Source organism: Lepidochelys kempii, chromosome 5 (genome assembly GCF_965140285.1).
Source record: "Lepidochelys kempii isolate rLepKem1 chromosome 5, rLepKem1.hap1, whole genome shotgun sequence".
Classification (NCBI taxonomy): Eukaryota; Metazoa; Chordata; order Testudines; family Cheloniidae; genus Lepidochelys; species Lepidochelys kempii.
In genome coordinates this window covers 98,690,704-98,826,988 of record NC_136384.1, presented here as the reverse complement: position 1 = coordinate 98,826,988, position 136,285 = coordinate 98,690,704, and the positions used below count along the sequence as shown (strand labels likewise).

Genomic DNA, 136,285 nt, shown 5'->3' with positions numbered 1-136,285 from the left:
GGCCATTCGGGTTCACAAAACTTGCAGTATTATTAAAGGCAGGAATACTGAACCCTTGAAATGTATACGGATTACCTTAAACCGTTTGCAGGTAGCTTTAATAGGATTAGTGGTTTAAAGGTATCAACATAATTGTTGGTGCTAATAGCATACATTGTATATATTTACTATTCAGCAATGGCAGTACAAGATTACAAAGGTGGACATGCGGTCTTTTAAGAAAAGGAGAATATTTACAGGCTGGAATTCAGGAGGGTTGAGGAGGGATGGCCAGAGTAAATGAGCTGCATATGGAGAAGACTGTGCAACCATGTCATCTTTGCAATTCCCTACCCACAGGTATTTCTCTCTCCTACAAACTCCCACAATACAACTCCTCGCTGAGGCCCAACCTGCCTCCAAAGAGACTCGTAGTGATGTAGCTCCTTCCCCAGCCCAAGGATGCTGAATCTGAGGGAAAATGTAAGTAGTGTTACGCTTCCAAACTCTGCCCACAAGCTGAGCACCCACCCACTCCAGACAGTACAACAAATCACAGGAGACTGTGCAGATGTTCACAATATAATCACAGAAAACCCTCTGGGTTCTATGGGCTCTTCAAGCTTAGCTGCCCTTCTTTGGGGTTCAGATAACCTAATAGGCTGTCCTGGGTTCCACTCAGCATCTGAGGGGTTTGGCTTGGTTCCCCACTCACTGGCGCTTGGATAACGACCAGGCTATAGCTGGGATCGTCTGGTTCAGCTCACTGTCAGGTGCAGAGGAGACTCAGATGCCCCACTGGGCTGTGCTCCTTCATGCTGGCTTTGTGATTAAAGCAATCAGATTGTGGGGGAAAAGAGGTAATTAGTGGCATTCTCCCAGCCTTAGCTCCCAACCCCATGTCCACACGCTCAGCTCACCCAGCCCAAGATGTTACAGCAGATTGTGCAGAACTTCAGAATACTAGCAGCCCTCTTTCCCTTCTCAAGTGCATTGATCAGCCATCAAATAGTTAACACTGGAGCTTAATGATGGTGATGTAAATGTTAGCATTGTTAACAAGTCAGTGAAACAAAGGGGGATAGTTTACCCTTCTCAAAATTATTCCTTCGGGCTGTGTCAAGGTTCCTCCCCCACTCTGAACTCTAGGGTACAGATGTGGGGACCTGCATGAAAAACCTCCTAAGCTTATCTTTACCAGCTTAGGTCAAAACTTCCCCAAGGTACAAAATATTCCACCCGTTGTCCTTGGACTGGCCGCTACCACCAAACTAATACTGGTTACTGGGGAAGAGCTGTTTGGACACGTCCTTTCCCCCAAAATACTTCCCAAAACCTTGCACCCCACTTCCTGGACAAGGTTTGGTAAAAAGCCTCACCAATTTGCCTAGGTGACTACAGACCCAGACCCTTGGATCTTAAGAACAAAGAACAATCCTCCCAACACTTGCACCCCCCCTTTCCTGGGAAATGTTGGATAAAAAGCCTCACCAATTTGCATAGGTGACCACAGACCCAAACCCTTGGATCTGAGAACAATGAAAAAGCATTCAGTTTTTTACAAGAAGACTTTTAATAAAAAATAGAAGTAAATAGAAATAAAGAAATCCCCCCTGTAAAATCAGGATGGTAGATATCTTACAGGGTAATTAGATTCAAAAACATAGAGAACCCCTCTAGGCAAAACCTTAAGTTACAAAAAAGATACACAGACAGAAATAGTTATTCTATTCAGCACAATTCTTTTCTCAGCCATTTAAAGAAATCATAATCTAACACATACCTAGCTAGATTACTTACTAAAAGTTCTAAGACTCCATTCCTGGTCTATCCCCGGTAAAGACCAGCATATAGACAGACACAGACCCTTTGTTTCTCTCCCTCCTCCCAGCTTTTGAAAGTATCTTGTCTCCTCATTGGTCATTTTGGTCAGGTGCCAGCAAGGTTACCTTTAGCTTCTTAACCCTTTACAGGTGAGAGGAGCTTTCCCCTGGCCAGGAGGGATTTCAAAGGGGTTTACCCTTCCCTTTATATTTATGACAGGCTGTTTGCAGAGTCAGGCAGATGTCAATTTGTAGGTTTTGTTTACAGCCATAAGGCTTATATTTAAAAATGAAAGCTTAAATTCTGGATCACAAAATAGCAGCCACAATAGAAGGATCCTGGCTTGCTGAACTGCCATAAGCCAATCCCACTGATTCCCTGTTAACCCTGCTCCTAATCCCAGGGAGGATCCATCCCTCACTTTCAGAATGTCCCAGATGCATCTTTTCATCCCACTCCCTTAGAAGAGTTTCCTATCTCCCCAGCTACCACTATGTATCCTAGAAAGAGTAAGACTTCCCCAGTCTCTGCTAGCATGCCTAACTTTACATCTGAAATGTCCCTCACTCAAAGGACATCACTTATTTTAGAGCCAAAGTTTTCTACATTCCACTCAAGCTTGATGCTTTCCTTCATTTACGTATTTATAACAAGAAACACCAGAAATACAGAGTAACGGATCTAGGTTTACAGGAAATGTTGTTATTTACAGTAAAGGAATGAAGTTTTAACTCAATTACATTTCAATGTATTAGCCATAAATGTTAAAAAAAAATCACAAATCATTTACAATATTTTTAATCCACAGGTACAAAACAATAACTCTTCCCCACAAAATTCTGTGTGTTCATGTCAAGAAAATAGTCCATGCTGATCATTTCACACTAGACTATGTACTTGAAAAAAATTAATTCTTTGCACTCAGATCTTTGTGTATGTAAACAAGGAAAAAATATTGAAAAGAGAAAAATGCCTTATCTGTATTGTAAGTGTGCAGTATAAGGTATTTTCATGAAGAGGGACTAAGATTAATAGGGCTGTGTCCACTTTCTTGGAAATTAGTGCTATCTGAATCCTGGAAATGGTCCATGAGCTGGCTTTTTAGCATGATGTGGCATGTTTGTTTGAATTTTTAAAAAATGGAAATAGCAGAGGTATGTTTAGAAACAAGGGATAGTCTGTAAACAGAGCTGCTGGTAACATACATATCAATCAAGCATATTTTTCCAATTAATTCAAAGGTTATGCACATGAAATACCAGTTCTGGAATATTCCATGAATATAATTCTGGGAGAGTTTGTGTGAGGAGGCAGGGCTGTGGGTGATAGCGTAAGTCAACCATTTAATAGTCCTATTAATTAAATGGATTTCCAGACAAAGATTTGTGGACAAAGCCCAGTTACCTTATGTGATCATGTGGAAATTCAAAACCTGAATTCAATTGTCCATCTAAATGACCCATTAATGACTCAGGGGTGTATTTTTTTCACACAACCTGTGGAACTCCTTGCCAGAGGATGTTGTGAAGGACAACACTATAACAGGATTAAAAATAGAACTAGACAAGTTCATGGAGGATAGGTCTATCAATGGCTATTAGCCAGGATGGGCAGGGATGGTGTCCCTAGCTTCTGTTTGTCAGAAGCTGGGAATGGGCGACAGGAAATGGATCACTTGATGATTACCTGTTCTGTTCATTCCCTCTGGGGCACCTGGCATTGGCCACTGTCAGAAGACAGGACACTAGGCCAGATGGATCTTTGATCTGACCCAGTATGGCCATTCATGTGTGTGTGTGTGAGAGAGAGATGTTGAACAATGCACCCTAAAATACATTTCAATCATTACAGTCATGAAGAGATCTTTGATTTTAACACTCGGGTCATTTTAACTACCAGAGGGGTCATCCTGAAAACAGCACCAGGCAAATGGAGTTGGTCAGTCAGACCTGTCACTCTCCACAAAGGAGCAAGTTTGGCAACATTTAATGGAATGTGAATGAAATTAAAGAACAAAACATTTTCCCCAATTTGTCATATATTGTCGCTGTTCACTTCAGCTGTCATTTCCCCCCATATCAAAAATGCAGAAAAAGTCAAAGAAATTTGACTGATCAAACTCTTCCTCAAGCTATGGGGCAAGCAATAAGAATAGCAATTAAATGGGAATCACTCTTAGGGTGCTTTGTGGCTCCTATTTTTAGATGGGTTTGTTTTTAAATCTGCTGTGAAGAAACATGTCTCTCATTAAAGAGATCCTGCTGATAGGCACTTCCAGAGCAATCTGTCCAGTCAGCAAGGAGGCTAGTGCTGCTGTTATGAACCTTTTGCTGTATACAGTACACAGTCATCATGGTGTCAGTTGTGGAATTGGGGATAGGATTTAGGATGCTTGGCTCCAAAAATACAAGCTTCTCCCACTTCAGCTAAAGGAAAACCTTTTGGTAGCATCATTAAAGCTGATCTCCAGGATCAGCCCTCGACACTTGCAGACCTTGTTCCCACCAGGATCCCCAACCCCGATGTAAGAGATCTTTCAGTGGAAGCAGGAATTAAACTGGGTGCAACCAATACTAAGCCAAAACGTTATGCAGAACAATGAAATGGGTCGTTTTCCTAAATTAAAATAATAAACCTAGAGAAAACTGCACTGCTACCTCTGTGGTACGCAGGGTTTGCTGGTCTGAGAGCGAAAGCACAAAGAGCTATTATGATCTAGCGCTGGGTGTCCAAGATTCTGCATCAGAAGTATAGCATGATGAATCCTATCAGGGAAAAGAGAAATGTTTTTGAAGACATTAAACTGGTTTTCTGAAAAGATCGGCAAAAAGCGGCAAAGCAAATGGAGAGAACTAGTAGATGTTAGCTAAGCTTTCCTAACTGGGGAGCTCCAAGCAACCACTGTATTATCTTGCCAAATCATGTGTGGTTCATGAGGAATAAAAATATCTCCTCTGGGGGGAAAATGGCAACTGAAAATTGTTGGATACAATACATTCTGATGGTGGAGACAATTCAAAGGATGGATGGCTGCTACTATTTTGTGCTTTCTTCTCTCTCTCATATATACACAGCTACACATACAAACATATGCACATTTTAAAAAAAAGAAGAATCTGTCCTACTGGTAGTATTTACTGAGAACCATAACACTTCACAAGGTGTTAAACAAGATCTCTCTTGTTTAGGTGTTCTCCTCCACCCCCATTTTATAAGTACTAGCTGTGTAATTAGTACATTATAAGTCTACGCAATAATGAAATGTATTTAGAAGGGACATTTTATCCCCCGAACACTAAAGAAGTCATTAATCTCCCACCAGGTTACTTATGTTACAATGTAGGAACTGTGTTACTACAGTATGGCTTGGCTTTGCACTGACAGAATTATTGGTATGTTTCCAATTATAGCAATTTACACCTTGTGACAATGAGCAATCTGCCTATATTAGAGTTCTGCCTACAAAAAAGTTCATATAGAACCACATTATTGCTTAATGTGCTCTTTCCTTGTATTCATTCAGAGCCCAAAACATTTTCATATTATTATGGTCTAAGTTTAAACTGGGTCTCTCAACTTTTGAGAAAGCTCTGGGCCTCATTTTCCTCTCATTCACATCTGTCTAAATTAGCAGTAAGCCCACTGAGATTCATAGAGTTACACTAGCATAAGTGAGAACAGAATCCAGCATTCTATCTTGGACACAAAGACGGAAACAACGGACCTTCTCTCCTTGCCAGTGGTAGTAAAGTAAGGAGACAGGTAGGCTCAGCCTAAGCAAGACTGCCCTTCCTCAGGTCTCTTTTCCAATGGGATGAGGAAGAAAAGCATTTGTTTCTCCCCTTTCATAGGTGTTAGACTAGGAGAGATTATCTGCTGCTCCTGCTTCATCTGATTAGAAAGAAACAAACCTCCACTACCCACCACTACTTCAGGGGGACTAGCAGAGAAGAATCAGGTTGTGAGTAGCCTGATTCCCCTTCTCCCTAGGGAAGATTAAGCCTGGGGAAGCCCCCAACCCACCTGTCAGTTTCTCTCATTCACTGATGGAAGGATGGAGATACAGTCCCTAATGCCTTACAAGGAAGGGAAGTATGCATGGGAGAAAATGAACCACAAGGAGTAGTGTATGAGAACAGGTTGGATAGGTCAGCACAGGTATCAGAAGCCTGGTATCAACCCTGCCTGACAGATGCCATATCAGTGTAATGACCCTCACCTTGAGGCTGTAGAGCCATTTCTGGTTCGTCCTAGTGTTAGCAGGTCAAATGGCCTCAAAGGCTCAGAATGATCATGCTGCACCATCTTCACACTGGTTTGCAATAGTGGTATCATTGCATGACTATGTCCTGTCTCGATGACCCACAGTCACCCTCCAAACATACCATTTGGGTGTCTGGATTCTTGCACTGCTGTGGCTTGACATCTCTGCAAGACTCTGGCTGTCTAGTAGAGACCCTGTATTCAAAATGCAGACCTAAAGGCTGATATTGTAATGCCCGTATCCAAACGCTGACAGGTGAGGGGCATGGAAGAAAAGTCAGTTTCCCATCTAGGATTATAAAAAAGTAAGAGGAAAGGTAAGAGCCAAATGCTTTAGATAGTGTGAGTAAAGTAGTCAATTTGATTACAAAAGACAATGTTCTCTGCTCATGTTACACCTATGCAATTCCATTGATTTTACTGGAGATGCTTGTGTGTAATTTAAGATAGGGGTTAGCCACATTGTTTGTGAATGATCCCAAGAAGTTATTGAATAGCATGTTGTACTTTCATATACCAGTGTAAGTCCCTGAGGGGAGTGGGAGTTTGAGGGAGAGATGCGGGGGTTCTCCCTTTCTTTTATTAATTTAAGCATTTATTTATAATTAATTTAAGTATTTGCTATAAATGCTTCCATTGGACACTATGCAGTGGGAAAGTTAAGTTATCTCGGGGGAAAAAGTCCAAGCCTTTATTTAGCCAGCTTTCCTATATTAAAACATAAAGGCTTTTAAAATACAGATTAATTCTACAGAAGTGTCTTTTTCTCCTTCACATCACTTACCAGAGATCATGAGAATGATTTAACTGTATAGCAAGCACATAGAACTCTATGACTTAAGAACTAAAATGTTATGGACTTTCCCCTGGTCCCAAGTGGCCCAATTAAAACACTGAGTTGTAAGTAAAAAGAAAAGGAGGACTTGTGGCACCTTAGAGACTAACCAATTTATTAGAGCATAAGCTTTCGTGAGCTACAGCTCACTTCATCAAATGCATATCGTGGAAACTGCAGCAGACTTTATATATACACAGAGAATATGAAACAATACCTCCTCCCACCCCACTGTCCTGCTGTTGTAAGTAAGATCACAGTGCCCTCTGCTGAAATATGAAGCTGTGAACAAAAACACACATAACATTTCAAAATCACATCAGGCATGACATTACCATGGTTTTTGTTCAATGTGCAAACAATAAAAGTGGTCTTAAAAGGCTTTACAGTACCTGTGGCTTTCTCTTTACAGTAATGTTTTTGGGTACAACAATTTCATTTCTCATTCTACATGGAGGCTATATCCACATAGCATGATTTACAATGACAGTCTCAGAGAGCTAGTCTGACATTACTGATGCAGTAGCGAATGTGGGTGGCAATGCTTTGGCCAGTAAAAGATATAATCTCACCTACCTTGTCTGTCTTTTACGAAGGTGGAGGAAAGTAACTGCAAAGTAATAGTTGATTCTGATTAGCAAGTATTATATTAGATTATTAAAACCCTGATTATATTATTCTGCTGCAGGTGTGTGTGGAGGAGGTGAAATTAGCATTTCATCCTAACACTTAGAAAGAGGAAGGATTAATAATAAGTAGGCTTTTACTGATTGTTGGGTTGAATTTTTTTTAATGGGCTTGGGAAAAACCATGGACAACTAAAGATGGAAGTGGGGGAGTTGAGTCTGAAATAATGCACATCTAATTAGCTGTTGAAGGAAGAGCTATTGTTGACTAATGAGCTTTGGATATTTGACTAATCTGAAAGCACCTGTTCCCACATCTGAAAGCAATATGTGGGGGAAGTGGGAGAAAGGACTGCTGCCACCTATCTGGAAGCTTTTTGGTCTGATTAGCTCCTTTTTTCCTTCAATACCAGGACATATATAGTGGATTCAGGTTGGTCTCTATAATGCTGAAGAGGTATTATATAAGGGTTGATTGAAGACTAAGAAGCACTAGTATTAAGTTTAAACAGAACCTGGCACCAGCTATTTGGCAGTATAGTGTGGTGGTTGCACCAGCTGACCCCAAGCACCTGAGAAAAAGATTGAGCCATTCTCCATTCTGTTCTTTTCTATCTGGTGTTTAAGAACTTCCTAAATCTGTTCTGTAAAACAAGTAATCTTTTTATTAGATGTGCTCTTTAGTACTGACAGATGATGTCTGGTGCTTTGAAATGAGCATAGCTTTTTATTAAAACACGCTGATGAACCAGCAAAGACAGAGGAGCTGAATAGGGTTGCCAATTTTGGTTGGAAATATTCCTGGGGGTTTCATCACATGACAAAATTGTAATTAAAGATTAATCTTTAATTCCTGGAGACTCCAGGGCAATCCTGGAGGGTTGGCAACCGTGGAGCTGAATGGAGCCCCATTTCATCAGAAATCAGTTTGTCCCTATACAGCATGCATTTTCTCCATATTTGATGCAGCAGACAGCAGCTTTCAAAAGTTTCTTCAGTCTTTTTAATACCCAAGTAAATCAGAAGTAGAGTTTGTGCAAGCAGAGCTCTAAGAAATAACATGGTTGTGCTGATTAAAATGTGGCACCCTGTCCTACTTAGGAAGAGATGGCGGAGTCTGATATTTTATTAAATATCCAACACACAGGTTTTGTTTGAGGATGGACATCTGTTGGAGATTTTCAGTAGTGAACATCTGGAACTTAATTCTCTAGACTGAGTGGAGCTAGAGACATGGAAAATCTCATCTTTAGTCAAAGTCATTTGTGGTGCCTATTTTAATCCATTCCTCACTCCCCCAATACCCCCACCCAAGATATCCTTTCATTCGTATCCATGGCAACAGCGCTTTGCATTTCTTTACACTGAAGCTCTGCAAATGGTGTTAACTCAGTTCGACCAAAGGTTATTCTAATTCCCTCCCCCAGTTTCAATTTAGTGGCTCACATTAACCCAATAATTAAAGTGACCCCCCTTCTATTAAAGCAGTTCCCCCTTAATTAGTTAATATGATAAGTCTTTTTTGTCTGTCTCTCCCTCTCCTTGACAGCAATTCTGTTGAGACAACAGCCTCTGTTGGGCAGGCGCCAAGTGCTAAAATAACAAAAGATCCCCATAGTAGGCACTAGCCAGAGTCCCTTCCTATGGGATTGAGATTACTGTGGCTATAAACCTCTAAGGGGATTTACAGCTCCACACAAAATGGCTGTTATCAGCAAACACTGTAGCTTCCATCCGGTAGAATATGCCAGCAGTTCCTGCCAACACAAAAGTTGGCCAGGATTGGAATACCCTGCTGTATTATATAAACATAAGCATAAGTTCATGAGTCAGAAAGAAAGCACTACTTTCTTCCTTTTTGGCTGTGGAATCATTTTACTGTTCCGATTTTGGATTGTTTTGCTATGCTCTCTCTTCCAGTCATTCTGGTGATCTGTACAAATATATCTGCTTCCGTAAAAGCTTTTTTGATGTTGGTGCTCATTTATGTTTACTGTGTGGGTAAGGCCTTGAAATGCTCTGTGAGGTCTTTTCCCTCTTACACTTGAGCAATTCCGATAAAGGAAATGTTTATTCTAAATCTCCCTTGTATCTCTTTCATTCAGCACTTCCTGCAATATATAAACACCAGCCAACTGGTTGTACAAAGAATGTAAATTCTTTTAATATAATGGCAATGTTCTGCAGTCTTTATGTTCATTTTCCCTTTTAATAATTTCCTTAGTAAGAGAACTTCCTCCTTCCAGCTAACATCTCAACTTGAATAATTCCAACACATACACTGACCACAAACTGATTCAGCTGGCTGCATTTGTTCTTCCTTAAGCAGATGCCTTTTGATCCACATTGTGATGAGAACATGTATTAAATTGTTCTGTACTTGGGAAGAATATGTTGAAAGCAGCACTAAATTGCTTCACTGCAATAAATTATGCTTTGGCATAACAGAGGAAGGAAATCAGTAGCTGCTTGTCCTTGTTGTGTTTGCTCTACTGCTGCCATGTCCGAATACACTTTGTGCTCTGCCCTGTTTTACAGAAGAAATGTTTCCTGCATGAGAACCTATTCCTGTTTATGACATTTTTTATCTGAAAAAAAAACATTTTAACTTTCACCAATGTTCATAGGCATTCTTTCTATAACCATCATCCGTCATCAGAATCAGATCTGCTTCTCTTACTGTGTTCTCAGTATTCTGCAGTGGTTGCATCTTTCTTTAGGACTTCCTCCACTTCCCCGTCCCCACCCCCACCACCACCCATGAAAGGAAACCTCTGGAAGAACTTGAGCTGTCAGCTTGAAAGTGAATTGCCAAACTTTAAGACAACTATTTTAAGATCCTTAACAGAATAAATCACTGAAGACTTAAACACACTCAGTAGTTACATTTAATAACTAGCTTGGATTTTTAAAGAGCTAAGGGAGTTAGGCACTCAAAACCTATTGAAGCTCAGGTTTAAAACCATGTCTACCTCAAAAGTTGAACTTCTTTAGCTATAGCCTATAGTTAAAGCAATACAACTCCCCAACCCCTACTCCCCAGATATGGATAAGCATGCTTGTTCTGGTATAGCTTATTCCCTGTTAGAGGAAATAGCTACACATTTATACACACTTTCATCCAGTGTAACTGCATCCACACTAAGGGGTAGTGCTGGTATGCCCTTACCCAACATACTTTTATGGGTACAGAAACTGTGTGTAGCCCAGGCCTTAGGCTTTTTTGAAAACCTCACCCACTGCCTTTATTACATATAGTGAAGATAATCTGTAAATGAAGGGGCCTTACATACACAGCGTAAGAATGCAGTTCCCTTTTGCACCATGAGGTAGGTAAATAAAGCAAAAGTAACAGATTAAATAAAGCAGAATAAAATATTCTGTCCAGTTGCACACTGGACAATCACTTCTGTAAAGCTCATAAACAATAACCCACACCAAAAACATTGCCACCCACCCACTACGCATATAGGCTCTGAGCCTGCACACAGCTGCATGTGAGTAATTGCTAAGACTACTCATGTGCATAAGTGTTTGCCAGGGCTGATTATACCATGAGGCGAACTGAGGCAGCCACCTCAGGTACCAGACTGGTGGGGGGAGGCCACCACTAGGACCCAGAGTGTAGAAAATTGTGTCTGCTGCTGGTGCATGTGTATTCTCTCTGCTCTAGATGCACAGAGATGGTGGAGTGCTGTGCTGGAGGAAGGAGGCACAAGAGACATAACAGGCAGGTAGGAGAAAAGGTGAGAGGGAACAACAGAAAGCAGCAGGAGCTACAGGGAGAGAGGGGAGGAGGAGGAGCCTCTTATGTACCTCTAGCACCCCCAGGAGCCTGGACTGATTAACACCAGCTTCCCAGGGAGCTTCCTGTTTCCTGCTGCTTCCCTGAACCCACTTGAAGGGAACAGGCAGTCAACTGAAGAAGTAGGAGCCACTTAGGCCCTTAAGACGCTAATATCTTCCCTCACTCAGGCCCTGCTACCAGCTTGCTTATTTTTCCCTTTCAACTGAGTGTTGAGAGCCACTATAGCTGGCCCAGAACAGCAGTCATGAGTGAAAGAAGAAAACGCCCCTCTGGGGCAGCATTCAGAAAAAGAAAGAAAGCAAAGGAAGCTTTTCTATCTAAGCAGGAAGGAGCTCTCCTGAGATACATAAACACAAATGTTCAAGGTGAGCCTTCTGGCCCCAGTGAGGATGTGAGTGGTGAGGAGATGCCTGATCTTCCAGTTAGTCAGAGTGCAGGTGACCTGGCAGCTACTGCAGCATCCATCTCGCCATCTCAAATGGATGTAACCATGCACATTCCTGAAGAAAAGTGTAGATCAGAGAAGAGTCTGGTGGAGGTGCAAGAAGCCGCTGCTGCTGAGTTTAGTTTCTTAAGTCTAGACGATCCAGGACTGTGGACCCACTTGAGCAGTAGCCTGAGGGACTTCCTTGTACTGCATGGGCCACGGCAAGTGAAAAACTTCATGTTCCCCAAAGACAATGAAAATAGAAGTTTCGATCCAACACATTACAGGCGTGAAATCCCCAATGGTGAAAAAGTGGAGAGGCCATGGCTTATGTACTCAAAAAGCCAGAATGCTGCATACTGTTTTTGTTGCAAACTCTTCCAGTCTAATGTTCCAGCCACATTGGGTTCTAAAGGAACAAAGGACTGGAAAAATCTGACTAGAGATCTGGCATGCCATGAGAAGGCAGCAAATCACCAGAGAGCATTCCATAGGGGGAAAGAGCTTGAGATGAGACTAAGGTTAAAGGCCACCATAGATGATCAGCATCAAGAGAAGACTGCATCAGAGTCTCTTTGGCAAAATGTTCTGAAAAGGCTCATTGCCATTGTGAGAATGCTTGCTACTCAAAACCTAGCACTGCGTGGCACTTCAGATCAGCTGTATGTGCCAAACAATGGAAACTTCCTTAAAACTGTGGAGCTGATAGCTGAGTTTGATGCTGTACTCCGGGATCATCTAAGAAGAGTCACCACCCAAGAAATGTACACACACCACTACCTTGGAAAAACAATTCAAAAGGAGATCATACAGTTACTGGCAACAAAAGTCAAAGAGAAAATTGTGGCAGATCTGAAGTCAGCAAGATATTACTCTGTTATTCTGCACTGCACACCTGACATCAGCCATACGGAACAAATGGCTTCAATGGTGCGTTTTGTAACAACAGCAGAACCTAGTGAAAATGTCCCTGCCATGGTGACTGTCAGAGAGCATTTTCTAGAATTTATTGACATTCATGATACTACAGGAACTGGTATGACAAATGTGCTTCTTAAAAAGCTGGAAGATACAGGAATTGCAATAGCTGACATGAGAGGTCAGGGCTACGATAATGGTGCCAACATGAGAGGAAAGAACAGAGGAGTGTAGACATGGATCTGAGAGTTAAACGCTCGAGTTTTTTTTTTTGTCCAATGCAGTTCTCATTCATTGAACTTGATGGTCAGTGATGCAGCATCAGCTTCTAGTGAGGCTGCTGAATTTTTTAATGTAATTCAAAGCATCTATGTATTTTTCTCTGCATCAACTCATCAATGGCAAATTTTGAAGCAACATCTGGGAACATCCTCTCTGACACTGAAACCACTGAGTGCCACATGATGAGAAAGTCAAGTGGAGGCAATAAAGCCTGTCAGACACCAAATTGGGAAGATAGATGATGCCATAGTTGCCATTATGGAGAATAAAGCTATGACAGGAACTGTTTGTGGCAGAGCAGTGGCAGAGGGAAATGGAATCACCCGAAACATACATAACTTCAAATTTCTGTGTGGCTTAGTGTTGTGGCATGATATACTGTTTGAAATAAATGTTGTAAGCAAGAGACTCCAAGGTGTTGACCTTGATATATCTGGAGCAATGGAACAACTGGACAAAACAAAGTCATACCTATAGTCTTACCAGTCAGATGAGGGATTTCTGAAGAGTGCACAGAAGTTGGCAGAGGAACTTCACACTGAAGCTAATTTTCCCACCCATTCAAGAATACAAGAGTCACCGAAGAAGACGACATTTTGATTACGAGGCACGGGATAATCCCATAAGAGACCCCAAACAACAATTCAAAATCGAATTCTTTAACCAGGTGCTAGATTGTGCAACACAGTCAGTTGAAGGACATTTCATGCAGCTTAAGGAACACAGCAGTATATTTGGGATGTTGTATGATATTCCCAAACTCCTCAGTATACCTGAAAAAGACCTACACCAGCAATGCAGGGCACTAGAGACAGTGTTGACACACGATGACATGCGTGATATTGATGCGAGTGATTTAGGTGATGAACTGAAAGCCCTTTCAAGATGCATTCCAGAACAGCCTTTGGAATTGATCCTGCTGAAATGTATGTGCACAAATAAGATGACCACCCTCTTTCCAAATGCTTTTGTTGCTCTGAGCATACTTCTAACACTTCCTGTAACAGTTGCCAGTGGAGAACGCAGCTTCTCCAAGCTGAAGTAAAAAAACCAATCTACGCTCCACAATGACACAGGAGAGGCTGGTCGGCCTTGCAACCATCTCAATAGAGCATGAGCTGGCCCAGACTGTGGACCTTCAGCAGGAAGCATTTCAAATCTTTGCAACCAAGAAGGCACTGAAAAATCAAAGTGGTGTTTTCCAACAGATAAAAATGCCAGTGTTTACTATGCAGAGAAGAAAAGTTAACTTTCAAATGCCTGAACAGCAAATGTAAGTGTTACTTAAAATTTTTGAACAAGGCATTTTAAGTTGTTAGTTCTCCTTTATTGGGGTAGGTAGCAGAGCAGTACCACAAGAGGAGTAAAACAGGAAGAAGGCAGAATTGAGAGCTTTCAAAGTTTTGGCCCAAGCAAGGGGGCATGGGGAAGTCATTTGAGCTCCCCGCCTCAGGGGCCAAAATGTTGTAGGCCGGCCCTGGTGTTTGCAGAATATATATTTTCTCTCTCTACACACACACACACAAGACAGCCCTGATTAAAAATAAATTGCGATTAATCACACCATTAAAAAAATTAATTGTGGTTAATCGCACTGTTAAACAATAACAGAATACCATTTATTTAAATATTTTTGGATGTTTTCTACATTTTCAAATATATTGATTTCAATTACAATACAGAATACAAAGTATACAGTGCTCACTTTATATTTATTTTTGATTACAAGTATTTGCAATATAAAAAACAAAAAATAGTATTTTTCAATTCACCTAATACAAGTACTATAGTGCAATCTCTCTATCATGAAAGTTGAACTTAGAAAGGTAGAATTATGTACAGAAAATAACTGCATTAATAAATAAAACAATGTAAAACTTTAGAGCCTGCAAGTCCACTCAGTCCTACTTTTGTTCAGCCAATCACTCAGACAAGCAAGTTTGTTTACATTTGCAGGAGACAATGCTGCCCGCTTCTTGTTTACAATGTCACCTGAAAATGAGAACAAGCATTTGCATGGCACTGTTGCAGCCGACATCGCAAGATATTTACGTGCCAGAAGTGCTAAATATTCATATGTACCTTCATGCTTCAACCACCATTCCCATGGACATACGTCCATGCTGATGATGGGTTCTAATCAATAACAATCCAAAGCAGTGCGGACCGACGCATGTTCATTTTCATTATCTGAGTCAGATGCCACCAACAGAAGGTTGATTTTCTTTTTTGGTGGTTCGGTTCTGTAGTTTCCTCATTGGAGTGTTGCTCTTTTAAGACTTTTGAAAGCATGCTGCACACCTTGTCCCTCAGATTTTGGAAGGCACTTCAGATTCTTAAACCTTGGGTCGAGTGCTGTAGCTATATTTTGAAATCTCACATTGGTACCTTCTTTGTGTTTTGTCAAATCTGCAGTGAAAGTGTTCTTAAAATGAACATGTGCTGGGTCATCATCTGAGACTGCTATAACATGAAATATATGGCAGAATGCGGGTAAAAAAGAGCAGGGGACATAAAGCTCTCCTGCAAGGAGTTCCATCACAAATTTAATTAACGCATTATTCTTTTAACGAGCCTCATCAGCATGGAAGCATGTTCTCTGGAATGGTGGCCGAAGCATGAAGGGGCATATGAATGTTTAGCATATCTGGCACCTAAATACCTTGGAATGCCGGCTACAAGAGTGCCTTGTGAATGCCTGTTCTCACTTTCTGTTGACACTGTAAGTAAGAAGAGGGCAGCATTATCGCCTGTAAATGTAAACAAACTTGTTTGTATTAGCGATTGGCTGAACAAGAAGTAGGACTGAGTGGACTTGCAGGCTCTAAAGTTTTACATTGTTTTGTTTTTGAGTGCAGTTATGTAACAAAAAGAGTTCTACATTTGTAAGTTGCACTTTCACGACACAGAGATTGCACTACAGTACTTGTATGAGGTGAAAAGAAAAATACTATTTCTTTTGTTTATCTTTCACAGTGCAAATATTTGTAATCAAGAATAATATACACTTTGATTTCAGTTACAACACAGAATACAATATATATATAAAAATGTAGAAAAACATCCAAAATATTTAATAAATTTCAATTGGCATTCTATTAACAGTGTGATTAATCGTGATTAATTTTTAATTGCTATTAATTTGAGTTAATTGCATGAGTTAACTGCAATTAATCGACAGCCTTAATATTTATATATATATATATATTTTATATAAAAAACAAAACAAAACAAAAACACTTGAAGGTCCCAATCCTGCAGTGAGCTGTGTGAGTGCAGGGATCTCATTGTGGGAATGAGGCCTAACAACGTTTTTCCCAGTATGTGTGTATGTGATATTTGTGTGTGATATTTGTGTTGTCTCTTTAGACTGTAAGCTGCTGCACATGGAGCGGTTTCAGAGTAACAGCCATGTTAGTTTGTATTCGCAAAAAGAAAAGGAGTACTTGTGGCACCTTAGAGACTAACCAATTTATTTGAGCATAAGCTTTCGTGAGCTACAGCTCACTTCATTGGATGCATACTGTGGAAAGTACAGAAGATCTTTTTATACACACAAACTATGAAAAAATGGGTGTTTACATAAGCTATTACCAGCAGGAGAGTGGGGTTGGGGGAGAGAAAACCTTTTGTAGTGGTAAAGTGCTCACTCTCCTTACAATGTGTGTAATAATCAAGGTGGGCCATTTCCAGCGCAAATCCAGGGTTTAACAAGAACATCGGGGGGGGGGGAGGAAAAAACAAGGGGAAATAGGTTATCTTGCATAGTGACTTAGCCACTCCCAGTCTCTATTCAAGCCTAAGTTAATTGTATCCAATTTGCAAATGAATTCCAATTCAAAACAGTCTCTCGCTGGAGTCTGGTTTTGAAGTTTTTCTGTTGTAATATCGCAACTTTCATGTCTGCAATCACGTGACCAGAGAGATTGAAGTGTTCTCCGACTGGTTTATGAATGTTATAATTCTTGACATCTGATTTGTGTCCAGTTATTCTTTTACGTAGAGACTGTCCAGTTTGACCAATGTACATGGCAGAGGGGCATTGCTGGCACATGATGGCATATATCACATTGGTGGATGTGCAGGTGAACGAGCCTCTGATAGTGTGGCTGATGTGATTAGGCCCTGTGATGGTGTCCCCTAAATAGATATGTGGGTACAGTTGGCAACGGGCTTTGTTGCAAGGATAGGTTCCTGGGTTAGTGGTTCTGTTATGTGGTGTGTGGTTGCTGGTGAGTATTTGCTTCAGGTTGGGGGGCTGTCTGTAGGCAAGGACTGGCCTGTCTCCCAAGATTTGTGAGAGTGTTGGGTCATCCTTCAGGATAGGTTGTAGATCCTTAATAATGCGTTGGAGGGGTTTTAGTTGGGGGCTGAAGGTGAAGGCTAGTGGCGTTCTGTTATTTTCTTTGGTAGGCCTGTCCTGTAGTAGGTGACTTCTGGGAAATCTTCTGGCTCTATCAATCTGTTTCTTCACTTCCGCAGGTGGGTATTGTAGTTGTAAGAATGCTTGATAGAGATCTTGTAGGTGTTTGTCTCTGTCTGAGGGGTTGGAGCAAATGCGGTTGTATCGCAGAGCTTGGCTGTAGATAATGGATCATGTGGTGTGGTCAGGGTGAAAGCTGGAGGCATGTAGGTAGGAATAGCGGTCAGTAGGTTTCCAGTATAGGGTGGTGTTTATGTGACCATCGTTTATTAGCATTGTAGTGTCCAGGAAGTGGATCTCTTGTGTGGACTGGTCCAGGCTGAGGTTGATGGTGGGATGGAAATTGTTGAAATCATGGTGGAATTCCTCAAGGGCTTCTTTTCCATGGGTCCAGATGATGATGATGTCATCAATATAGCGCAAGTAGAGTAGGGGCATTAGGGGATGAGAGCTGAGGAAGCGTTGTTCTAAGCCATAAAAATGTTGGCATACTGTGGGGCCATGCGGGTACCCATAGCAGTGCCGCTGATTTGAAGGTATACATTGTCCCCAAATGTAAAATAGTTATGGGTAAGGACAAAGTCACAAAGTTCAGCCACCAGGTTAGCCGTGACATTATCAGGGATAGTGTTCTTGACGGCTTTTAGTCCATCTTTGTGTGGAATGTTGGTGTAGAGGGCTTCTACATCCATAGTGGCAGGATGGTGTTATCAGGAAGTTCACTGATGGATTGTAGTTTCCTCAGGAAGTCAGTGGTGTCTCGAAGGTAGCTGGGAGTGCCGGTAGCGTAGGGCCTGAGGAGGGAGTCTACATAGCCAGACAATCCTACTGTCAGGATGCCAATGCCTGGACCATGACCTCTTCTGTGTTCTGTAGAACATCCAGGACATTATTAACAACATTTATGTTGTAGTAGCCGTGCTTAACCAATATGCAATAATTATAAACAGCCATTATAAACAATTTCATTTTTTATTTTTATATTGCAGTCTCTTTTACCAAACGGATCTAAAGCTTGTCATAAACTTGCTGTCATTCTTTCCATATCACTCTAACTTTTTTCACATTTGTAAACACACTTTGTTGCAGTATCATTAGGAAACAAATGATGAAAAGTAAGGATGCAGCTATGGATTTCACTTTCTTTTTTAAATTTATCTTCAGTGTTTGTGGACATCTACTATAGTGTATGAAGGATATTTGACTCAGACTAAAATCTCAACACAACACAACCCAGAAGAGACTATTTGTTTACTGTAGTGGGGCGGCTGCCCCACTCCTGGAGAAAAGGAGTTAAAAGCCAGGGCCGCCCGGGGGAGGGGGGGCAAGTGGGGCAATTTGTCCCAGGCCCTGCGGACAGGGCGGGGGTAATTTCGGCGGCAATTCGGTAGCGGGTCTTTAAGTCCCTCTCTTCCTCGTCGGCAGCAGCTCAATCGTTCCGCTTCCGTCTTCTGCGGTAAGTCCTCCTGTCCTCTTCTTTCTTCAGCAGCACGACTTGGGTTGTTTTTTTTCTTCACCACCTTGGGGGGGCAAAACTAACACTTTTTTATGGAAGGGGCCCCCAAAATTGCTTTGCCCAAGGCCCCCTGAATCCTCTGGGTGGCACCGTTAAAAGCAGCCCTGGAGAGGGCTGCAGCAGGAAAAGGATAAGAGGGCTGTGGGCCAGAAGCTGAAGGAGTCTCAATCTAGCCTTAGAGTGGGAAGGGCTGGCTGCCTGGGAGCAAGGTACCTGAGGTAGAGCAGTGCTTGGGAAGGGCAAAGGGAGCTGGAGAGCTCCAGCCTGGTAAACCCCCAGGCTACAGGCCTTGGTCGAGGCCCAGAAAGGTACTGGGGCTGCAGAGGCAGCTGGTCCTACCTTTTGCCAATGATGAGTGGCCATTACAGACTGCAGTCTGCCCCAGTGAGCAGGGGCTAGATGATGACTGGCAGTAGCCGCTGAGGCAAGGTGGGGATAGAGGGTTGGGGGTTCCCCTGGGAGGGGAGACCCAGAGTGGGGGTACTGCTGGGGCAGAACCCAGAGAAAAAAGGCACCAGGGTCTGGGAGGGACACAGGGTCAGCAGCAGGTGAGACACCGGCCTGCAGAGGGCGCTCTGAAGGCTGGAAAGAGCTAATTCCAAGACAACCAGCAGGAGGCACCGCACTGGTGAGTCGTTGCATCGCTACACTTAACTATAAAGATCTGCATTCAGGGTTTTGCCTTTTCCCGCCAATAACAGACTGCATAACTGAAACCTAAAACAGATTTCCTAAAGTTATATAATGTCAATTATTCTTGCCTGGAACTCTAATTTCAGGATTTAGCAACTAAGCAGGGGAACTGTCATATAAAGAATAGTTCTGTAATTTTTAACTCTGCTTTGGGATATTTACAAAAGCTTTGCAGTTCACTTTTAATACTCTGGTCTCTTCTAAGCTTTAATTCTTCACCTAAACAGTATCTTAGAAGCATGCTAACAGTGTTTCCTTAATTTATTGGCCTTGTTTTAGAAATCAGTTTACATGCCACTTTTAACAACGTCATGCAGTCTGCTTAGGAAAATTAAAGCAAAACAAAAAAACAACCCTCAATTAAAGACTTTGGTCTGAAAGTAATGAAACTGGAGTAGCAGGTAGTAGAAAACTTGACAGAAAGCACCAGCATCACTTTTTTTGGGGTAAGTTTCACATCACTAATTCATATCATGCTAATTATAAAACTCTTGTACAACAAACACACAAGCCATTTAAGAATGGAAACCCAACCTTTAACCACAGTTTACAATGGGTCTGATGTTAAAGAAATAGCATTGTATACTGAATAGGCAGCAGAGACTTAGGTTTTCACAGTGGTTCTGTTCCATTTAATTCCCTCAATTTCGCTGGCTGGGTGACTCCAGCCTGGGGCCAAAGTCTAGGGTATGTTCACTTTCAATAGAAAGTTCTATGTATCTGTACAATGGGGAATACATAGCTACCACTGGACTCAATCTGTTATCCAGAAAGTAGTGTAATTGGAACAGAATTTCTGGGAGAAATCTCTTCAGGGTAATGGCTCCTTTAAGACAGACTGATGGAACTTTAAAGTGGGTTCTGTAGAAAAAGGAGTGGCGGGGGAGGGGGAGGGAGAGCAGCTGAAAAGGCATCACCATTCCAGCTTCCCACAATGATTTGGAAATATCGGTGACAGAGAAGAAAGATAGGCCATTCCTCAGGAAAAGCAAGGGAAGCAGGGCATTTGGAACACAAGAGATGGAGCTTCCTAGGGGAAACAGAAATACTTTCTGGAGCAGAGTTCTGGTATCTTCTCCTGGAGATGGAAGTATTTCCCATTTCCTCTGTTTCAACTGAAAGGAGGGGGACAAAGGAGAGACTTTTAGAGTTAAAAGAAAAAAAAATCAAGCAAATTACTTTTGAATGAGGAAAATAAATAAGTTTGTGTGTCAAACTGTTGAATCTTGTTCTTGGGGCAGGTAGTATCTTATGTTTCTCCACCACTTACCACAATGAGGAGCCACATCTTGACTGGAACGGTTAGATGCTACTGTAATACAAATGACAGTCTTATAATATTTCATGCTTTTGCTCATGTGTAAGAGAACAAAGGATCTGGGAAAAATGCATTACACCAGTGATACACTAGATTTAATCCCAGGACACACACTTGTAATACTTTTTTTTAATGGATTAATAAAACTAAGTATTAAAAAATGGACACACACATTGTATGCCAGTGGGTGATGCTAGGACTACCTATAGGATCACAAGTGCTTCACACATGGATGTTACAGGAGACTATGGCTACTTGTGGCCTTATCCACTTTTACTCAGACTATGTGCCACAAACATCATTTAAGCCATAGAGCACAGATGGAAGAGAGTTATTAGATCAGCACGCATACCCTGTAAATGTAGGACACCATCCCACAATTAAAAAAAAAACCCGAAAAGAAATTAAACTGACACCACTTAATCTTGTGAGATCATTACCAGAGGCTAAAATCCCAGCCTACCTAGAGTTGCCAATCCTCTGGGATTGTCCTGGAGTCTCCAGGCATTGAAGATTAATCTTAACTTAAAGATTGTCATGCGATGAAACCTCCAGGAATACGTCCAGTCAAATCTGGCAACCCTAACACTACCCTCTCACCCAAAACCCACGCACTGAAGTGACCCAGGCTGATGAAGACTAGAATACCATGTGAATCAGAGATAAAGGTTAAACTTGAAGTTCAACTGTGCCAAGGACTCCTCTGCTGAGTACATTATTTATGCACCTATCTTCTCTACCTACGCAGACAAAACCTATTAGTTACAGTAATGCATTATCTAGATGTTCTCCTTATTTTCATATTGCATTTTGGCCTGTCACATAAATGCTAGACATCTTTTACTACATTGTATTTGCTCTGTGGTTTAAGGTCACTCATTCAGAATTCCTCTTTAAAGCGTGTTACTACAGTCGGTTCCAGGGAGATCCAGTGGTCCTCGTTAGCAGGCACAAATAGGAGACAGAGTGTTAGACTCACAGGCTGAAGCTAAGCTGTGCCCCATATTTCAAGTTTAACAGAACAGGCCAAAATGCTGTGCTGTAAACCTTTTGTTCAAGAGTTAATCCGAGACAAGCATGGAGCAGACAGGCTTCTTTGAGATTTTTTGGCACATAATTTAAAATCCCCTCTGAGCTCGTCATACAACCTTGTCACTAATATACCAACCACATTATGGTAACAAAAAACTTCTCAAGAGTGTGTGCGTGCACGGGGGGGAACATACAATATTTAAAAATTCTTTTGCACTGTATTTGTGCTGATGGGTTTTGGGAAGGAAATGGCAGGGGGGGTAGGGTGCAAAAGAACGAGTCATTAAACAGGGTTGACCTCATCTGATGGAATGCCTTACGTCTCTACATCAGTGACTCTCAACCTTTCCAGACTACTGTATCGCTTTCAGGTGTCTGATTAGTCTTGCCATAAGAGCTCTGAACTTGTGTTTTAACAAAGGACGGTGTGTTACATGGCAGAAGAAGGTGGAGGTGGGCTAGGAGGATTCTGTCTGCAAGTCTGACACCATGAGGGGGTCACAAAGAAGAGTTCTGTCAGAGGCAAAATTTTGCCAACCTGTTAGATTCTTTTACATAACTTTGAAATGCCCAAGATAGCTAATGAAACCAGAGCTATTCTTTGACCCAAGAAGCTCTTACTGCCAACCGGCGAGGGTGCAACAGAGGGGACTACAGAGATCTCCTGGGTTTGTAGCACCCTTATCATTGCAAAATGCATGTGCAGATGTTGTGGAAGAAGTTTAGATTCACTGAAAATCATGTCCTTTAAAGTATGTATTGTAATGTTCACAATAGGTCCCCTCTCACCTGTCTGAACTGAATACTAATGAATGATTGTGAAAACTTCAGAGAGAAAATTAACAGGAAGAAATCTAACTGCAGATACATATCAAAGGTTTGCTCTAGTATACTTGCGGGGGACACAGAAGACACCTACTCATCTTTCACTTAGGAAGTAAACGGGCAGCGAATTTGCTTCATAAAGGAGTGGTCTCAGTCAGGCTTGGTTGAAAACACGGGAGAACTTTGGGAGAGAAACTTCAGACAGGAGGATAACATGTTAGTTTAGGCTCTAAAAAGCATGTTATGATTTAGTTTATTAGTAAGAATATTGGAAACAAATGTTACAATCACTTGAATCCCTGTTCTTTGAAAGAAAAAGAGGAAAAAACCCAAACCCTTACTCTTGTTTTTACTATATACAAGTGCTGTGTGTTAAGAAAAGTGCTGGTCCTGAGTATACAAGCTGGCATGTATGCTGCCGCTCTGAGAACAGCAGGCCTGGAAATCCCGAGAGTGTTCCGTGGATAAGGGACTGGACACTACAGGGAAGGTTCCAACGGTTCAAGAGTTGGCATGTCCTGTACAGAGAGCGAGGTCCGTGGAGGCCCGGAAACCATGGTTGTGTTGCCTGAGGCTGGTTGTTTCAGGGAAATTGACCCATAGCCGTCACAGACGAGACTCCCTCACACTGACAGTTGTTGAGGGTGAGGTGCCTCAGAACCCGGGCTACCACTGGGGAGCATCACATTTTAAGACAAGCAGCCAGGTCGGGGGATTAGGATACATATCCCCTTATCTGGAAGGCCCGTAGCAGGATTTTAGATTATAGGATCCATAATTAAAAGCATCACTTGAAACAAATACCTTGGACAAACTCCACAGTAAATTTTAACAGTCTGATTTGTCACTACCTTGCACCTTATATAACCATGCTGAATTGGTAAAGAATACTCCCAAGTCAGAATGGTACATCTGTGCACAGATATACTTTACTCCTACACAAGGTGAAAGGCCCTGTGATTTACAGAACAGGATTGAGTCAGGAAACTTTTGTTTCCAAGTGGCTTGTGCCCTGGCACAGTCACTTAGTATCTGGTTCCTCATTTTCTGCTCTCGTTCTCTCCTCTCCCCACTCCATAAATCTGGAAGCATACAGACCATATCTACCCTCACAAGTATATTGGGGCTTGAGAAATTAATGTCTTTAAAGTTTTTGAAAACCTTAGACCAAAGTAACTAAAGAAGTGTATTTAACATAGAAAGAGTATGAAGACAGCCCATCATTTATCGCCTGGAAGTTGTCAGATATAAAATGTATTTATACTCCTTGTCAAATGTTAGTAACATGGCTCCCTGGATTAAAAGGAACACACATTAGCACAGAGAAGTTTATTAGATCTAGAATGATTTATTGATAGCAGTTTGAGGTAGTATACTTTGTAATGTAACAACCAACCATAATTCAGCTTCTCTGCATTTTTCCCTTAAAGACACAAGACAGCCTTTGCATTTGTTTCAGGAAGAAAAAAATGTACAGATTGATATCTCCACAAAGATATTCATTTTAAACGCAAAATATGAAGTATATTTAAAAGGAGACTCTCATATATAACAATTGGAATCAATGGTACATTTAGAATTGTGGGTACAATGTAGTTCTACTCCTCCCCCACCATTATGAAACTGGTCTTTGGGCTCTCTGAGATACTGATATTTATGTTCAAAGACAAAGGGCACAACCTCCTAAAATCAGTACCTGCATGAGTTGCAATCCTTCAATGTGGCTTTCCCACAATTTGCAAAAGGATTGACTAGACTGAAAATGTAAAGGACGCAAACAAACCTAGTGTATAATCCAGAGGAGGTATCCATTTGTTTATATTAAGAAAGATTCAAACCTAAAGGTCAAGAAGTACCTGATTATAGCATGAATGAAAATAGCACTAAATATAAATCAAATATACAATTAGAGCAGCGCAAACCAAAGGTTAGAGCAGTGGATCTTTCTCACCAATTTCAAAGTACAGTAATACAAATTAAAAGTTTCACTTGCATGGCACAGGTCAAAAAGCATTTGCTCTGCACAAGTTGTTCTACTGTTTGAAAATTGAATTTTAAAGAGTTATTTTGTGTTTAAGCTATAGCTGGAATAACCAGACTAGGGGCTGGAGATTTTCAAGGGGGTGAGAAAAGCAGTCTTGTTATCCTAGGCTGTAGCTGCTTTTGTAGTAGCCCCCCTGGGCCCTGCAAATCAGCTGAAGAGAGAGAGGCTAGAGCAGAGGTGCGCAAACTATGGCCCACAGGCCACATCTAGCCCATGGGACCGTCCTCCCCAGCCCCTGAGCTGCCGGCAGGGGAGGTTAGCTCCCAGCCCCTCCCCTGCGCTCTGGGCAACGGGGCTGGTTACGGCTGGGCAACAGGGCTGCAAGACATGCTGCTCTCAGCAGCATGGTAAGGGGGCCAGGACAGGGGGGTTGGATAAGGGTCAGGGGGTCCCTGGGGGTAGTCAGGGGACAGGGAGCAGGGGGCGATTGGATGGGGCAGAGGCTCTGGGGGGGGGGCAGAGGGGTTAGATAGGGGATGGGGTCCCAGGGGTGATTAGGGGCAAGGGTCCTGGGAGGGGGCAGTCAGGGGACAAAGATCGGGGGGGGGGGATGGGTTGGATGGGTGGCATGGGTGGCAAGTGGGAGGGGGTGGATAGGGGGCAGGGGCCAGGCAGTTTGCGGAGGCACAGCCTTCCCTACCCCGGCCCTCCATAGAGTTTCACACCCCGATGTGGCCCTCGGGCCAAAAAGTTTGCCCACCCCTGAGTTAGAGGATCTACATAACTGCATCAGTCGGCTTTGTCCTCACTCCAGCCCTACAGCACCCCATATATCCCCCGCACTCCGAGGCACAGGTAGCCTCTGCAGAACATCACTTCATGACATGCATAAGGTACAGGCCCCTGCACAGGGTCCTGGAATCCGGTCCTCTTCTCCCCGTGTGCAGTTGAACTACAGAAATTCTGCTACAGTTAGGGCTCTTTGTACCCATGTGGGTAAGGGAACAGGACTTGCTCTTTAATATCTGGAAAAGTGGGTATGGACCATAACTAGGCTTGGCAGGATTTGATTCAAAAGAGTCAGTAAACATCGATTTCACCTGACACAGAAATAAAGAAAAAAATATCCAGCTGGCAAGCACAACCTCCCATGCACCTTCAGGAATCCGGTATCACTGGCCCCACAGGGAGCCCTCTCCAGCCCCTCCGTCATGGCCCTGCTCACTCATTGATCAGCTGGGAGTGTGGAGACTGTCTCCAGGCAGGAGCATTCAACAGCAGGGTGTCATCCCCTGCAGCAGATGGCTCACCCTCCTCCTCGTGGGGCTGGCCAGGGGTCTCTGCTCTGCCCAAACAGGACTGGAGCCTCCCCCGCACCTTGTAACCACAAGGATCCAGTATCCCAAGCCCTGCAGCTGCAAGGGAGCCCCCTGAGAAAATGGAAATTTAAAATGCATAGAAAACAGGAGAAAAGGTTAAAAATTAAAAATAGAGGCTAACTGTTGAATTTACAACAAAACTGATTTCTGCTGAGCCTACCCATAACTCGCCTGATTGTTAAATGTGATCTCAGGAATGCGTAAAACAAACAGGAAAAAGGAAATGCAAAGACGGATTAAAATAACCAATTCAAACTGCTTAAGAGACAGATATTTTAATTAATTTATTTTTTTTAAAACCCTAAGCCATCCAATAATTGCTACCAAAACTTCTCCAGGCTGATCCTTATGAGCATCCTCAAATTCTCAGGCTACAAAAGTACAAAACAAAAAGAAACTGTTTACAGTAAATACAAACATCAGAAAACAAATCTCTGAAAAACCTGTCTATACAAATAGTAATAAATTCTTTAACATTTTGTACAACTAGAAGGTGCACAGACTGGCATTCGAACAGTCAGCGTAGGCATATGTCTTTATCAAAACAGTAAAATGGTTTACTTGGGATAAAAGTATAGTTTAAAATGCCATAAATTAAATAAGTTAGTTCACATTTTCTTCCAGCACTTAGTACTTAGTCTCTAGTGTGCTCTTGAAGCTTGCTTTAAAAGTTCCAAGTCTTTCCGTTTGCTAGAGCTCACTCTGGTGCAGCCATACTCTTCCATTTGTAAAGGTATAAACTTTTCTATCTGACCTAGGCCCTGCCCAGCAGGACTGGTAAACAGCTTAGCCCAGGAAGGTTTAAAATTTCCTCTGAAACCAAGAAAGGCTATGCTCCCTGCAATGAAACAATTCAGAGTAAAAGAATCAGAAGTTAGACAGGAAAGAGACATCTTTTACATACAATTTACATGCAAATGGACATTACAACAAGATGACACAGGAGAAAATAATTCCCCTCCCTCCACCTCATAATAGTAAATGCAGCCATCCTCACATGCAGCCAAACACTATGGTTTTAAAAGACATCACACCACCACTTTTGAAAGTTTTGAATCCTTAATTAGTAGTTTTCCACTAACTTCTTTATTATAAAATAGTTTGACATCATCTTAACTGGAAACAACTCATGCAACACCTCAAGAATCTGGACTCGTCAAAGGGAATTTTAAAATAGAAACTGTGTGAGAAAATTAAACAAACCTTTGTTTTGAAGATGAGCTGGTTTGGCTGTTCCCAGGGACATTAAGGCTTCTGAAATATTAAGGTTTCTTATATCACCTCTTGTGCTTAGCAAAACTATTGACCTGCACCAGAAAGACAGTAGTAAGATGAAGAAACTAAATATTTATCATCACGGATATTTACACACTTTACAAATTAGCTTGCTTATTAGCTCACTGTATTTGGGGCAACACTATATACTAGAGCTGACTAATAGAGAGCTGACCAAAAATGGATGGGGAAAAAAAAAAATTTTTTTTGGTTGAAGTGTCCTGTTTTAGAAAATGAAACTTTTTGAAACATTGTGACTTTTAATTAAAACTTTTATTGAAATGTTATCGCTGGTTAAAAAAGTTTGTCTAAGGAAAACTTGGTAAAAGAAAATTGATAATGCTTTCAAGAAAGAGTAAAAAATTCTGCAAAAATGTAAAATGGAGCACTTTTGAAACCTTTAAAATGAAGATTGCAATTTCTATTTTGTGAATTTAGCTTTTCATTTTTCAACCAGCTTTAGTATAGGCACCTTATTAAAGCTGTTTTAGTGACATTTTTATTACTGTCAATGTATGAACAGAAATAAATAAATCTTCAACTTATTACCATTAAAGCACTTTTGTCAAAATTCTCATGGCACAATTGTCCTCCACAAACCAAGGCTTATTCTTCCTACCACAGTAAGCTAAAAAACGTGATTATGTAATGTTTTGTTAAAATGAATCCTTTGAAAAGGAAAACATATTTTTGGGATTTAATCCAAATGTTTAAAGTTTACCTGGTCCATTTTCTCAAATGTAGCTAAACTGTCCCTTTAAAATGTTTGTGTGCTTCTACTTACTCCCTCAATTTAAAAATGTTCTCATAGCAATGTTAAAAGTGAGCTAGAATTGTCAGCCCACAAATACTGTTCTCTAGCAAGGGTTTGACTATCACGATAAAGCACTCCAGTGTATTTTGTACTCCAGTTCAAGTCTATATTTCATGATACGTATTGTAAATAAAAGGATAGGTTTACAATAGCATATACCTTTGCGGAATTCCAGTTTTTAAATATTCGTCTATGCTTTTAATGTTTGCTTGATGAAAAAGCTTTTTTTCTGTCACAGTGCCAACACAGGCATCAACTACTAGGGTAAATACACCCATATCTTTGAAGGGAGACTTATTTCCATTGACCTGAAGTGAGAAAAGACATCATAAATCATTGCCTGCTTTTGCTGGCGATTTGCAAGTACAATAATATTCTTCTGCACCTGTCAGTTGGCCACATTTATCATAATTTGATTTATACACACATTAGTGTCCTTTTTGACAACCAATAATTTATCAGAGATTCTCCATTCTTCCTCTTCCCAAAAAGACCCGGCTGATGGGACTTCTTTATTCCTCAGGGAGCCTTGAGAATCACCTAGCTTTTCCTCACTTCACTGTAATCACTCTCAAGGACATGAATCCTATCTCAGCCACCACCATTCTTGACAAGAAATGGAGGTAGCTCACTTGTCCTGAGACAGTGCCATTCAGAGACCCAACCACTCACTCTGTGCACAAAAGCAGAGCATGTAGCCTCCACAGTTGATTAATTTGTGCTATATTTAACAAAGCATCTTACTGAATATTGTTATTAAAAATAAGCCACATAAAATCCCTTACAAGCTTGCATTTATGATGTTACAAACACATGCTGTTATAGCCCGCACTTCTCTGCCTAAATAATTCAGAGTTTTACTATTTCAAACACACAATGTATGCATTACTCTATAGGACAAATATAAATTAAAATTTCACCCTGGGGGTACTGAGAATGCCTGCAAGCCCTCACCTCCAGCATCACATACAATTCTCTCTTGGTTCCCAAGTGGAAAAATGGCAACAGACCAAGTGTTAAACAACATTACATCATCACATTTATCACCACTGAGTTGGAGTGTAAACAAAAAATAATGACTCCTCTCTTCTAATCACAGTTTTGAAGGGCTTTAACAGAACAAAATGTTGAAGGACTGGTACTATTTGGTAATAGTTTGTTAGTATAAGAAAGTTATTTCACGGATTTGGATTTAACATAGTACTGAGTACCCACTAGTTCTCATTGGCTTCAGCAGAAGGATGCTCAGCTCAAAAGTGGTGCTCAGTGACACAGAACTGCACCAATGTGCAACTCCCATAATTCAAACTGCTAAGGAAAAAGCAGTTAAAAGAGGCCATAAAAATACTTACAGAGATAAAAGATGGAAGACTACTTTGTAATTCTACTTTGCTCATTGACTGAATCTGCACAAGGAGGTAGGTTTTGTGAGGATCACTGGTAAATGCCATCTAGATGTAAAAAATAAAATTTTAACATGTTTACACTTCCCCCCTTTCCCAGAAACTCTGAACAGCAAGTCTTATTTTAAACACTAGATAGCATACTGATAATCAACAATTATTCTGATAGACACTCTAGACTGCCAACTGGAAAAACCAAGATTAATAAATCAACACTGTCAAAATGCATGGATGCTTTTAGACTGAATGCTCTTCAGGGAAGGGGAACTATATATCCATAAAGTGCCTAACAGATTTTGGGTGCTATTGTAATATAAATGTATTAGTATGGATGAAAACCAGGACATTAATGTATTCAAGTCTGAGCAATGGCACTTTGTTCTTACAGCATCTTTTCATGTCTTGCCCTAGGCTTGTGCTGGGCATCAGTTTCTGAGCCACTTCTGCTTTTTTTTTGGTAACATAGAAGTATGAAGTAACGTATATGTTGGAAAAAAGGATCAAGACAGCACTGAAGATACCAAACAGGTGCCTGTAGCCCTAATCTTGTAATCTTTATGCTAGCGATATTCCCACTGATAGCAACAGAAGTTTTTCCTGAGTAAAAATTGCAGCATTTAGACTCTCATTAATAGTTAGCATTTTGGGTATGATGGTACTGTCTGGGGAAGAAATTGCACGACAACAAACTGGAAACTGAAAAAATGAAGAAGTGATGAATAAAGTAGATTCCACAAAATATCACCATAAAGCAGACTGTTAACTGTAAAAAAATCACATTCACAGAGAGAACAAAACCTGGCTCACTGCAGTGAGATGAGAAGGGTGACAAAAAGATCTAAGTGGCAGAAAAGAAATGGTAAAAAAAAAGTCATGAACTTATTTTTCATGTTCTGTTTTTGTCATGGGGGACAGAGAATGGAGTTATGGAACATGAAAGGAGTATGAACATTTTATTGAACTGGAAAGAAAATACACTTTCCCTGCCAAATAGAAGTAAAGAAAAAGATGAGGAAAATCCAGTTACTGCAAAAGGGGAAAAAGTACATTATAAGTAGAGAAACCAAGCCTTCTCTATGAAAGAATAGAAAGGAAAAATCTTGAAAACATGTTACTGGAATAATGGACAGTTAAGCAGCAACATAATGGGTTAGATCCTCAACAATGGCCAAATTGCACCTGGTGCAAATTAAAGGATGGGAGGGACAGCTACTAATGACCCCCCAAAGGGCTGAAACCACAGGCAGTGTTTCAGCCATGCCCCTTTTCCTCTTGCTACGCCCCATTTCCCCGCTACTTCACAGAGGAAGCCTTTCTGTGGTACTGAAACCAAATAGAAGATCAGCTCCTCTGAAGTAAACAAGGATTGGGAAAGCGCTAGGAGATCAGGCTGTAACTCACGCCATCTTAATTCTCTCCAGAGTCTCATCTGTTTTTATCATTAGAAAGACCTGACCCCTCAAATAGGTTTGTGTGAAACTGGAGCAAGGCCTGATGATTTAAGCCATGGTTTATGCCCCTCTCTTTCTCCATCTGAGGAAGCAGTCACGGATTCACTGTTTGTTTTGCAGAGTTCCTGGGCTAGAGAGACCAGCTTTGAATTAGGCAAGGGACATTACAACAAACAACAACGAAAACTGAGGACCCTCTAGGGGTACAGGAGGCATACAATTAGCTCTTTTTGGTACTGGTGGTGAGGACAGAGAGATGTGTTCTTGAAGCTTTAAGTTAAGCAGTAGAGGCATTGCCAAAAGCCTTGAAAGAGGCCCTTCCTCCCCCCCAAGACATAAGATGAGAAATCGACTGTTAGAGGTATGTGAAACAGCAATGTGCCACGGTCACCTGGCACCAGAGCCTCAAAGGAGGAGAATTATATGCCGGCAGAATTACAAAGGAGGCAGAATTAAGACTAGTAAGGAGTCTCCAAAAGTGATGTGGTTTTGGAGAAGGAGAACAATGCCCCATTTGGTAGATCAGAATGTTGCTGTTTTTCCTTCTTCCCTGAAACGGGGACATGAGAAGATTTGAAAGCTTGATTCCTCAAAGTTGATCTGTGCTGACTAGAGCACTGAGGGAATTTTTGGTGCTGACAGCAGCTTGAAAGCTATTTTGATGGGGGCTGCAGTGCCAGACAGCGTCAGATGAGAGGCACAGGACAGCAAACGTGTGCCTTGGGGAGGTCGTTCTTAGGCTCGACACCAGAGCTGGGGTGACAGGGCGTCTCACGTTTCTTTACAAAAGACCTCAGCAAAGAAGAGGACCTGGAAATTCCTGATGGATGATCTGGCTGAAGGCTCAAACAAGCCAGGTGCCACTGCAGTTGTAAGTGCCTGTCATTCCTCATCTGAGGAGTGAAGGCATGGTAAATTTTGTATTGGAACCCATGAGCTTCTCCCAGCAATATGAGGCATCAAGCATGTATGTCTCTCTCTGGAAAGATGGCTGAAGAGGATGCATGCCTTTTGAGTCCTCTGCAGGATCCGGGTATGACACAGCAGTGGAGATAACACAAGGCAAGTAGCCCCAACTACTCTAAGTAACTATAAGAAGATAACGCTACCTAGCTCACAGACACAAGAGGCAGTTCCATTTAGCTCTCTCTGTGGAAGTGAAGGAAATGAAAGGGGTGTGTGTGTGTGTTCTCATAAAGATAGAACTAATTAAGTCATCTTAGCATGAGAGCACTCCCACACTCCCCAGCAGGAATGGCTTTGTTATTTACAGTTCCATAGCCTCACGCTAGAGACACCAAAACCCCTAACTGAAAATGCACAGAGGCCTTGAAGTACATGCATATTCAAGTTGAAAAACATTGCAAAGGGGCTGTTTCCCTTTGATTTTAAAAAAATGTTATTGGATCATTTTTACAAACCTTAGTTTTTGTAAAAGCTTTTTTTTTTTTTTTAACAATTTAAAAATTTTGAATAAATTTGAAAGGAACTGACTTGCCCTTTATATAGTAAACAATATACACAATAGAAGAACTTTATTCCAGGTTATAATCTGCTTCTGAAGTGTTCTCACTCCTTCATGAAAACCATATTTAAGGCAATTATGTGGAAGTTAATATCTATTGGTAATTTACATACACATTTATGAATTTTTTTACCTGAGTTGTGCCACAATTTTTACACTGTACAGTAGTTCTGGCTGGCATTGGCTGTAGAACAGTTGGTGCTTGGTAATACTTTGGATAAGCTTTTGTCATGCAGTTACTGATCTGTTTTGATTGAACAGTGGCCTGAATCTTGACCCTTTCACATCCCTGAGCTGAACAATAACTGTGACCATCCCTATTATATTTGGCTTGAAGATATAAAAACAGCAATCTAAACACAAAACAAAACAAGAGATTAGAAAACTAGTTGATAAAAATACAGAAAGTTACATAATCAAAATTTTGTCAAATGTACTGATTAGTGAACACAGGAGACCTCAGACTGCAAGCTTTTCAGGGACAGGGGAATGGTCATGTGTTTTTATTTTTTAAATCTCCACAAATTTACAGTACTTTGTAAAATGTTCTGTAATAAGTACAACAATAGGGAAGTCTTAAGTGATATATATTAGAACTCTCTAACTGTTAGAGAAAAGTCATGACAGGATTTGTTTGATCAGAGAAAGAAGAAATCTAGCCAGCATAAACCACCCCCCATCTCCCACCAGTAACTGTCACACCATACATCTTAATAAATGTTCACTAAACTTGCTATTTGGCAATTAACATATCAGACATTACTCAAACAAAAACAGTGCTCTTATTGTACAAAATACAAAAATATATGAGTGTAATTAGAAAACAAAGATCTTTATTGCTCTGAGTGTGCATAAAGCCCAACAAAAACATCCTGACTGGAAGACTCTTATACTGATAAGCTCTACCAGCTTTTCTATAGTTGCTTGTCACTGTAGTTTCTAGATGAAAAAGAAAATCTAAATGATATCAAAGACTACATACATCTGTTTATCTACATGATTATCCCAAACTAGTTAATAAAAACTCTCCAAAAATCTTATACTAATATTCTGATTATAATAAAAATAGGGAACAAAAACAAATTAAAAAACCACAATATTAAAAAAATGTGTACATAGTTTTTTTCTAAGGAAGCTTTATTATGGTCTTCAGTGGTAACATTCAAAGTGCTTAAGTGAATTACGAGCCTAAGTCCCATTTTCAAAAGTGACATGCTTAAGTAACTTTTGAAAATTTTACTCCATAGTTTAAGAAAATTCCTGTTGGTCCAGGAGGAATCAGGCCTATTTTCTTACACTCTGTTTAAGAGGTGAAGGGCAAACATTTACAGTTGAGCCATACTAAATTAACAAAGCAGTTACTGGCCAAAAAGGTACCTCTCTGTGGTATTTGAGATACCACAGTTTTCCCCATACTTAGAATAGGAAATAACTGTGGTAGCTGTGGTATACATTTTCAAGAGCTGATTGGATGGCCACGACATTTATAATTACAAGTTATGTAGATTCCTCTTCCAAACATCCATGGCGACATGCTTAGTGTTTCTCCATAAGATTTCCCTTCTTAAGCAGCCATCAGAGCCAATTCTTAACACTACCGAACTTGCAATTTTACTATTAAATAACGTATCCCTTTATTATCAATCTATATAAAATTACCCAGTGCTGTTATCAAAATAAAACTTCTTCTCTGATCGATTTTTCTGCAGCTCCATCATCGAAGTTACTGATGTATAGTCCTCCACACTATAGAAAGCAGATGTCTGCCTTTGAAAGACATCAAATGTTACTTGAAAAGTTGTGCTTGATGGATAACAGAGTCCAACCCGAATCCAGTCATTCCTGGAAATATAGTGAAACAAAAGTGTTATAATTCATTCATTTGAGCAAGTTTCTTGTTTTTGTGGTAGTGGACACAAATAGAGTGGCAGAGAGAATATTTTCATTTCATTTTATTCAACAATTTCAGTTCAATCACTAATCATTCAAAGTTAAGACACCATTTGGGAGCTGAAAAATGCAGAAAAGCTGTTTTTCTCCTCCAATCTATGAATAAAAGCTGTATGTGAGAGGAGGAGGTCCACTAGTTCTAAAATCTTGAAGGACATTGGGACCAGAAACTAACTACAGATAATACCTCCTTTGTTTAATAAATCAGTTAGTTTTAAATGCAAACCGTGTTTTGATAAAAACTTTTTTTTTCTTATGTAGCCAGCACATTCTAGGTACTTTTAGTTAATAAAAAAATTAAAATGTTTTTGTGCATTTTTAACTGAATTTCAATTTCCATCCAAATGGAGCTTGACATGAATCTCAAGTGGGGGAAAAAACAAAAATCAGTCATCCAGTTGAAAGTTAAGCATGACTGCTTAAATATAGAGTATCCTCCTGCTTAGCAAAAAGCAGGATCAAATTCAGTGTAAAGGTATATTTAGTTGCAAATCATCATGTTTTAATGATTATCAACCAATGCAAATCAACTTTTTTGGAGGGGGGAGGGGGAAGTAACTAAAAAGTACAAATGCAAACCATCAATAAAATCTATTTCCTACTTGCTGATTTAAATCAGGATAAAAATTTCAATGATTTAAGTCACTGATTTAAATCAATCCACCCTGTTTGGATACAAATTTTAAATTTTCCAGTTTGACATACTGCATCTTACTCACAAGGCCAGTGATAGGTTAAACCATTTGCAGTTCTACTCTGCACAGCTTCATGCAGTAATAAAGCAATAGGGCTTTCCTTTAAATGCTTCTTTACAGCGTTTTCTGAATAGCTCTACACAGCTTTTGGTCTAGGTCTCCAGTACACATTTTGATTTTAATATTTGCTATTTCAGATAAATCAAGTTCCAGTCTTACTCATGGTTGTAATTTTGAATGTATAACTATTTTTGCAATATAGTATTCCAATGGTGTCTTTTGAATCAAAGGCAAAAATGAAAGGAAAGGGAACATACCTGTTAAAATTAATGAGATAGAGAAAAGTGGTTTGGGGAGCTTGTCCATTCCAATGGATCGTATAGCCCTTCTGAAGCATCATTACAGGCTGGTACTGTTGAAAGGCAGCTCGCTGGTTAATACCTCGGAGTGCCATGGTGCTGGATGGGTATTCATCTCGTACTATGGTCATAGTAAGGTTCTGTGGGTTCCTTGTCTGGATGTATAACTTTAATTTAAAAATTTAAAAAAAAAAAAAAGAAGGCCTTAGACAGAAGAGGAGGAGAGATTTGAAGTAATCTGACAATTTTTGATCAGTTTCACTAGAAACAATACATGAGGGAAAATACAGATAAACAGTGTAAACAGAACCACTACAACATTAGATGTCATGCCTAGAGGCCCCAGTGAGCCTGGCACTGTGCACACGGTTAAAGATAGCCGCTGTCCTGTAGAGTTTACAACCTAAATAGTCAAGGCCAACAATAATTTTCCCCACTTTACAGATCAGAAACAGAGGGATTCAGTAACTTACTTAAGGTCACACAAAGTCTGTGATCGGCTAGGAACTGATCCCAGCAGAGGGGTTTGTATTTAGAAAACTATATTTCACATTTTTAATAATATTGTGAGAAACAGAACCACAAGTGTAAGAAAGCCCCCACACTTAAATGTTTTTGCCAACAGGACTGTGTTATGCAGATGATGGCAAGTCAACTCACTGCATAAAGATTTGCTTTATTACATTTGCTATCATAATCCTCCCTTCCCCCAACAAGTTGTTCAGAACCATCTAGAAGGCAAAGTAAGTGTAAAATCAATTTTTAAAAACCTAAAGAGGAAGGGCATTTCATGGCTTTGATAAATTTTTCTTCAAGTCTTGTGAATATATATAAAATATAGAATACACAAAAACTGTAACAGTTCCAACCTGTGCATAGGTCCCACTGCAGACCACACCATTCCACTGTGTAACATTAATGCATTTTGGATGTCGGATCAGGAAATTATCCATTCTGCCAACGTAAGTGTCCTTATATTCAGTCACAGAACCATCTACATCATGGAATATTGAGTTCTTGTCACCATCCAGCTCACTGTCTTCAAACCAGGGACCAGGTTTACCAAAGAAGACTTTCAGAGAAACCTGATCATAAAAGGGAAGTGAAACATTCCAATTAAGTCTCTCTTATAAAGCCACCAATTTCAGTTGTGCTACTGCATGTATACAGTTAGTAACACACAGAAACATTTCCATGTATGTAAAGAGCATCAGGAATCTGACAAGGTTTATGAGCTGAATAATTTCTCTAACAAGGACAACATAGTCTTGCAAAACAGAATTTCGTTATTTTGTAGTAGTCACGGTTTTCAATTAACACACAAAGCCCCGTTCAGACTTCTGCTAAATATTTCAGCATTTTGTGTTAATATTTATAACTGCAAATTCATTATTTCAGCTGCCTCAGGTCTTAAAGAATCTGGTCTCATTATCATCATTACACGTCCACAATCACTTGTTTTTGAGGTCAAAGCAAGCATTAAAAACCCAAACCAAAACCCCATTTTTGGTCTATTCCCTGTCTCCACAGCTGAGCTCAGTTTGGGAGGCACTGACTGGTCTTTTAGTTTCATGCCTCACTATACAGTTCTGTCAGCAACTGCACAGCCTAATAGGGGTGATTCTTCACTTCACTATGAATTCTATATTAGAATTCCATGATTTAAGTAACTCTTGTAACCAGAGTAAGCAAGCAAAAATAAAAAAGAAAAGTTAGTTTCCAAACTAAGAGAATACATATTTGTAAATGTAATTGGCTATAGAGAACAGATTACTCTAAACTAATGATGTGCAAATTTAAAAAAAAGTCTGGAAGCTCTGTTCTGAACAGCAGTTTGGACTGGAAACTCTTTGGGCTAGAAACTGCAAACGAACAGGCACTTGTTATTTCCTGTACTTCCTGGTAAGCCAGAAATAGTACAAGAACAGCACTTCTCATGAGATTTTAGTACAATCATTTCTGGCTCAAATCAGGAAGTTCAAAGGCATGTGACAATGGAGGAAAGTACGGTTTTCAACCCTCAAAAGTCCAATTCAGTCTTATTTGTAAGCAAAGGCAGGAGGAGCTGGATGACATTTTATCCAAACCGATCCATCTCAACGCTATCATGGGACAGACACATGCATATGTCCCCTAGAAGTTGCTTAATCTCACCTCCCAGCCTCTTCACTGTTTCTGGAGCCTTCTACAGCAGCCCAAACGGTCCTTAAATGTGTCAGACTCCCCTTCTCCAAACTACAACTCCCTTGCTCAGCAGACATTACTTGGGGGAAGTCAGTTTGGGCACATCAGCCTGAAGAAAAGCAGGTACTTGCAGGGAGGCAGCAAAAAGGCAACCCAGGCCCAGAGGTGGCAGACAGCACAGAAATATGGCAGGTGTAGGCAATATCGGGAGTACACATGGGACTCCCATTTGTTTGAAGAAATAGGAGGACATCACCAAAATTCTTTCAAAATAAATCTTCTGCATGAGACACTGAATTCATCCCTTCCTACTTCATGAAGTCTCCCCTTTCCACCTCATTCACTGAAAATGAATTTTTCCATAAACTTACATTTGTATCAAATTTAATGAGAGAAATGTTGTTTTTAGGTGTCAACTGCCAAGGGTTTTTCAATAGGAATCCAATTGCACTGGTGTATCTATCAGCAGTCGGCACAAAGTTTTTGAATGTGCATTTGGTAAGATGAATGGGTCCATCATAAATCTGAAAACCTCTGATTGGAAATGTCCTGTTAAAAACAGAGTATGTTTAATACACACACACTCATACATACATGACCTGTTAGAAGTCTTGGTTCAGGGTCCCTGAGGGGCAATGCTTCCCTTCATTTAAAAGCATTAAGAATGCAGTGCTAAGACAATGGTTTGTAGAGTGGAACACTAAAGACAAATGAAGTCTTCCTTCCACTATTAACTTACAGGTAAGTTCCTACACCTCAAATTTTAGAATCAGAAAAGGGAGCCAAGCTGCCTGCAGCTCACCCAACTCCTCCCCTTTGCCTCTCCCTCCTAGGATGCTTTGGGACCCTTACAGCAGAAGTACCCAACTGGGACTCCCATGTGCTTGGGCAGGCAGGAAGCCTCAGGCTTCCAGACCATCTTAAACTTCTCTCTGTCAGATGGCCCACCAGCACAGAGCTGCCATGAGCTGAATCTGCCCCACACCTTCTCCCTTCTTATGTGAGGCATGGGGTGATAGCTGGCAGCAGGTGAATCAGTTTCCCGAAGGCAAGCCATTGGGGAGGTGGAGCTTGTCTGACACAGGGAGGGGAGCGGGACTGGCTATGCATAATAGTCCCAAACCAGCCACTCAAAATCCCCTAGCCACAGACTTTCTAGTCTCCACCAGTCCCAATTATTTCAAACCCCATTGGACTTGCTAGTATTGTAAGACCTAAAAGTTACTGCAATTCATGAAATTATGTATGGAAACATGAAGTTAAAGATGCAATTCACCATACCAATTAGTTTCTTGAAGGCACAGAAATCAACTGTTAATATGTGCGGCTTTCAACTAATTATTATGGATTTAGTATGAGAATAAATTTTATTTTCTCATCACTATTGTTTCATTACAAAGTTGCACAATTTTTTAGATTACCAACATTTTAATTTTTATTGCTTATCAATGAATGAAGATTTGACAGCAAGAACACACATGAAAGAGTGAAATAGCCCACGCCACATATACTCAATTAAAAAAAGGTGCATAACCTTCCATTTGAGATCTTTCACCTCTGACAAATTTGACATTAAAAAAGGAAAAAAAGAGAGAAAGGAAAAAATGTAACGTTCATGCCAAAATACTTTTACCCCAATCAAAAGTATTTTCCAAAATAATAGATGAGAGAAATTATCAGAATCACTATTAGTAAAGGACTTTTCTTTTTCTACCCCATTGCGGTTTGCAGGCAAATGATATTGGAATTGAAAGTTTCTGCACAGTAAATCATTTTTCTGTTTTGTACTGATGTTCAAACTATTGATGATTTATTTTGGGCTAGGTAGAAAGAAACTTGTGCAGTACGGTTTGTGACGGCTGGCAATTTCCTTTACAAACTGTACTGAAGTAAGTTTAATACCTTAAAAAACCACTAACCCAGAAGCAGAAGGTGGTACACACGGTCATCAAGTCCCCAAACCATGCAGACCCCCTTGTTGCCATGTTTTATCTTGGAGTATTTTTTAAATTCTGTGCTATGTAATACTAGTTCTAAATGTATAGTGCTACTTTCAAATCAGACAGAAAGTAACTTTTGTAAAAAGCAACTTTGTTTTACCCACTGAAACACACTTACCGATTTCTAGGCAAAGTGCGGTTTTTATTGTCTATTCCTCCGGTTCCTGAGTATTTGTTTTGGCCGCCCTGAAAGCCATAATTCCTGCTCTCACCAACAAACAAAGATTCTGATACTTCCTGGCTGGAGCCTTCATCTTTTGGGAAGCTTCCATCACTATCAAAATGAAGTCTGAGATTACGGATATGATAGTACAGCAAACAGGAAAGTTATATTGCTCTGAAATACAAAGACATACTACATTTTCTAACTATTGTTTACCTTTATCTAATCAAAGCAGGCTAAGCCTTTTGTTTAGAAGTGTATTACAATATACAATTTAATCCCTGCTTTTCAAAAACCCCAGCCTTAAAAAAAAATTACTATCAATTGACTTAATGCACATTCAGTTGATTTTAAGTATTATATTTTCTTGTTCCCCTTGTCCTCCAGTCCCCTCTTTAAAACGTGTATATTCAGCATTAGGAACATTTTAATTATACGAGGTGAAAAGCTAGGATGTTGTACGCTTTCCTAGAGTTCTGGTCATGTCATCTAATTATCTAGTATCACGACTTGATGTATCAGAGCTCCAGCAGAAGCACACTCAGGGTCAAAATTGATGAGACATTCCCGTTATATAAACCCTCTTGGCCTTCTTGTCATCATTTTCACATTTCTAATATTTTTACATTTGGGTTTCTAAATAGCCCCAGTATCACATCTACTACTAATTTTTGTCAGTATATGTCAAATAATAAAGCTAGGAAGACTGAACATAGTGATGAAATCCAGTACAAAAATACTTACCTGGCAAAAGTTAAACCTATTCCATTGTCGGCAAACCTACAAGAGAAAATTATTTTTGAACAAAGCAAATTTCAAACCACGTACAATACAATACTTTAATGTTCATTAAACGTGTATTTTTCTTTTAGCTTCTCAAAGCGTCAGAGCACAGATTCACTTCAAACTGAATCGAATCTTGATCTGTGTATGAAATGAAATTTACAAAAAAAATCACCATAGCTATTATACTTAAGAGATTTCTGGTGTTTTAAAATCAGTATAACTGTTTCTATATAGTTTTGTTAAGTGGTAATATGATAGCTTCAGAGAAACCTCAAATATACTAAAAAAGTCAAAATTTTTAAAAGTACTTTATATGGTCTCAGTTAATTTTTGGACTTAACTTTTCTCTATCATGTAATTTTAAATCTTTGTTTGCTTCCCATTTAAATGAAATTCCCATGTAATCTTGCATGGACTTAGTTTCAGCCCATTAGTGGAATGAGACAGTCAAACAGCTTCAGTGGTTTAGCTCTGACATTCTCTCTCATAACCCTACTTTAATCTAGGCTTTTCCAGACTTTACAACTCTCACTTCTACTAGCTTTTATACTGCAGTCCAGGAGAATGTCTTTTTATAGCAGGTAGAGGTTTGCTCTTGGATACCTACCCAGAGTTCTGAATGATGATGTCCCCTCCTCTGACCCAAGACCCATGATCATTGTTTTTAAAAGCGATTAGTCTGTCAATCAGAGCAGCAACTCGGGGCTTCTCAGGATCAGCATCTTGATGAGGTCGAAACCTTAGAAAGAGATGAAAAAAACAACACGCCTGAAAAGAAGGTATCTGATTTATGCTCTGTGCATATATACACTGTTGTGGTATATACCAAGATATAAACACTTGCACTCACTGGACAGGCAAAATCAGCTCCTGCAACATGCTTGAGACAAAAAGGCCCATGCTGAAAAATAACAGAGACTAGAACCCTAATTTCACGGAGCGTGTCCCCACATTTCTCCATTCCCACAGCAGTGTCTTCAGAGATCTGACCATCCTACTCTTGGGAAGAAGCAATAAAAAGAGACAAAGCATTAAGCTTCTCTTCCCTTCCCAGAAGGGCTAGGATATCTCCCACTATGGATTCCCATCCTACTCTTCCTGGGCTGCACCTTCCTGTTCCCCGATTCCTTTGTCCCACAACTTGAGTCTCACCCCCTTCTTCTCTCTTGCCTTCCCTGGTGTCTTTCTTCCCTCCCCTTCTCCTTAAAGCATTAATCTGAGGGTATGGAGAGAGAGGAGGAAGATTGACCCTGCCATTGAGAGGGCATGTGGGACTGCAGTTGCACTAGACAGAAGGCTGGAGGGATGGGTGCTGAATGCTCCTAGACCTCTCAAGTACACCTATATTTTGTGGAGTGCTCTTCATTTAGGACCCATGTTTCTCCACTCCTCCATATCTGCTGCCCAGCTGGTTCCACATAGTGGCAGCTACAGTCTATTTTTGACCCAGTTTAGCAGTGTACTACAAACACAAAAGCAACAGGGAGGATGGAAGAAATAGCCTGGGTACAGGCTGGGGTGCTGCCAGTTGGGGAGCCCATGAGAGCCTAGGGGGCTTAAGGCATATTCAGTTCCCCTGTTTTAAGCTAACTGGGAAAGTGGAAAATAATTCATACCCACTCTGTATTTTTATTGATATGAACACAAAAGTAACTAGACAGAATCAAAAGGTACAGGTACATTTATCGAAGGGGGAAACCCACAAAGTAACTGCTATGAAACTTGCCCAATCCTACACATTAGGGAGCTCTCTGCACCACATTTATGGTTTAGTAAGTTGAAAGACACTATTCCTTCCTCTCAGCCAGTCCTCTCTACTCTGCCCCCAGAAGCATCAGTAGCAGAGAAGGGGCAGAGACAAGGACTGGAGAAGGAAGCAGTTCACAGCTGGCCTACTTCTGCCCACTCAGTGATCCAGAGTGGCATGGAACCTTTTTTAAAAAAGAAATTTTTCTGACAGCAGATTGACTTCTGCTGGGACAAGAACATCTGGGCCTGAATTTAAGAACTATGGATGGCTGAACAGTCTGATACAATCATGTCACTGTACACCAGTTCAGGCAACAATGAAATGTATGAAGATTAACTAAAAGAAAGACTTTTCTGCAGTTTCATCTGGGAAAAAACTGTTGTAGTAAATTACATAAAGTAACTTTACAATAAGTTAATTTCAATCTTAGTGAGGGAGAAGTCCAACTTTAAAGTAAAAATGGACTATTTTAAATTCTTCTTCGGGTAATACTATCGAATAATCATATGTATGCAGTCTCTCAGATTCTTTTAAGGACAGATTGTGCAATCTTAACTAAAGACAGTGGTTAAGACAAGGTTACATTTCTCTGATCAGAGAGACAATGGATTTCACAAGATATAGTTACTGAAACTATTTTCAGTTAACTCAGACAAGCTCAAGGTTTCTGTCTACAGGATGGATGATGCATGATCTCACAGATATTATTTGCTCAAGGTGCCATGATCATCCTCTACCAGGAAACCGAAGTTTTATTAAATACTAATATGGACTCCCTCCCTGCACAAAGGTATGTTTTTCCTCAGTGAATTGCAGAGAGAGAGAGAGAGAGAGAGAGAGAGAGAGAGAGAGAGAGAGAGAGAGAGAGAGAGAGAGAAATGTAAAGAATCTTACTTTATTTCCTTGGATGCTCATGCTCTGTTTTAGCCCTCTAAAATGTTTTATGAAATACTTTCAGTTTTTCAATGCTCTTCTTTGTTCCCTGTGAGACTACAGTATATTTTCGTAAGATGTCATGTACTACTTTGTCTCAAATCCCAAGCTATGGTTACTTTGTTGGTAATTCACACTGGTCTTATCTGCCTTCCATCATAATTTCTGAACCGGAAGTTCATTTCCAAAGCATGAAGTACAGTATGTTCTCAGAGTCTTGCCTTTTCCTCTCTACGTCCACACCTATCATTCAACTGTCCCCTTCCTAAACAGAGGTCAGTTCAAATACACAGATATAGTCCTCTTACCCAATGACATTTTCCAGCTCAGGAAAAATTAAGACTTTGAAGGTTATTTATTTTACTAAATTCTACAGCAGGGTATGGGTAGATGTAACTATTCAGTTTCTCCTCACTAATTTTATTTGAAGTGCAAGAAAAAAATAGTCAGCCAGCCTGTAAGAAGGAACCTCTCCACTATTCTTCCACTGAGCAAGATAGATTAGGAATCCTGGAGAGAATTTGGAATGTGTCTATGTATACTGAATCAATTAATACCCTGCAATAGATTCTCTCAAGTTGCACCGTTGAGCTACATATTCAATAAGTTGCTGGAAGACTTAGTGAGAGATTTTCAAAGGTGACCAACTCCCACTGACTTGCAATTTGAGTTGTACTTTTAAAAGTCTCTCTCACTAGGTCCTTTAGACCAGTGGCTCTCAACCTTTTCAGACTACAGAACCAGGAGTCTGATTTGTCTTGAATACCCTCAAGTCACACCTCACTTAAAATCTACTTGCTTACAAAATCAGACACAAAAAAACAAATAAAAAAAAAGTGACACAGCATACTATTACTGAAAAATTGCTTCTTCTCTCATTTTTACCATATAACTAAAAATAAAAGAAATTGCAATATAAATATTGTACTTACATTTGAGTGTATAGTATATAGACCAGTATAAACAAATCATTGTCCGAATGAAATTTTAGTTTGTACGGACTTTGCTAGTGCTTTTTCTGTAGCCTGTTGTAAAACTAGGCAATATCTAGATGAGTTGATGTACTCCCTGGAAGACCTCTGCATACCCCTGACAGAGAATCACTGCTTTAGACTGAAACACAAGCTAGGGAGTCTAGCATTCAACGGCCTTTAATAGGTTTTCAACTTTGCACATCAGATAGGAAAACATTTTTCAGAGCCTGTTGAAAATAATGGCTTACTATGGTTGAGAGAGTCAGCTCAGGATGAGGGTGCATAAGGAGCAGCAAGCTCCCAGAACAAGGCATGCTCTGCTGATTCAAAAACTGGTGGGTGGGTTGGTGTGGGTGTGTGATCATATAAATAAAACAACAGAAATCTGACAACTATCATGTTTTACAGATAACGGCAAATAATTTTTTTAAAAACACTTTCTAATATTAGGTTATGAATATTTTGAAAGGAGCGGATTCAATTCTGAGAACTTAGTTATTTTAATGTTAATATTGATTCAACAGTATTGAAAGAACAGATTTTACCTCGCATTGTTGTCCAGACAAAGATATTCCCTTGGATCCTCAGCACTAGCATTGGTGGTTTTTACACCTTTATCAATAAATAAGCCAGCCTGAAACAAGCGAGGAAAGAAACAAATAATTGTACCTGACCCAGCCCCAGATAGCTTTACAAAATTATCTTTCGCAATAAATCTGAAATTGAGTTCACAAAACAGTGAGTCACTGTGTGTATAATGTTGGGTTTGTTTGTTTTTTAAATGTACTCTCTTTTAGTTCTCCATTTCCCTTAGCTAACATACTCTTCCTAAGGAAGCAGAAAAGCAGATAGCACTAAGTATTATTTGAGATATTTCCCCAGGCTATCACAGGACTGAAATGTTCATGGAAATACTATAGTTTAGAATTCATTAAAAACATTTGAAATCTGTTATTTTCAAAATGTAATTAACTTTTCTACTGCACAGTCACCTCATAAAAACTTGAAGTCTTGGCTTAGAATATTCCCTACCATCAACCACATTTTAGTTTAAATAGGAATGTGTGATTTGGTTTAAGCACCTCCATTATAATATACTTCTGATTTGAATACAAATTTGTCCAACTCTCAATAACTGCCATCAATTTTCAGACAGAGCTGTTTTTAATTTACAGCCCCCATAAAGTTGTGCATTCATGCTGTGATACTGTCACTGCTATTTGGAACAGGAAAGATTATTATAACCGAAAAAGTAGTAAAAGCCAGTTTCCAAAATCCCAAATTATATGGTATGTAAAATTTACTCTTTAGGACCTGACTTTCAGAGAACTCCTATTATGTCACCTTTAAGCTAATATAGATGGGTAAAGAAATACCTAGATGGTTTTATAAAATCAAGACGTAAATCGCCATACAAAAGCAGCTACCATGAAATTATAATGCTTTTTACTGAAGGGCTTTAAGAGCTCACTGTGAATTTATAAGGGAGAGTATCTTATTTTGTCAACTGAAGTTTACTAATTTAAATAAATTTGAATCACTTTCAATGGCTCAAAAGTCCCTTGCATGTACCCACTGGTACACTAGATCTGAACTGACGCCAAACTAACATATAAAATGGCTTATGGGCTTCTCAAGTCAAATACTGGGAGACTATAAAGAAGCACTTGAAGTTCGTGTGTTAATGATCCAACGGGAACAGGTCACTGACAGTTTATGAACTACAACTTTCAGTTTATAGCCACCCTGGTCTGTGCTATACCTTGATTGTCAACCACCATTGCACTTCAAAGCGCCAAATGATAGCCTTAAAACACTGAGCAGTCTCTCATATTTCAATGTTGAGAACTAAACATTTCTGTAAGCATGTTATACAAAAATTATGGATTTTTGTTTTCAACAAAATTCGACAACTCCCCACCTTTTAAAAAAGAGAATATTAAACACCAAAAACTACTTTGAGGATGAGCATTGCGCGGGACTGCACAAGTACCTGATTATACTATGTGCTACAATACTAGACAACAAATTTTAAGAGCAGCAAGCTTTCAGTCACCTCTCTTTGCCATTATGATTTTTTTGTTTAATCATGAAGGTCTTAATATTGAATTATTATTATATTATTAAAGCCCAGGTATCAAGCTATTACTACACTACCTTGAAATTAGAATGAACTCTGTTGTTATAGAAGATGCCTAATGGTGTAAGCTCTGCTTTGGTTTCAGGGTATAAACCGTGAGAATCTCCTGTTGAAATCTTGTGGAACAAATACCATATTCCAGCATCCTGCAAAGAAGAGAGTGAGAACATGTTTTAAAAAAGTGACAATGACCTGTGTAGCACCAGCAGGTTTAAATCATCATTACTGCTATATTGACTTCTCCAACAAATCAAATGCATTTTAAAAATAATTTACATGTCTCCAACAACCATAAAATGAAAACACAACCCATATCCTTTCACAATGAATTCCACATTAGATCTTGTCTAGAAAAAAAAAAAGACGGTTTGCAGTAGAACTAAAAATTTGAAGAGGTTGTATGCATGATTACAAGGTTACGCAGAAAAAGGAAATTTTTAGCCACAAAGATTTCCTAATTTTGAACATTTCAAGTCTGAACTCCCAGTCACTAGGAAAAATTGTAACCTTTTGCATTTCAATGACACATTACATTTTGGTGTACTCAATCATATTTTGTTCAACTAGCTAGCAAAATTATTTTATTGTAGAATATACAAAAATATTTTTCCACTTATTTGTCTTTAAGAATTGCTCATCACTATTCCCATATCAAGATTTAATGATACAGCCAAAACACTCACAAGAGCTTTCAAAAAAAATTGAGAAGTCTGGCTAGTTCAGAGCTCGGAGCCAATAATATGCAGCAATTATTTCACACACCTATGTCACTCTCCATTTTCTCTCAATTCCCCAAATAACTGCTCTTAAAAAGGTGACATTTACCAGTAACCCTCCATCCCGTACATTACCCTGCATGAGAGGTGGCAAGGACACAGCAGTTGAGTAGGAGCCTCCGCAGTCCTGGTACACCACGGGAGAGTTCCTGTGCTAATATGGTGTGGCTATAAGATCTGAGCTGTTGAGCATTCACTATGTGAGGGTTTTTCTTAAGAGAAATAGGGATGGTCTAGCCCAAAAGGCTTGAATAGTGGCTATAGAGCTGCTGTGCTGTACCCTACAGTTTGCCATTGGGGGAGAAGAGAATAGTTTTAAGTCACCAAAACCCTGCTCGCGTTCTATATCTGGTCATAGAAGGGTCTCATCATTCTAGGATGTGTGTTCTGCTTGTCATTTTAGGTATCAGTGTTGAGAAACAACAGACTAACCGCAGAGCCAAGACAATTAACACATCTTAGTCCACTGTAAGAAAAATACAATACAGCTATTTTGGATTCCACTAAATATGACCAAATTTTAAGTCCTGAACAGTAGCCATACAGTACGCTAACAATATAAACTACAGAAAATATTGAAGCCTTAATATTAGCATGGATGTATTCAGAAGATCCCTTATTCACAAATGATTCACTATACACACAGTCATAAATATAAGGATTAAGAATTCAGAAAAAGGAGAATTATCTTCTGTTCTCTTCAGAACAAAGATGTTCAGTATCTTTCAAATGCCCATTTAGAAAGACAGCTTGCATGTAAAATGCCATTGTACTTCTAAACATAAAAAGACATATCTACATGTGAAACTTTGAAATGCCTACCTTTTTAATAGTGTATGCCTTAGTTATCTGAAATATGAATATAGTGTGTGTCAAAGAATGTCTATGTGCCTCACCTGTGAGCCTGCTGCTGCATTATTGATAAGATGATTGTTGGGATGAGCAATCCAGAATGTTGAAACAGCCCTGCAATATATTATTCAGAAACGATAAATAATTCAGAAGCTATAACTGGTAAAATCCCTACAGAAAACTTTGCATTCAGATCTAGCAAATTAGCGAGTGCTAATTTGACATACAAAGCAAGTCTGTCATGAGATTCAAGTAAGAAATCATGAAGAAAGTCATATTTTCCTAAAGAAAACTGTCTGTTTCTTTCACAAGTCCTCCTGCAAGCTCTTGTGGTTAAAATACTACATGCAATGATAAACCATTTTGATAGTAAGTGGTGTAATCGTATTTGACTTTTATAGAAGAAATCTGATACCTTAATTCATAAATTAAGCATTAAAATGGGGGTTTCATAGCATCTGGTGCCTTTGCATAAAAATAAGGAAATAGCCTGAAGAGAGGTCTGCTGAATCAGGTACCATATCAAGTAGTTACTGTATTTCAACACAGTTGTTCATATTTTCTATTTGTGTTGTTCAGATTGTTAATGCTTTTTTCTAAATGCCAATGTTGTATTCCAGCTGTCCACCTTTGGTAGCCTACATAAAAAAAAAAATCTTGCCTATTTGTAGAGCAACAAGAGATTTTCAAAAATTTAATTATGGCAACTAATTCGATTTTCTTTTCTTAGCCAGATACTCACATGCAGTCTGTGGCTGGCACTGGAACATAATTTCCATACACTTTATCCTTAATGGCCATACACATGGTGCTATTCCTGTCTGTGGGAAGAAGAGTGCCTGGTCTGGTGACTAGTCCAAGGTTGTGGAACAGAATATTCCTCTGTTCAATGCCATCCTCTATGAAGAAACAGTGGCCTAGTGTGTCATAACCAATGGTGTCCTTTATCTGCAGAAATACAAGTTCATTATGTCATTAGCAATGTCAAATAAATCTCAAAAAGAAAAGGAGTACTTGTGGCACAGACTAACACGGCTGTTACTCTGAAATAAATCTCAATGAATGCTAAGTGCCATTTAGTTTTACTATCTTGGCATAACTGCAAAATGACATTTCAATATCAGCCATAATGGCCAAGTTAAATGTCAAGTTTTATTTATTTATTTGTTCAGAGACTTTTTCTGAAGATGTTGGCTAACTGCAAGGCTCTAAATATTCAATTAGAAAGATCAAGAGTGGTCACAAAAGTCATTGTTTACACATGGTAATTATGTATTAATATTTTAGTCATGTTCTGCACATTTAAACTGAAAAATGGAATAAAGTATTTTCACACCGACTGTGCTTTGTAACATTTACTTTCAAACAATTTGAAATGGCACCTACCAACAAGCCATTAGTTGCATGAATTGTCACACATCTGGAGAAACAATGATGAATGGAAAGGCCTTCCAGATAAGTCCTGAAGCTATAACCTCCTTTCTCATCCACATCCCCACAGCGGTGGAAATGAACAGGGTAACTTCCTATCAGTTGCTGTCCCATTTGCCTCAATTCCACATGGGAGAGATGAACAGATGTGAAATTCTTCAAAATCTGGAGTGTGTAACAAGAATATCTAACTGAATAATCAATTACCCTTTTAAATTGGTAAAAGTTTAAATTTAAAGCCATCGTGAACGGATTTCCTCCAGGCACGGACAAGTACAGCGGAATATTACAAGAACCAGTCTGGAGAATCTTCAGGTTTTGCTTTCTATCCAGATCTATAAATCAGTGACCTTCATAAACAAGAGACATGCACATAAGCTAAATGTGCAGGTTACCAAAACTAAAAGTTTCATCAGGAATTTTATTGCTACAGCAAGTCAGTTTTAAATGGCTCTTACTGGAATTCTCACAAATTAAACAAACATTCTATAAAGACAGCCAAATGGTATTCAAACAAGAAAGAATTTTTCTCCTTATATACACAAAAGTTATATTGATTTAACTAAATTGGTTTAGAAATTTGATTTAATTAAACATGTGCAATCGTATGGACACTCAAACTGGTTAACTAATTTAAGCATCTACACAAGGGGATTGCACAGTTTAGAAACGGAATTAATTTGGTGCAACTTTCTTGTGCACACAAGGCCTCACAGAGACAATAAAATCCAGTTACTAATCTGATCCTTAAAAATGAATCTTCTGTGATTACTATAAGCAACGGGCAAAACCTGAACTCTTACTATAAGGGACTTAGCAAAACCAAAAGACTTCTAGACCTGTATTTTATTATAACATTCCTTGAAGCAAATACTCTAGTTTAAATTTCCAGTAGGCTTTTGTTATAACTGCACTTTCGATTACTCAGATTCCCAAACAATTCTCCATTTGAATAAAACCCTCAATAATCATTCCCTTTAACACCACAAGTAAGGACTGTAAAAGGTGTGAGAATCCTTTCAGCATCAAAATGACACACTAAACTAAAACAAAATCCAGCTATACCAGCTCACGTGTGGCCAACCCTCACAAAAGGAAGTCACTATGTAAGGCTTTGTGTACAGCACCGGCACTTTTGTCAGTAAAACTTTTGTTGGTTAGGGGTGTGAAAAAATACACACCCTTGACTGCCATAAGTTTCACCGACAAAAGCATCGGCGTGGACAGTGCTATGTCAGCGGGAGATACTCTTTTGCCAACATAGCTACTGCCACTCATTGGGGGTGGGAGAGCACTCTCCTGTCAGCATAGAGCTGCTACGCAGGAGACCTTACAGCAGCTCAGCTACAGTGGTACAGCTGTGCCACGGTAAGATCTGTAGTGTAGACATAGCTTGAGCCTGCAGTTTTAGATACAAGAGGTGGGTTGCTCTTTTGCTACATGACGATGGGCAATTCCCTCAGAACTATGGATTTTCACATTAAATTGCATAATTGGCTAGTACACAGCTAAGTATTGTACATCAAAGTTGTTAAGGTTATGGAATTGCACAAAACAATGGGGCAACTGCAAATATTTCTTCTTCCTTCAGTCTTAAAAAAGCAAACTAAACGCAAAAGTTTAGTTATGTGAAGTTAAGTTTGCAAATCTGACAAATCAAGAACTAAGCTGAACTAAGTTCTCATTGTAATATTAACTTACCCACATTGCACATTTGAGGGCTTGTGAATTAGACTGTCAAATATAAATACCTTAACACACAATTACATGTTGTAGGCAAGTTAAAGAAGCAGTGTTTGACCATTTCAACTTTTTAGCTGCTGAGCTTAGATTTACCACCTCGTCTCTCTAATAGCTTTATTGAAGAAACAAGGTTTTGAGCCACAGAGAGGCATTTAGGACCAGTGTAATGCTGAGGGCTGACAGAAATTGGCCTTGCTGCATTTGCTCCCAATTAACACCAGCTGAGGATCTGGCCCTTAAATGTTTAAACACACGCAGTAATGAAACATTAAAGCTACAAATTAAGGCCTGATTCAGATGTACAGTACAACACTTATACCGCTCTTTCCATGAAAAGGGGTCTTATCAGCCTGTAGTTTCTACCAAAAAGAAAAGGAGTACTTGTGGCACCTTAGTAGCTCACGAAAGCTTATGCTCAAATAAATTGGTTAGTCTCTAAGGTGCCACAAGTACTCCTTTTCTTTTTGCGAATACAGACTAACACGGCTGTTACTCTGAAACCTGTAGTTTCTACTGGGTCCAGACATTTTAACTAATTGTAATAGCCTATTTTACCCAAATTTAGTACAAAATGGACAAAAGCTGAAAAATGCTCAGTGGTAGATGTTTATAAACAAATGCTAATGTAAATTAAGCAACATCTGCCCAACTATTCAGAACAGACTCACAAGAACAATTTAACAACTCTGTTCCATCTTCATGCATCTGAGGGGCCCACTCAGTTTGAGTTATTGCAGCAGTCAAAGACGGGCTTTGTAATGCTCACAACTTGTCAACATCTTTCTCCACTGCATTATCTTAGTCACAATAGGAAACTTAAAACCCAATTTATTCCCCTCCCACAAAACAAAGGCTGCAGTACAAGAGAGACTGTAGATTTTTCCCACCATTATTTCCAGCATTATGAAACTAAAATCTATACCCAACACTTAAAAAAGGAGACTAAGCCTGTGACAAAAAACAGTGAAAGCAAAGCAATTTGCATTTAAAAGGATGAAGCCTCAAACATTTCTAACATCCACTGGGAACCACCATAACACTTCAAATCACTCCTTGCATCTATTCCCACTGGAATAAATATGGCAAGTTTTATCTTTAACCGAGCTTCCCAAACTATGGGACTCAACCTGAAATGGGGTTGAGGTGATCCCTAGTGTGGGGAGGACACCATTCTGTTCTGCACTGTGTGACCTCACATGTATGGTGTGTGTGAGGTCACGGTGCATGGAGGACACCATTTTGCTGTGCAGAAGAGCCATTTTGCTCTCACATGCAGTGTATGCCAAGTCATGCTGTGCAGTGGAGATTATTTTGTTCTTCAAACTGGCGTCCTCCATGCTGTCTGGGGTCCTGGGAGGAAATTAATTAAAATGTGGTCATACCAGCAAAACTTTTGGGAACGGCTGCTTTAACCATTAGTTTCTGTACTACTGCTTTCCATCTCAGCCTTAATCTTCCTTTAACATATAGCCATGCAAGATATAAGAAGTGGTAACACTAATGATCCTTCTATATCCCTTTATTTTAATAAGTGAGACTCTTGGTTTTGGGTGCTCAACAGGAGATGCCATAAAAGGGCCCAAATTTTCAGATGGTATGTGCTCAGCACTTTCTGAAAATCAAGCTCCATTACAGTGACTCAGGTTGGGTACCCAAAATCAGTTGCTTTTGAAGATCTTGCCCTTTGTATACCAAATCATCAGTAAGTTGAACAATACACAATATAAACATAAGCAACAGGCTTCTAACAACATTATACACATTAACATTTCCTTGTCCTTGATTCTTCAGTCTAATTCTTGGCAAATTAATTCCAGTTTTAGGAAAGCTGAGAAGAAATATGGATAGACAGAACCGCTCAGTGAGAATTTAGTGAATATCAGGTTAGAAGATATTGAAACAAACTCGCCCCCCCAAATTTAGAATTAATACTTTTGCTCAGAAGCCATCCTCAATCTAAGGAAGCTACTTAAAAAGTTTTTCAAACCTTGATGTGTCCACCAAATGTATCATAATTGAAGTATTGACACTGATTGCCAGCATAGCAGGACTTTTCTGTCTCTCCCTTGATTAGGATATTCCTAGTGAGAACTCCAACCTCTGCCCTCATGTCCACTCCATCAATGACATCTCCCATATGAAGGAACTGGGGATTTTCTGTTCAAAAAGTCAGTTCAAGAAAAGAAAAATAGGGTAGATGACCAACTTAGCTTACATAACATTCTCACTTAAGCAACTAGAAGGTTGGGTAGGCAACATCGTATTCTAAAACCTCTTGGAATACTGGATACCTGAATCCCAATGTTCTGATTGGTTAACAAACACTTCTCATCGGAGATGAAGAGTCCACTAGAGCAGACAAAATACACATCACTGGCAGGTGATAAACATCAAGCAACAAATATTTGTTGCCATGGGGTTCTGTACAGAAGGAAACACTCTCTCCACAAGGCAGAGGGCTGCTGAATAGGAGACTGGGCACTAGGAACAGCACCAGTTTTCCTATAGCCAGGTTTTTAGATTGTAGTCAATTTAATGATTCATAAGCACCCAACAGTGCACTGAGAGGACTATTAGGGACTAGTACCCTCCCCATAAGGGAAAGGAGGGGGGTCCTGAAGAGAAAGAGTGTTGAAGCTCTCCCATGAGACTGAAAGGAGGGTGGCAGTAACCTTCCTTTAATCAGGAAATAGAAGTGGACAAATGGAAAAGATTAAGGATGTTTACATTATTAAAAACACCAAAAAACAGTAGGATTTCAAAGGAGAGGTTGCTTAAAAAAAACACAATTGGCTAATCTTTCCCACACAGAATAATCAGAAAACCTGGAAGTGTGTGATAACTGATAAGTAAATTCAAACACCTTTTCAAGATCTATGGCCTAGATCCCGCAAAGACATGTGTACATGCTTAGTCTTGCTTGCTGTGGGTAGTCCCACTGACTGCAATGGGACTCCTCACAGTGTATAAAGCAAGCCTACTTGTAGAACAGTGCAGGAGCAGTGCCTAATTCAGTAAAACTTTAAACAGTCATTAAAAAAAAAAACTACTGAATGACAATTCCCAGACTCATTGCTTCATTTTTTTTTTAAACTAATTTGGCTCCTTCCTAAATGGGAGAAACATTGCCATAACAGTTAAAAATCCTAATTAAAAAGGCCTTTAAAAAAAAAAACAACAACAACAAAAAAAACCAAGAACAAAAACTTTCATTTATTTTGGCCCTCACACACAAATTCTTCTGAAATATTAACCTTCATTCATCTATATAATGTGAAGTATTATCCCAGTAAGCCTTAAACTATAAATGGGCACTTCTTTTGTTTTTCCATTTATCTCTCTATTGATAGGCAACTTCTTCCCTTAATACAAAGCTGACATCTCTGTCACAGCTGGCTCTGACTGCTAAAGAAAGAGTCCAGCTGAAAAGTTTCAATAGGAGTACCTCTCATACTATGCCTGATGTTATGTAAAACTGACCAGAACTGGTATATTTTCCTTGAAGCTGGCAATCTTTGCTCATTCTCTTCCCCACCCCTCAAAAAAGAATGATGGAGAGGAGGAAGGAAAGAAAACCGAGGCATTCTTCAAAAAATACTTTCCCCTAACTTCTGTATCCTACAAGTGTTACATGGGCTATCAAAATTTAAGAAAGGGGAATACTAAAATCTTCCTTGTGGTGGCAAACTCAACTACCAAATTGCTTCATTTTTGCACGTTTGTACAAGATACAAATACCAGTGAGAAGAGAAATAGTGAGAAGAGGCCGATTCAAGGCATACTGTAACCATACTTCCCCTCCCCTCCTAACCCCCGCCCAACCAAACTGAGGAGAGAATTTGGCTTGACAAGTTTGCATGACAAAACAAAACAAAAACATGCCTTGGGGCATAATAAAATTTCCCTTTACTGTCTGCTTTACTTGGTTTCAAACTACTGTACTATGAGAAAAAAGCACTTAAGTTAATGCTGAAAAGTAGTAAGATCAGCAAATTCACCTCTCTTATGAAAGTGCTAACTATTTACAAAAAAATTTAAAGCTCCAAATTACTCTTCCTTTCAGAAGGTGTGCACATTGTACTTGACTTCCTAGTATAAGCCCTGTAAAAATGTTACTGACAAGCTCTAGAAGAGCAACTCTAGAGTGAATCATACATGGACTAAAAGGAACGTTTTCCAAGGTGAAGGATTTATAAATATTAAGTTTAGAAGGTGACTGAAATACAACATGATTTAATATAGTTATTTACTGACTGTATCCCAAATTTTGGAGTTACAGAATAGCTTCAAAGTGGAAAAAAGGGGAGGGGGGGGAAGATAGTCAAGGAATACATTTTGGATGACGTGAAAAACACATGGTGATTCAGTAAGGCGAGGAGATACAAAAATTCTGTCCCAGATGGCAAGACAATACACTTTTCCCACCAACACTGGGAAGACATTTTCAGAACAAGAAAGGATATTGGATCCAGAACAAATAGGAAGACAGACCTGTTTAGGAGGGGCACAATTTGGTTGTACTTCTTCCATACATGAGAGCAAGTGAGGAGCAGCATTCCACAGATGCTGGAGACTAGGACTCGGAGGCTAGAGAATTAAGTTCTTATAGTCAAGATGAGAAGATATGATTGCAACAGTACATGTTTCACCAGAGGCACTGAGGCAGTAAGAAAAAGAGTTGCGGTCAAAGGACAAAGAGGTAAGTTCAGGAAGTAAGGATGATATTACGATTACATGCAGTGGGAACAAAAAAGAGTTCTGAGTCTGAAAGAGAAAAAAACAGGGGAGATAAGAGTTGTGTGTGAAGGTGCTCATATTGTTCAAGGCGAAGTCATAAATCTGAGAGGCCAACAGGACAGACAGAGGTATCCCTAGAAGGTGTCAAATTATATGGTGAGTTGATCAATGTTAAAAGTGATTGCTAAGGGTAAAGCCATGAGATGAAGGGGATGAAAGCTCAAGATTGGAGACTTGCAGGCCCCTCTACAGAGGAAAAGTTTTGGCTTGAAGGAGGAGCAAAGAGGTATAAGAAAACCAGAGACACCCATACAGCTAAGGATGCAGTCTCAGAGAATGGAGTGGGCTGCAGAGGCAATGGGGGGAGGGCAACATTCCCCTGCCCCAATTTTTGCCAGAGTTTGCTGGCCCTGCTTGGTCACATTTTGCAGCCGGGCCCCAGCTTTGCATGGCAACAGCTATAGCTGGCAAACAGGGAGCTGTACTTTTGCTGTGGGGAGAAGCAGCAGCAAACAGCTGGGAACTGCAGGGAAGGGCTGCTGAGAGTAAGAGAGAGGGACAGGTAGGCAGGGGCGTGATACAAGCTGTTGGAACGGCCCTTTAAATTGTGCCCCCCCCCCCACTATCAGCAGGCACCAGTCATCTCTGCACTGCGGTGAAGTCAAACAGAAGAGGGTCATAGGCAGCAAAAAATGAAATGGTCAACTACATGTAGGCAAGACACTTCTGTGTTTTGCCCAGAACAAAGATAGTTTGCAACCAGTCAGAGATATGACAGTCATTTGCATAAACAAACATTTTGCTGAAAGAAAAAAGAAAAAAAAAAGATTTACAAAGAGAAAATCAGGGTCAAAGGAAGGGTTTTTGTTTGTTTTTTAAAGACAGTAAGGATATATCACGGCACATTTAAAAGAGCTAATAAAGGCATTAGAAGCAAAGGAATTGAAAAAAAATCACAATTCAGGGAGTGAAGGTGGGGAGATCGAACCAAATGAGAAAGAAGGAAGGTGAGAAGTTATTTTTAGGACCAGATTGTTTCTGAAGTGTCCACTGAGAAAAGTAAAGCGAAGGAATGAAAAAGGAAAAGAGGCAAAAGGCAGTGTTTGTGGGTGTGAAGTTAACATGGTCATAGATCAGGACAACTGTATACTAAAAGAATGAAATCCATTCCTTGCATATAGCTGGAGAAAGTCTGGGAGGGGAGGGAAAGATGGATGAGAGGGCTGAGCCTGTCACTCGCAAGAGTTTACCGTTCCCAGTATAAGAGGTCATTTCCCTAATTTGTACATATTACACAGTCACATTGTACGTACCTTACATTTTCATCAGTCTCCTACCTTTGACTTTGACCTGATATCTGCTACACTCTGGACAGGGAAGGAGAGTGAATTCCTCTGCTTGGTACATTGAATAGTCGGTGCTTGCAACTACGATCTGGTCTTCAGGCTCCCACTTACTAACATCTTCCAACAGATCTAGTATCACTCCATCTATAGCCTCTACCTGGAAACCTGAACGTGGGACACCTAAAAAGGAAAAATGATGCATCCAGCAATATATAAAGCTATAACTTCAAATGTCATCTACTTTACAAATACTTAGTTATAATAAGGAACTCTGATATTTAACTAACATTTTCCAAAATGTAAGAAACTTTCTAGTATGGTACTGCCCTGAAAAGGGAGCATGTAAAATAGCATCAAGGGCTTCATGTTTGGTGAGTCTGATTCAGATGCAATGATCTCATTTTACCAGTAGAAATGGAAAGTTTTTGTGCCTTTCAGCCTATGTATACAACCTGGGATTGGAGAACAAAGCTGTGTACTTTCCTTATGCACCACCACAAGAAAGAAAGACTTGGCAAGCCAAGTGACACTTGTGCAACTACACGCCCTTCACTGGGTTTCCACAGATGCAGCGACAAATTAATTCTGTTGATACATGTGCAGGAATAGCAGGGCCAGCTCCAGCTTTTTTGCCGCACCAAGAGATGAAGGAAAAACAAAAACAAAACCCAAGCCTGGTTGAGCTGTCGCCAAAGTGCCACCGAAGAGGAAGAGAGGGACTGCAGGGCCAGCTGCCGAATTGCAGCCAAAGACCCGGACGTGCAGCCCCGATGACGGATGGTGTGCCGCCCCTTTCTATTGGCCGCTGCAGGCACCTGCTTCCTTCGCTGGTGCCTGGAGCCAGCCCTGAGGAAAGAATACAGCTCTATCTCACTTAGCAGTACAGAGCCAGGATGGCTAACAAATAAAAAAGCCAAACATACTTGTCACTCAAGTGGGTAGATACAACTCAGTATACATATTCAACAGATGGTGCCATTTTTCCATAGTCACTTTTCAGAGAGATTTTTTTGAAAAATTAAGAACCAACATTTTGGTCATTATGAAAGCAAACTGTTAATTCCCTTCTCACACCTTGCCCATCACCCACAAGAGTCTAATCTCAAAACGAATAGAAGATACGCAGTAGTCCTCTCAGTGAGGGAAAACTTCATAAAAAAAACTAATTTTTATATGTAGATCTTCTTAGACTGAAAAAATGTGAAACTCCTTCACTTTAAAAGTGATAAGTGAATTCAGTTGTTCCCAATCATATGATGGTAGAAACTAAATTTCTAGAAGCTGCCAGGAAAGTGAACTGCCTGGCAGAGAGGTGGTGTTTAAAAGAAGTAAGCAGCACTCTGAAAGAGAGTGTGGTGAAGTGGGAGTTTAGTGACCCCCAAAATATGACATGACAAGGAGAGTCTGGAATTCTGTAACTTCTTGGGACAATTTAAGAGAAACTATTCTTAGGAAATTAACAGTTGCATATATTTACAGAACTGGAGTAGGGAGGATCCCAGAGGAATGCAAACTCAGACAATAACTGGGATTTCAAGAAGATCACAGAACATTCAAAATACAAGGGATGAACAAAGAACAAAATCTTATTGGGAGATAAACCTTTCACAGCATACATCCTGGATAATCAGCTGAAGAACAGCATCGTAACACTAACATGACCAGTTAGGGTATCTCTGACCTTGAAAAACAACTAATCCCCCAACCATATCTATGTCATAAGTCTGGTAGACCATATCTGCATGGGTATCTCTTCGGTCTGATAATTAGTCCAAGAATATTATACATAGTCTTATACATATCCTTTTTAAAGACCAAAGACCAAACTGCAAACAGAAGAATGTGATTGTACTGAGCCACTGATTAAGAGGAGAGTTTTGTTAATCTGAAATTCCATCACAGCTCCAGTATGGAGACTTAGCACTGAAAGTGGCAGTGTAGACACAGCCTAAAAACTTGTCGCTCAGGGGATGTCTTTTCATACCCCTGAACGACTAAAGGCTTAGCTCTGAAAAGCGCCACTACAGACAATGCTTTATTGCCGGGAGTCTACCACCCCCTCATTCCAGGTGGTTATTTTTTATTGCGAGAGAGCTCTCCCCCAGTGATAAAGTGTGATCACACTGTCCATTTCACAGTGCTGCTGCAGGCGCGATGTAACATGGGCAATTTCGACATATCCAGAGATATTCCTTGGCTTTTTGGTGAACACAAAGGCCTTTACTACCCATGACAAAGATGCTAAATCAAGGCAGAGCCATATATTTAATGGGGATCCTACAATGCCCTCACAAAGTACAAGGGGACTTGGGGATATTTATAGGTCACAGGCCTTGGTGCAGATTTTCCTGATCAAAACTAGGCTGCAAGCAGTCACCAGACTCAGTGGCCTGCATCTATTTTTGTTTTTTTAAAAGAAATAATGATAAGATTGAGCTTTAGCATCATAAAAGATGAAAATGAACTCCTAGTACGGATAACATTTATTGCCAAGGAATTTGACCTCAGAAGCAATTTCCTTTTTCTAATCAGGACCAAGGCCATGGAGCTAAGAATAAGAAAAGCAGTTAAGGATTCAACACCACCAGTAATATTCTTGTGTGTTCAGATACTGCTTACTACCAGACCAACAGGCTGTCAGAAGTATGCATGTCAGCATAATCCAACTAATCAGAGACGCTTTTGTGAAAAATAAAAAGTCAGCCATGCTTAAGAGTTCTCCAAACATCACAAGCAACAGCAATTAACATAATATTCTAACAGGACTAAAGATAAGAAACCCAAAAGGCAAACATGGAAAAAGATATACAAAACCCACAAGCCTGTCAGATCTCCAGCCTGCAGTAGGTGATTTTATATTTTAGTATTTCTCCAGCACACTTGTATAACTAAGTTTTTAAATTTAAGTATTAAGGCAGGGGTGGCCAACCTGCACCTGAGAAGGAGCCAGAATTTACCAATGTATATTGCCAAAGAGCCACAGTAATACATCAGCAGCCCCTCATGAGCTCCCTGCCCTCCCTCCCAGCACCTCCCACCACCGGCAGCCCCACCGATCAGCACCTCCCAATCATTTGTTTCGTGGCATGCAGGAGGCTGGGGGGGGGGGGAGGATTGAGGGGATGGCCAGCTCAGGGGAGGGGGCGGGAAGGGGTGGAGTGGGGGCAGGGCCTGTGGCAGAGCCAGGGGTTGAGCAGTGAGCACCCCCCGGCACATTGGAAAGTTGGCACCTGTAGCTCCAGCCCCGGAATCAGTGTCTATACAAGGAGCCACATATTAACTTCTGGTCATATTAACACAGGGTGGCCAGCCCTGCATTAAGGATACAGTTCCCTGGTTCCCCTGGATGCTGTGTTGGATGCCCACAGCACTGCAGCAGATAAGGAGATTTACATTTTAAAGTTTTCATTTTTGATACCTTCCCCTCTATTTGGATTTCATCCAAAAGTTAGGCAACATTAAAGGTAAACAGACAAAAACCCCACTGCAGTAATTAGGAAGTTAACTTGCATTAATAAACTGTTCTAGAAAATGATCCATGCAAATTGTTTTTTGAAACATTTTGCCTATGAAGATTTTAGGGGAAAACAACACAACACAAACTTTCCTACCTTCATTCCATTCACTGAAAGTTCTCACAGCAAACTTCTGACCATCAACTGTGAAAAATTCTCTTTGAGCAAGAGCTTTTCCCCCAGTGCTATGATTTTCATAGTCTCTCACAGACTCATTATAGGAGGAATTTCCACCACCTATAACACCGACTAAAGCCCAGGCTTGCCTGCAAAAAATGAAGTAAATGTTTAAACACAAAATCCTCTTAAATTAAATCCTTTGCAAATAGACACCGTATACAACATTTATTCTTTTGCCTCTTTTCCAAAACTCCCTAAAATAGAATTCCAAAATGCAGTAGAAGAATGGGAACTCCTCATGCAAGAGATAATTGTTGAAAATATTTGGTTGTTCTCATAAGCAGGCTGGAAAATGCTCACCACTCATTTTCCACCCTCCTCCCCTTCTCTCTCTCTCTAAAAAAAAAAAAAAAAAAAAAAAAAAAAAGATTCCAGACTTCAGGAAATATTGTTAATACTTTGTCCAGTGACCAAAGTATTTTACAAACCACAAGATCATGTGACAAGTGTTATTTTGTGCATAAAACAAAGTACAGAGAGATTCAGACCTTGTTTACACTAAAGAAGACTTGCTAAAATGTTTCCAACTATGGTAGTGCTAAGGGTAGAGTAGGTACTGACAAACCTGCTCTAACCAGCCTGGAGACCTGACTATAGTGCCAAATCCACTGTTGGAACTGAACTTTCCGTAGTAACAGTGGGAAGTTTTTAGCTAAATGTATGTGTGTATATATTTTTACATACATACATACACACACACACACACACACACACACACAGAGTACATACACTTTGTACTGCTATAGACACCCCCTGAATGACTTGCCTAAGACCCCATAGTGAGTCAGACAGGAGACTTGAAACAGAAGCCCAGACTTCCATCCTCTACTTCATTCACCACTTTCACTACATATCTTCTCATATAACATGCTTTCCTTCATCGTTAACCCCTGCCTATCTTCATGTGTTCTGCCCTTTAAATCAGAGCTGGGTTTTGACTTAATTTATAAGCACAGCATCTTGAGATTCCTCTTTCTTACTACACCCCTATGTACTCCAATCACACAGCCACCTGAATCAAACTTTCCAGTAATTTTCTTAAAGAGCATTGCAAGGTATTGAAATTGGATTAGGTTGTACAAAGCAAACCTATTCAAATATATAAATAACATTTTTAGTAAACATTCACTGTTCCATACTATGTTTATTACTTGCATAGTCAGCACTCTCAATCATCGGTTTGAGACAAAAATCCTATTGTAGCTCTGAGACTCAAATCAAGCATGGTCATATCACTAAGTGTACAACCCTTATTCCTAGGACTACTGATTAGGTGATTAAATCTAAATCTGATAAAAAATAAATATCCTATTATACCGAATAGAATCTGTGCCACCCAGTCAGCTTGCTGGATGGCCAGTCATTCACCAATTAAAGGCAGAACTTAAAACCTTCAGCCAAGACACTAGTTTATTCATAAGCATATAAAACAAAGTCTAAACAGGTATTTCGACAGGTTAAATTCCATAACTGCTGTATTCTAGTCTAATCACAATGATAATCGGGGGGAGGGGGAAAAAAGGGGGAGGAATAGCTCTGCGGTTTGAGCATTGGCCTGCTAAACCCAGGGTTGTGAGTTCAATCCTTGAGGGGGCCATTTAGGGATCTGGGGCAAAAACTGGGGATTGATCCTGCTTTGAGCAGGGGGTTGGACTAGATGACCTCCTGAGGTCCCTTCCAACCCTGATATTCTATGATTCTATGCAAGAATGTTACACTGAACATGTCTTTCTATAGCCTCACTATCCATGAAGTCAAAATAAGCATTTGACAGAAAGAACATTCAAAAAAAGATACTGTCAGACTGAAGATCTCTTATTTTGGGTAGGAGGGAAGTCATCTTACCTTTGCATTTTTATTTTATTTTATTTTTTTAAACGGACATGAGACGTGAGTGACTATTACTTGTGAGTCACTGTCTCTGTCTTCTGCTGCTGGGACAATGGGAAACAGAATTCTGTTAAGAAGAAGGGAGTCTCAGCCTACCAGTGAAAGCAGCCAGGAATCAAGAAGGGGAGGAATGGGGAAAAAAAACCTCCTGCTCCCTCCCGACAGGAGGTAGGGAATTTCTCAATTTCAGATGAACAAATGCCGATACAAATGAGAAGGTACAACCCTACCAACTCCCGTACACCCACCCCAGGAGGTCACGGGGTAGTTCTGGGGACCTTGAATCCGAGGTGTCCCCCTCCAATCACTTCATGCTCACAGGAAGAGATTTAGGATCCAATGTGGCTGTCTACACAAGGGCACATCAGAACCAACCTTTGACTGAGTCTTTACTGTATCCAGGGGACCAGTGCATATTATGGTATGCTCTACTGCCCCCATATTTGCTGTTCCTATAAAAACTTCTGAGGCTAGAATCCAGACTTAGGAAAGCCTAAGTCCCAGGTGACTAGATCCTTCTCTGATGGCTCAGAGGACTCTTTCTTGCAGGAAAGCCCTTTAAAAGGCACTCAAGTCACAAGGATATTTCTAGGACAATAAACATGAAATGGTATTTTGTCAAGGCAAAAAGCTGGAACCCTGACATTTTTCCTGTACTGCTGAAGCAGAGGGAGCAGAATAGCCTAAGTCTGAATATGGGGAGGTGATGGTGGGAGGGGGCACGAAGACACAAAACCAAAGACATACTATTGACTTATTATTAGAATATTATAGTTATAATATTTATCTAACAAATCCCAATGTAAGCTGAAGATTGGGTTCCACTCAAGCTAGCGGAAAAAGAGGAACTAAGACACAGTTGGCGACTGAGATTTTATATCCTTGGCTTTCAAATGCACACTCACTTAATAGGCTACAACACACTTTCAAATGGGTTCTACCACCAGGTGGGAGGGAATGGGATTCTGATCTGTTGCGGCCACATTATGAAGGGGAAGTTGAGATGCCTCGCAGATGCAGTGTCAGAATATTGGTTTCTTATTAATTGCCAGAGAAAAGTGCTGACAACAGAAGAATGCAGCAGCTGTCTGTATCACTTTTTACTCTCTCTTTTCTGTGGGGCTGGGAGGAAGTTAAGTTGGTTTGGTCTGGTCTGATTAGGGCCCCTTTTCTGCATGTGGTTTCTAATCGGTCACTTCTTACCCCAGAGGTGTCAGTAACATGCATCAGATGTCAACACCTGCTTTTGATTTGTATACTTAAAAGAAAGACAAGTTCTGAAAATAAACACTAGTCATACAATTATATTAGAAGTTATGAAGATTGGTGCACTAGAGTAAGTGTTAAAATCCACTATATATACACAGCTATCAGTGTTATAATAAGCACTTACAGGCCTTTACACTGTTAAATAATGTACTAATTAATCCTCTTCAATACTTCTGTAAGGGATTATCCATAAATAAGACATTTATTTGCATACCGTACCAGTGCGAAGAGCTTTGGCGGACAGACCTTGGACGAACAGTGTTAGATTGTGAAAAAAATAGCATACTTTCTTAAGGTTTCACAAATTCCTGTTCACAAGATATATTCTACATCTAGAGGCACTAAGTGGATTTGAAGTGAAAACAAAATTATTTACCTGTAACTCAATCCTTTGACAAGCTTACTTCCCAGAAGATTTTGAATAGTCAATCTGGTTTCGTCCAGGAGATTTTTAGCAGCTGAATCTCCCACGGCAATAGCAACAATGCGGCCAATATCCTGACCTTTTAAAAAATCCTGAAGTCTCCTGCTTTCATTTTGATATTCATGGGTATCAAACTTATCAACAACCAAAACTTGTGCTGTGTCCTGGTCAATCACTCTCACATTTAGCCCCCGGGAAAAATTCCTTTCAAAAGCATAAGAACCAGAGGCCAGCCCTGAGGAATACATAGACTTTGACAGCAAAGTCCATGATAACTTATGAGTCCCATGCAATTCCAGTGTTCCATCAGAGCCAACACCAATAAACTTTTTGCCAAATGTTGGCACATCATCACCTTCATCAGATTTGCCATACAAGATTATAGTTGCTTTGGATTTATAGCGACAGTTCTGTGCTCCAATATGAAGCGCTCCACCATCCTTTATCAGGATAAACCGAGTTCTCAAAGTGATATTTCTGGATCCATCTTTATCATCACCGAAGACAAGCAATCCTATAGGAAATAATTTCAATATTAAGCTATGTTTTAAAGAAACAGATTTTGCTTAAAAAAAAAGTGCAAGCCAAACATTGCAATAAAAAAACCTAAATGTTAGGGGAAGTTAAATAATTTTGGTTTCTAAATGGATTGAGGAAAGGAAAATGGGTTTTACAGGCAGTCATACGTTAAAATCCATCTGGAACAGAACTGTAACTTCTAGTATATCAACATTTTGAAAAACTGGCTTATAGTTTCATTAAATATGATAATTGCTAATCTGTTCTGCCAAGTTGTTTTCTCAACATCTGAACAAAACAATGCATCAATACTGATTCCGCCAATCAGATAGAAAGTTACTGTCCAAGTCCTGCTTTACAAGGCTCCTAGAGTCTCTTGCAGGTGTCCCACTGAAGAGCCGGGGGCATTTGTTCATCAGTTTATATATTTGAGACTTGACACAAAAGCAGGAAGCGCAGTAAAAGCTGAGGAGCTAGTGATTGATAAAGCTGCAATACCACTGGACCAATAATGACTTGAACATCAAGACAACCAGACAGATATGGGACATGGAATGATCTAACAAAATTGTTTAAATTTAGACAGACCTACCAATGCCTACAGTATGATAGGAAAGAAAGAAGAATTAACTAATTCCCAAGAATTAGAATCATCACTCCATTTTTCTTGACTTCAAAGATATATGGGAGTCCTGGGTCCCATTTTGCGATCTACTCATAAATCATTCAACCCTATACAGGCACATTGCCTGCTGTGGGCAGCTTGCATGTAGTGTATGTGTGACAATCAGGGTCCAGACATCCCAAGGGGAGAAGAGAAGATTTAAACCCCAGCAATGAGCAGTTAAACCAACTGACTGCATACTATATTATTGTACTATAAAAAACACATCAGGTAAGGTCTTTTATGAAAGCTTGTAATGTATATAGGCTATGGTTATGAATTTACATATTTGTGTATTTAGAAAACTGTGCTCAGTCTGTGGGTCACATGGGGAGGGGCATCTCCCAAGCCAGCTGTTTATACAAAACCAGCCTCAAGAAACTACCCCATTGTCCAGCCCAGGAAAAGACAATGATGGACCATTAGAGTTAACGGATAGACGCAGAGAATTTGAAACTGAAAAGAACATCCTGGCTCCCCACACTGACTAACCATGAGTCACCACCATGCGGCAGGGTGGGGTTTGAGGGAGATTAAAGAAGCCTTTTAAAAGCAGGCTTGGAACTGAGGTTTTTTTATCCATAACTTGGGGGACAGGCTCAAGGTGAGTAGCTTTTGGGGGTGGGAGAGAATTGCTTTAAGGCAACAGGTAACTCTTATTAGAAAAGGGATTTTATCTTTGATATGAACGTGCAAAAGCCTGAGGTTGTCTTTTTATGTTGATTTTCCATGTGACTTGTATATGTTTGCCTTCCCTTAATAATTTATCTTTAAATCTGTGTTTATTTAAAGACTTTTTATTTAGGTTTTATCCCAGGCAGGTTGCTGCTGTGCAAACTGTGTGGAGTGCATACACCTGGGGAAGCAGGGGACTGTTTCAAGCCTTCAAAATTTACAAGGCAGACAGTGACAGAACTTCTTACTGATCTGTCTGGTCCCCAAAACATCACAACATATTACTCTTAACAAACCAAGATGCTACAGAGCCTAAGCATGTTACCAGTAGAGATGCAAAAGTGATGAGTAAGTTGTATGTAGTTTTGTGCAAAAATATTAGTCATTTAATGCTGGACGATTTCACAACTCCGATTTTATTTTCTTCGAAGTGGTCATTTTCATATTGAAACTGAACATTTTCAATGCAAAAGTATTTGTTGGAATGATGTTCAATTCTGAACTTTCCTTAAAAAAAAGCCATCAGAGTGAAAGAGACCCATTTTTTTAAAGTACAATTGCTAATTTCCAAAGTTTTTCACTAAATATTTCAAATGAAACGCAAATTGAAGTTCTCATATTTCATTGCAGGGTTTCTGCACACATTACTAATGCAGAAGAGCAAGTGTTTTGGCAACACCTGAATGGGGAAAGGGAAGTATATGTTTGTTTGTATACGCCAACTTCCCTCCTCACCAGCCTTCCCTCTTCAACCAACACTGTCACATTCACCGACACCTGTCTAATGTGCTTTGAGCATAAATCAGAAATGTGTTAAAAAATGGGACATAACAGTTGATTGAAGCGCATGGCTTGTCTTGCCGTTACACACCTCCATCCTGTATGACTACAGAATGCACCGTAGCATCCAAATTCAGACGAAACAAATCTCCCTTTTTGATGATAACTCTCTTTCCAGTATCTTGTCCAGGATTCCAATTCTGAAGACGAGGGTTCTGATCTGGACAATTCTCTGAAATAACCAATTCAATTAAAAACACCACAAACACATAAAGACAAGACATTGCCATATAAAGTAAAAAAAACTAGAAGTCAGTGGTTCTCCTCCCTCTACAGCAACATGAAGGTTTCATTCATTAGGAACATGTTTCTTTTTCAAATTAGATGGAATGGGATCAGAAATAATGGATTATCTTGTTTCTTTCTGCTGTTTTCCTAATTGTACCATAGAAGATACTGCAGTTAGTTGCATCAGGGTTCAAACTTATGTAGCAAAAACAGTGACAGGGTATGTGAAGGCTGACTAGCTTTAGTAGAAGGAATGTATTCTTGCTCTTAAACTGAGCCACTTAGCGCAATAAGAACATTACAAGATGCTCCTGCCGAAAGGGCACCAATCATTTAGATACCAAGGAGACCCGTATGCGGTCAGCTGAAGTTACAGAAACATAGAATTCTCTTCTCTCAACAATTGGGTTAAGATTGTTAAAATAGCTGCCTACTGCAGTGGTAGAGACCTGCCTTCTCATAGTATGGAGGAGGGGAGACAGAGATTGGAGAGACTCTCTGAAGCATCTGGAAAAGGAGAAGGAGAAATTGGGGGTAGGGGAGGTGAACACAACAGATGCCAAGACTAACAGGCCAGCACCCAGTGTTAGAACAATGGTTGGATGGTTTCATGTCAATGGAATTCATCCATTTAGCCTTCTCATTTCTCCTTCAGAGACTATCTTACATCAAAAGGCAATTTAGTTTCAGAAAATAAACGGGCATGTAAGACTAGACAATTGTAAACAGCCCTATCTAAGGAAGTGGGATTGCCACCCTGTAATGAAATAGATACTATTCATCTCATCTTTAATGTAATCATTAGCATTTCTGATATATATATTTTGTAACTTATTTAACACCATACTCTCACTTCAATCTTTTTCTACGCTGTGAATTCATATCAATCTTTTTCACAGGAGCCAAGATTTGACTTAGAAAAGGAAGATTAAGACAACTAAATATGTAAATACATGGCCAGAAGAAACCTAAGGGATAATATAAAATCTACAAGAAAACAAAAAGGAAGGAAATATCAGGGCAGGAGAGAATTGTTTAGGGTGGTCCAAAGTGGTGATGATATAAAACTCAACAAATGAATTTAAGCTAAATAGCAGGAAGCATTTCCTTAATAGTAGTATCTGCTAGACTGTTGATTAATCTCCAAAGGAAATGGAAGCCCCATTATTTCAGAATTAGACTGTACAAAGCTGTAGGGAAACATATTGCCAGGGACACCAAAGGGAAATTTACTAAGATGATCTAATGAGACAGTAAATTTACTATAAGTTCTATGAAAAGATCTATAAAGTGCAGTGCTAAGGACTGTAACTTCAGTGCAGAGATAGGAAGGAGAGGGATAAGAGAGCAATTCTAAAATTGACTGTTTTAGGATCTCTGATAAATTAAATGCTGACAAAGGAGATATGAACATCACAGGCACAAATTAAGTTCCTCTAACATAAATATGTTTTTGAAACACAGATTGTGCATCTGTTCTCTGATGATTGCTATGAAGAAAATTAAGACTTTTTTCACAGTTGGAAGTGCATTGAAAATCTTCCTTGATATTTCAGGACCAGAATGAAGCAGCCAGCATTTAATACTAATACAATATATCACCCTCCAAAATGATCAGTTGTGTTTTACACAGATACACTTTTCAGTATATATTCCTGTTTTCAATTATTTGCAACTTTGGCAAAGATAACTTTGCCAAACTAATGGTTCAGGCTGAACATTTTCCAGGCTGGGTGGCTGCTTGATTTTAAGTTTCAGCAAAGCAGTGCAACTGTTTCTGAAAACAAGTTTAGGGAAAAAAAATATGCTATTTTCCAAATGTTTAAAAAAAAAAAAAACACCTTAACTCTTTAACTGAGAAGCTTTGGAGCAATAACTTGAAATTTGGCAGGGGACTGAATAGGTAGAGGTGTCACCACTGTGGTCACATAGGAACCTTTTGTTGTCCCTACAAAAAATCCTCAAATTTAGGGGTATAAACCTCTGGAAAAGTCACCACTTTCATGTGCTCGGTAGAGGCTCGCAAGAGTCTGGCAGCTAAATTCTCTGAAGATTCTGTCTACCCTCAGCATGATCTAGCCCAGGGCTGCAAGTGCCAAGCAGAATTTCTCTACATTTGCTCCTCATTGAAGCCAAGGGTCACTTGTAGCATGCGACAATGGTACCAAGAGCAGGGAGATTGTCTATCCTTGTGCTCTCAATGGTCTCCCTTGCTGGCACCCAAACAGACTGACTAGAACATAGGGTGAGAGGAGCAAGGAGGAGGGCAGAAGCAGAGAGGGACAAGCTGGGAGGACAGGACAGAAAGGGACAAGCTCATGGAGGGGCATGCTAGAGGGAAAGGGTCTAACTACTACAGCACAATGCCCTCACCCCAAAAACTTGGAATTCAGCCCAGGGTTCCCGAGTCTCACTGTTTCTCTACTATTAAATAGCTGTGAAAACTATTGGCAAAGTGGGTGCCTCATCCCACCTCTAATATTCACAGAGGGTACCAGCCTACTACTGCTACCAGTTACTCCACTGGCTCAAGTGGTAGACACAAGTCTTCACTGTGGATATAAAGATTCCAATCCTGCTGAAAAACTATGAGGGGGAAGAAGGGATGCAGAGTTCAGCATGGTTACACATGACAGAATGTTTGGATTTTTTTTAATTAAAGGGGCATAAGTGGAATTCTCCTTTACAGAGATACTTGGAAAATTCCAATCAATGTGTCATTTATTTTAAGACACACCAGAATAAATTTTAGGCAGGCGGAATGTAACTAGCTGTATTGAAAATGGCCTGAATTCCAGGATTAATACTTCTGCTCTTGTAAAGAGAGCAATGAGATCTCCAATAATGCAAGTAGATCTCATCAAAGTAGACTGGACCTCAAGGAACCCAGTGCTCACTACCATATTAATGAAGTGATTAAGGTATAACTCAGAGAATAGTGCCACCTACAGAATCATCAACACCTCTTCCTGCAACACCTTGTGTTTCCTTGGAAGTCTGCCAAGTACTGATAAGGCACAACTCTACTGCGGGTGCAAAATTCAACTAGTTCAAAAGTCTGATGAAGGAATGACTGCAGATCAAATAAATGTCATCTTGAAACAATCTGCATATGGACACAAAAGCACACTAACTCTTTCATAATTTTACAGATTAAGACAAGAAGGGATCATTATGATAATCTAATCTGAGCTCCTGCATAACCCGACCCAAAGAAATTTACCTGGTAAACTCTGCAACAAATCCATTGCTTTTTAGAGCCTCCATTTTAAAAGTCTCCCAATCTAGATTTTAAAAAAGACTTCTCAAGTCACCTCCTCCTAACCTTCTTTTGGATAAAACTAACTAGACTGAGCCTCTTAAATTATTCACTGTAAAGCAGATTGTCCTAGAATTTGAATAATTCTTGCAGCCCCTTTTGAACCCTTTACAATATCTTTTTTTGAAGGATTGACACCAGAACAGAATTACAATGGGAATACCATCTCCCAACTCTTATTGAATATTCCCCTATTGACACATCCAAGGATCCCACAGCACTGCACTGGGAGCTCATATTCAGTTGACTCTCTCTAAGTTCTTCTCACTTTCCATGAGACAGTCCCACACCCTGTAAGAGGGGTTGACTTTTGTTGTTCTCACGTGTGGCCTTGCTGTGATGCGGACAGACTGGTCAACTGGCGTATGACCCATAACTTCACAGGAGGTACTGAAATGATAAACAGATTCCCTGGCCATTCCCTGCAGGTAGTTATCAAAGCCATGTTAAATAGACTAGAAACGTTAATATGTTTACTTAGTATTGTTAGAGACTTAAAAGGGTAGATGCTAATTATATTTGTCTATGTTTACCTATATCTTGTTAGAAGTTTAACAATGTGATCTAATTAGCTTGTAGATGCTAAAATTCTGTTCCTGTCTCATAATGCTTCATTACTGCATTCTATTGATTCGGAGATCAAAAGGGGATATCATCATTTAGATGGGACATATTCTGTAATATTATTGTCCTCATTTCTCTTTGAAACTTGTAAATTGCGCATAGTAAACTACTTTTGAACTGCCTGAATGGTTAATTGCCTTATGCTAATGGTTACCTGTGTATGCATAAGAAACAGAGATTAGCTTCAAAGCAACAGTATACATTACCTATTCTTCATCCAAGGAAGGCATTGTTCTGATTGATGGCTGGCTGCAACTAAGAAAGCTTTGGGCCTAAAACTTTTTAATCTCCCATCTGTTTAAACTTTGACAGGGAAAGTCTAAGCCCAGAAGACTGAGATCGCCAGGTCTACTCTGGATTAACTCTGGAATTCTCATGGAAGAATTTGAACAAACTCAAATTGTTTGAGTGCCTATTGGACTATAACCTTTTAAAATGGATTCCAGAAGGACTTTTACAAGTCAGCAGCCTCACTATCTCTGCTATGAAACTGACCTGAGAACTTTACTTATATGTGCATGTATATTGATCTTTTAACCATAGCAACTCTCCTCTTTCTTTTGATTAATAAATCTTAGGTTTAGTTAATAAGGATTGGCTGTAAGTGTGTATTTGGGTGAGATCTGAAATATTCATTGACCTAGTGGGCAACATGTCCGGTCCCTGGGGATTGGTAGAACTTTAAGTATGGTGAATAAGATTTTAGTAATCACTTGCTATATTAGACTTGGCTGTCTGGATGGGATTGCTTAAAGGAGGCTGTAGTTTGGTTTCTTGGTAACCAGTGTGGTAATACAGAAGCGGTTTAGTTACTGGCTTGGTGAAATCTAATTATAGAATAAACCACCAGTGTGGGGGATTGTCTGCCCTATTCCTTGCAGTTAACCAAGAGTGTGGCATTCTCAGTGTGGCCCCTCCAGGCACCATGGTCACACTTGCATTTGGCTGTTTTAAAGCATGTGTTGTTCAAATGAGTCCAGGTTACCACCGAGTGATCAAGGTCACACTATATAACTGACCTGACCTGTCATTTACCACCCCAATTTTTATTTTCTTCTATATCACTGGAGAAAGATATTGAATAGTACTGGGTGAAGAACTGATCTCTGTGGAACCCCATTAGAAATACGACCACTGGATGGAGGTTACAATTACTTTTTAAAATCAGTCATCAGTTTTTAATCTAATCAATATGCACTACATTGATTTTGTACAGTGCTAATTTTTTTAAATCAGAATGTCTTGCAGTAAAGTCAAATGCCTTTCAAAAGTCCAAATACATTAAATTGTGTTGGTATAGGTAACTCGTAATCAACTGTTTTGACATTTTCCAAACAAACAAACAAACAAACATTAATTATGCTACCATCATTTAATTCTTTACTAACTGCATCCCCTATTAGCCGTTCCAAGATTTTGCATGAGATTGATACCACGTTTAACTATAGGACAGTTAACCAGGCCATCCTGTTTATCCTTTTTAAAATACTGGTGTATTAGCTTTTTTCCGTTCCTCTGGAACTTTAACATATTTTGGAATACTGGGAAAAACCCAACATCAATGGTTCAAAGAGCTCATTCATCAATTCTTTTAAAACTCTTGAGTGTAGGTCATCTGGTACTGAGATTTAAAAAGGTTTAATTTTATTATGTGCTGTTTAACATCCTCCCTAGTTACGGTTGGAATAGAAAAATATCGCTGACCTATGAATTCATCATCCAGCCTCTCCCCAAATACAGAACAGAAATATTTGAACATTTCTGTCTCTTCTGCATCATTGCTGACAATTTTATCATCCCTATCTAGTAACGGATCTATAGCACCACTAAGATTTCTTTTGTTCCCAGTTATTTAAATCTCCTTCTTATTGTCCTTCGCCCTAGTGGCCATATAGTTTTCATGGATACCCTTAGCTCCTCTTATAAATTGCCTTATAAATTAGACCAGTTAACATCACCGCTATCAACTTCCCCTTTTTTACCCATGTGTTATATTATTTTTAACAAAATATATTTTTAGATAGATAAATATAAACATCAAATATATATTTATTTTTAACATTAATACTGATGATTGTTAAACTATATTCATAGCTTGTGTAAATGAATTCTTATTACAACAACTTACCATCTGGTGCATATTTTGAAGATATTCCCAAGATAATTGCCAGTGCAATAAAAAATGAAAAGCTAGAAATACCAAAGCAAATGAGAGTATTTTTGTGTCTTTTCTTTCTGCTTGCTTCTGCTTGACGGCGCTGCTCCTCTGGCGAGAGGGCAAATGTTGCATGGCCTTCTTGTCCTGCAGATGTAAATTTGGCTGAAGTCTGGCTCTTTGGACATGGGGATGGACGAAGAGGAACAATTCTCCCTGGAACATAGCCAGAAGATCGATGACTGCTCCCATTCTGAGGCTGAAGGAAAACAGGGGAATTCCCCCTGTGATCAATGGCTTGCATGTTATAAGATCACTGAAGGGGGGAAAAAAAATAAATGAATGATTATGAAAAACAATCAGTTTAGGTCACGTGTGTTACGTGACTATATGCATCTCTCTCTGCTCTCGCTATTTATACTGTACCAATATCGTAGTAGCCAGAATTTGCCATAACATAACAGTTCAAAACATTTGTGCATAAATGAAATAAAACCTTATTAACAAAAAATTTGCTATAGGGAATCTAACCACTGACAATCTCTCAGCATTTCAGCACAGTAATTGCTGATCCCCTCTAAATTTTTAATTAAATGTTTTTGTGTATAATTTTGTGATTAAGAAGTGACTGGTTAAACTATAAGACAGTATGTCAGCACAAACCCCACAATAGTTATGCAGAGAATGCCTACATGTATTTCCACAGTATGCAGAAACTGAATCAACTCTTCATTGTTCTCCCTTCAAAAAGTGAAGCATGAAATTCCCCTTCACTTCATATTTTAAGCACCAAAAAGGCCCCTTTTCATTTAGCATGTACAAATTTCAGGCATAGCATATTTACACCCATCCCCCCTTCCTTAGATGCAGTTATGTTAACATGTATAATCAGGACAAGCATAGATGTTCTGCATGCAGTAATTTTGACTTACAACACAACTTTGTTGTTAGGAAAGGTGTGTCTGGAATGGCTTTATAAGCAGATCACCTGCATCCTGTTCAGCAAGGTCTCATGATACTTCTCTTTGCCAAGCTGCATGGGTTGTGACACAAAGTCTGGGATCTACATGACCTCTCTAGACCCTGGCACTTATCACCCAACACAGAGAAGGATTTTTGTTCCAGTTGCTAGCAACCTCTCTCCGAGGGAGCTAGTGACAAAGACCCATTAAAAATATGGTTCCCAGACCCCCATCATTCTTGCCAGTTGTTCAGAACTGACAAATCTTAATTTATGGTTTGCTTTAAAAGATACATAATGTGCACTATATTTCAATTTTTGTCTAATATTTACTGCAAGCAGCGTTCTGAAAGTCAGCATGTATCCCATTAAAATTTCCAGTAGTGGGATATTTGAGAAAGCTGAGTAAATTGAATATATGTGAAGCTTGATCTACTAAAGACTATAGATCCTGTTAAATAACACGTGCTGATGAATGATAGAAATAAGAGCCTACCAATAACGAGACAAAAGACCCTTTATTCTCCTCTACTAACAAAGGAATCCTACAGTATATATTCTAAAATGCCAGGCACATTGATGAAGGAGAGAAATTACAATGGTAATCTTATTCTGAGAAATAGCAGGGAATTTTGTGTCTCGCATGCTGCAAAATCTGATACTCCACTGTTCCAGGGTGAGAACCAGCCTGTTCAGTAACAGCCTGGATTACCCTTTTATAGGAGACAATGCATCTCCTATACACATAATGAAAGCTAAAAGCATTGAAACACTAGCTAGAGAAGGAACAGCAGAGGACAGCGCACAAATTGGCCCAAATCCTCTAGAGACTATCCCAAAGTTCCTTGCACCTGCTCCTTGTGGCAAATGGACTTTTCAACATTCATCCCTTTATTTTTTCATAGCTGTTTCCCAAACTCATTTACTTAATCCCCACTCCCAGATTTACTGTCCAATGTTTCATGAGCATTTGAAGAATGGCTCTCTTACCATATGTGCATTTTAAACTAAACTCAACTACTAGACTTCTAAATAAAATACTGATTCAGATTTTACTTAAGAAAAATCAACATGTAGCCTTAAAGTCAAATTACTTTGAAGCCTCAGCCTTCTTTACAAAAGACAGCACCTATTGCAAACTGGACCAAACAAAGATATCCTCTAGTACAGTAAAAAGAAAAGGAGTACTTGTGGCACCTTAGAGACTAACCAATTTATTTGAGCATGAGCTTTCGTGAGCTACAGCTCAAATAAATTGGTTAGTCTCTAAGGTGCCACAAGTACTCCTTTTCTTTTTGCAAATACAGACTAACACGGCTGTTACTCTGAAACCTCTAGTACAGTGGTTTTCAATTTTTTTTTTTCTGGCAACCCAGTTGAAGAAAATTGTTGATGCTGGAAGCTGGAGTGGACACAATTTTCTCAGGTGGTGGATCCAAAACTAAACCACATCTTCAAGCAGCAGATAGAGAAAGTGATTCATGAGTTCCTGGCTACGCAAAAGAAAGAGGAAAAACTGTGCCAGCTCTTCCACCAGAGCCCGAGATCAGGATCCTCCTGCTCCACCCCAAGATGCCTTGTAAGCGTGTTCCTGGTACTAAAAACAGCTGCAGTTGCAAAATACAAGTTTGGGGCAGAGGGTTTGGGGTGCGGGGGTGAGGTTGGGAACAAGGGGTTCAGAGTGTGGGAGGGGGCTCTGGGTTGGGGTGTGGGATAGAGTCAGGGCTCTGGGCTGGGGTTCAGGACTGGAGATTGGGGCGTGGGTTTACCTTGGGCGGCTTCCTGTCAGCAGCGCAGCAGGCATGCTAAGGCAGGCTTCGTGGCACTGCGGACCGCGCCAGCAGCAGGTCTGGCTCCTAGGCCGAGGGCGGGGAGAGAAATGTGGGGGAGAGAGAGGGCTGGGCCCACGGGGCATCGCGCACTGCCCCCACCCCGAGCACCCAGTCTGCACTCCCCATAGTGCGGAGTAGGTGCTCAGGGAAAAGGCAGCGCATGGAGCCGCGCCCCCCCAACCTAGGAGCCGGACCTGCTACTGGCAGCTTCCGGGGTGCAGCGCAGTGTCAGAACAGGTAGGGGCTAGCCTGTCTTAGCCGGGCAGCACTGCCAACGGGACTTTTAACAGCCGGTTGGCAGTACTGACCAGAGCTGCCATGACCCAGTACCTTACATTCCACAACCCAGTACTGGGTTTTGACCCGCAGTCTGAAAAACAAACAGTGTTCTAGTACAATAATTCTGACCAACCAGATGTGTGACATTTTAGAGCAGACTCATAACCCAAAGACATGAACCTGATCTGAGAATTTTCAGATATAAGAGTAACACTTAACTCTAAGATAAAATGCCTGAATTTAACACTCAAATCACAAGTTTCAGATAGTGCAGGCAAAACCAAACATCCACCAGTTAATACTTTTTATTGTTTAACAGTATAAACCAAACCCAGAGGAGGTATTCAAAGTTTATTTTATCTTTATGAAAGAATCCTACTTCAGTTTGATCTGATAAATGTTCTCTAAATAGTGCCATTTCACAAAGGAGACCATTTAATAAGTTTAATAAAAGTTTTTCCTCTATTTTGAACAAGAAATGTAAGGCTCTCTGGCACACAGTCTCAAGACAACCTACAGTAATTGTTTGAAAATAATTCATTTCAAACGTTTAGGAAATGTTGCAGGAAGTCAATGCTGCAATTCAAGCATATTCCATCATATCATAAAACTGATTTTAATACTTGCTTGGGACTGTCATTTTGCTATTTGTAGAAGTTTCCATTTAAGGGCAAGTGTTGTTCTTCCAGGGACACGTGGGAAAGAGATGCCACAGAACCACCAAACCCCTCTCAACTCTCCCTCCAGAAAAATCAAAATTAAATTCAAAAGACTACCATGAATGAGAGGTCCTGTACAATCAACAAGTTTACAGTGCAGCTCTGCTCATTCCTCTCTGCCATATAACAATTATTTAAATTTCCTTCTTCCTTTTGTCATTTTAAATTCTATGGCAGAAAGAATTGTTTTTATTTTTCAATTTTAATCCTTTACACTAACGATTTTATGTTAGTGACTTTTTGTTTTAAAGTGAAACATCACATTTGAAATTGTTGGTTTTATTGTTCATTTGTACTTTATGGATGATTTTAGACAGTAACATACCCACCCATCTACACTGCAATTAGACACCTGCAGCTGGCCTGGGCCAGCTGACTCAAGGTCACAGGGCTCAGGCTACGGGGCTGGTTCACTGTGGTGTAGACATACCGAATCGGGCTGCAGCCAGAGCTCTAGGACTCTCCCACCTAACAGGGTCATTGATCCCAGGCTCCAGCATAAGCCTGGACATCTACACCGCAATTAAACAGCCCTGCAGCCCGAGCCCCTGCGTGCCTGGGCCAGCTGCAGGTGTCTAATTGCAGAGTAGACATGCCAATAAATACTAAGGCCCTGTGCACAATATAGTTGTGCAAATGACTGCATTTACATGTTTTGGCTGAGGTACAGCCTAAGTCTTTCTGAACTATATGAAGTGGACATTTTCCTGCCAGCTCCTGTTCAACTCAGCTTGTCCCCTTACCATTTTTGATTCACTCTCCACATCAAGCATGTTTCACCCACAGTAGGAATTCACTGTTTCCCCTTCTACAGACTGTCTCACCACAATTACAATGGAAGAAAGCAGAAGAAGAGGGAGATCCTTTGCAATTCAAGGCAGCAATGACAGTGGCCAGAGCAGCAAGAGCTATAAACACTGGTTTCATGGGGAGCTAGGGGCGGTTTGAAAGAAACACTGGCTGGCATCTCGGCCTCCTGAACTACACAGAAGGAGGAGCTTTTTATGGGGAGTTTCATGCTTTAGCCATCTATCCTTGATGGTGTACCTCCTAAAACAAAGAGTCTTTGCTACAATTCCAATTAATCAGATTCACTGGTTATCTATTTTTACTTTGCGGTTATTTTTGGAATGATTCCAGTACAAGTGAAAGTTATCTAATGATTTTGTGGTGAATTAACATAGCTGTCACGAAGTTGTTCAGAATTCACTGCAAATCTGCCATGTAATTTAGGTGTCCTATGTTACACAGTACAGAGGACCTTTCATGTAAGAATGCTCAAAATTATATTCCTCTCCCCCACAACAGAAAGCTTTGCATTTTTTTATCCATTATATATTAAATGGCTTTATTCAGAGCAACATTTAAGCACATGCTTAAATACCACTCAAGGGGTGAAGCAGTATGTGCTTAACAGGTCATTAACTTTAAACACATGCTTAAGAGCTGTTCAAAATAGGAATGTTTTCCTAAATTGAAACCTAAAGCACCAGAAATTGGTGTTACTACTCTGACAACCAGAAAAAGGAATTACCTCTACTTCACAGGGGAAAGATTAACATATTTTAAAGGTTTCAGAGTAGAAGCCATGTTAGTCTGTATTCGCAAAAAGAAAAGGAGTACTTGTGGCACCTTAGAGACTAACCAATTTATTTGAGCATAAGCTATCGTGCATAAGCTATCGTGAGCTGTAGCTCACGAAAGCTTATGCTCAAATAAATTGGTTAGTCTCTAAGGTGCCACAAGTACTCCTTTTCTTTTTGCATATTTGAAAGGTGTTTTGTTTTTTAAAGTCGCTACTGCAATAACCAGAACTACAAACAGGATCTCTGGGAAATCAAAGTTTTACCTTCAAACATGGGTGTGCCTAAAAAGAAAAGGCCTATTTTCAGGAGTGCTGAAGACACACAACTGCGGTTGGCGTCCGTAGAAGTTGTAGATGCTCAACACATTAGAAGCTCATGCCACACTTATTTAGATGATCAAGTATGGATTTAGAGACTAATTTTAGGCACCTAACATTTTATTAGCACCCTTTTAAAAAAGAATTTAAAGAATCCATTCTGGGAACGTGGTCTGATGCTAGCCAAGATGAGGAGCCAAGTCCTCTTCTGGCCTTGAATGATTATCCTGGGTAAATACTTACAAACCTTCAGAGTCACTATTCTAGAGCCCTCCGAGCATCCAATCCTGAGAGACTATTTAAAAAAAGCAAAACAAGTTTACTTCCGAACTCCATCATAACGTAATGCTTCTTTAACACACAATATTTTAAGGATTTCTTGTTTGCGCAGGTCATTTAAAAAAAAAAAAAAGATGCTAACACTGTGGCTCTTGGCTATAAAACTACAGTTCCTGTTCATGAACTTCTCTCACACAGTGTAATCTCAAACTGAACAGAACTCAGAAAGAACAGAGACCTCAAAGAGGGCATCTCTTTCATGTGACATAATATTTGCATTGGTCACTACAAAAACTTTCTTAGCACATAGCCAGACTATTGTTTGGTATGGAGCAATGAGATTAAAAGGTAGAGATGGAAATCCAGACTGTAAGAGAGGTGGAGGGGGATGAACAAAAGGATGCAAAATGGCTCACAATTAGCACAAAGTCTGATATGTTAAACAGAAAGCATGGGTGATTTTCTGAAATTCTGACATGTACAAATTTACCTGCCTGGAACCTAGTTATCAGCTATCACAGGAATTTTATCCCACAAAAGACAAAAACAAAACATTAGTCTTCAACAACGTCTCAAAATGTATCAAGGCTCCAATTCAGCAAATCACTTAAGAATATGCTTAACTTTAAGCATGTGAGGAATCCCAATGAAGTCAAGTTAAGCACATCTAAGTGCAAGGACATTTCCTTCTCAGGCATACATTTTCCTCCACCAATTTTTAATTTTTAAAATGTTTATATACTGTAATGATAGACTGTTTACTAAGAACCTATCCTTACTTATCCACATGTATAAAAGCAAGGAAAATAAATCAAATGCTGCAGGTGCATAAAGAAACACACAAATAGTATGGAATGCAGAATAAAAAATATTTTTAATAAATGAGAGAAACCCCGATGGGCTACATAATGCGTAAAGTTACTGTGAATATTTGATGTCACACGTTTACTGAACACAATTTAAGGTGGTTTATTTTCCCCCAGATGGTGGTATTAGAAAGTCAGATGAAATGGAAAGCAGAGTGTAATCAGTAAGCTGTAGAGAGTCTCAGACAAGGCAGAACAGAATGTTTAATATGTGAGCCAGGAGAAAAATAAAAGCTGGGTTTCTGCATCTTGTAAACCCAGACTTTTTGAAGGCTCAAAAATCTCAGACTTTTTGAAATGTCTCCGTGAAGGGATGAGACAATGGCATTCAGAGGAAGGGTCACGTTTATTAGCTCTGGTCTACATTACACACAGCTCAACTTAAGTTTTTAGTGTAGACATGACCTTAGGAAACTTTTGGGAAAGGAAGAGCCTATACAGGAGGGATGGGCTCCACCAAAACAGAACCAGATTGCTGGCATGCAAAATTTAAAAACGTCCTAGAAGAGTTTATAAATCAAGGGCTGGGGGAAAGCTGACAGGTGTGGTGACACATCATGTAGGGGATGATTTATTAAAGGGGATACGCTAGATCCTAGCAAAGAGGAGAGGATAGAAGATAACATACAGGTAGGAACAGAAAAGAAACAGCCATTGAAAGAGTCCCATTCAATTACACCACATGAAGGCAGAAAAATAAATATTGACAAATTTTATAAGTGCTTGTATACAAACACTAGACAGCTAAATACTAAGATGGGTGAACATGAGTGTCTCGTATTAAAAAAGGATATGGATATAACAGGTGTCACTTGATGGAATGATAATCCATGGGACACAGGGATACTAGTATTCTTACTTAAATTTAGGTATAGTAGTACATACCTAAATGTAAGCAAGTAAATAGTCCCATTGAAGTCAACAGGATAATTTATGTGCTTAAAGTTAAGTATGTGTGCAGGAGTTTAGCTGGATCACAGCATTAGAAACCCTCTGGTGGAAGATACTACAGAAGAGCAAAGTAGTATAGAATACTGAACTTCTCTTAACAGCTAATCAAAAATGAGGATCATGAGAAATTGTATTTATAACTGGCTGAAGTCTTCAAAAGAACAAAACTCCAGGAGTGCAGGTATCCAAGGTAGCCAGACAACCCAGAACATATTAACGGTTTCAAAAACATGTTTCAAAAGTAGTGACAACACTCTTTAAGAAGAGAAGACATGATTCTGGCACTTTTTGGGTGACTATAATATATTCAAAGTGAGAGGGAGATCAGACCACCTATCCTGTGTATATGGCTTACATAAAAGTTTGAGTTATAAGGCTTCTCTCATATGTACAATATGCAAGAGAGAACAGTAAAATACTGTGGATGGATCCAGCACAGTGTCAAACTCATTCAGAAGAAAGGACCAGAGCCCATGTTCAATTATGGTCCAGGAACTGGGATATAAAAAAGGATGTCATACTCCCCTCAAACCATGACAGCGCTTCCCCTGATGTCAGGTGGAGGTTTATGAAGAGATCAACGGGAGAATACAGCTTTTATGTAGTAACCAAACTTTTATTATTTATTCAGTGTCATTCATCGATAGAACCCACTTCTGTTTTATTTCTTCCCTCTCCATCGCTCCCTGTTCTCCGTCTCTCTTGTTTTCCTCTCTGTCTTTTCAGGCAGCCATTCCAAACGCACACCTTGCAAGGGCTTCACTCCCACTCCCTTTCCCAGTCTATCTGCTAATACAGTCAGCAATTAAATAGTTAAAATTGGCATTTAAGTGTCATCACTGGGCTTTAGAGTTGTCACTCTAGTGAGATTAATAAAAACAAGGGAGTTAGCCTGAATCATTGATTCAGGCTGTCTGCAGACTCGGGCAGATGTCACTGCAGCATTTACACTTTGTTTGCTTTGGCAGGTTCTCTCTGAAGCCATGAGGACTAGAATTTATTTTTAAAGTGCTTAGGTCCCAAATAATCTGAAGCCGTCACGTAAATACATAATGTGCAGTGTCCTGAAAATTATGTACAATGGAGTCACTAAAAATGGGGATATAATCTTTTTTCTTCTATTTTATCTTTTTGTAACATTCTCTAGGAGTGAGAGAGACAAGAAAAGTGTTCTGTAAAAAATAATCACACATAGAAAGGAAAGGAAAAGGAAAAGTATTCAATAGCTGAAATAAACATTTTAAAAACAAAACAAAAATTTTGACTCTACTGTTAAGTTTTCATTCTGCTAAAATGGCAGCTGAAAGTAACAACATAATATTTTGCATTATCTTGGCACATTCAATTTGAGGAACTCAAAGCACTTGCACACATTAGTCAAGTAAGTCTCACAATATCCTGTGAGGCATGGTATCTAGTTTTTTTCCATGACTGTAGTACACTTTTTTCTAGTTTATCATGTGTGTCCAAGTTAGAGGGGACTGCTAGTCTGCCCCTTTGTCAGCTTGCCTTGCAATAGTGACCAGAAAAGTTTATTTAAATTCCGAAGTAAGTTATCTTGAACATCCTCCTAACATTGCTGCATTCATAACATTTCTTGCCCAAACACACACATTTTCTTTAAGCCACCCTTTTCATTTCCCTTCCAAATATTACTGTTAGCAAGAAGATATTTAAATGAATCCTTGTCTATAACAGATGATTATTGAATCAACCTAGTTTCCTTGCTGAGAAGAGACTCTTTCCAAAGCAATCTGCTTTTTTTTTTAATAGTATTAGATACTACTATATTAGATACTACTTCCTCAAGTTACATTTGGGAGGAATTACTGGTAACACAGCATTTTTCTTATCCCAGATACTGTATGGAATTAGTAAGTGTGGTGCTCTGTTGAGGTACGGAGAAACAACTTCCAGATTAGGAAATGGGAGTTGTAGGTAAGGAGTTTCAGGATGTATGCTTGCACATGGACATGGCAATATTTCCAGCACACAGAAGAAGCTCTGATTCCCAGCTGGGAACAAGCATTATCAAAGTAATGCCATTTGGACTCCCTACAACCTCAAGTTTTAATCACATATATTACAGTAGCAGCCCTCAGAGTCTCAGCAATACACCATCTATCCATCTGAACTGGCTCATCTGGGGAAAGTCTTCTCAGGACATCACTAATAGCTCAAACTAGTTCTCAAACTCTTCCACTCTCTGGAACTGAAAAACAGGTGTGTTAAATCGTACCCACTCCAAATTAATTGGTGGAGCTCATAAGAGCAGTCCTAGACTCCAGCCAAGGCCTTCCTTCCACAAGATAGATCCCAAACAATTTTAAGCTTCATTTCAGATATCAAAGAAATACACACAACATTGCAAAAGCTTGCCTAAAACTACAACACCATGTGGACTCGGGCACATAAGTAATACCTCTTGACTTCACCTGTAAGGCTGGCTGAGGTCAGTGTACTAGTCAGACATAACATGGATATTCAGCTCATGATTTCTATTGTTCTAGTCTCCCTAAACAGGGGGATAAATCCAGACAGTCTGCAAATGAGTCCCCCTTCCACACTCTTGTTCCCTGCCTTCCCCCCTCATTCCTAGTGACTGATATTTCCATACACAGAAATGGGGAGCTCATCACTAGCGACGGCTGTGGACCTCTCAAGTAGCTAGGCTCCATGTAAACATACAGGAGCTTGGGGCAATTTGCCTGGTTGGCCAGACTTTCTGTCCGATGCCACCCTCCAGATCCCAAAAGACAATACCACTGCAACACGCAAAGTGGAGCTCCATCACCACCTTGTGCCAAGAAGCAATCAGGTTCTGGAACTGGTGTGTTCAACAGAGCATAATTCCCACAGTCCTTCACTTAAACAGGCATAAGTAACGACCTGGCACACCACCTCAGTAGAAAGTACTCAGAGCATCCCAAGTGGTCTCTGGAGGATTATCCCTTGTGGACTAATATATGCTGGCTATCATATAAATCATAGAATCATAGACCTTGAGAGGTCATCTAGTACAGTCCCCTGCACTCAAGGCAGGGCCAAGTATTGTCTAGACCATCCCTGACAGGTGTTTGTCTAACCTGCTCTTAAAAGTCTCCAATGATGGAGATTCCACAACCTTCCTAGGAAATTTATTCCAGTGATTAACCACCCTGACAGGAAGTTTTTCCTGATTTCCAACCTAAACTTCCCTTGCTGCAAGTTAAGCCCATTGCTTCTTGTACTATCCTCAGAGTTTAAAAAGAACAATTTTTCTCCCTCCCCCTTTTACATACTTGAAAATTGTTATGTCCCCCCCTCAGTCTTCTCTTTTCCAGGCTAAACAAACCTAATTTTTCCAATTTTCCCCTCAGAGGTCATGTTTTCTAGATCTTTAATCATTTTTGTTGTTCTTCTCTGGACTCACTCCAATTTGTCCACATCCTTCCTGAAGTGTGGCATTCAGAACTGGACACAATACTCCAGTTGAGGCCTAATCAGTGCAAAGTAGAGCAGAAGAGTTACTTCTCATGTCTTACTTACAACAATCTCTCAAAATAAATTGACCCCTGGAATTGTCCCTGTGTGCTACAAATAAGAGATCCTGAATGGCATTGTTCTCTGTAGATACTAACAAAAGTCTCTCTTTACAATCTTACAACACTCCTCCTAATATATCCCAGAATGATGTTCACTTTTTTTGCAACAGCATTACACTGTTGACTCATGTTTAGCTTGTGGTCCACTATGACCCCCAGATCCCTTTCTGTGGTAGTCCTTCCTAGGCAATCAGACCCAGAACTTAAATATATATCATATTAATAGTATGCATTATTCGCACCATATATTAGTATGCATTAAGTACCAACAACATTAAGCACAAATATTATAACAGTGATATGGCCTAAAAAGGCCTATACCATAACCCTGTTCACTTATGCTAAGTAAGTATTTGGCACAAGCAGATAGGAAACCTGTCAAAATGAAGATACATTCATTCTATGTCTTAGTACAAACTTCACGGATCACTAGCTTCACGGAACGCTAGTATCTAAAACAAAGGTAAGGAAGGAACAGAACAACAAGTTAGGGAACTGGAGCAAACTGCTGGGCTGGATTTTAGTGATGTGTGAAGACATGTGTAACTTGTAAAATCATAAATAATACCAGCTGAAACATGTAATTTGGGGAGTACACGTTCTGCATAAAGTCTATGCAACATCGCTGCATGGGATCGCTGTTCGGAGACAGGTATCATATAGAACCTTTTCTCTGTACCATATTAAGAAACCTGACTATATTGATTATTTGGTCTACGGTATATTTCATAATGAAATAATGAACCAAAGTCTGGTTGAGCAAATGACTATACAATTTATCAACCTGTTGTTCAGCAACATTGCAAACAAGTGCCCCCTTTTCTGTTCCAAAGAAGGAAGAGGTCCCAGCTATCAGACACTTTTCTTCTCTCCTGGTCAAAAGACATATTATCCACTTTCCCTCTGGTTCCTGTGATTCTCAGAGTCACCACAGAGATCACACATGATGCAGCCAGAGTTTTCCTCATTGCTCTCTCTTGGGCAAGACAATTACGGTTCACAGAGCTGCTACACCTAGTGCAAGACCTCCACATGCAGGACATTCAAGAGTGGGACTTTGTTCAGAACCAAGGTCAGATTCTTCACCCCCTCCCAAAGTCCCTGAACTTCATAGCATACATGTCAGCTGGCTGAGCCACACAAACAGCATTTGTTCTGCAGAGGTACAAGACATCTCAGCTAAAACAGAAAACCATCCAGCAGAGTCCTTTCAAGAGGAAGTGGAAACAATTCTGCATATGGCCCTCCCAGGAAGGTGTGACTCTTTCAAAAAGATCCTGTTTGTAAAATCCTATGTTCTCCAACTAAAAGCAAACAAGACTCAACATCACTTCAGTCAGAGTCCTAGCTGCAAACTTCATCTGTCACCCTCTAATCCAGCCTTTTATCACCTCATAGTGACCAAGTGCTTTAAAGTCCTGAGCCATGCCTTTCCACCAAACAGAGAACCACCTTCACCCTGGCACCAAACTATTGTCTTAACAATTCTTTGTCTTTTATTCTTATAAAACCCCCATTTGAGCTATGAATGACTATTCACTTTACCATCTCTCCATAAAGATTCCTTTCCTAGTGGCCATCATCTAAGCTAGGAGGGTGAGCAAGATTCAAACCTTGATTTGAATCAAGGTTCAGATCCACAGTATACAGGATTCCATAAGGATAAAAAGATGTTGAGGTCTCACTGCAAATTCTTATCTAAAGAGGTTTCCAAATTTCACATGAATCAGTCAGTCAGTCACTCACTCACTTCTTTGCTAAACTCCATTCAAACCATTGGGAAGCTAGATTATACACATTAAATGTAAAGAGAGACCTTTGTTAGTATCTACAGAGAACAATGCCATTCAGGATCTCTCTTATTTGTAGCACACAGGGACAATCCCAGGGGTCAATTTATTTTGAGAGATTGTACATAAGAATGGCCATACTGGGTCAGGCCAATTATACAAGAATTAGGCAGCATACCCTTACTTATTACAAAACATTAGGGCCTTTCCCCTCCCACAGGTATCAGGGTTCATTCTACTAAATCTAAAGTGGCTTACGTGTTACCCCAGATTTGAGGGGTGAGTGTACCCCAGATTTTGATTGAGCCCACTGCAATCATATTATGTGCATTCAGTCATCATGAATTAATAAAAAATGGACCACCACCTACGTAAGGGTTAATTTGAACAAGCAAAGTTTCCGGAGGCAAGGTCAAATACATTTACAGGCTTGTAGTCTCTACTAATCAGAATGGGAGGAGAGTAGAGAAAAAGTCAACAACTGAGAGAAAAGCAAATCAGTGAACGAGAACCTTTGAGTTTGGGCACCTTTGATATAGAAGTTTATTATGACTAAGATTGTTAGGAATGTTTGTTGATAAATAATGTACTGATGTTAGGAGACATGACGACCTAGTAGGGGTCATTATGATGTGTGTTTTGTAAAAGCTAGCTGTAGAAGGATTAGAGTGTACTTTGGAGCAGTCTTCTGAAGCTATCCTGAGAGGGTTTTTTCCTAACACCTTATTCCCTGGCAGGGAAGCAACCGGCCATTGCTGAACTGCTGCAATTTACTCAATACCGTTCCAGATTTTACGTAAATATTTGGGATGTTCTAAACCTATTGTTGTATGTCCGTGTGTACTTAAATCTAACAAACTGTAATTTTAGATAAGAGCATGCTTACTTGTATTAATCTTTCATCAGCTGAAGCTCTGTGTTCCCATTGATTTATTCCTGACACTGCCTGGAGTGAAACAGTAAAGTTACCACTGCTATGGGTTCTGAAAACTCTGGGTAACATATGCTGCTTACCTTAGGAATGTTTCTCTTCAAGAGATTCGCTGAGTGGCTACCTGGAGCTTTATCCACTATCAAAATATTACTCGTGGGACCTGGCATCCAGGTTTGCAAGAATGTTTCTGCATTTTATTTAGCCAGGACTCTTAAGACTTTCCTCCTATCTGGTCTGGGAATTGCTTACTAGTCACCATGAATGGGACACAGACACACAATAATTGAAGAAAAACAAGGCCCTTACTTTACAGTAAAAAGAAAAGGAGTACTTGTGGCACCTTAGCGACTAACCAATTTATTTGAGCATAAGCTTTCGTGAGCTACATCCGATGAAGTGAGCTGTAGCTCACGAAAGCTTATGCTCAAATAAATTGGTTAGTCGCTAAGGTGCCACAAGTACTCCTTTTCTTTTTGCGAATACAGACTAACACGGCTGTTACTCTGAAACTTACCTTACAGTAGTGTTTCTGAACCTGGTGAACCCCTTTGGACTAAAAAAAAAAATAGCGACCTTCCCTTACTAAGACTCGAAAAAATTGCAACCCCCTATCTTAAATATCATTAAGTTATGACTAGTACTCATGGCTGGTATTGGCAAGCAGGGCAATTGCCCAGGGCCCCATGACACAGGGGCCTCACAAAGCTAAGTTATATGCTTCAGCCCCAGGCAATGGGGCTCAGGCTTCAGCTACGGGCAACGAGGGGCTGAAGCATGTAACTAAGCTTCCCGGGGTTCCCTGTGGTGTGTGGCCCCTGGCAGTTGCCCTGCTTATCACCCCATAATGACAGCCCTAACTTGCAACCCCCCACCCCCACCCTGTCCCACAATGCCCTTGGGGGTCATGAGCCCTCATTTTAGAAGCACTGCTAACTGGTAGTTCTTTGAGATGCATGCCAATCCTATGACTCACTCCCTTTCCCCACTACTTCAGAGTCCTCCTATATAAGTAGGATTCTAGATTAGCAAGCAAACAGAGTGGCAATTGAAGGTGCACTCCTTCTTTAGTCCCTCTGGTAAGGGGGCATGAAGACACGCAGGGCACACATGCCCCCAACACTGTTGGCCAAAAGATTTCAGACTTGTGGATTTCCATAAGTGGGACCTCCAAGGACTAAGCATTTCAAAGAACTAGACACGGCAAGATAAGGGCCTTGTTTTTTCCTTGTTGCTGTACAGTCCTAATTCTAATGAGCAACAGGTCATCCTACACCAGTAAATTCAGATGTGTCATTGCAAGTCTATTTATAGCATGCACCAAAGTAACTTTCTTGACTGAAGTTTCTTCAAAAGGAAGGCTATCATTGTCTAGCAGATCAAAGATCTACTCTTTCCTCAGCATAGCATTATACTTTTTTTTGTTTAGGTTACGTTACTTCCCAGCCTTCTGTTACCTTTTTCCCTTCAGGCGCACATAAAACTGTCTCAACTTTAAAGTGTGCGTAATATTGCAGGGTAATATCCTCACACACATCAAGACAATCTGCAAGGTATTTAAATATGAAAAATATTGTGTAGCCAGTTTTTCAGATACCCTAAAAAATATGCTTTAATTCCAAGGATTTAGCTGTACAACTCCTATTATACTTTCATGGACATCCCTGTGCGCGTAAATTATCCCGTGGGGACAACATTTTAAACTTGATCATATAGTATACTCTACACTCAACAAAAGTTAATTAAGATGACGTAAAGACTGCAGGCATGGTGATTTCATAAATATTATCTTCCAAGAAAATTACAGTTAACAAACTTTATTAGAAACACAGAATTAAGGCTACATCTAAACAAGGTACCCAATCTGTGGATGTATTGAAAATGTGCCCCATAACTATTACAATTTGTTTTTTTACATACATGTCTCAAATGCTACTTTGTTAGTTGAACATACTTTGTTCTTTTCATGCCAGTGCTCTAAAAGCACAATCTACACATGAGAGTTCTATGAACGAAGACATGGTAGCTCTTTCTAGCAACATTTGGATAACTGGCTGCAACAGAGTAACCACAGAACCTTTTTCTTGTGAGGCGCTAAGCACCCTCACCGTCTTGCATGACCAGGCCTTTAATGAAGAGTGGGGAAACTTCATCTCAGCAGACTGATTGTTCTGACACCTTAAGATGACAATATATTTACCAACATTAACTGTTTCACTGATGATCATTGTAGCAGGAACAGCTAATGTGTTTCTCCCACAATCCAGAACGGCCTACCATGTTTAAAATCCCAGCTGGTGGTTAGCCATTGTCAAAATCTACCACATATTAGAAACAAACTAGAAAAATAAACAAGGCCTTCTCTGCCTATTTTTCATTTTTGTATTTAATTCAATAGCCTCCATTCTGTTCTTACCATATCGACTAGTAAAGTATCACAAACCCAATATAACACCAAATACAAGCTAACAAGTCAATCTCACTAATTCACATAACCACTGCAAATTACTGAATTTTGCAAATTCCATACAAATGAACAACACACTTTGTTTGGGGATTTTTTTGTTTGGGGTTGTTGTTGTTGATCATAGTTCAACTTCAAGCATTTATGACAATGCAGTAGAGGTTTCTAAATTTTAATTCATGGACCACTGGCAGTCCAGAGCAGTTGGTGGTGGTCTGTGGAAAGCTGGCTGGTAACATGGTGCAGGTGCCACTCTTTTTTTCCAATTGATAAGTTTCATTAAAAGAAGCTAAAACTATATTACATATTTTCCGAATATTACTTTTATGTAAGCGATTGCTGTAGATACCATATGAACTTTATATGATCATGAATGGGAGAGAATATTGTCCATATGTTGCAAATGGGAGGGGAAGTAGCCCATGAGATTAAGATACAGTCCACACTATCAAAAAATAAGTTTGAGAACCCCGATTTAAAATACCTGCAAAGGTTAGATTATTTTTACAATGCAAGACCCTGCTACAGCATCTATTACCTGCTGAGAGGTGAGAACCCCCTGTCAAATTTGTTGTGAATTATTAAAGAGATTCTAATGCATTCAGTAGTTTTGTTAGAACAAGAATGCACTTAAAAACAAGAAAGTTACAATAAATCATTATCCGTCTGGTTTAAACAAAGAAAAAAAACCTGTGGAATTCAAAGTTAAGGCAGCTAATTCATCCTGAACTCACTGTATTTGTGTACTGCTGCAGGTGTTGAGGTCAGTTCTCACCATGTGCTGGGAAATTATGCATGCAATAACCTTCAGTGGAAGAATTTACTTGAGGGTATGAAAGATTACACTCTGTTCAGGAAAAAGAAAAGGAGTACTTGTGGCACCTTAGAGACTAACCAATTTATTAGAGCATAAGCTTTCGTGAGCTACAGCTCACTTCATCGGATGCATATCGTGGAAACTGCAGCAGGCTTTATATATACACAGAGAATATGAAACAATACCTCCTCCCACCCCACTCTGAACTCTGTTCAGGGACTCCATCCATTCCTAGGATACAGTGGACATGACATCTAACTAGAATTTAAAGTTGTGAATTTCCTAGCTCTCTCCCTATCTCCCAATTTAAGTCAGACCCTTATGTTTAATATAAGCTTTTTCAAAAGCATATTTAAATAGGTAACATGTTACATCAAAAAGAAAAGGAGTACTAGTGGCACCTTAGAGATTAACCAATTTATCTCTAAGGTGCCACTAGTACTCCTTTTCTTTTTGCAAATACAGACTAACACGGCTGCTACTCTGAAACATGTTACATCAAATGATAACATTTTTATTTTCTTTCAGGGAAGTCTACAATACCAGTTGCTATTACTACTCTAACTGACACACAACAGCATCAAACCTAAAACAATATTTAAGTGTATGTGAATTTTTAGAGACTTCCCAACTTAGATTAAAACACAAGACATTAGCTTTCCATTTGCTTATTAAAACTGGAATAAAGGAAAGATAGGGTTTAGTTTAGCAAAGATAAGCATGACCAGCCAAGAGGTAAAAAAAAAAAAAATATTACCTCACCCACCTTTTCTCTCTAATATCCTGGGACCAACAGGGCTACAACAGCTCTGCAAACAATTGTTTTGTGCTGCAGATGAAACTCTGATTTGTTCATTTAAACTGTATCTGGGTTTGAGAAAATCGGTGGAAAAGAAAATAGGGACCGGCGGGTGGTGAGCAAGGGGAAAGGAAGCAGGGAGTGAACAGTGTGCGGTGCAGAGCGGAATGGGGTACACAGGCTCAGCGGTGGGCTAAGCGGCAGGCGGTGCTGGGGAAGAGGGCAGCAGGGTTGGGGTAAGGAATCCAGGGCACAGAGGGAAGCCAACAGCGGGTGAGGAGTACAGCGCTTGGGGGGACAGGGCGAAGCCAGCAGGGGGCGAGTAGCCGGAGCCAGGGGGCGGAAGTCAGCAGGGGAAGAGCTGCACGGAGCTTGGGGAGCAGTGGAGGGAGGGGGAGCCCACAGGCGGAGAGCGGCACAGAGCAGGGGGCGCTCGGGGGGCGGCGGCGGGGCCGGCTGCACTCACCTCGGCGGCGCGCTCAGGACGCTACCGGTCAGGGCGGCATGGTGTCCCGGCTCCCCGCCCCGGCTGCTGCTTTTACGCAACTGGCAGCGGCTCCTGCCGTGGGGCCTGGAGGGGAAACAGCCCGCCCCGCCCCCGTCCCCGAAATGACGCGGCGCTGCCCGGCCGCCCCTTCCCCGCCCAACCCGGCAGCACCCCCGCTGCCAGCCCCTTCCCCGGCGCCGAGGGGCTGGGCTGGAGGAGGAGCGCCGGGGCCTGGGCTGGGCTGCCCTGCCCGGCGAGGAAGGCCGGAGGCGGCGCGAGGGACAAGTCCAGCCCTCCGGAGCTGGGCGCCCCGGCTCTGAGCCCCCGCGGGGCGTGTTCGGCCTGCGGGTTCGGGGCCCGGCCGGCGGCAGCGCGTCACGCCCGTACCAAGCGAGCAGCCCAGCGGGACCTCGCCTCGCCCAACCCCGGGGGGGCAGCCGCTGCGTCCAGCACCCCTGCAGCTCTGGTGTCTCCCCAGGGCAGCTCCCGCGTCTGTGCGCCCCCTTGTATTGCCCCAGCGATTCCTCTCCCTTTCCAGCATCGGCCCCACCCCTCGTGCTGCCCAGCTTCCCCTCTTTCCTTACTCTGTTCTTCCCCCCGCACATTCCCGTGAGCCACTTCTGCCTCCCTCCCTCTCTCCCCCAGGCATGCCCCATATTACCCTGCCCCCTCTTCCTCGTTCCCTACACCCCATCCATGTTCTCCCATCCAGTCCCCTTGTATTACGCTCATTCTCAACCCTGCACCTCCCGAAGCTCTTCAGCCTCCCTCCTGCTTCCCCCTTCTCATCGGTTCCTGGTGAGCTCGCCGCGCCACTAATCCGCCCCCTTCTGCCCTTAGGGTATCGCGGTGTCCGTCGCACTGCAGACCAGGAGAGCATCTTCACAACGGGGATAATTGCAAGTCTGAAGCCAACAGCAGATGCGAGCGTACGGGAAGTTTTCAATAACGCTTCCTTGGGGGGTTAGAGGTGGTTGGTGTTCTGGAGCTCTCAGCAAGAGCTTCTCTCATTCACTGGCTGGGACTGGGAAATGATCTTGTCACCAATTAAAACAGGAGCTGAATCCCCACAGAGCCTGTCCGTCCCCCCACCATGCAGGTAGCAAATATGCAAATTCTGCACCTACTCCCATCGCTTCCCTCCCTCCAGTGCTCATCCTGCTTTTCGTCTTACCACGTGAGCAGGGACTTGTCCTTCCCCGTGGAGATGTGGGCAGTATATAGCTCATTTTGTGGATTACTAGAATTCAAATAATCACTTCATGTTATGTTGTGGAGGAAGTTGGGGAACATTCTGCAACACACACACAAACGACTCACAGTAAGGGAGAGGACGCAGAGAGAAGTACGACCTTGCACTGCTTGTCATGCTATAGAGAGCTACACCCCTTCTCAAACAGGAGACTATTAAGGAAAACTATGAACTGAAGACAAATGGAGTTCCACACAGCTTGAGTTCTAACTAACTCTTTGTTTACCAGAACCAAAACCATGTCTGAAACGCTGTACAGCAGAGGAGACACCTAGTGGCTAAATAGCATCCTGCAAGTAAACATTACAGTTTAAAGCAATAGGTAGCTCCAGTTACTTAAACTTGAGCCCCTCCACTGATTTAGTCTCACTCCAGTGAGAGCTGAAAAACTGCACTCAAGCTACACAGAGCGATTTGATTAGCAGCACAAAGTGATTGGACTAGCATCTGATATATTATGCTAACTGCAGCTATAGTCTGTAGCTGCATACCTATGATATTACTAAATCTAGTATCTGCAGCTCTCAACAAGCTTCAACTCATACCCCCATGGGCCAGCTAGCTAGAGTTTAATGTACCACTTAACTCACCCAATTGCACATGAATGGGAGTCAGGTTAGAGGTAATACTCAATTTATACCTTGAGCTAACACTATAGCCAAGACAAGCTGTTAGATATGTGAATAAGGCAGCATTTCCCCCCTTCCTTCTTCACTCTAGTTAATTATACTAGTCTAATTATTCCAAATTATATTGGGCCCAATTTTTAAAAAAGTCAAATTCATAATTACATGTGCAAATATGTTCATAAATCCATCATAATTATGAAAAATGCAAATGCATAAGGGCATTTGCACTTGCAAGTAATCTGTCATGTCTCAGCTGAAGGAATTGTAAGGTCTTTTATTTTTGTTTGTTTTACACAATGGGAGCATCTTAGACTTATACTATGATAAACCAAAGCAAGCATGAAAATCAAGGATGTTTCTATATACAAAGTGCTGCATTTTAAAAAATAAAGTATAACATTGGGCATCTAATGTATACATGCAGTTACTTTGTTTGCCTATGTGATGCAGGTTTTGGGCATTCAGATTTCCACTTAGTCCGACTATTTTTATGTACAAACTGCCTGAATTATTTATTCAATCAGAATAGTTGTATGAGCATATTAGGCTCATAACTGCATGCACTTTTTTGCATATGCAATTTCATGCCTGACCTTTTGAAAATCAGGACCTTTTACATCAATAAACTTTCAGTGATCCTGCGTTCTTTGGTCTCCTGTAAACAATGATACATCTGAAATATTCCCACTGAGCTTTCACTGTAAAAAGTAAGGTTTCAGAGTAGCAGTTGTGTTAGTCTGTATTCACAAAAAGAAAAGGACTTGTGGCACCTTAGAGACTAACAAATTTATTTGAGCATAAGCTTCCGTGAGCTACAGCTCACTTCAGTGCATCCGATGAAGTGAGCTGTAGCTCACGAAAGCTTATGCTCAAATAAATTTGTTAGTCTCTAAGGTGCCACAAGTACTCCTTTTCTTTTTGTAAAAAGTAAGATCATGCAATTTAATATCAGTACTCCCTGAATGCTATTAAATATTTAGGACTTAAGTTTTTCCTCTCCTTTGAGAAATTACACTCACTTAATGCAGTTTTTACAAAATCAATAAAAAGGAACTTGGCCAGATGGATACGCTTCCTGCTTTCGGTGAGCAGAAGGACGTACCTCTTAAAATGTGTTGTCCTCACAATGCTTATTTCTCTTTAATACATAGCATTTCCCATCCATCCCTAAAGCAAAGTTTCCAGTAATGCAAAGAACAGTTTACTTTTATATACAGATATATGGCAAATTAAGAGATCCAGAATTCAGTTAAAATATGTACCTGGTCCTGCAAAGTGTTCCAATTTCAATGGGACTACAAGTGGCAAGAGAGCCACTTGGGGTCATAAGCAGCGGGGAGGGTGAAATCTAAAAAAAATTACTGAATGTTTTCCAAAATTTACTGAATAGGAGCAGGGTCGGAGGGAGGCGATTGAGACACCCTGTGGAGTAGAAGGGGAGGGTTTGGAGGCTGGATTTGGGTGAGTCAAGGCAGGCAGAGGATGGGCCTTACCAAGTCTCATCCCGATTCCTGAGCCACAAAGTTGAATTGCTGGGCAGGGCTGGTACTTTTCTGCACCATCCCCTTTGCTCCACGCTAGCACCACTTGACAGCCGGGCTGGACCCTTCGCTCGGTCAAACGTCTGGGACAGCCAGCCTCACCCCGTGCTGCCTCCGGCATTACTAGGAGACGGCAGTGGAATTCAGACTCCTGGAGCGGGGGGAGGCTTGCACAGACTGCACAGTTAAAAAAAAATGTCTGGCACCATTCCCCAGGCCACCAATTTCCCCCTCTCCAGAGCCAGCACCACCACAGCCAGCTCCTCAGCATCCTCCCTGACAGATTGTGGGAAGCCCCTAAGAGGCAGCGCCACCCCACACCAGCTGGCAGCAGTAGCAAGCCGAGTTCTTCTGCTGCCAATCTCTGTGGGCAGGGGCAGAAGACCCACGAGCTTGGCACCAAGCTGTCTTTAAGGCCACAGCAGCACTACCAGCTGGTGGACAAAATTTTATCAAATGTGTCAGGAGTGGTGGATTTCACGTCTATCCGCCCCCTCTTCTGGTGCTCCTGCCTGTGGGAGTATGGATATGTGCATGGGTAACTCTTTGCAGGCCCTATAGCCCTTAACCTGCAAACACGGACATATCTGTTTAAAGTTATGCATGCTGTGTGTCAATGTTTGCAGGATAAGGGCCTATGTTTGTCAGAAGGAAGGGATGAAATGGGAATTGGTATTTTCCACTGCATGCATCCGATGAAGTGAGCTGTAGCTCACGAAAGCTTATGCTCAAATAAATTTGTTAGACTGTAAGGTGCCACAAGTACTTTTCTTTTTGCGAATACAGACTAACACAGCTGCTACTCTGAAACCTGTCAAAATAAACAATAATAATAACAAAAAGTAATATTTGTGAAGCCTCACAATTCACGATTAAAACTAATTTTAAATAATAAGGATTAGGATGAGATTTTCACTGAAGGTCCAGATTATGTCCCACATCTGCATGTGTGGGTTTCTTGCATCTTCCTGTGAAGCATTTGGTGCTGATCACTGTCCGAGACTAGTATTGCCATATTGGCTCAAACCATGGCCCATCGAATCCAATAGCCTAAATTCTTATACCTGTGATTTTGTGATGCTTTCCTCAGGGAACCCAAAACCGTAAATCACTGTGTTGCCTCCCTGCCTCAGCAAAAAAGATCTTTGCTGGAGCTTAAACTGTGACAATTCCCTACCACACACTCTGTCTGCCTCACCACCAAACTCCTTGAGACTCGACAGTCTAAACTTTGCCTTGCAGGTAACGTTCAATGCATCCAGTTCCAAATTACCTAGAGGCATCTCTGAAATGTCCAGTCCCTCTCATTGGACACTCTCAGAAAATAACCAAGTCCACTGCCACACCAGCCTGTTGGCTCAACTGAGGATGCACACCCCACTTTAATATAACAGCACTGAGATGATTTGCAGTATAACTAAGCATAAATTTATTAATAAAGAACATGAATTTAAGCGATTCTAAGCAAGAAAAGAGTCAGGAATGATTACAAGTAAAACAAAATAACACACTTTCAGTAACTAAAGCTTTTTCACTTCTATCAAGCTGTCTGCATCTCCAGGCCTTCAGGTAGGAAGATCCACTGTTCACAGAATCAAAGAATCCTAATTCCCTTTGTCCACTAAGTGATGGATAACTAAGGGTTTCTCTCCTCTTCTTATAGTCCAGTAAACCTTTGAAATGTATTCTTTTGGAGTATATCTCCAGATAAAGCTTTTCTCCTGTGCTGCTTGTGCTCCAGGAAGTTGATACCATGCTGTGTTCCAATCCTTGCCCTTCTCTCAATTTGCTTTTCCTGTTGACTCAGATATAAATATAACTTCCACTGTCTCTGGCATCACCTTGCTTAATTTACACTGGAGACAAAGGGAAACAGACAAAACAGCATTCCTTTGTCTAGGACAAATTGTTTATCAGCTCTGCTTGGATTGCTTGGTCCAAACAAACATATTTCTAGTACACCTACATAACTTTTTACAGGCTAACCCTATGTAACACACAAAAATATTAATTATCTGAGTGTCACCAGTTTTCCTTCAATACGTTACAAGATACTTTTTGGATAACAATTATGACAACAGTTGTGTTATGTATAGTGGAGTTTGCCATGGTGTCAAGACTATCTAATAAGAATAACAGATAAGCAATCATAGTGCAAAAGGAGGAATTTGTCAGGTCTGATAACAGTTCTAGTTACGGATAATGAGCCCTTTGCCAGTGGTCATTGACTGGCTTATAAGGTCATGGTAATATATATACACACACACTATTGTTATTAACTGTTCTGCAATACACAGTTAGTTTTGGTTGATCATCAGACCCAGTCTAATATTATGCCCTGGCTATTAATCAAAAATAAAATGTTGGAAGCCAAATAAACTAGCAAATGTTGAAAACAAACCATCTCAAAGCCCTCTCTTTCACAAGAAACCCAAGTTTAAAATTTTAATATTCTTTTAAAATTATGTTAGAAGTCACATCAAACTTGACAGTGTGGAGGATTGCTTTCTGAAAATGCGTATGACTTCTTTTCTGGAACTGTTCTGAACTGGAAGTTCACAGATCATCATGCCAAAGAGATACCGTAACATTTAAAAGAAACATTGCTAAAGACATATTTGAAAAGAGGATATGGATGTGTTTTGAACAGTGCCTCAGACAATAAAACACGAGTGTCAAAAGAGCCTTCTTTAAGTCCTTCCAAACTAGATAAAGTCCAAACAAACCAAACTTAAATAAGTTCCTTATTAAAATTGCAACCCCTTCTCTTTAAGATCTCATCTAGACCTTTGTGATTCAGGAAATCATAACATTTGTAGGTTGTGGTTGAGAGAACTAGCACATTGTCGTCCCTATTTACAACTTTTTGGCTCACCCCCATCCTCTTTGTGGTAGGTAACAGCTACTGCATATAGTAGGTGTGTTTTAAAGTTATTACAAACATGTATGTTAATTATGACTCAGGCGCTCATTTTTTTAATTTCACTTTAGCATTTACTCTCTTCCATGCAATCTGTTACTCGTTATTTGATGTTCGTTTTGGTATAAAGGCACTAAGAGTGAAATCCTGGTCCTACTGAAGTCAATAGTAAAACTTCCTGCTGACTTCAATGGGGCCAGGATTTCGTACAGTTTCTCTACCCTTTTTGGATTTCTTTGACTACAAAGTAAATTGAGTCTTGTGGTCTATTTTGTTTTTAGCAACTGGATGAAAAAATATTGTATTAAAAAAAATACTTTTCTGTATGTCTGCAAAGTTCTTTTGGATAAATTGTATTTGTACAGTATTTTTATTTTTTTTATTTATAGACTGGGGTCCTCACAGACAATACAGAGTATATGTGATAGACTGTCATAAATTATGTGGCCATTTTTAAAAATGCCAGTAAACACTTTATACTATATAATACCTTCTCATGCTTTGCTTATACCAGATAGTTTACAGAAAAGAGATTTTAAAAACTATTTAAATAGCGCTTACATTATTTTTCATGTCCCTATACCTGTTAAGTCTAGTTGCCTTAGTTACAGATTTTACAGTGATTCTTTTAAAAGAGTTTGGTCTTTTTAAATATATTTGTATAAAAGGTATCATTCATAGTACAAGTCATTACAAGGGTCCTGCACTTAGGACGGAAGAACTCAATGCACAGCTACAGACTAGGGACCGAATGGCTAGGCAGCAGTTCTGCGGAAAAGGACCTAGGGGTGACAGTGGACGAGAAGCTGGATATGAGTCAGCAGTGTGCCCTTGTTGCCAAGAAGGCCAACGGCATTTTGGGATGTATAAGTAGGGACATAGCGAGCAGATCGAGGGACGTGATTGTCCCCCTCTATTCGACATTGGTGAGGCCTCATCTGGAGTACTGTGTCCAGTTTTGGGCCCCACACTACAAGAAGGATGTGGATAAATTGGAAAGAAGTCCAGCAAAGGGCAACAAAAATTATTAGGGGTCTGGAACACATGACTTATGAGGAGAGGCTGAGGGAACTGGAATTGTTTAGTCTGCGGAAGAGAAGAATGAGGGGGGATTTGATAGCTGCTTTCAACTACCTGAGAGGTGGTTCCAGAGAGGATGGTTCTAGACTATTCTCAGTGGTGGAAGAGGACAGGACAAGGAGTAATGGTCTCAAGTTGCAGTGGGGGAGGTTTAGGTTGGATATTAGGAAAAACTGTTTCACTAGGAGGGTGGTGAAACACTGGAATGTGTTGCCTAGGGAGGTGGTGGAATCTCCTTCCTTAGAAGTTTTTAAGGTCAGGCTTGACAAAGCCCTGGCTGGGATGATTTAATTGGGGATGGGTCCTGCTTTTGAGCAGGGGGTTGGACTAGATGACCTCCTGAGGTCCCTTCCAACCCTGATATTCTATGATTCATTTGTTAAGATGAAAGACAAGTGCTCACTTAAGATATAATGTAAAAAAAAACCCAAAGAACATAACATAATCAGACATCAAAGGTCAAATTCCTCCTTGACATTTTGAATGCATTTTGAATTTGAACTTTAAAAACTGCTGTCTTCTTAGAAGAGGGAGTAATGGAATATTATTAGACTTTTAGACATCCAGAAATAAGAAAAAGGAAATGGTACATTTTACCTCCTGTACTTTGCAATCATCTTTGGTGACATAGGCTAAAATTTCCAAAAGCCCTGAAATGACCTAGGAACCTAAGGCCTATTTTCAAAACACATATTAACCTAAAATCATGACACACGCTTGTGCACACTTAAGTGCTTTGTTAACTTGGGGTCTAAAATAATATCAGTTTTTCTTACTGATGAACTATAATAGCTGAAATAAATTGCTGAGCTGTACAGAGATTTACTCTTGGCCAAAAAATGTCAAAACTGTTGGAGGTAGGTTGTATTAGAATACTGGACTGAGACAGAGTATGAAATGCATTCCACTTTATCCTTGGATTACATTTTTATTTTAGGGCCCTTTAGATTAGTGCCAATTTTTAGTCAGAATTTAGCATTGACTAGTTTCAGCATAATGACTTGTACTTTATTAGCTATCTTCTATGATATTACATGTTTAAATCTTACAAATATAAGTCAGCGGCTGTGGAAGTCCCAGGGAACATATTTTATTTCAGAAACACCATGTGGCAGTCTTGCAGAAATGACTTTTTCTTCGGACTTTCCAGTTTGCAGGAAATTACAAAAAAAATTGGTTTCATTCTGAATCACAATGTAACCAAATTTCAAAATTTCCCCAAAACTAAAAATCCCAAGTTTTGGCCATCTCCACTCAGGTGATGTGGATTCAATTCTTGGTTCTCCTGCAGACTTTATGTGTGACTTTGGGCAAAACACTTACAGTGGATTTTCAAGAGCATTTAGAAGTCAATGGTAATTTTACTGTTGATTTCTGTGGTAGTAGAGCTAAGCAAATGCTAAGTATTTTTGTAAACACCAGTGTCTCTGTGCCTCAGTTCCTCATTTTCGCACCCTTTGTGTTTCTTGTCTATTTACAATGTAATCTCTTCTGCGCAAGGACTGCTATGTATCTATGTCTTACTATGTGTTTGTATGGCATAATGGCACTCCGGTCTTGATGGACCCTCTAGGTACTATTATAATGCAAATGAAGAAATAATAACGATAGTAGTAGTAGTCATGAAGGGCTTAATTATGCCTTAGTGCTGGGTCAGCTGGGAAACTGGGTGGTGGAATTACAGCCACATGGATCCATAGAGGTGGTGCAGTCAGCAGATGTAAGGGTCAAGGCTGCAGTACCTGCCATGGAGTTACTCCCCCTTCATTTGGACAGACTTCTCCAACAGAGAGCTCAAGTACTCAGGCTGAGTGCTGAGTCCAGGTTTTACCATTAAGATTGAGCAAATTCACTAAATTAAGGACTTGGAGAGAGACATGGTATAAGAACACAGACAGACAGATCCTTAATAGAACAAAACCCTACATCCTCTTTACACATCTTCAGTCCCCAACTCTTATCCATCACAATTGCACATATGGCTTATGAGCCAACAGGAGTCTCCAACTAGTTATCAAATTGTACTAGTGATCACAGAACGATCAATTCACCTTGTCTAGCAAAGTGAGTCTTTCATATATTGCAATATCGAACAGATCATTGATCCAAGTGTCCATCCAAAGGGATGCAAAGTATTAGCTTCTTAGCGGTCACTGATCAAGAAATTATTTTCCTGACTTTGAAGTATGTAATTTTGCAAACTTAATGCTCTCACCATTTTTTGGTATGGCATGTGTTTAAACTGTATAGTCAATTGCTAGACCACATTTTGGTTTTTGGTTTTTTTTTTAAATGAAGTATACCAAGAGACCAAATAACCAATATCAGTCAGGCTTATTATTGTGTTACAGGGAAAAGGTTCTGTATGATACCAGTTTCAAAGAGCATCAATGTTACATTCACCTTACATGGAAGGTATGCCCTGCAAAGTTACATCCCTAAAACCATCTTTTTATAACCTACTTATTTACCAGTAAAAGATACAATATACTTCACCTGAAACTGAACTCAATCCACTTTTTACCTTGTTTGTTTCTGGTACCATGGTATACCCCTTTATCTTTTGTTCTGAACCAGGCATTCCAGGTCATGATGTAGCCTTATCTTTGTTCTGAGCACATGCATTCCAGGTACTAAGAGGCATGAAGACACCTCCTAGGCCTGTACTAGAATAAATAGGTTTGTGAGGGTAACTCCCTTTCTGTTGCTATGAAGAAACTATTATATATCCTGATACTGACAGTTTTCCTATCTACTTAAGCCAAAACTTCGTCCAGCTAATGCAAGTTGTCATGGAATACTTAGCATAAGTGAACAGGATTACAATAAAGGTACAGGCCAATTTGGCCTATATAACTGATATTAATACTTCATATGTATACTTAAATGCTTGGAATATATATGGCAGGAAGTATTATCAGCATAATATATACGTATGCTAGCCAGCATATATTAGTCAACACATGTATAATATTAAGTTATGTATGTTTTGTGGTTACAACAGTTGTGAATAGGATATGTGAAATGAGAGCAAATATTCTGTCTGACAGTCTACCTTACAGGTGCACATGGTTATTAAGATGGTACTTGTGGAGCACTTATTCTCAACAATTTGTCTAAAATCTCTTAAGCAGAGCTAATGATCTCCAATAACTTTATCTCCAAATTAGAGGCCTATGACCTGGGTTTCTTTTGGAACAAACCATTACCAAGTCCTTAAGTCAGGTGCAAAGAAACAAAAACAGTTTTTTGTTTTTGTTTTTTTTATTATTAATTATTATTATTAGGCTGTCATCCCCTTCAGGCAGAGCCTCTGCAAGAAGGCTGCTAAGGGAATACAGAAGATACATGGGGAGGGGATGGAGATGAGCAAGGAGCCAAGAGGAACTGGAGAGGTGTCAGAGGACCAAAAGGACATAGATGGAAAGCAGGAGATGGAGAGGAGACAGGAGGGCTTGGTATAGTCAAATGTAGGGAAATATTTCCCTGCAAGTTATTTTTCACTTTACATTCGTCTACCAAGGGGCAACTTCATTATAGGCACAAAATATGGCAGATGCATAGTGTGATATCATTTAGAGTTGTCTGGGTAAAACTAACATAATTGTGGATCTTAGTATTGAATGAGGACACAGCTCTAGTACCTTTATTGACTGTTTAACTACCCTCATGTGAACAAAAATGGGTACGCTCTTCCCACCAGTCTGTGATCCATTTCCACGCACTATTAAAAATGTAAAGCCTATTTACATGTCCTACTTAATTATATGCAAGTGTGTTGTGGAGACTACTGCTGAATGAAAACTTAAAAAATATTTTAATATTTGTTCCAATAAAAATTACATTTGTTTTGTTATGTTTACCCCCTTATGTGTTAGCTTTCTGCAAATATTGTAGCGAATAAATTTACTAGCAAGAATATTTGTTGAAGCAGTAAATTTGAAGTCAATATTAAAAATATGCATTGAAAATGAATTTTGAATGAGTGTGAGGATTTGCACCAGAAACTCGAATCGAAAGGTTATGCTTGTCTAGTCAGGGAACAGAAACAACAACATGTAATTATATGTATCCAATCAAGACCAATCAAGGCTATGTCTACACTACAGACCTTACAGCGGCACAGCTGTACCGCTGCAGCAGCACCGCTGTAAGGTTTCCTGTGTAGCTGCTCTATGCCAATGGGAGAGAGCTCTTTCGCCAGCCTAATTAAGTCACCCCCAATGAGCGATGGTAGCTATGTCAGTAGCAGAGCGTCTCCCCCTGACATAGCACTGTGGACTCCGGGGCTTTTGTTGATGAAACTGACATCAGTCAGGGGGCTGTGTTTTTCACATGGTATAGACATAGCCCAGGATAGCTTGAGTTTTGAATATGAAATATAGTATTCACAATGAAATGCTCAGCAACAATTTACAGCCCTTTGAAGCATTTGTCTAAATTATTTGGTAAATAATGAATTCAAGAAAATTACAAACTGCTTGTATGAATTTCACAAACTAAAAAGGAGGTTAAAATTTTCAGATACATTATTTGCTAAACATTATTTACCTGGCTTTAGTTCAAATGATCTAGAATCTATGGTACAGTTTGTGTTTTACATTATGGATTTAATATCATTACTTAAAATATGTTTTCCTGTTTAAAATCCTTACTTATAAACATTTCATCTAATAAGTCTGTGTTCCTTAACTTTCACTTTTATTTGATCTTAATAGATATTGGTTTTGCCATATATTCCACGGAGTATACAGTACAACTAGAACTGAGCCTAAGAGCTACATGTTTCTGACCTCAATCCAAACCAGCAGTTATATACAAAAGCAGACAGATTTGTTACAACATTGTGTCCTTTTTGTCTTAATTATGTGGAGACAGATTAATTCTTTCACACACACACACAAAAAGCATTATTGCTGTTTTTGTTTGTTTTCTTATAAAACTGCCTTTTTTATAAAGTTAAGTTAGCAACTATAAATTTGATAGGAGTACAGTGTAAATATTTTTAGAAATGAAAATGTTTTAAAACGTATATTATAAAACATTAACAAACAACTCTGGAAAAAGCAGAAAGATGTCATTATTCTTCTTGATTGCTGGCAAACAAGAACGGCTGCCAAAAATGCTTAGAATCTGGATTTAGCTTGTAACTCACTTTCTCTGAGAAAAAAACTTTGTCTGTAGTAGTGTTTTGTGTATCCTTGAAAATGTAGCAAGTAAATTGCAACAACCTCAAGACACTAGAGCATTTCAAGGGGAAGTACTTTAATGGACTATTACAACCAAGTCTAAAATAAAATGTACCAAAAATCAATATGAGTGAAAGAACCATCATGCAAGATGACTTGTTAACACAAAGCATTTTACAGTTGTTTTGTCTTTCAGTTGCCATACGCCTATAGATTTTGAGGTGCTAGTTCTCCAAATATTTCTATATTACCTGTATAACAGGAAATTTTCTGAAATAAACTAGAATGTAATCAAATTAATTATATTACATATTGTAGAATAAAACTTCTTTACGGCTTACCTTGTTTATTGTCACTGCAGGAGTACCCAAAGCAATCATAAAAATGCATACAACTGACAAGATTTTCTTTCCGTTAATTTACAGTGTTCTGTCAACATAGATGGCCAACAAATAGCAAACTGAACCCTTTTCCTTTTGGGAGAAGAATGAATATAAAGAGTAATCACTGTTACAGGAAGAGCATTATCTGTAACATGCTCTGCTCAGGATATCATCCTGCCCTCTTGTTTTCTGACCTAAAAAACAGGAATTAAAGTGTCTCATACAAAAGACTGTTGTAAGCTAATGATTACAAATGAGAAGACTTTACCACTTGAGATTATAGGTTTTTGCTCAAAATATTCAAGCTTGTCTGTCTAAAATGAGACACATCTTTAGGCAGCTAAATAGAAATGGCCCGATTCTCAGAGAGACTGAGCGTGCACAACTTTAATTGGCTTCAAGTTAAGGAATAGGTGCTCAGCACCCCTGAAAATCATGCCACTTATTTCAGTGCCCAAACATGGATTTAACTTTAGGCATCCAAGTTTAAATATTTGGACCTCTGACTCTATTCTCTGATTTTAACTTGTGTCAGTTATTTGTATTCAGTCCACAGCAGCTGATTAAAAAAAAGAGAGAGAGACTAAAGAAACAGCTTTGCACGTACAGGTGGACAGCCACTTGTTCCCCTGAGTTTATTTCAAAATCATTAAGAAAGAGATATTAAAGATTAAAGCTGCCCACTGAACTGATGAGCACAACATATCTGCCAACTCAAAGGAATTTATATTTGTCATAAATCCATAGACTTAGACTTTGGGGAACCTGAGAACTACATTAAGACTCAGATCTGACCAGAGCTTCCTGCAGGATTCTTAGTGTGTTTTTATCTTTTGCTGCCATGCCTACAAACATTCAACCTGAACAGGAAAGCTGAAATGGCTATGATGCAAACTAGCTCATAGCTCTCTAGAGAACTTCACTGACGACAATCCGTTGAGACATGCACCTATTCTTCAAATGCTTCATACAAAGAAACAATAAAACCATGACCACTTCAGAATGCACAAACCCTTTGACCGAAACATATCATCAGTTCCCTATTGCCCTTCTGAAACATTAGCATTTAATTCTCATAGGATGAATAATACCCCCCCCCCAATTAAAATACAGGAAAAGTACCTAATAAAAATGTTGGGGACATGACAAAAGCTTGAGACACTCTGCAGTCTGTAATGGAAATTTGATTTCCTTCCAGGATACACTCAGAAGGCTGATCTCCAGCAGGGTGAGAAGTTGTGGGGTTAATGGGTTTATTTTGCTTATTTTTCTTCAGATTCTATCTCTACTCATTAATCGCTTCTCTTTACTTTGTTACTTTATTCCACTTCCCTCCCCCTTTCTACTGTTTTATTGCTGCAGAAGTACATTTATTGAGCAAGCCAGATGTACATATTGGACTGATACCAATATTTTATAGTTAAATCCTACCTCCACAACACTTCGTGGGCTTAGCAGTGTGCAGCAGAAAACAGGCTGCAACCAGCAACAGACTAAACTTCATTGTTAATACAACTAAAGCTCAAAATAGCAAAACATCTCCAAGGCAACGGTCTCTAAATTAAAAGTTCAGGCTAAGCACACAGATATTATAACAACATATATTCACCAAAGCAATTTTCTTCATTTTAATACTACACAGCACTCAGACTTTATGGAAATGAGAGATCTGATAGTAACTCATGCCTGGCTAGGAAAAAAAAATATTACAATTGAGATCTACAAAAAATACAACAAACCTATTAGAGATTCTGGGGAAATGCCCAGACACTGAACAGAAAGACCTCACAAGGTTCATGCATCACTTAGACCCTGCTGGAGGGCGTAGTTCCGCCAACACTTACTGCTAAGCTCAGTGTTTACTACCACAAGTATTACTTACTTCCATTTCAGGCACATCGACAGTACACATGGTGAAATTCTGTACAGAGATCGCATAATGCCTAGTCACCTCTTAAGTATTCAGAATGGAGTTCCAGTGTAGTTAGACTTTGTTCTTCTTTGTAGGGGTGAATTTCATTAATAGATTAGATGGTTTTGGAGTGGAATTTTTTAGGTCAAACCTCCCCTTCCAGGTCTTCTTATGTGGAAAAGAGTATTTGACACACAATATCTATTCAATTAGCCAGGACATTTGACAATTTTATTTTTCTCATCTCATTTAGCCAGTGTTAGTGGTTTTTAATCAGTACCATCATCCTGTTTTGACATTAGCTGCTTTCGCTGATGTTAGTTTCAGTGCTACAGAAAAACAACAATGAATTCAAATTATTTAGCACCTTGACTTTTGTGGGCTGCATAAGCATACTTAAAAAGATATGAGAGCTCATGTGCAAGAATCTCTTCTGTGAAAGAAAAGGAAACAAAACTAAAAAAAAAAAAACCCAACACACTTCTATTTGAATTATTTTTAAACTGATTTGGATCGAAATGCCACCGAGAATGACTTTCTCTGAAAGAGATGGGAGAGTTTCCCACTTTGCTTATTTATTTGACAAAAGTTTCTGTCCAGTCAGTGTCATGCTTGGTCTGGCTTTCACAATCAAACAGAGGAAAGAAGAAATATTATCAGGAATGAGTGATTGTGAAACCATAAACTGGCAGGGGGAACACAAGGGCAGGTACAATACCTAAAAATACTCATAATTCTTTTAAAACAAAAACCAGTTTTGATTTCAGGTTGTTGACGTCCTTCTACACATGAGGAAATGCATGCAAATGTGCTATTTACTCATTTCTAATGTGTATCAAAAACCAACAAAAACCCCCTTATATGATTAATGCTTCCCTCTCACTGTTGGACATTATAGCAGGTCTAGTTGTGCTCAGGAGTTGTTGGCATAGAGAATGAGGAACTCAAGCTTCCTTCTTCAAATTTAAAGTAATCTCCTCTCTGACCCAAAACGGGGAGGAAAAAGAGGAAAGGCATTCTTATCTAGCTCCAAATGCCTCTGAGTCCCATCGTTAGATGCTTTAATCTTTCCTTGCATGAAGGACATGGTGAATTAAAACCCTGGCCCCATTGAAGTCAAAGGAAGTTTAGTCACTGACTTTGATGGGTTCAGGATTTCACCTGAAGATTTTATCCTCAGCTTGGTTGTAGGATTTCCAGCCTATCTTAAACTGATCATCTAGGACTTTAAAAACCAACACCAATTATGTGAATTACACCTGAAAATGAACAGGAAGCCAGTACAGAGACACAAGCACAAGTGTTACCTGCTCATATTGATTAGGAGGCAGGTAGCTGCTTTCTGCGTTAGCTGGGTTTCTGGGTGGTCTTCAGTGGTAGGCCAAAGTAAAACAGATTAAAGTAGCAGTAGATTAAAACCTGGAGGTAACAAGGGCCTGGATAGCCATTACAAGGGCCACAACTGGAAGTGACTCTCTGGCAAGGTGTAAATGATCAAAAGAAATTCAGAAGCAACAATGGATATGACAGTACCCTGAGGCTGCTCTAACCATATTGGTGAAAGGTGGGTATATGCCCTCAATAGCTCAGGAAGGCAGTCTCCAATCCACTCCTCCAAATGCATTAAAGATAGAAGGGATAGGAGAAGCCTTCTAACTTGCTCTTTATTCTACCTACCCTCTTTTCAGGGACAGCATATTATTCAAGTTGCACCAGTGTTTTTCTCTCAATTACCTTACAAAATTCCAAAGGAAATCAAATGTATCAATAGCAGAGTCACATAGTGAATGTGCATGTATGTAGAAGCATTTCTGTATTAAAAACAAACCTCATGTTTTTTGAGTCCTCAGACAGATTTTTAATAATGGTGGTGTTGGTCTTGAGCCCATCCACTCTCCCTTGCTGAAAAGACTCCTATAAAAATCAGCAGGGAAGCAGAGAACCCTTTATAATGCTTTTTAAAGCTACACTTTAAATAAAATTCCAGACATACTTGTTAAAGGCTGCTCTATCAAAGTTTGATTTTTTTTAAAATCAATAGCATCCCTGTACAAGAGAGAGCTCTGTATAAGCTCAAAAGAGTGCCTGTCTCACCAACAGAAGTTGGTCCAATCAAGATATTACCTCACCCACCTTGTGTCTCTAATATCCTGGGACCAACATGGCTACAATAACACTGCATACAGCATCCCTTTAACTCACAACATATCATGTCTATGTCATGCAAACTGTTTTATAAAACAAAGAAATATAGACATTAAAATATTGCTTAATGGGTCTGGATCGCTTGGAGAGAAGGCCACCTGTTCAACTAGTGTACCATTGATAGGAATGATCAACTAGTTCATTAGTGTTTAAAGTGGGTTGCAAACAAACTACCAAGTTTTATTAGCACTAGAGAGGACTTGTCATCAGTTGGCTGTTTGCTTACCTGTAAAAATGAGTGGTTTTCTCAGGTCTACTAAGGAACAATTACCATCACAATTGGCACCCTGTTTCACAGTCTCGGCAGGAAAGGTCAAGGACTGAGTCTTTCTCCAGGTCACAGTTCTCTCTTCAGGTTCTAACGTCACACTTCTCATTGTGGTGTCTGAGGGCTTGAAGCAAATTGAGAGAATATGGGGAATTCACACAGTTATTGCTTTTGTGCTGTGTCCATTCTGTGGAGAAAAAGAAAGAAAGAAAACTAAAGTTAGCAAAAATGAATGAAATGTTCAGCAAGTACCTATTCAAACCACAAGTGTATGTATTCCCAGCACACTTAATACCATTTTCTATATTTTTCTGATTGCCTAGACAAATGTAACCACACATATCAATTTATCATGTGCAAAAGAGACATTCATATTACATACAAAGGTCAGTCTCACAGCAGATTTTTTTAATTGAACTAAAAACTGAATATACACTAGCACTGTGCATTTACAAGATTGCATGTCTGAACAATCTATTCATGTCTGAACAATCTATTCATTCCTAGTAATACAGGTATGTGTCAGCAGAGGGCATAGGCTCATTTAGAAAGATTTAGCAGCAAGCTAACCTTAAAAAATACCTTTAAATAATCTCCCTGTTATGGCTGCATTTGATTTTGTTTTGTTTTGTTTTTAATATTTGGTGTTCCACTTTGCTTGCAAAGTCTGCATTTCATGGTTTATTATAGCAAGGGAATTTGATATTAGTCAAAGTAACTTACTCAAGTAGAGTTTTTAATGTGTCAGCTTAAGGGTGAGTTCTGTGACTCAAATCTATACACACGCACAACTTCCATTATAATTATCGGGACTTTAGCATGCATAGTCATGACAGAACAGTCCCCTTACTAAGGTTAACTTTTTTTTTTTTTAAGATATCCCTAATCTAGAAATATATTCTTTGTTACCCACTGTGACTGCACTTTAAAGTTTTAAATGTGCCATGTTGAAGGCATAGCACAAAGAATATACTGAACTCAGCAGGGCAACTCACATGAGTAAAGTTATGCATGTCTTGCACAAATGTGGGCCAAGTCAGAAAAAGGACTATTGAAACAGCACTTTCTTATTAACGATGATTCCTTAACACGCCAAAGGTACACAGCTAGATTTGCAGATTCCAGGTTTTGCTGACTGAGCTGGATGTTAGAAGAAAAGACAAAAGAGAGAATAAGTTTTGAGCGTATGATGTCATTTTTATAGACATTTTTCTCAATACCGCCCCACTTTAAGTAGAAACTTTCCAATGCCAAAGACTCCATAGATATAAATAGCAGTATCTGATATGGCAGAATACCTGTTATGCAACAATTCAGTAGTCATCGATAAAATGAAACCAATTGTGCATGAGAGTAACACTTGAATGAAATGGAGAAATACAAATGAGAAATTGCAAGTGCAGTGGATATAGAGGAGTGTTTTTAAGTGCAATAGCCATTTTAGGCAGCCTTGAGTCTTGGGGTGGTCAGCAATCCCATCTCTGTGCTGTGCTCAGCATTAGCAGCATGTTTTTTATATACAACACAAGTGAAATCAATTTCAGGAACATTTGTATCATGAAAAAAAAAGTGAAACTGGTGTCCAAATCGGTGCCATTCAAAAATCAACATACTATTTACTATGCTGTATTATTTGTGCAGTATTTCTGTAAATTATTCCCACTGTTCAAAGTTCCACAGGAAGCAAAAGAGCAAATATGCTGCTCATTGCAGTGGAGCTTTGTTACAATAGGCCTGATTTCAGATGCGCTAAGCACCTACAGCTCCCATTGGGTTCAACAAGAGCCGTGATGCTCTGCACTTCTGAAAATCAGGCCCCCTATGACTTGGTCTTCCAAATTGCTAAGACCAAGACAGAGATAATTTACAGGATTTCAATTTGTCCAGACCGAATTACAGTAACTCCTCACTTAACGGTGTAGTCATGCTCCTGAAAAATGCGACTTTAAGAGGAACTATGTTAAGCTAATCCAATTTCCCCATAAGAATTAATGTAAATACAGGAGGGTTAGGTTCCAGGGAAATTTTTTTCACTAGACAAAAAACTATATTATATATATATATATATATATATTATATATAATATATACACACACACACACACACACACAGAGTATAAGTTTTAAACAAACAATGTAACACTGTACACAGCAATGATGATTGTGAAGCTTGGTTGAGGTGGTGAAGTCAGAGGGTGGGATATTTCCCAGGGGATGCCTTACTACTGAATGATGAACTAGCACTGGCTGAGCCCTCAAGGGTTAACACATTGCTGTTAATGTAGCGTCACACTCTACAAGGCAGCACAAATGGAGGAAGGGGAGACAGTATGGCAGACAGACACAGAGACACACACCCTATGTGAGAGAGACACGCATTGTGCTTTTAAGTACTCTGATCCCACTCTGAGTACATTGCCCTTTTAAATATATCAGGAAGTTGAGAGAGCAGCTGCAGCCAGCAAGCTCCCTCCATCCTGAGCCCTGTCCTGTCTGCCCCCTGCTCTATGGATGGGGTAGGCAGGGGGCAGGAGCAGGGGGCAGGAGAACACCCTGACATTAGCCCCCCCGCCCCCCCACACACAGAGCAAGCAGGAGGCTCTCGGAGCAGCTCCAAGGCAGAGGGCAGGAACAGCACGTGGCAGTGGCGGGAGAGACAGCTGAACTGCTGGCAATTGATAGCTTGCTGGGCGGCTGCCACACAGGGAACTTAAGGTAGCAGGGAGCTGATAGGGGGGCTGCCGGTCCACCCTGGTTCCAAGCCCCCACCATCTGGCTGCAACAGGCTGCTCTTCCTGCAAGCGGTGGACAAAGCAGCCAGCTGCCAAACGACATTATAAGGGAGCACTGCACAACTTTAAAAGAGCATGTTCCCTAATTGATCAGCAATGTAACACCGAAACAACGTTAACCGGGACGACTTTAAATGAGGAGTTCCTGTACCACGCATTTCTTTTTTCTGTTTCACCTCATATATTAGGCCTTACTTATGCAAAGGGCTGAGAACCCTCAGCTTCCACAGTCAATGAGAGTTGAGACCGCTCTGGACCTTGCGGGAGAAGCCCTAAGTCAGATTACAGGATATGTCAACAATTGCTTTGAGAAGGTCTGTGGAGAACTCATTACATAGCTCTGGAAATCTACTTATATTCTGTCCATAGTACAATGCTTGAATTGGAAAATAAACGTAGTGGTGCTTCTTCCCTCAGGGACATGATACGTCAGAAGTCCCATTACTCACCTTTATTCCTTCTTTCAGAATCACTTTTCTCCCCAGGGAAAAGTAACAAAATGTGGAAACTAGAATAAATTGAAGGGGAGGTAAACTTGTGTCTATTCTCTTGTTGTTTCTCTTTCGCTTTCCCTTTCTTCTTGTCATGCAGTCTGGAGTGATTCACCGTGTGAATGGTAACCTTAGGGCAGACTGTCAAAAAGCAGGGCAAATGTCCCAAAACAGTGTGTTCTATAATTATATTTCACCAACGCATTAACAAACGTGAACTCTTGAAGCACGATGACAGTCTTATTATGGAGTCTCAGACAATCGCCTTGGGCATTCCAGGCTATCTTGCCACAAAGGCAAACTGGACTGAGTGATAGCTGGTTGCCACACACCAAAGATCACAAAAGATTCAGGTTACTTCCAGTCCCAAAGGACCAGTCAACTAACCCCAGGTCAATTTTACCTCAGATCTCACACCAAAGACCATGTTTGTATCCAAGCCTATAGTAAACCAATAAAGGATTTATTAACTAGGAAAAAGAAATGAGAGTGTTATTTGCAGGTTAAAGCAGTCAAACATATATACATAAATAAGTTACAGCCTCTGGTTCCAAAAGGTGACAGAGTTGTAGTAATCTGTCAGCATTGAATGTCTTTCAGGGCAAACTCAGGTTGACTCTTGGCATTTCTGCTTTTGCTTCCTACCTTCAGCCCTGTGACAATCCAGAAAACAAAGAGATGAAAAATGTTCATGTCAGCAATCTTTATTTCCTTCTTCCAGCATCCATGCTGATGGGATGAGCCTTCTTGCACGTAGCACCTTCCTGGGTCTGAGAGGGCCACTAACCCAGTCTTTGTATTATGATGTTCCACAATGGCCCATTTAGTTTCGATAATGCTTCTTAGTGGGCAGGAGAACCACTTCTCCTGCCTGGGTTCACAAGTTCAGAGCAGGAATTTTTACTGTTTTAAGCAAAACTTACATACTACCTTATAGGCATGGGATACAGACATTACAAGAAGAAAAGGAGTACTTGTGGCACCTTAGAGACTAACAAATTTATTTGAGCGTAAGTTCCACTCCATATGGCTAAATTAGTGCCTTGCATAATGACAGGTTTCAGAGTAGCAGTCGTGTTAGTCTCTAAGGTGCCACAAGTACTCCTTTTCTTTTTGCGATACAGACTAACACGGCTGCTACTCTGAAAACAGACATTACAAGTAAGATTAAGAACATAAGGACAGCCAAACTGGGTCAGACCAGAGGTCCATCTAGCCCAGTATCCTGTCTTCTGACAGCAGCCAATGCCAGGTGCCCCAGAGGAAATGAACAAAACAGGTAATTATCAAGTGATCCATCCCCTGTCGCCCATTCCCAGTTTCTGGCAAACAGAGGCTAGGGACACCATCCCTTCCCATCCTGGCTAATAGCCATTGATGGACCTATCCTCCATGAATTTATCTAGTTCTTTTTGAACTCTGTTATAATCTTGGCCTTCACAACATCTTCTGGCAAGGAGTTCCACAGGTTGACTATGCGTTGTGTGACAAAATACTTCCTTTTGTTTGTTTTAAACCTGCTGCCTATTAATTTCATTTGGTGGCTGCTAGTTCTTGTGTTATGAGAAGGAGTAAATAACACTTCCTTATTTACTTTCTCCACACCAGTTATGATTTTATAGACCTCTATCGTATCCCCACTTAGTTGTCTCTTTTCCAAGGTGCAAAAGTCCCAGTCTTATTAATCTCTCCTCATACAAAAGCCATTCCAAACCCCTAATTATTTTGTTGCCCCTTTTCTGAATATAAGATTAATGCATGCAGCAATTTACAAGCATTTTATAGAGTTTAAACACTAAACACATTTTTAGAAATCTAACATCTATATTGAACAATACTAACATGCAGGTGAGCTTGACTGGTTTCCAGCTATGAATTTGTTAGTGCTCAGCTGACACCTACAACCTTGGCAAGAGCTGGCACTTGGTCTACCAAAACCACATGTTCATCTCCCACTTCAATTCTGTTTTTTCTTTTCAATCTTTCTGCCTATTGCTTTCTCATCTCACCCTCTAACTGATTAACCTGAGAGCATTGTCATGGCAGGAAACACTGTAATAAGCAATCACTCTGATAGCATGGAGACAGGTTTCAGAGTGGTAGCTATGTTAGTCTGTATCAGCAAAAAAACCCACAAAAACAAAAACACCCCTAGGAGTACTTGTGGCACCTTAGAGACTAACAAATTTATTTGGGCAAATAAAGCTTATGCCCAAATAAATTTGTTAGTCTGATAGCATGGACTTATGAGGAGAGGCTGAGGGAACTGGGATTGTTGCGGAAGAGAAGAATGAGGGGGGATTTGATAGCTGCTTTCAACTACCTGAAAGGGTAGTTCCAAAGAGGATGGATCTAGACTGTTCTCAGTGGTAGCAGATGATAGAACAAGGAGTAATGGTCTCAAGTTGCAGTGCGGGAGGTTTAGGTTGGATATTAGGAAAAACTTTTTCACTAGGAAGGTGGTGAAACACTGGAATGCGTTACCTAGGGAGGTGGTGGAATCTCCTTCCAAAGAAGTTTTTAAGGTCAAGCTTGACAAAGCCCTGGCTGGGATGATTTACTTGGGGATTGGTCCTACTTTGAGCAGGGGGTTGGACTAGATGACCTCCTGAGGTCCCTTCCAACCCTGATATTCTATGATTCTACAACTTCATGATCACAAGGGATTACTTTCTGAGTTCAAGACTATTTATTTATGCTGCTTGACCACTGATGTGCTTTTTGCAAAATAATCACCCTGGGCTTGACTACACACAAGTTGTATCACTTCCATGTATTGGCATAGTTTAAATGGTACAACCTCCCCCACCCCAAGACATACATACACTCCTACTTAGATGCAGTTTCACCAATATAAAGTGTGACAAAGTTCCTGCTCTTCCTTGGTGGGTCTTGCGTTTATTGGCGGATTTGCTCGCCTTGGAGCTTTACGGCAGCCCTCAGCTTGGCCATTTTTCTGAATTCACAGTCCAGGTCGACTCCTCCTGTGTCTGACCAGGAGTTGGGAAGATTTGGAGGGGACCCGGGCCCGCCCTCTACTCCGGGTTCCAGCCCAGGGCCCTGTGGACTGCAGCTGTCTAGAGTGCCTCCTGGAACAGCTGTGCGACAGCTACAACTCCCTGGGCTACTTCCCCATGGCCTCCTCCCAACCCCTTCTTTATCCTCACCATAGGACCTTCCTCCTGGTGTCTGATAATGCTTCTACTCCTCAGTCCTACAACAGTCCACGTTCTCACTCTCAGGTCCTAGTGCCTCTTGCTTCGAGCACCTCACACACACACTACAAACTGAAGTGAGCTCCTTTTTAAAACCCAGGTGCCCTGATTAGCCTGCCTTAATTGATTCTAGCAGCTTCTTGATTGGCTGCAGGTGTTCTAATCAGCCTGTCTTAATTGTCTCCAGAAGGTTCCTGATTGTTCTGGAACCTTCTCTGTTACCTTACCTGTTGGATCATATTAAAGAAGTTCTGTATTAAAATCACAAATGAATTTGATTCCCCATAGTTTAAATTCCAGGGTATTACTAATTAAGAGGTCTCTTGGGTTTTGGTACTGTTTCTCTCCCCCTATGTGTGAAACTTGCAAGCTGCTAATTGCGTTAGTACATTCTAAGACAGAGTCTGTTCTCAAAGCAATTCACACACAGAGAGACTCAAAGCAATACTCTGTAACAACCGAAACAGCACCCAGAGACTCCCCGCCCTTTTGTTGTATTAACAATTGTGATTAAAATAGAGATAGAGGATGTATGTGGATGGATGCTTGGTGTGGATAATAACTAAATGATCAGGGAGGTGCCGGCCTAAGAATCCAGTGTCCATCGGCTGAAGAAGGCATCAAGTGGAAATAATCAGAGGACCGCCCGGAGGGCAGACTGGAATCCACCCAACAGCCTCAAGAATGGGAGAACCAAAGAACAAGATAACATCTGGCAGCACGGAGCTGTCAAAGGAATGTGCTATCTGCTGATTGATTCAGTAACAGCATGATGAAGCAATTCCCATAGACTGGCATAGGAAGAAATTCCTATAAAAATGGACTCTAGAAAGTGAGAACTTTGGGGTCTGATTCTGCAAACCAACTTCCAGGAGCATATCGATGAGCATCTGACAAGGCCCTGCTCCCTCCTCATGTCCAGGCTACCTGGCCAGTGGCTTGGCATGAGCAACTCTAAGGCTGGTAACTATGATAACAACCTTGCAGAACCTGTGTGTGTGTGTATGAATGAATGTGTGAATAAATATGAGATTGAATGGAATGCTATAGCTATAACTAACTGCTTACTATGATTCTTTCTGTATTCTGTACCAATAAATGTGGTATTTTGCCTTTTTCCCTTTTAATAAGATCCTGCTGGTTTTTAATTTATTGGTATAACATACCCAGGGAAAAGGGACCTACTTAGCCTGGGGCTAATATATCTGCCTTCTATTATTCTCCTATAGCCATCTGGCCCGACCCTGTCACAAAAGGTGCTTAGACCAGTGTAGCTGAAAATCACCAACTTTACACTATTCTCAAGAAATTCAAGGAAATGTGAAATTAAACAGTGATGGATCAATACTTTTGCTGATATATTTTAATGAACAGCGGTCAAATTCTATAGCCTACTTTACATATTTGTGGTCTTTTCTCTTTATCAAATTAGCTGATGCTTAATAAAGACCGTTCTTAAGAATAACCCTGATCCTACAAAACTGAGCTGCACATATGGACCGTTGAGCCTGCACAAAGCCCCAGTACATTTCAGTGTGACCCAGCTGTGTGGATCAGCTATGGCCTACCTCGTGCTGGCACAGGAAGAAGCCTGTGAACCATCAGACATGGAAAAGTATTAATACAAATAGGGCTGGTTAAATTGTTCATTGTAAATAAAGGACCAGATTTTCAGTTGGTGTAAAGCAGTGTAGCTTCACAGCCTTCAACAGAGCTATGCTGATTTACACCAAGTGAGCTTTTGGTCCAAAATATCAGCCATACTTAAATCATGTAGTATCGTTTGGGCTTCATGGGTGGGTGACACTTTTTAAAAAGGAGAACAACAAATTTTCATTTGGAAATATCTATATTCTTATAGTGCCTGAAGTCCTCAGTCAGAATAGGGGCTCCATTGCATTAGGGGTTGTACATACACAAACGAGAGACAACCCTGCTCAGAGGGCTGGTGATTAATGAATAAGAAATAATGAAAAAATGAGTCATAATACTTTGTTCACGCATGAATAGCCTTGTGCATATGTGGGCATTTATTTGAAGAACAGCCGTTCTCCATATATACATGCAAATAAACCTGTCTGTGCACATTTTTTGCAAAAAGCAAATAATGGTCACAATCATAGTCAATCTAAAGGAGCATTTGTAATTCAAATAGATATTTGTGAACATTGTTTCACATAAAAAGAGCTCCTTCACCTTACCAGATGAAAAATTAGTCTGGAAAGATGGGTACTATGCCTGGAATGCTCCTGTGTTGCAGATATAATCATTTGTGTGACCTCTGGTGTTCTTCTTCTGGAGGTGAGCAGATTTGCACATTCATGGTTGCCTACTCTCTTGATTTTATTGCGAACCTCATGGTATTTGGTATTTTACTTGAAGCCCCGATTACTGATAACAAAAGATCATCAAAATCTCAGTTTTCATAACACTAAGGGCTGAAATTTGGAATTAGCATTGGGAAAAGGAGCTAGCATGACAGTCCACTCAATTAAGCTGTAATATTTGTGCATAAGTTTTTGTTAACATATTCTCTTGTAATATCTGCATTTTCACCTTGGATTGTTTTTCTAAAATCATACAGACTGCTTCTTGCACCCTTAACTGGATTACATAATTGATTATCATAATCTTTCAAGTGGTAGTGGTCCCTAATTCAAACTTGTGCTTGGCAGTAAATATTTCACAGTGCAAACAGAGCTGGTAAGAGTTGATAATGAAGCACATAGCTCCATCTGTACACTAGAGACCCCATACTGTATTATAAAGCAATAGCCTAAATGTTAGTAGGGGAATAGTGGAATAATCTGTGTTTAGTACCAGCTCACACTGTTGGTTTTACTAAGGAACAAGTTTATCTGGGTGCCAGAAGAAGGACTTTTATTACTCTCTTTTTGAAGAGTGCTTATAGCACCTTTAATTCACATCTGGACACTGACCCTACATGGCTGGGAATGCCATTGCTCAGACAAACAATAGCATCTTTGTCACTCTGTTAACATGAAAAAAAATAGATCATTCTAGGAAACCGTTTAAGACTTTTGACTGCCACGGTTTTGTCCCTACACTGAACAGATCACAATGCAGTTTAAATAGTTCTTGAAAACTTACCAGTCATTAACCTGCTAAACCAGAAGAGGGGTAAAGCGGTCCTAATGGAAACTTTCAAAATAAGGGTTGTTTAATAAATGATTTTCTAGCATGACCTTTTGTAGTTTAGAAAAGACTTAACAGCACAGTGTGCTTCTCATTCAGTACTGCATTGCACTCTCAACATTTATTATTGTCTCAAATCCTGATGTTAGGTCCAGATCCGCAAAGGTATTTAGGCTTCTAAATTCCACTGAAATCAATGGAAGTTAGGAACCTAAATACCTCTGTGGATCTGGGCCTTTGTGACTACATAACCTTCTGCCTCAGGTTGTATGTCTTTCAGCATCTTGCACTTTAAAGAACATTTAGATTGTAAACTTGTTAGGGCAGGGCCCTTGTCATATCTATGGTCTCAGTGATTTTTACACCCATTGCTTGCTGCTTGGAAAAAGTCAAACCTTGTGGCCTAGCCTAGTATATGCAGGGGGAAAACGTTTTAATTAGGGCTTTTGATTAATGGCAGTTAACTCATGCGATTAACTCAAAAAAATTAATCGCGATTAATTGCAGTTATACAATAGAATACTAATTGAACTTTATTAAATATTTTGGATGTTTTTCTACATTTTAAAGTACACTGATTTCTGTTACAGCACAGAATACAAAGTGTACAGTGCTCAATTTATATTATTAATTTTGATTATCATTTTTACAGTGCAAATATTTGTAATCAAAAGAAATAGTATTTTTCAAGTCACCTCACACAAGTACTGTAGTGCAATCTCTTTATTGTGAAAGTGTAACTTTCAAATGTAGATTTTTGTTATATAATTGCACTCAAAAACAAAACAATGTAAAACTTTAGAGCCTACAAGTCCACTCAGTCCTACTTCTTGTTCAGCCAATAGCTAAGATAAACAAGTTTGTTTACATTTACAGGAGATACTGCTGCCTGCTCCTTATTTACAATATCACCTGAAAGTGAGAAGAGGCGTTCACATGGCACTTTTGTAGCCAGTGTTGCAAGGTATTTACGTTCCAGATATGCTAAACATTCGTATGTCTCTTCATGCTTCAGCCACCATTCCAGAGGACATGCTTCCATGCTGATGATGCTTGTTAAATAATAATGCATTAATTACATTTGTGACTGAACTCCTTGAAGGAAAATTGTATGTTTCCTGTTCTGTTTTACCCACATTCTGCCATATATTTCATGTTATAGCAGTCTCGGATGATGACCCAGTACACGTTTGTTTTAAGAACGCTTTCACAGCAGATTTGACAAAACGCAAACAAAATACCAATGTGAGATTTCTAAAAATAGCTACAGCACTCAACTCAAGGTTTAAGAATCTGAAGTGCCGTCCAAAATCTGAGAGGGACGAGGTTTGGAGCATGCTTTCAGAAGTCTTAAAAGAGCAACACTCAGATGTGGAAACTACAGAACCCAAACCACCAAAAAAAGAAAATCAACCGTCTGCAGGTAGCATCTGACTCAGATGATGAAAATGAATGTGTGTTGGTCAGTTCCGCTTTGGATTGTTATTGAGCAGAACCTGTCATCAGAACCTGTCATCAATGTGGTGGTTGAAGCATGAAGGGACATATGAATCTTTAGCACATCTGGCACGTAAATGTCTTGTGACACCAGCTACAACAGTGCCATGCAAACGCCTGTTCTCCATTTCAGGTGACATTGTAAACAAGAAGCCAGGAGCATTGTCTCCTGCAAATTGTAACCAAACTTGTTTGCCTGAGCGACTGGCTGAAGTAGGACTGGGTGGACATGTAGGCTTCAAAGTTATACATTGTTTTATTTCTGAATGCAGATTTTTTGTACATAATTCTACAATTGTAAATTCCACTTTCACAATAAAGAGACTGCACTACAGTACGTGTATTAGGTGAACTGAAAAATATTATTTGGTTTTGTTTTTTACAGTGCAAATATTTGTAATAAAAAAATATAAACTGAACACAGTACACTTTGTATTCTGTGTTGTAACTGAAATCAATATATTTGAAAAGGTAGAAAACATCAAAAATATTTAAATAAATGGTATTCTATTGATTAATCATGTGATTCATTTGATTAATCCCACAATTTTTTAAAAATCGTTTGACAGCCCTAGTTTTAATATATGTTGCTTGTAACTCCTAAATAGCTTAATGTGTGCATGTTGAGGTGGGGGTTTGGTAACAGGGATGTGAAGCAAAACTTGATTTTGGTTTCTGCAGCTCTCTGAAATGACAAAACTTTTTGTTTCAACTAGTTATTTTGTAAAATTGTCACCCTGAATGTAGATAAACTGTTTACCAAGTTCGGAGCCTGTCAAATGGTGGTAATCATGGTACTGATGGACCGGGAAGTGGTAATGGCAACTTAGTCAGCAACTTACACATAAAAGTAATATTTGGAAGGTATTTATTTTTTTAATGGTCTTTTGGCTATTTTGCAGCTTGAAACAAAGAAAGGGATCACCGTGTGACCAGCCAGCTCTCCACAGACTATGATCAAGTTTTTACTACAGTTGGGAATACTCCTTTACAGCATAAGTCACACACATTTATGCTAATAGACTTTGTGAGCTTTGTTAAAAATCTATTTAACATATGAAAATCACTGCCCCAAGATATCACTGCAGTAAAGAGCATTGCAAAAAGGATTAGCATACATTAGACACACACACACACACACACACGGAAAATAGCATCTGGATTTTTAAAAAATGGAGGATATAAACACTATGCTCTATAAACCAACCATCAGTTGACAGGGGAGAAGAAATTTCCTGCTATGTGTAAGGTTATTTCCTAACTGCCACTATATGATTTTGTATATCTTTCTCAGAAGCATCTAGTACTTAACATTTTCAGGCAGGGTACTAGACTAGGTGGATAAGTTATCTGATCTAGCATGCCCATTTCTAAGTTCCAGTGGTTTAAATCTTCACACTTTCCACTCCAAGCATAAGGCATACTTCTCTGACCATCTTTTTACTAACATAAATATACCTGTTGCTAGGTGTGTATTAAAAAGTCTCTACCAAAACAATAGACACCAACACACACATTTCTCCCCCAGGGAGCTAAACAACAAACACTACATGACAGATGTGTAGTCATGTTGCTTAATAAACTACTGGAAGGTGCTCAGGTTCCACAATAAGGAGCACTATATAAGAACCATTATGGGCTAGAACATCTGACACACAAGATAGGAGCCTGCTGGAGGATCCCTCTTTGTATCTATGTTTCTACTCTTTCTTTTTAAGAGAGGCTTAGGAGGGATCGAAGGAGCACTTCTAGCTTTCAAAGGATTTAGCAACTCAGCTCACCGGAAAGAGAAGCAAGACCTCCAAATCCACAGTTACATTTCCATGTAAAGCACATTGCAATAGTCTAATTTCAAAGGTGACAAACTACAAGAATAATGAGTCCTAGAGTCCATATTAAACGTCACAATCTTGCCAAGTTCAGATAGAATAAAGCACTCTTGGTCACAGCTGCTACATTGTCCTTTATTAGCATCATAGGTCCTTCCAGACCTCATCAGACACAGCAACAACTGACATCTTAATTCAGATGTTTTACTTAAGTACTTCATCTTGATGAAGAATAATTTATCCAAAAGTAGGGATGGCAACCTAAATGCTTTTCCTGACTAGAAGTCAACCTGCTTGTCTTACAATGGTGGCACCTCAGAAAAAACTAAATTAGTTATTAAAAATGTTAATGCTTATTGCTTACACTTAAGAAGCTAAAGACTGCCATTTGCACAGCTTTAAAGAATAAACAAGACAGAAAATTTTGAACAAATGTGCTCTTCATGCATGTGCATCTGAAAAAAATGCCTACTTTGACTATTCACAGGAAGCTATAATTGACCATCAGCATGAAGGGAAATTTATTCTTCACAAAATAGTTTCCATGGGGTAAAGTCATAACTACTAATGACTAAAGAAATAACAGACATGTAAAAAAAATTTGGGAAATGGACTTTTTAATATACTTGTGCAAAGTCTGATCAAATGAACTGCAATTTATTTTCCTCAAAAGTAGTTCTACGCTTCTCTATCCCTGTATCTGTTCATCCAAAAATCCTTACAAAAATGTAATAATTTACTTCATATAGTAAGTGAAAAATGGTTACTTACTCTACTGTAATAGTGGTTCTTCAAGATGTCATAGTCAGTGTGGATCCCACAGTAGGTGCATATGCATCTTGTGTGCAAGATGAAATTTTTTTTTTAAATGGCAATATCTATTGGGCATGTACCCTGCCACCTTTGCTCTCTAGAGGAGTGACCTCAACCCTCCCTCGCAATTTAATGCCATGGTAGCTCAAAACTCTGAAAAGTTGGGATGGAACAGAAGTCATAGGATCCACACCACCAACTTCTCAAAGAACCACAGTTAGTTACTGTAGTGTAAGTAACTGTTGTTCTTCAACTATGTTACTGTTGCTCTCACTGTAGGTGACTGGCAAGCAGTATCCCCTCAAAATGGTGTGCATGACAAATTTCAGTCAAACAGCCATAGTAGAATTGCTCTCCTGAATTTGGCATCTCACTCGACTGCAAAGTTGAAGTCATAGTATTTGAGAAAGGTCAGTGGCTTACTCCATCCCACAGCCTTGCAGATCTCAGATACTGGCAAATTTCTGAAAGCAGGCAGATGTCACCTGAACTCTGAGGGAGTGAGCCTTGATGTTCAGTAGGAGATGTACATTCTCCAACTGCTAACAGAAAAAGATGCAATCTATTTTGATATTCTTTTAGATGAGATGGCCTTATCTTTAGAATCTATAGATTTAGAGCTATAGCCAGAAATAGATGGGCCAACAGTCTGAACTGTTGTTCCTGTCCATGTAATAAAACAGAATTCTAGACACATCTAGTGTATGCAGTTACTTTTCTCCTGGTGTTGAGTGTGATTTCAGAAAGAAGACAAGCTGGTTGATTGGTGACAATGAAGTTCTGAGACCACCATGGTGATGAACTGTAGATGAGGTTTCAGCACTACTTTGCCCCTATCAAATGCTGTACGGGGAGGGTCACTCATTCTTCCAGCCAAAGTGATAGCTCCTACAACAGTCTTCAGACTGGAGAGGTGCAAGCAGCGTTCCGAGAGGCTCCAAAGGAGGCTTCTTAAGTCTCAAGAGAACAATATTGGAGAACCCAGGCAGAAGTGGGCTCTCTACTGGTGTGCAAGTGTGTAGTAGCCCTTTAAGAAACTTTGATACTGTGGAATGAAAAAAACTGAGCATATTTGCACAGGTGGGTGCTAAGCTGAGATCACTGCGAGACGGGTTCTAATAAAGCTAAATCCCCTCCCCCCCAAAAAATCCTGTTTGAGGTGCAGTAAATAGTCAAAGATCTTTGGCATTGAGGCCTGGATCATATCCAGGCCTTTTTGGGCTGCCCATATCAAGAACCTCCTCTACTTGGAAGAATGTTTTTCTGTGAAATGTTTTCCTTTGTATCAGGATTTCCTGGACATGTAGGGAGCAGTGCCTGTTTATGGTGCTTAGGCACACAACAGCCACGATGTCAGGTGCAATGATTTTGGGCTTGGATTGAGCATCTGGTTGTGATGCTAAGTGATCAAACCCAGGAAATCTGAGAGCTGGATCAGAGACTGAATGGACCATCTGTAGTAGATATCAACCAAAACTGCCTTGGCCAGTATGAAACCCCCAGAATGATCACAGCTTTGTCTCTTCTGATCTTGGAAATCACTATGGGGATCAGTGGAATTGGTGGAAAGGTATACAGCAAGCCTGTGTTTCATTGCAGGACAAAGGCATCCATAACACAGTTGGACTCTGGCCAACTCTTAAACAAAAGTGACATTTTTTAATTCTTCCAAGAAAACCTGCATTACATAATTTTGGAGGACAGATTGGCTTGTAATGGCATTCTATCTGATGACTCCAAGCTCCAGGACATTAGTACACAATCCCATGTAGTGTCACATACCTGCATGCTGACATGTGCCCTAACACTCTGAGCCTTGGTCTACACTAGGAGTGGAGGTCAAATTTAGCAGCGTTAAATTGATTTAACCCTGCACCCGTCCACACAACGAAGCCCTTTTTTTCGACTTAAAGGGCTCTTAAAAATGATTTCCTTACTCCACCCCTGACAAGGGGATTAGTGCTGAAATCGGACTTGCCGGGTCGAATTTGGGGTACTGTGGACACAATTAGACGGTATTGGCCTCCGGGAGCTATCCCAGAGTGCTCCATTGTGACCACTCTGGACAGCACTCTCAACTCAGATGCACTGGCCAGGTATATAGGAAAAGGCCCACGAACTTTTGAATTTCAATTTCCTGTTTGGCCAGCGTGGCAAGCTGCAGGTGAGTGCAGAGCTATCAACAGAGGTGACCATGATGGAGTCCCAGAACCACAAAAGAGCTCCAGCATGGACCAAACGGGAGGTACAGGATCTGATCACTGTATGGGGAGAGGAATCCATGCTATCAGAACTACGTTGCAGTTTTTGAAATGCCAAAACATTTGTCAAAATCTTCCAGGGCATGAAGGACAGAGGAGATAACAGGGACCCGAAGCAGTGCTGAGTGAAACTTAAGGAGCTGAGGCAAGCCTACCAGAAAACTAGAGAGGCAAACGGCCACTCTGGGTCAGAGCCCAAAACATGCCGCTTCTATGATGAGCTGCATGCCATTTTAGGGAGTTCAGCCACCACTACCCCAGCCATGTTGTTTGACTCCTTCAATGGAGATGGAGGCAACATGGAAGCAGGTTTTGGGGATGAGGAAGATGATGATGATGAGGTTGTAGATAGCTCACAGCAAGCAAGCAGAGAAACCGATTTTCCCGACAGCCAGGAACCATTTCTCACCGTGGACCTGGAGCCAGTACCCCCCAAACCCACCCAAGGCTGCCTCCCGGACCCGCCAGGTGGAAAAGGGACTTCTGGTGAGTGTACCTTTTAAAATAGTATACATGGTTTAAAAGCAAGCATGTTTAACGATTAATTTGCCCTGGCATTCGCAGCTCTCCTGGATGTACTCCCAAAGCCTTTGCAAAAGGTTTTTGGGGAGGGCAGCCTTATTCCATCCACCATGGTAGGACACTTTACCACTCCAGGCCAGTAGCACGTACTCGGGAATCATTATAGAACAAAGCATTGCAGTGTATGTTTGCTGGCATTCAAACAACATCCGTTCTTTATCTCTCTGTGTTATCCTCAGGAGAGTGATATCATTCATGGCCACCTGGTTGAAATAGGGTGCTTTTCTTAAGGGGACATTCAGAGGGGCCCGTTCCTGCTGGGCTGTTTGCCTGTAGCTGAACAGAAATGTTCCCCACTGTTAACCATGGGGAGGGATGAGGGGCTAGCCACGCGCTGGGGGGAGGCAAAATGTGACCTTGGAATGAAAGCACATGTGCTATGTATGTAAAGGATGTTAGCAGCAAGGTTTACCGTGAAAGAGTATACCCATTGTTCTATAAAATGTGTCTTTTTAAATACCACTGTCCCTTTTTTTTTCTCCACCAACTGCATATGTTTCAAGGATCACAGGATCTTCTCCTTCTCAGAGGCTAGCAAAGATTAGAAGGTGAAAAAAACGCACCTGCGATGAAATATTCTCTGAGCTCATGCTGTCCTCCCGCACTGACAGAGCAATACATGGAGGCAGACAATGGCAGAGTGCAGGAAAGCACAAAATGACTGGGAGGAGAGGCGGCGGGCTGAAGAGAGGGCTGAAGCTGAAAGGTGGCGGCAGTGTGGTGAGAGGAGGCAGGATTCAATGCTGAGACTGCTGGAGGATCAAACTAATATGCTCCAGCGTATGGTTGAGCTGCAAGAAAGGCAGCTGGAGCACAGACCGCCGCTACAGCTCCTGTGTAACCAACCACCCACCTCCCCAAGTTCCACAGCCTTATCACCCAGACGCCCAAGAATGCGAGGGGGGGGCCTCTGGCCACCCAGCCACTCCACCCCAGAGGATTGCCCAAGCAACAGAAGGCTGGTATTCAATAAGTTTTAAACTTTTAAAGCGCTGTGTGGCCTTGTCCTTCCCTCCTCCCCCACCCATCCCGGGCTACCTTGGTAGTTATCCCCCTATTTTTGTGATGAATTCATAAAGAATGCATGAATGTGAAGCAACAATGACTTTATTGCCTCTGCAAGCGGTGATCAAAGAGAGGAGGGAAGGGTGGTTAGCTTACAGGGACGTAGAGTGAACCAAGAAGCGGGGGGTTTCATCAAGGAGAAACAAACAGAACTTTCACACCGTAGCCTGGCCAGTCATGACACTGGTTTTCAAAGCTTCTCTGATGCGCACTGCACACTCCTGTGCTCTTCTAACTGCCCTGGTGTCTGGCTGTGCATAACCAGCAGCCAGGCGATTTGCCTCAACCTCCCACCCCGCCATAAACGTCTCCCCCTTACTCTCACAGATATTGTGGAGCGCACAGCAAGCAGTAATAACAGTGGGAATACTGGTTTCGCTGAGGTCTAACCGAGTCAGTAAACTGCGCCAGCACGCTTTTAAATGTCCAAATGCACATTCTACCACCATTCTGCACTTGCTCAGCCTGTAGTTGAACAGCTCCTGACTACTGTCCAGGATGCCTGTGTAATGCTTCATGAGCCATGGCATTAAGGGGTAGGCTGGGTCCCCAAGGATAACCATAGGCATTTCAACATCCCTAACCGTTATTTTCTGGTCTGGGAATAAACTCCCTTCCTGCAGCTTTTGAAACAGACCAGAGTTCCTGAAGATGTGAGTATCATGTATCTTTCCTGGCCATCCCACATTGATGTTGGTGAAACATCCTTTGTGATCCACCAGTGCTTGCAGCACTAATGAAAAGTATCTCTTGTGGTTTATGTACTCACCGGCTTGGTGTTCCGGTGCCAAGATAGGGTTATGGGTTCCGTCTATGGCTTCACCACAGTTAGGGAATCCCATTGCAGCAAAGCCATCCACTATGACCTGCACAGTTCCCAGGGTCACTACCATTGATATCAGCAGATCTTTGATTGCATGGGCTACTTGCATCATAGCAGCCCCCACAGTAGATTTGCCCACTCCAAATTGATTGCCGACTGACCGGTAGCTGTCTAGCATTGCAAGCTTCCACAGGGCTATTGCCACTCGCTTCTCAACTGTGAGGGCTGCTCTCATCTTGGTATTCTTGCGCCTCTGGGCAGGGGAAAGCAAGTCACAAGGTTCCATGAAAGTGCCCTTACGCATGCGAAAGTTTCACAGACAGTGGGAATCATCCCAGACCTGCAACACTAAGCGGTCCCACAAGTTTGTACTTGTTTCCCGAGCCCAGAATCGGCGTTCCACCGCATGAACCTGCCCCATTAGCACCATGATGCCCGCATTGCCAGGGCCCGTGCTTTGAGAGAAGTCTGTGTCCATGTCCTCATCACCGCGCTGAAGTCGCCTACTCGCCTGGTTTCGCTTTGCCAGGTTCTGGTGCTGCATATATTGCTGGATAATGCGTGTGGTGTTTAATGTGCTCCTAATTGCCCAAGTGATCTGAGTGGGCTCCATGCTTGCCATGGTATGGCGTCTGCATAGAAAAAGATGGCGAAACAATTGTCTGCCGTTGCTCTGATGGAGGGAGGGGCGACTGACAACATAGCTTACAGGGTTGGCTTAGAGGGAATTAAAATCAACAAACGGGGTAGCTTTGCAAGAAACGGAATGGCCCCCTCAAGGATAGAACTCAAAACTGGATTTAGCAGGCCGTTGATTTCACAGAGGGAGGGAGGAGAAAATGAATACAAAACAAATCTGGTCTATTTCTTGTTTTGATCCACTTCATCTATCTTTATACATCTTGCTGGCAGCAGACTGTGCAGTACGACCACTAGCCATCGTCGTCTCCTGGGTGTTCGGCAGAAGACGGTGCAGTATGACTGCTGGCCATCGTTTTCCGCTGGCTGCAGATTAAAAAAAAACAGTGCACCGCCATGAGACGAAACTTAAAGGGGAAATGAGCTGGCTGAGTCACTCCCATGTTTGCCCAGGTGCCCCCGACCTCATCGAGGTCGGTTAAAAGAGCACCCTGGACTATGTCGATGACGGCTACCAGTCATACTGCACTGTCTGCTGTCAAAAGGCAATAAACTGTTGCTGTGTAGCAATGCAGTGCCGCGTCTGCAAGCACCCAGGAGACATACGGTGACCGTTAGCTGAGCAGGCTCCATGCTTGCCGTGGTATGGCATCTGCACAGGTAACTCAAGAAAAAAGGCGCAAAACGATTGTCTGCCCTTGCTTTCACGGAGGGAGGGAGGGAAGGGGGGGGCCTGATGATATGTACCCAGAACCACCCGTGACAATGTTTTAGCCCCATCAGGCACTGGGATTTCTACCCAGAATTCAAATGGGTGGTGGAGACTGTGGGATAGCTACTCACAGTGCAACGCTCCGGAAGTCGATGGTTGCCTCTGTACTGTGGACACAGTCCGCTGACTACATGCACATAGAGCATTTGTGTAGGGGCACACACAGTCAACTGTATAAAAACACTTTCTACAAAACCGACTTCTATAAATTCAACCTAATTTCATAGTGTAGACATACCCTGAGATGTGTCCATACTATCAGTCATTTCTGATGTTAACTGGAGTAGGAATCCTAGTAGGGACTGGAGTCTGTGCTAGGGCAGGTACACTTTTTCTGATCTGGATTTGATCAGGGCTACTATAAACTATCATCTGTGATAGATAAGTGATGATTTTTTTGTATTTCACTAGACAGCCTAGTCAAATAAATATGGATAGAGAGTATTCAAGGCTTACGGCTGACTCCCATTATGACTAGCCTCTGCTCAGATGTAGGAGCAGGATTTTATAATTGTACTATAAGAATAGAGGTACTAATGTCTGCTTTGATTTAATTTTACCAGCCAGCCCATTTAAATAGTAGAAAGGAATGACCCTCTGGCACATTGGTAGAAATGCGTCTGACAGACTGCCAGCATCGGTACTGATGTTAAGGCAGGGACAGACCAGAACAATCCTTATGACTGATTATGGTCACCCTTTTGTTTTAGGATAAGTTATAATATCTACTATGGTTTCCTATATGTATTACAAATTAGGCACTCCAGTTAAATATACATTTCTTTGTTTTAAGTAAAAGACAGGATCTTGTATTGTGTCTGTTAAGAAGATTCAAAATAAACTGACACTGTTAGTATTCTCAAAGGTCTCTGTAAAAAGACTGTGTGAATAAGCAATGCATGCATCAGGAAAAGATAAGGTATGAAGGCCATTGTTAACCCAAATGCTTAAGAAAGGAGGAGCGAAGACCCTCATCAAGATTTGTTGATGCCAAAGAACCATCAACATGCATCCATGATTGAAGAAGAGTAGATGGACAACCCTGAGGTAGAAGCTGGCACCCCTAAAAACAATTGATTAAATCGAAACCAGTACAGGATGACCCTCTCAGAGGTGTTTTTGGAATGTTAACGACAAAAGATACACCACTTCAGGAGTAACTGGTCACAAACTGACACAGCAAAATCTATAGACTTTAACAGAGGAAAAAAAAAGAAGACTATAAGAACAGGGTGCTTGGCCATGGGACTTTGGGTTCGTCTTGCCACACTCCAGGAGCATTGGATCGTGACTGACAGAGCCCTGCTCCCCTTTGTGACCAATCTGGCTGGCCACTGGATTGATCCAGACTCTGGACTGGTAATGATAAACATCAACTGGCAGCGGGGTGGGGTGTCTGTCTGTCTGTTTGAGAGAGAGATGAAAAGCATATGCTAACTTGTATTCTCAATAAATGCTGCATGCTGCCTTTTCCCCTATAAAGATCCCCTGTGCTTCTTATCAACACAGACGGGTCCATGTAGGAGTAGATGTGAATGCCTTGTCTTCTCAGGTGCTACCACCCCAAGGCATTTTGTGAAGTCCCTTGGTGCTGTGGAGAGCCTGCCCAGCAGTACCTTGTACTGGTCATGATTGATCCCACCGTGAATCCAGGTGGACAGCTATGTGGAAGTACACATTTTGGTTTGTGTCTTTCAACTTGAAGTCTTGAGCCTGAAGAGATGGAGGCAAATGTTACCATCCTGAATCTGAGACAGCAAATATATTTATTCAGTCTCCTCAGGTCTAGGATAGGATAAACACTACCTTTCTTCTTCATGTTAAATACAGTGAGAAGCCTTACCCCCTGTATTCTTATGAAACTTCTTCTACAGCTCCTTGACAAAGCATCAAAGACATTTCTTTTTGTAACAGATGCTCATGAGAAGAGTCCCTACAGAGGAACAGGGAGGCAAGAGTTGGGTCTGGATGGAATAACCATAGGTGACTATTTCCAACCACCATTGTCCAAGGCAATATTTGGACTAAGCCCAAGGGAAAGGGGCAAGTAAGTTCCCACAGGTAGTTGCTGACCCTGATCAGCCCTGATGTGGATCCTGACAGCCCCATCAAATCTGCTGCTGGTTGATGGGGTGGTGTGTGTATGATATGGAAGGCAAGTGACACGCATCTCCTGTGGGTACTGTGCCTGTTCCCACTGGGGTAAATCTGGTTATCTATGCTGGGTCCAGGGTCCCATGGCCTCTGCTAGGACAAATACGTGCAGGGATTCTTGTAGGCGATTGATGTATATAGCCCCAGAAATCTGAGGAAGGCCCTTGAGTCTTTTAAGGAGCGGAAGACTTAGCCAATCATTGTGTGGAAAAGCACCATTCCCTCAAATAGGAGGTACTGGATAGTATCTTGGACCTCTCAGTATCCCAGAGGCTGACAGCCAGTGAGCTCATATTGTAGTCATAGCTTTGGCCATGAACCTTGTGGCCATGTCAGAGCATCTTGTGATATATGGCTATATGGTAATCATTTGGCTTTCTTTAATAGTCTCCTATAGCATGTCCCTAATGTCTTGTGGCAGTCTGGCTAGAAAGGAAGTTCCCACATCAGGAAATTATATTTGGCAAGTAATGCCTGATAGCCTTGCTTAACTCTGCCTGGCAAACTGACAAGTAAGCTTTGAGCACTTCCCAGGGGTACCCAGCATTGTGAGCACTTGCTACCGCCTGCCCTTAGCGTGTGGAAACCTTGTCTGCCATGGTGGGGGTTAGTTCCCCAACTCCACCAGCCTCTGGCAACAAAAGCATGATATCCACACCTCACACTCTCTTTACAGGTTAATGATAGGTACACTCTAACCCCCCGAATCCTCAGCCTCCCTCCGGACTGCTCAGCCCCTATTCCACTGGACACTCACAGAATTTGCATATCTGCTATTCCCAAAGGAACTGTACACATTAGCTTAGCAGTTATGCCTCACAATCACAGCTCCCCTCAACTCACAGCCCTGGGAATTATTTATAGAGAAAACAAGTTAACATTTAATTTAACAAAGATTCAAGGAGCAGTAGATAGAAATAATGGAAACAAATGGTCACAAAATCGTTAACATTTTCTACAGTCTAAACTTAAGACATTGTCATGCCATATAGAGCAAAAGCTCACCCAAAACCTTCCAGCTTATTACAGCCAGGCTTGGTGGTACTTCTCCATTCATGAGACAAGCTCCTGTCCTCTCACTGTCTCAGTGGAAAGATGCAGAGTGTCTTACAGTAAGAATCCAAATATACATTATCTTCATTTGCAAACAGGGTAACCCCCACTTTCATTTCCCTGCCTATAATCTCCCCTGGAAAAACTTTGAAATCACTAGTATTTTCCTGAGACTCTAAATGGGGACCCATTGTGAACCATACAACAATTTACATAAGCAACTCTTGGTGAAAGAAGCCTGTCTCATCTTTTGGTGACAAGCCCCAAGCCACAAACCTTAAGTTAGTTTTCCGTACATATACATAACTCCTTACATATTAGCCGTACTTACATGTTGCAATGATTATGAGGATCAATGTGAAACAGGCTTTCAGAAGAGACCTCACATGACACATTTTGACAAACCAGTACATAGATACCAGACCCAGGGGCTCTCTGTAACCAAGAAATCTCTGGGTCTAACTTCTGAGAGCCCTTTTCATCATTTTGACTTTTTCTGCATTGCTGCTAAAGATCCCTGGCTTAGGTGGGAGTAAAACTAATCAAAATTTTTCAGGGGCACTTGATAGGGCTTCTCCCTAGTTTGGATTTGGACTGAACAGTGGCTCAGGTTTGCTAGAGACCCTCGGCCAGTTCTAATATGCCCTCATTGATGGGGGGGGAGAGATCCTAGCTGGGGCTAATGTGCTCAGGCTGTCAGAGTTTATAGGATCTCTCCTGGATAAGCATCATTCCTATATCCAAAGACTTCGCTATGTAAGTTATAATGCCTTTCAGGATCTCCTAATGGTCTTCTGCCAGGGCATGGGCTAGTTAAATTGCCTCAATGCCAGGGCTGGCTCCAGCTTTTTTGCTGCCCCAAGCAGCGAAGGAAAACAAAAACAAAAAACCCCAAGCCCGGTTGAGCTGCCACCAAAGTGGAAGAGAAGGACTGCAGGACCAGCCGCCGAAATGCTGCCGAAGACCCAGACGTGCCTTCCCGATGACGGACAGAGTGCCACCCCTTTCTATTGCCCACCCCAGGCACCTGCTTCCTTTGCTGGTGCCTGGAGCTGGCCCTGCTCACTGGATGACGACGATTCTATTGGCAGAGACTGGAGGTGCCGCTGTTCTTCTAATTGCGGTTCCAGGGTGCAGATGTCAAGCTCTGTGTCAGTTGTTTAAGTAGTAATTCCACCACACAGCTGGATCGCTTCATCTTTCTAGATCCGTAAGATGATCTGCTATGGGACGCGAGGGATGATGTTCCCCAGTAGGGCTAGTACAGCCAACATGCCATTATGAATGGGTACTGGCTGGTCAGTGTTGCAGCTGGTCAGGCCACCGAGATGGTGCCTTGTGAGAGGATCTTTGATGCTGGTTCTAAGGTCACTCCTTAGAGTGGAGAGAGAGGTGTCCCTGTTTGACACTAAGGAAAAGGTGAAATCTAGAGATTAATAAGGAGTTGCACTCTTTGAATGGCAGAGCTGTGGGGTAGTGCTCAGAGCCTGAATCACGCTGGTCCACTGCTGACAATATCCTTGGTTATTTAGGCTGTTCTGTAATGACATATCTTGGGCCTGTAATTGGTGCAATGGTCAGCACTGGAGACTTTGCTAGTTCCAGTATTGGTCCTGGTTTTCTAAGCATCACTTACCCTGGCAGAGAACTTAAACTCGGTCTCTGGAAGAGTCTTATCTCTTTCTCTCCTTTTAGGAGAAAGTCTTCTGGTATTTGGAGCTCTGCCCAGACTCCGGTTGGGCCCTTTTGGTACTCACCCTTGTATTGGGGTGCCAAACTTCATTCTGATGTTGTCAATGTTGTGGGGGCCAGTGCCAAGTCAGGTTAGCCCAGTTGCCTGTAAAACTTATTGGTGCCAAATTTTCTTTCCTGCTGCTGCTCGGGTGTGGTTTCTGCTCAAGGAAACACTTGCTGAAGATGACGCTTTTCATTGTTTGGAGGCAGTAGTCCCTCTCAATTGAGTAGGTGTAATTTCAGCCATGTCCCTTGACTTACAAGTCCTCAATAAGGATTTGCATACTGGCACACTTACTGGGAATGTGACTTCCTCTAAACAGAACAGGCATCTACTAAGCCTCTCAACCCAGGGGATATGTTCAGCACAGGTTGGAGTTCGCCATAGTGGTAGATGCAGGGTGCCAAAGCTCTGCTACAGGGGATGTACTCAGTCTTTTCTATTTTTGGAACTTCCAACTTAAAAACGTAAAAATGAGGATGAAGGTGATTTTTTCCACCAGAAAGTTCAAAAAAGGAATATGTTTGAAGCTCCAGAGAAGCAAGACAAGCACTCACTGGGTTCTGTCTTATTGCCATGGGCAGTAAGAGAACTGACGGAAGGTCACGGCTGCTTCACCTTTCATGCCCTTGCATGCGAGCATGAGATGACACAGGGTACATGCATGGCCCTGACAGACATTATTAAACAAAACCCCATCTTGTGTGCAACAGGCATGTGCTTCTACAGCAGGATCCACCCTGACACTCACTCGAAGATGTTTGAGCCAATGAAGGTTTGTGAGTATACAGAATAGACCTACCAACCTTTCCAAAGGTCAGAAACATAAATACAACATACTCAAACTATATTTTTTTGCCTATACATGTTCTTTTTTAAAAGGATCATGAGTTTCAGTGTTCTTTTCTGCTTTGGTAGTTTGTCCAACAACAAACATCTGTTAATGGATGCTGACATCAATTCTGTTAAAAATACAATTGTCCCACGATCACAAAATAGCCCATTGTAAGTTTCACAAAAATGAAGCCCAGGTATAAGCATAAAGAACGTAATACCATGATCACATAATACCACATAAGACAGTATATCATACTTTTCCGACTGCTATAATTAGCAGTTTGTCAGTAATGAGAGGAGCTTTCATAACTGAATGAATATGCTACATAGCTTTTACTATATATAAAGTATATTAGTTGCTTCAGTAATCATCTTTCATGAAAGAATCCACATTAAAAAATAGAAATCAGAATAAAGCTTTTGATAACCATGTGGAATTGCACTCAAGAGTCCAATTCTCCACTGTCTAGAAGTGTAATGAGAGACAGCTGTACAAACTGGGTACTAAACATTATGGACAAAATGCCTTAAACTGATAGCCCAGGGAAAAGTGGGGGTAAGATGGCTTTAATCTATCTTTGTGTCCTTCCAGTTCTGAGCTGCTATGTCCCACAGCATAAAACTCATGCAGAATGAGGAGTACTGCTCAAGTTATGACAGCTTGTCATCAACTGCCTATGGGCAGCAACACTGCCCGTGATCTTTGCTGGCAAACATACCATATCCCTGGTTTTGTGAAGGGGGCCTCTGAAAAACAGCCTGCAGATGATCTTCCTCAGAAATATCAGTCTCCTTTTATAGTTGTTAGCC

At 40.5% G+C, this 136,285-nt stretch overlaps 1 protein-coding gene across 5 annotated transcripts; it reads right to left on the bottom strand.

The window, feature by feature from the left end:
• Window positions 1-26,391: 26,391 nt before the first annotated feature.
• CEMIP2 (cell migration inducing hyaluronidase 2) lies at window positions 26,392-105,494 on the bottom strand. 5 transcript variants are annotated; one of them, XM_073345151.1, is made up of 25 exons: window positions 92,363-92,524; window positions 91,015-91,127; window positions 73,695-74,037; window positions 67,427-67,567; window positions 64,650-65,211; window positions 61,031-61,200; window positions 57,411-57,599; window positions 53,324-53,493; window positions 49,549-49,758; window positions 48,905-49,110; window positions 48,207-48,276; window positions 46,552-46,680; window positions 44,940-45,028; window positions 41,345-41,476; window positions 40,696-40,731; window positions 39,907-40,062; window positions 38,160-38,337; window positions 36,474-36,689; window positions 35,563-35,771; window positions 34,260-34,442; window positions 32,734-32,953; window positions 29,574-29,672; window positions 28,381-28,529; window positions 27,336-27,439; window positions 26,392-26,970 (listed from the first exon to the last, which is right to left on the bottom strand). In XM_073345151.1, the coding sequence occupies exons 3-25, from the start codon at window positions 74,023-74,025 to the stop codon at window positions 26,774-26,776; spliced, it is 4,146 nt and encodes a 1,381-aa protein (XP_073201252.1). In that variant the 5' UTR covers window positions 74,026-74,037; window positions 91,015-91,127; window positions 92,363-92,524; the 3' UTR covers window positions 26,392-26,773. The 5 variants fall into 5 exon arrangements, with proteins under 5 accessions (XP_073201252.1, XP_073201254.1, XP_073201251.1 ...); XM_073345153.2 differs by lacking the exons at window positions 91,015-91,127; window positions 92,363-92,524 and adding an exon at window positions 105,336-105,494; XM_073345150.1 differs by lacking the exon at window positions 91,015-91,127.
• Window positions 105,495-136,285: the final 30,791 nt, after the last annotated feature.

Bases quoted from the DNA above. Each gene is read 5' to 3' on its own strand.
- CEMIP2 (XM_073345153.2), bottom strand. From the start codon at position 74,025: ATGCAAGCCATTGATCACAGGGGGAATTCCCCTGTTTTCCTTCAGCCT. The intron at 29,673-32,733 runs GTAAAAAAATTC...TTTTACATCTAG, and splicing joins AAAATTGTGGCACAACTCAG to ATGGCATTTACCAGTGATCC. The intron at 27,440-28,380 runs GTATATGCTATT...TTTCTGGTGCAG, and splicing joins AAAACTGGAATTCCGCAAAG to GTCAATAGTTTTGCTAAGCA.